This window comes from Neofelis nebulosa, chromosome 3 (assembly GCF_028018385.1).
Source record: "Neofelis nebulosa isolate mNeoNeb1 chromosome 3, mNeoNeb1.pri, whole genome shotgun sequence".
NCBI classification, from domain to species: Eukaryota; Metazoa; Chordata; class Mammalia; order Carnivora; family Felidae; genus Neofelis; species Neofelis nebulosa.
The window spans coordinates 114,225,477-114,369,655 of record NC_080784.1 but is presented as its reverse complement, the minus strand read 5'-3'; the positions used below and the strand labels follow the sequence as shown (position 1 = coordinate 114,369,655).

At 38.3% G+C, this 144,179-nt stretch overlaps 1 protein-coding gene across 1 annotated transcript; it reads left to right on the top strand.

Annotated features, from left to right (window-relative positions):
* The first annotated feature begins 47,953 nt into the window (after window positions 1–47,953).
* ENPEP (glutamyl aminopeptidase) lies at window positions 47,954–131,871 on the top strand. Its single transcript, XM_058721649.1, has 20 exons — window positions 47,954–48,844; window positions 58,814–58,955; window positions 61,004–61,135; window positions 76,121–76,241; window positions 78,654–78,808; window positions 79,720–79,833; window positions 82,735–82,869; window positions 84,641–84,706; window positions 90,710–90,775; window positions 90,902–91,053; window positions 100,631–100,710; window positions 110,202–110,338; window positions 110,469–110,524; window positions 117,900–118,050; window positions 119,051–119,124; window positions 119,230–119,334; window positions 119,423–119,593; window positions 121,250–121,390; window positions 128,474–128,552; window positions 129,943–131,871. The coding sequence occupies exons 1-20, from the start codon at window positions 48,216–48,218 to the stop codon at window positions 130,093–130,095; spliced, it is 2,859 nt and encodes a 952-aa protein (XP_058577632.1). The 5' UTR covers window positions 47,954–48,215; the 3' UTR covers window positions 130,096–131,871.
* Window positions 131,872–144,179: the final 12,308 nt, after the last annotated feature.

The window sequence follows — 144,179 nt, the reverse complement described above, 5'->3', positions numbered from 1 at the left end:
TGGTATCCCTTGATCAGAGAATCAAAGGCCAAAATCAAAGTGTTGTCTGGACTTGGCTCCTAAATCTGGAGGCTCTGAGAAAGAATCCACTTCCAGGCTCATTCAGGTTGTGGCAGAATTTTGTTTCTTGAAGTTGCTGAACTGAACTCCCTTTTTTAATGCCTGTTGTCAGCTCGACCGCTTTCAGCTCCTAAAGATTTCCCTCAGTTGTTTCCATGTGGCTTCTCCATCTCAAGCTTGCTATGGCATATCAAATCCTCCTCATGCTTGGAATCTCTGTGGTTTCCTCTTTTGCTGAAGAAAATCCCCTGCTTTTAAAGAGCCCATGTGATTAGATACTCACCCTGACGATCTCTCTTTTGTAAATTCGAAGTCAATCAATTAGTACATTAATTTGCTAGGGCTACCATGGCAAAGTATGAGAAATTGGGTGGTTTGCACAACAAGAATGTATTGGCTCACAGTTCTGGGGGCGAGAAGTTTAAAATCAAGGTGACTTTTGGCAGGTTTGGATCCTTCTGAAGGCCGAAGGGAGAATCTGCTCCATGCCTCTGCCCCAGGTGTTGATAGTCTCAGGCATTCCTTGGCTTGTGAATGGCTTTCTCTCTATATCTTCACATCATCCTCACTCTCTGCGTATCTTTCTCTGTCCAAATTTCCACCTTTCTATAAGAAAACAAGTTTTACTGGATTAGGGCCCATCCTAATGAGCTCATCTTAACTTGATCAACTTTAAAGACCCTATTTCCAAATAAGGTCATGCTCGCAGGTACTGGGTTAGGATTTCAACACAATTCAACCTATAAAAATTAGTATTCTTAATTACATCTACCAAACTGTTTTTCCCATATAACATGATACAATCACTGGAGGAACACTAAGGGCAATGCTCATGGGACCACATTACAGTGCTTGTCACAATTTTCATTTCTATGAATGCCTACCTATGAAAGGCTTTAGACTATACTCAAAGCAATACCTTCTAGACAATAGAATGTAGAGAGTGTCTAGTTCTAATCATGTAAGGGTCTAAATGATCTGAGGGGATTATCATATATATAAAGAAATTGTACTAAATGTTGAATCTATTGAGCCATTTTCATTTTTTGTCAGTTATTGCTGACCTAAAAATATTACAGATTGCTTTAAAAGTGTTGCATTTTCTGAAGAAATACGTTTTCCAAATATAGAGTAACAGAGAATTAACATATTCAGAGCTATGGTAGTCCTCACTAAAAAAGTCTTTTATCACTGAATTTTAGTTTTTATTGATGCTAATTGCATTTGGTAGCATTTCAGCATTGTGTGATGCCCTCTGACATTAGTAAAAATACATTTTTAGATTCCAGGGCTCATATGCAGACCTGATAACAATATCTATTATCGGATGAAACTACTAGTCCTTTGTTTGGCTCCTGGATGAATCACTTTTTATTTTAAAGACAACTATATGGCAAAATCTATAGATTGCAGTGCCAATTAAAGTTGAAACGGGTAGTTATGATATTTTAGTTTTTAGGGTCTTGATGACTCAGTAATTAGTAAGTGATATCTATCTTCAAGGAAACGGAATAGAGTAGTGGCATTTATTTTGTTAAGGCTGCCATAACAAATGCTACAGGCTGGGTGGCTTAAGCAACAGAAATTAATTTTTGCATAGTTCTAGAAGATAGAAGTCTAAGATCAAGGTGTTGGCGGGATGGGTTTCTCTTGAGGCCTTTCTCTTTGGTTTGCCGTTGACTGCATTCTCACTGTGTCCTCAGATGGTCTTTCCTCTCTGTGCCATTCCTGGGGTCTCTTGTGTGTTCAGATTTCTTCTTCTTTTATGGACACCAGTCAGATCGGATTAGAGTGCACCCTAATGGCCTCATTTTAACTACTTTAAAGGCCCTATATTTAAATACAGTCAAATGCTGAGGCACTGGGAGTTAGGGCTTCCATGTATGAATTTGTGGGGGACACAATTCAGTCCATAATAGTGGTTAAACTTATGGGTTTTAGAATCAGTGATATTTAGTGTTAAAAGTCATGCTTTTAGTATCCTGAATCCATCAGGATGGGTCAGGTTAGGCTGAAGTGATAAACAACCCAAAGACAGACAAAGGTTTATTTCTCACACTCACTACATGCCCAAAGTGGATTGGCTGGAGTCCCTAGTCTGTATTGTCCCCACTCAGAACCCAGGTTGACAAAGCTGACATCGATATCTGAAATACTGATGGCAGGTAGCAAAAGAACTGTGGCGAATTTCACACTGACTCCTCAAAGTGCTGCTCAGAATGACATATGTCATGTAAGTTCACATTTCACTGACCAAAGGAATTTACATGGCCAAGCTCTACTTTAGGGGAGGTGAGGGGCTGGGGAAATAAAATCCAGCTGGGGCTTAGAAGGAGACATAAACTGGAATATTTGTGCATAGCCCCGTTATCAATGGAAGTCACTTATTAGTGTGTGGCATAAGCAAATCATTTAATCTCTCTGAGCCTCATTTTCCTTAACTGAAAAGTGGAATAATACTAATATTAATACCTATCATGTGTGGTTCTTGTGAAGATTAATGAAAAGAATGCACTTAATCTTGTGAGATAATGAAAAGAATGCACTTAGCACAATGTTTGGGAAAGACAAAATGCTCAATAGATGTTAGGTATTACGATTATTATTACCATAAATAATATTAGAACTTTCCTTATATAGGGGGAACATTAGAGAACTAGTCAACCCTTCTTTTTCAGAAATAAGGGAACAGAGGCCTAGAGTGGATAAGTGACTATAACTACCCGGAATAGAACCCCAGACAAAGTTTATTACTTCAGCCCACTGTCCTCTATACATTGTTGACTTTCATAGTCTCTTAAATATATATATATATATATTCATATGTATATGTAAATATATATATATGTGTATATATATGTGAATATATATAAGTATATATAGAATATAATTTATATATAAAATATATATATAGAATATAATTTATATATATAAATATATATATAATTTAATAATGTATATATAAAACAGATATGAATACACTGTAGTGAAGGACAATAATGGTAATTTATAGAGTTGGGGAAAACTCCAGATCCTGTAACACTTTAATGGATGCGGAGACAAGAAATATTCCAGGCAAATCCTCTTTATGGATAGGTTAGTGGTTGTGAGATGGGAACAAGAACCCGTAGGGAAGAAACCCAATGAGAAAGAAATGAGAAGAAACACGAGCGGCCAAAGCTGCCAGCTGGCACCACTGCTCAAGAACAAGGAGTCGCCTGAGTTGACAGGTGGATATAAACTGGGTATAGAAAATACAAGGAAAAAAGAGCTGAGTGTCCACAGCTGCCCTCCTCACATGCATGATCCTCTCACAACATATTTCATGAACTAATATTCTCCACAGGGAAGTGTTCTCTCTACTGGGAATAACAAACAAGACATTCTCAACAGCCCCTTGGGCACCGCATGGTTGGCATTGGGGATCTGCTCAAGAAAGGAGCTGGGAAAGGAGCTGTCCACTCTTCTATGTTTCTTCCAACTACCGGAAAACATTAGCATTGTAATTTAGGAGTGGAATCTATTAAAAAGATGTGCTGGCGTTAAAATATGTAAGGAAATGAAAATGTTTATGAAATTAAAAATTAAAAAATTTAAGGAACAATGCTGCAGAAATTCTAAGAGTGTCAGAAGTAACTAGAATATCTTTGGCCCAGTCCTACTCTCTCATTTGAAAACAGAATTTGGAATCAGGCCAAGTGGCCTGGGTTGTAATGCTGGCTCTCACCCTTTTGTTTAATTTATTTTTTATTTATTTTTTATATTAGAGAGAAAGAGAGATAGAGAGAGCATGAGTCGGAGAGTGAGGCAGAGGGAGAAAGAATAATCTTAAGCAGGCTCCATGTTCAACACGGATCCTGATGCAGGACTCAATCCCAGGACTCTGGGATCATAACCTGAGCTGAAATCAAGAGTCAGATGCTCAACAGACCGAGCCACCCAGGTGCCCCTCTTCACCTTCTTACATATGTGACCCTGAATGAAGTGCTTAATGTCCATAAGTCTGCATTTTCCTATCAACAAAATGGGAATAATAATAATACATACCTCATGGGGTCGCTATGAAGATTAAATGAAATCTATCAAGAAATGTCTAGAATCCCTATACTCATCGTTACACTCTCAGAGTCTCTTCAGGCCCAAACTTAACATTTTCAGAACAAAATTTTTAAAATAAAATCTATCTTTCCTCTGTAAATCTGATCGCGAATGCAAAGCTTTTTAGTTCAATGCACACTGTTTTTTTTTGTCAGTTAAATAAACTCTTTTCAAAATTACGCTGATATTCAGAAAAATATTGCTTACTACATTTTCTTTAGTTAGAAATCTTTGTATGAATGGTAGTAAATTCTCTCAGCCTGATTCAGTGAAACGAGTACTAAATCCGACCATCCAGAAACCTAGATTTTATCCAAGAACATTGTCACTAACCAGCTGGATGGCTTCACCCCAGTCTCTTAATCCCTGGCTTTCTTACACATCGATTTTAGAAAGTAATGAGGCATCGCCGGGTAAGCAATGAGGATTCAAAAAAAAAAAAAAAGGCAGAGTCTCAACTTGAACAATTGCAAGAATAATAATACCTCTAATCAAAACACGAAAGTCAGAAGGTAAAAACAATCTGTCATAAAAGGACATAAACTTTCTTTTAACCATGTTGAGCGTGAGGCTGATGGTGGAGCATCTGGTTGGAAATGTTGAGAAATCAGTTGCAATCTACAACTGGATTTCAGCAGCATAGTTAAGGCAGAAAATATCAATGTTAGGATCATTACTTAGAATACTTGACATTATTATGGTGGACAATAATGATAATGAATACGTAGATACGAAAAGAACCAACTGGCTAACAAATTATATTGGGGAGTGGGAGTTCATGATAATGATATCATTATCATTGTCATTATCATTATCATTATCATTGTTGGCTAGCAAATTATATTGGGGAGTATATATATATTACATGTTATATGTTACATGTTATATGTTACATGTTATATATTACATGTTATATATTACATGTTATACATTATACATTATATATTATATATTATATATTATATATTATATATAAGGAGAGTAGAATTGGAGCCAGAGAGCCAGAGAGGAATCATGACAGTGTGGTGCTATGCTATAGATGTCTATGTCTTTGTGGTCAGGCAGTGATGTGTGAAGCTGCAGGTGATGACTGTGTGAACTTTTGAGTGCCTGAAATAAACACAACTTCTCCTAAAACAGCATGCTGACTCTTCCTCCTCCCCCAATCAAAAAAACCAAAAACCAAAAAAACTTTAGGTCTAATTAGGCACTGAGTAAGCCCCCAGCTTCTAACTTGGCATCAAGGGAAAAGAGCACTGAGAAAAATCTGGAAATAGAATGTCAGTTACAGGAAACAATCCAAAGCATGAGACTTGAGAGTAAAAGTCCATTGAATTTCACCCCTGAGAAATTTTTTTGGCCTTCAACAGTGCTGATTCATCAGTGGAGTGGATTGGTCAGAAGCCATCTTGTTGGGAATCAGCTGGAAATTGACTGCTGAGGAAATAGAAACTCCGTAAGTTTGGGAGTGAAAAGAAGCAAAGACTTTGTATGGTTGTCAAAGGGGATAAGAAGGGTAAGGAAAGAAAAACAGTCCATGTAACGGAGGTAGAGGGAAGGGAGTCTATTTTAAGAAAATGATTGAGATGAGATCAGAGCCTCCATGTAATCAAATGGAACAAAGCTTTAAAATGTTAGTCTAAAGTGGAGATTATTCTTTAAATATTTACCCACTGGGTAGTATGATTAATGTAGAAGAAAACTCTATTAAAAGCAACTTCTCTGTTTCTAGAATTTGTCTTTATTATTTTAAGTAAAGGCAGACTCTACCTAAACTAGTTTTCTAGTGTGTTGATGCTAAAGATGTGAAATTATTTTATTAATTTGAATAAATGGCCTCCCACCCACCCCACACCCAATTTTTCTCTTTTTTCAGCTAGTTGTAACAATCCCCAGAAAGCTTTGTTTTTCTCAACAGCTGCTTCTGTTGGTGGCACTCTGTGACCCCTTCTCAACCTTCTGCATCCAACCTTTATGAGAAGGGGGAGCTAACAAATTAATTAGACTGGTAGGTTATGAAAATACAAATTGTGGTACACACCCACGCCAGAAAGGCCTGCCTACATGCACAAGAGTCAAATGTTTGGGCCTGCCTAAACCATTGAAAACTGCTAACCTCAGACCTTCTCTCACACTTGGAAAATTGGTTTTGTTTTGCTTCGTTTTATACTTTGGCATACATATAGAAGTTTGACATATTCATGGAATAAAAACTACAGTTGGAACAATGACATCTACCTTGGGAAAATTATGTAGAAAATTTGGAGGCACAACCCAACCATTTTGTCTTTAATGGTAACATGCAAATTGCCAAAATATCAAAATCTGCTTTGGCTGTTGAAATTGTGAGGACAAGCTTTATACAGAAGTCACTTTTTGGTTCCATATAATGGAAAAGACCCCACATGTATCGATAGTTGGCTTGTGAAATATGGTATTTCCTGCCCAGCTCCTGGCAGAATTGTCTTTGCTGAATCTGACTATAACGTCAGTAGACTTGTAGCTATCTGTGTCAGCAGAGGGTCAGAGAAGATGCAGTATTTCTAATCCATTGGCTACCTACATCAGAATGAACTAAGCTTATTTTAAAAGAAATGCAGACTCCAAGAATTCCCCCTGCATCTACTAAATCTCTGCGGGTGAGTTTTGAGCTCCCCGGTGATTCTTTCAAAAACTAAAGTCTGAGAACTAGATTTCAAAACTTACAACCACATGTAGATTTAGCACTGCTCCGAGGGAGTGAAAATAGGCATACCCTCTATGACGTGCCAATTTTTTCCTACAAATATTTTTTCACCAGAATTTAAAATGAGCATATCCTTTGACACAGCGATTTTATTTCTAGGGATTTATCTCAAAAAAATTGGACAAACGTGTAAAGACATGTAAAAAACGATCTTCATTACAACATTGTCTATTTTAATAGAATAGTGGTAATAATTTAAATATCTACCAAGAGGGACACGCCTGGGTGGCTCAGCTGGCTAAGCATCCGACTTCAGCTCAGTTCATGATCTCACAGTTTATGAGTTCGAGCCCTGCGTCTGGCTCTGTGCTGACAGGGCAGAGCCTGGAGCCTGCTTTGAATTCTGTGTCTCCCTCTCTCTCTGCTCCTCCCCTAGTCACAATCTGTCTGTCTCTCTCTCTCAAAAATAAATAAACATTAAAAATTTAAAAAAAGTCTACCAAGATTTTGATTAAACTGTATACACTTATTAGGTACCCTGTTCTAAACACTTCAAAAGCAATGCTGTTTAATCCTCATAACATTATGTCATGTAATATAATATAAAATATTACTATAATATAATAATGTTATTACCCCATTTTATAGATGACAAAGCTGAGGCACAGAGCAGTTAACACAGTTAGCTGGATCACACAGCTATTTCCCAGGAGAGCCAGGATGCAACACTGGGTAGCTGTCTCTAGAGTCTGTGGGCTTCACCCCACACTACCTGCCTCTCTTGACATTCTGCTGCCTTCACATAATCATTAATGTGGAAGGAAATATTTGACAAAAAATTATGTTTAATATGGTCATATTTTTGTGAAAGTGAATATTTATATATGCATTTTGAAATTAAAAATTTTTATGAAACAGTAAAGGAAAGAGTGGGCGTGAGAAGTGGGTGCACCAAATTAAAGACAGTGATGGACGTTTTCTAGTTTTTGCTTTTTGCTTGTCTGCGGTTGCTTTTTTTTTCTTTTTACTTTTTTTTAGCAATGAACGTATAACGTTCTTATAAGAGAAGAGCAACTTGTGATTGAGCCTAGCATGGAAATATATTGTAAAGTCTGTGCTTTTGGAAGAGTGGCCTTAAAGGATAAACAGACTAACTTATAAACAGAGGGCAGGGAAAATAAACTTTTATTTTCCAGCATTCTCCTTCCTCCACTCTAGTCTGCTGTGTTTCTAGCTTGTTCGTCTTCACAGTTAGACTTCTTTTTCATGAGCAAACTAGCGTAAGTGGCTTTTTTTTCTTTATTAGTCATTTTCTTTTCTATTTGATGTTTCTTTTTCTCCACCAGAAAGGAATAAGATTTCTCTTTCTAGGTAAATGATGCTCTTTGCCTCATCTATAAGCCTGAATGTGATTATTTAATTAAGTTATACAGGGTCTTCTAAGGAAGGCAGCTTTATTCAGCTCCCTGAAGGTTATGTGTTTGATAAACAGTCGGCAGTGATTCAGTCCGAGGTGACAAAACTTACAAGGCCCTCAAGATGCATGTCACAGCAAACTCCGGGCCAAGTTAATCTTTGGTTAACTGAACATAATAATTGAGGGATTTTTGAACTTATTTCACTCTAGTACAGGCAGGTAAAATTGGTGTTCATTTTATAAATATCACTACTCTAAAAAAATCTGATAAGGCAAGGTGATTTGCCCGTCCTCTGAAGATTTTAATTCTGAAATGTAATGTGTCTTGCTGATAAGTTATTTTAATTGATTATATTGTTTATCAATGTGAGACTGTTTTATCTACCCAACATTTACTGCTATGTCACATCATCCTGAAAAAAATGGAAGTAAATGTACATTCAAAATAGATTTGAAGTCATCATCACAAAATAAGATATGCTTTTGAACAACAACCTGTCATTTCTCTGGAAATTTAAATTGACATTTCTGTGTCTCAGCAAACACCTAATTTTGACAGAATTGGAAATTAAAAAATCACATACCCAATCCAAGTCATAATTGCTCAGCAAATATAAGAACTCTGTCATTTGAAGTACAGCCAGCTTCTTTTTCTTATTTCAAGAAGTACACTTTACCTTATCCAGAGCTAGTACAAAGAGGATAAATAACCAAGGCCAAACCACAACAAAAAATCCCTTGTGGAATCGCCAATTTTCTAAATTGCCAAGTTTCTAAAAAAATTTTGTGTTAACTCATAAACATAGTTCTTCTTTTGAACAAAGTCTTTCTGAAATGTATTGTATTCCTACATATTTTTGGTAATTTTATCTGTTCATGTTTAATTTTTTATTTAAAAACTTATTTATTTATTTTTGAGAGAGAGAGAGAGAGAAAGAGAGCATGAATGGGGCAGGGGCAGAGAGAGAGGGAGGGAGAGAATCCCAAGCAGGCTTCATACTGTCAGCATGAAGCCTGATGGGAGGCTTGATCCCACAACTCTGGGATCATGACAGGAGCTGAAATCAAGAGTCGCACCCCTCTGTTCATGTTTTAAATCAAACACATAAACCAACATCATTGCTCGACATAGAAAACTATTTATGGCATGACTATAATGTTTATAAGCACATATAAAATTGCATTATCTAGAACATTCTGCATAATTTGCAATGAACAGTAAATCTTTCAAAAGCATTTCAGGTCATTGTATTTAGGGTCAAAGTCTTCAGCATTTCCCTAAGGTCAAGAAGAAGTAGTTATTAGATAAGCTCCAAGGGCTCTCAACAGATATTGGTAGGTAATTAAAGGGTAATAGAAAAGGTAATGTTGCTTAGTCTTTTATTTACAATGTCTTTCTAATTTTGAATATGTAAACCCACTTTACCTCAAATTTCAGATATTTAAAAAAATTCTAATTTTGTCATTTCATCACCATAAGAAGGACTCATTCTTAGCAGCCTGTAAGCATGTGGTCTCTCAATAATTGAAGAAAAGTCTACTCAAATATTTTAATCAAATCCATTAGTTATAGGTAGTCTATTCAGCGATATCACTGAGGGGAAACTCAAGACTTAATAGTTTGGGCAGAAAAAACTCTTCTGAAAATTTGGCTGATATTGGGTCCCAATGGTTCCTGAAATTGTGATTATCCACAAAAGCATACACTAAGCTGACATACACTAAATACATTAAAGTAACATACACTAAAGTAACATCAGAGAGTGGAAAATGTACTTCTTTGGGAGTCAGGGTATCTGTTTATCTTCATTCCACATCCTCATGTATAAAATGGGAACAATGACACTGACTTTTCAGAATTATTGGGAGGTAGTAAATATTGCATGGGAAATTGCTGGTCCCATAATCAACTCATCATAGATGTTACTTTCTTTCCCTTTGAACAATAAACATAAGTGGACTATCTGCAGACTTGTCCATGCAATAGAATTGTATTTCCTTCCTTCTGCAAATATTTATTAAATAAACCAATCAGGGTTTGGGCATGAAAACAGATGTCGTTTTGCATTCCAAGCGTGAATGTTTTTAATGCAAGGAATTAGAGGCTTACACGGTGGTTGGAAGGGTAGGGAAACTAAGGTCAGGAAGGCTGGCAGTGACAGTCTCAGCCTGTAGCACCACAAGATTCTCAGCTTCTGGCACAAAAGACTCCCTGAATGTCTAGAACTCCACTGACCCCTCAGCCTGTTGGACTGATGCAGATGATTCTCAGGAATCTTGCATAGAAGCTGCTTAGAACCTCACATCTGCTTGGTCATCTGCCTGCAACTGCCTCCAGAAAATAATGGTCCGCTTCTCTTCTAAACATTGTGCGGGTCCCTTTCATTACCACAGGATTCTGGGAAATGTAGTTCTCAGCTTCTTCCGTAACGGAGAGCTGAGGGGGTGGCAGTGATGCCAAGTTGATTCCAGATCATCCAACGCACCTACTAAGTTGCAAGGTTCAGTGCTCAGTGCTGTGGAGAACACAATAATGATTCATGTGTGGATCTTCTCATCCTTCTTCCAGTCTGGCAGAGGTGACAAGACTTGTGCATAAAGACAGTGGTTCAAGGCGGAAGACTGGGCTAGAGGCAGATGCAGGGACAATGCCAGGAAATTTAGAGAAATAAATGGTGCTGCTGGAGAGATGTCAGGGATGACTTCAAGGAATAGGTGGACTTCAGATTGAGCTTTGAAGAACCAGAACGTTTGGGGTATTAACAAACGTGGAAAAACAAGGAATTCAGGGGCATGAAAATGATACGAAGAGAGTCATAGAAATAGAAAAGATTGCAGTGAGCATTGGGAACACGAAGTGATTTTATGAAGTGGACGAAAAGTGTTCTTGAAAAGGAGCAAAATGGCGGGGAAATCCCAGAAAGTGGTTTTTGTTATATCAGTGGACACCATTGCCAAATAGACTTTGAAATCGTTAATAGGAAATAGGGAGGAATTGAAGATTTTGAGAGTGTCATGATTAGATTGCCCCAGGAGGATAAGGACGAACCCTTGCCACCACTCTGTTCCACAGGTAAGAATCTGTCAGGACCTGGCTAGGCCATGATGGGCACTGCCTCCCCAGACATGTGCCAGATTAGTGTGTACTACCATAGGTACGTGCCCTGGGGATCCCCCACCGCATAGGTCAGTAGAAGAAATTGGGGTTCAGAAAGGTTTTAGGACTGCTCAAGTCTACACAGCTGATGAAATTTCAGGGTTGTGGATCTTGATTACAGAATTAAAATTGTTTCCACATAACTTGCTCTAATACTCTCTCCCCACTGCAGTCCCACCAAAAAAAAATATCCCCCAAAACCTCTAACAACAACAAGAAAACTTTGAGTTTTCTGCTCCCTTTTGCCAACTGTCTAGATCTTATTCTGAAATCCTGAGAAATAACAAGAGGGTATAAAATGCGCTCCAGCTAAAGATCATACTTACAACTCAGGTTTTCTCATAGCCACATATTACAGCATAGATATTGTGCTTTACATCACAAAAGAGGAGATCCTGAAAGTTATTCTTCTTTATTTTTTAAGTGTTTATTTATTTATTTTGAGGTGGGGGAGGGCAGAGAGAGAAGGAGAGAGAGAAACCCAAGCAGGCTCTGCGCTCTCAGTGCAGAGCCTGATGTGGGGCTCGATTCCACGAACTGCGAGATCACGACCTGACCGAAATCAATTGTCAGGTGCCCAACTGACTGAGCCACCCAGGCACCCCTGAAAGTTACTCTTCACTCAATACAGTGACAAAAAACCTATTCCACAATTGCCCTGGTAATGCTGGTACTCTCAGTCCATGTCTTTCAGTCTGTTTAGTGTATTACCTAACTAATTTTAAGAACGAATGAGTCTTTACTTATATAAGCATTACAATACCATCACCATGTTCAAGATGAACCCACACCGTGAAACTGTGACCCAAAACATTTCTGACCCTATGTATCATTATTTCCCTCCTCATACCTTGGCTCTTCTGACTCTAGGCCCCAGGATGTGTCACTGCTCTGCTAAGTTTCTCTACCCAAAATGTTCCATCTCTGTATGATTGCATCCTACTCATCCTTTAAGTCCCAACAGAAGTTCTGTTTTCCCCATGAAATCTTTGTTCATCCAATGCCACTATCACCCCTCTGAACCCTCCTTTCTCTAATACTCCCATAGCATTTAACCTAAATCACTCTGGGAGATGTCTATTTACATTCTGGTTATTTACATAACCAAAATCACTCTGACAGATGCATATAGTGTCTCTGACCCACTGGTCTGCAAGGTTCGGGAGGGCAGGGCCTGAGTTGAATTGATCTTGAATAGCCTTCCCATTATTTAGCAGAGTGCCTTCAAGCAGCAAGTGTTCAATAAAGATTTATTGTGCTTGGTAGTGTGTTTGCCCTCTCCACCTTTCTCCACCTGTTCGGTGTCCCAGGAAGCTGACGCGTTAGGTTTGGCCAAAGGGAAGGAAGCAGGGAGAAAGGTGAAGTTGGGGCATTCATTCTCCAGATTTCTCCCAGTGGCTACGAGAGGTCCTTTCCTGTATCAAAAGTCACAGCTTTTTTTTTATGTTTATTTATTTTTGAGAGACAGAGAGAGAGAGAGAGAGAGTGTGAGCATGAGTGGGGGAGGGGCAGAGAGAGAGGGAGACACAGAATCCAAAGCAGGCTCCAGGCTCTGAGCTGTCAGCACAGATCCTGACATGGGGCTCCAACTCACGAACCGTGAGAGCATGAGCTGAGCCGAAATCAAGCACTCAACCAACTGAGCCACCCAGGCGCCCCAAAGATCACAGCTTTTAAGGCAGTGCTCTTCCTTTTTAGGCTCAGAGATGTAATGACCCCAGTCCTAATACCTGAGACACTGCAGCATCCTCATGGTGTTCCTATACTCGGTCAGAGCTGGGGTGCTAGTTGAAATAGGGGAGTTATTAGTAAGAAATAAAGGACTTCAGTGTGTCAGCAAAACAGTTTGAACCAGAGTTCTGTACAACAGAAATAGAACGTGGCTGCTTGTTTGTCATAGCCAAGGCCAAACGCACTAAGGAATTAGCACATCTGTCTTAAATTTCTTACCTGAGAGCCTGATTAAAATGGCCCCTGCTTCCTTTGTCAGCAGTATATCATGAGTTCTTGTAATGAATAAATGACAAAAATAGTCAATACTTAATATAGCACTGTATTATGTGCCAGACTCTGGTCTGAGCACCTGACTGAACAATGCTTTGGATATTCATAACAATCCAATAAGGGAGGTACTCTTATTGTTCCTATTTTGCAGATGAGAATCTGAGGCCCAGAGAGGTTAACGAACTGGCTTAACATCACAGTTGATACTTGACAGGCCAGGAATCGAAGACAGGCAGTTTGGTTCCAGAGTCAGCAATTCTGATCATATTGTGTGTGAGGGTAGGGTTTCAAAAAATTTGGGGGGAATACAAGCATCCATCCATGACAGCAGGTGAGTCTGATGCACAACGGGAATTAAGAACCACTGTATTCTGTGTAGTGTTTGCACAGATAAAGAAACATTTTTCTTTTTTAAAAATAATTTTTTAATGTTTATTTATCTTTGAGAGAGATGGAGAGACAGAGCCTGAATGGGGTAGGGGCAGAGAGAAGGAGAAGGACACAGAATCTGAAGCAGGCTCCAGACTCTGAGCTGTCAGCACAGAGCCCCATCCGGGGCTCAAACTCACAAACTGTGAGATCATGACCTGAGCCGAAGTTTTACGCTCACCCGACTGAGCCACCCAGCTTCCCCGAAACATTTCTTCACTACACAGATGTTATATAAAATGTTCGCTGAAAGATTCAATAGACGTATACAAAATAAATATGGACATGTTTCCATTGTATCACATACTCTGTCGTCCTATTTCAAGTATTTCCAGAACACATTCTCACAGCCATTGCTTAAAACAGTTCTGTAATAGAAGAATCAGACTGGCTGAGAGGGAAGATGGTAATTCTATCCAGAGGGAGTGCATATATCCATTGATGGAGGGTTTGGTATCTTTGTGTATCCTGTCCTCTCTGGATACCGGTATCATGATCTTCCATATTCAGAACTTGTACTGATTGCGCAGGCACACACACGAGGCTATGGGATCTGCCTTGTGACTCACAGCAGGCTCTTCATGGTTTGTTCCTTGCTTGGTCATTCTTGGCAGGATCTGTCACTGTTTGCAGCTTTGCCTCTTTCTCTCATGGCCTGCCTGGAGGTTTGGCTTAAAATAACATAACTTTGGCAAAATGTATTGATCAGTCTGCCCGGGGGTCTCCCAGCCTTTCCTGTTTAGGAGTTAATTTTGATGTTTCTGAAACTTGCGTTCATCACCCCACCCCAAGACTGGGGACAGAGAGAATGGGGAACATGACAGAGAGAGTCACTCCTTACCAAGAGGAGAGCCTGACCGTACTGTCGCCTGAATCAGGTAGCTGCCTGCCTTATGGTATCCTTTCAAGATTTGCCACACACCCAAGAGGGAGGATGGAGCTGATAAGCACAGCTGAGGAAGTGCCAATGACTTTAAGGTAGGAAAATGGAAATCATCCAAAATTCAACACAGACCAAAAAGAGTGATAAAACAGGATCTGCATTCAAGATCTGTGAAACAACATCGAACACTCTGACATTAGGTGTAAATACATATCCAGAAGGAGAGGAGAGAGGGAGAGAGGGTGGGAGAGAGGGAGAGAGAGAGAGGGAGGGAGGGAGAGACATATCAGGGAAAAAGAATCATTTAAAGAGATAATGGCTCAAGCTTTCTGAAATTATTGAAAGACAACAAACCGCAATGCCTGAAAAGCAGAGACAATTCTGAACTCTGAGCAGGATAAACACACACACACACACACACACACACACACACACACACACAGGAACATCATAGTCAAACTGCTAAAAACCAAAAATAAAGAGAAAGACTTTAAGGCAACCGGAGGGGGAAAATTTGTTACTTACAAAGTAGAGCAGAGAAGAGCGACAGCGACTTTTTCAGAAATCGTGTTACCACAGTAGAGCATCATCTTAATAATCGTGCTGAAAGATAAAAACTGCTCATCCATTGGAGGGGATTTTCGAAAATGAAGGCGAGCACTGTCTACATGGGTAGAGACTGCTTTTGGCATTTACATGAAACCACTAAAACTTGGCAACCCTTGCCCCATTGTACTGCATGATGTATACTTCTCTACTTGTACCCTGTTCTGTAGTGTGGGATCTACTCAGAGATAGGGACCTTTTATTCATTTTTTCTCTGTAGCCACATATAGCACCCAACACCCAGAATATGTTCAACAAATGTTTCTTTTTTTTTTTTAATTTTTTTTTAACGTTTATTCATTTTTTTGAGACAGAGAGAGACAGAGCATGAACGGGGGAGGGGCAGAGAAAGAGGGAGACACAGAATCTGAAGCAGGCTCCAGGCTCCGAGCCGTCGGCACAGAGCCCGACTCGGGGCTGGAACTCACGGACCGTGAGATCGTGACCTGAGCCGAAGTCGGCCGCTCAACCGACTGAACCACCCAGGCGCCCCCAACAAGTGTTTCTTATTGACCAAATCAATTTAAATTTGAGTCATAAGGCAGATAAGTTAAATAATTCTTATTAAACAAGTATTTCCAGTGTCTACCATGTGCAAAGCATCATCTGTTAAATTGGAAGTTAAAACGATTTACTGAACCACTCTCATATTTTTTGACTGTGAATAACGGCTTCCCATATTCACTATCATTCCTCCTCCTCCTCCTAACGCTATGTTATGCCCATTTTGCAGAGCATTGTACAGTGTGATCTAGGGACAAAGAGAGATATAAAAGGCAGGGTCTCCTTCTGTCAGTTTAAGAATACAGGAGATCTTGAAAGGGAAGTTAAGATGACAGAGTTAAGATGGGCTTGTCTTGTCCCTTGAACACAGCTACATGACCAACAAAGCGTTTAGAACTCCTCGGAAGTCGATCGGAGGATTAACAGAACAATCTGCATAATCTGAGGGAGAGAACACAGCAGGTACCTGGTGCCGTGAGTGGGGGAGGGGTAGAGAGAGGGGAGAGAGAGAGAGGGAGAGAGAGAGAGAGAGAGAGAGAGAGAGAGAGAGGATTCCTAGCAGGACTCTTCCTTGAAAGTGTGGAGTCCCACGCATGGCTCAAACTTAGGAACCGTGAGATCATGACCTGAGCCAAAATCAAGAGTGGACACTTAACCAACTGAGCCACCCAGGCAAAACTTACATATCGTGATTGTGTATGCGTCTAGGTATACACACATACATATATGCAAGTGTAAGTGCTCTTGGTATAAATCATACATTTTTAGTTTTACTGCATAAGTGATATAAAATTGAAAATAGCTATACACTCATACTAATGCACGATTACTACTTTAAGTAACCTCCAGAATCATACTTTCATTCAGTTATTTACATTCATATAGTTTTTAACTTTGTTCCGAGTGATGTGCCATGCTAATGTTGGATATTAGTATTAACAAGCCTAGAAGGTAAATTTTCCATTGGATTAAAAACATACAAAGCAAATAATTTGTATTCTTAAGTTATACATGCCTATATGTATACTGATACACATTATAAACATGATATTAAAACGTTAAAACCTTTAAAACTAAATAAGAAGTATGTTTTATCTTATATTGAAAGATGTCACAGAACAATACAATAAATGCTCATATAGCCTCACCTAGATTCATCAAATGATATTTTGCCACACTTGATCTCCTTCTCTCTCTCTCTTTCTGTCTCTCTTTTCCTCTTTCTGTCTAAACACACACACACACACTCCTTTTACTCAGCCATCCAAATATTAGGCTACATACATGAGGACACTTTATCCCTAAAAAGTTCTTAAGAACAGGGGAATGGGGCGCCTGGGTGGCTCAGTCGGTTGAGCCTCCGACTTCGGCTCAGGTCATGATCTCACGGTTCGTGGGTTCCAGCCCCACGTTGGGCTCTGGGCTGACAGCTGGGAGCCTGGAGCCTGCTTTGGATTATGTGTTTCCCTCTCTCTCTGCCCCTCCCCCGCTCATGCTCTGTCTCTGTCTCTCTCTCAAAAATAAATAAACATTAAAAAAAATAAAAAACAAGAACAGGGGATTCTGCTACACAACTATACCACTACTCCACACCTAAGAAAATCACTATTAGTTTGATAACCACATCCAACATGCAGTTCATATCCAAACTTCCTAAATTGTTTCATCATATCCTTTTTTTACTAGTTGTTCTTTTTTTTCAATCCAGGATCCAATCAGCGTTGATATACTGATTTGGCTCTTATGTCTGTTCATTCAGACTCCCCCAGTTTTCATCTGGACCAGTGCTTCCCCTGTGTATAATATTAAATCCTTGGAAGAGTTCTGAAGAACACTCCATATTCCAGATTTGTCTGTTTCCTGGTGTTAAGGTTCAGGTTGAACATTTCTGGCATGAACACACTGCAGGTGATGCAAAATGTCTCCTGCCACATATCAGGAGTCAGGACATCAGGCCACCCCACTAGTGGCATTGCCAAGCTTGAACACTTGGTTAATGTGGTGATCTCTCCATTATAAAAGCAAATTTTGTCCTTTGTAATCAAGAAGTCATCTGTGGGTGGATACTTTAAAACTGAGAGACTCTCCTGTGCCCTAAGAACCTTTAAACTATTGTTTAAAAATATATTCTTGACGATCATTACATTTTGGGTTACAAAATGATAATTTTTCATATTCTACCAGTCCTGTATTTACTAGTAGATGAAGTGTTCTTTATAAATAAATGACAAAATTTTAACAACTGAACAAAATGACGGGGTGCCTGGGTGGCTCAGTCAGTTGAGCGTCCGACTTCGGCTCAGGTCATGATCTCACAGTTCGTGGTTCGAGCCCCGCGTCGGGCTCTGTGCTGACAGCTCAGAGCCTGGAGCCTGCTTCAGATTCTGTGTCTCCCTCTCTCTCTGCCCCTCCCCCGCTCATGTTCTGTTTTCCTCTCTCTCTGTCAAAAAGAAATAAACATTAAAAAATAAAAAAAACCCCACAAAACTAAACAAAATGATAAAAAATGTCACCGCCAGGCCTTAGTACCACTGAAATTCTAATCCCAGCTGCTCAACTAGTCTCTCCAAGTTAAAAGGTAGATGGTGGCATCCAAAAGTACCCAGGATCCTCAGTACTCAGTGCATTGCAGTGATTCACCCTGAGGTAAGTTGATAACATTCACACATCAGGCTGAGTGTTACTGCGTTTAGGGAGCCTTCCTCATTAATCCCAGGTGGACACAGTCTCTCTCCTTGGTGCCCAAGGTGTGCCCTGTACTAACGTCCATCAGAAAGCATCTCTGATACTTCACTGCACATTAATATTGTTATGGTTATTTCCTTCCTCTGGATAAACTCAGGGAGGAGGAGGACCCTGTTTTATTGATCTCCTTACCCATAGCACCTAGGACAATGCTGAGTGTCACACACTTAATTTACATCATCTAACAAAGCTCCTGAGAAGTAAGTAGGGCACACATCACACATTACAGAGAAGGGAAACCTTCTCTGTAAAACAAGTAAGTGAGAGGGAGGAAGTGAGAGGGAGGAATGAATAGGTGAAACACAGAGGATTTTTAGGACAGTGAGGCCATTCTGTATTACACTATAATTTAATGGTGGGTATATTTCATTATACATTTGCCAAAATCCATAGAATTTACAAAGAATAAACCCTCACGTAAACTATAGACGTTAGTGAATAACAATGAATCAGTATTGGCTCCTCAGTTGTAGCAAATGTACCAAACTGATGCAAAATGTTAATAATAGGGAAAAATGGAAGAGAATAAGGGGGCATATGGGGGACTCTATGTACTTTCTCCTCATTTTTCTCTAAACCTAAACTGTTTAAAACAATAGTGTATTAGTTTAATATTATATTACGCTTATTTAACATGTATGAATTACATTAATATATTTAAATTATATATACACTATTCACAACAGTAATGCGGAGGGATGGTAAAGAAAAAACAGTGTTTGCAACATTCTCAGTGCATCATATGGTGAAATATTCTTAAATCTGGTTTTACTGGGCTTCTTAGTTAACTTCTTATGTAAACTTACCCCTAATGAACTGCATTGCTTCAAGAGAATTGACGACAGGAGAGATCATATTCCACAGCAGAACTAAACTAGGGGGAGTTTCCTTCTCAGTAAGGTGTAGGGTGTGTTACCAGAGACATACCCGTGGCTTCTAGTACTTCCTAAGTTAAACATGGGTAGGTTTACGCAACAGGAAAACCCAGATTGTCTTGCCCTGAGAAGTACTGACACAAGAAAATATTTCCATGGCTTTAGATTGGGTGAACTTGCTCTTCAAGCAAAGTTTCTTCTTCTTCTTCTTCTTCTTCTTCTTCTTCTTCTTCTTCTTCTAATTAAAAAAATGTTTATTTCTGAGAGAGAGAGAGAGAGACAAAGTACGAGCAGGGGAGGGGCAGAGACAGAGGGAGACACAGAATCTGAATCAGGCTCCAGGCTCTGAGCTGTCAGCACAGAGCCTGACGCGGGGCTCGAACTCATGAACTGCGAGATCATGACCTGAGCCGAAGTTGGCTGCTCAACCGACTGAGCCCCTCAGGCGCCGCCCCAAGTTTCATCTTCTGACAGCACCATCTAGCAGCAGGGATGGCACAAGGTACCCTGCAGTGGCAGTGGCAGTCACAAAAATCCACAATGGCCTGGAGCTCGGGTCAGGAGTTGTCACGGACAGGGCCTTCAGGGTCTCCCACATTAGCTGGTTATGGGCAGCAAAGGTGACATGCTTGGAAACTAGGGCATTGTTAGGCCATTAGCTTATTTCACTATTTTTTTTCCTTTCAAAGCTTAGTTGAGTCATGAATATTATGACTGGAAATTAGAAAGAGAGGAGGAAATGTCATGGAGGGAGGTTTTGTGTACGCTTTGAAAAAAGTTACACACACACACACACACACACACACACACCTGCCTATAGGATTTCGAACTATAGAACATAGTTAAAGACCTCTGGAGATTAGAAGGGACGAGTGTAAGGAGGTGGAGTGGGTCATTGGCTCTGAAAAAAGGACTAGAAAGACACAGGAGGACCCTATTAACAAAGTTTTATGTTTCATGGTTGTTTTGTTTTGTTTTGTTTTTCGGTGGCAGAAAAGTGGGGGGCGGAGAGATGGGGGTGGGGACACAATGAGATTTTAAGATGGAAATAAACCCATCTCTCTCTCCCCCAGATCCCATATGCAATTTTTATGCCTAAAGCATATAAGAGTTTCTCCTAAGAATGGACCTGCTGGATCACAGGACATGCAAATCCTCAAATTTACTAAACAAGATCAGATTGTTTCAATTTTGTTTCTCGTAGTCTCTAGTGTGCTTTATCATATTCTTTGTGGTGTATTTTAAAGACCAGAGGTTTTGAGTAAAGTCCGATTAATCAATTCTTTAATACTCTTAATTTAATTCTTTTTTGTGTCCTAAGAAATCTTTGCGTGTCCTAAATATTTTCTTCTAGGAGTTTTGTAGTTTTTACTTTTCATTAGGTTTCTGATCAATTCAAGTTAAGTTTTTGGGGTGTGGCAAAGTATTACAAATCAAAATTCATTTTCTTCAATACGGCTGGCATCTTTCATCCAGTTATTTTAGTATTATGTGTTCAAATGCCAAACCAAACCAAAACACTGTTCCTTCCTAATGGATTACTTTGGTATCTTTGTGAAAAATTAATTGTCCATATGTTTGTGGATGCAGCTCTAGTCACCTTATTCTCTTTTATTGTTCTGTGTATCTATTCTGTTTTGTTTTGTGCTTTAGTTTTTTTTTTTTAATTTATTTTGAGAGAGACAGAGACAGTGCGAGAGGGGGAGGGGCAGAGAGAGAAGAGAGAGAGAATCCCACTGTCAGCACAGAGCCCACTGTGGGGCTGGAACCCACGAAACTGCAAGATCATTACCTGAGCCAAAACCAAGAGCTGAATGCTTAACCAACTGAGCCACCCCGGCACCACTCTTTTCTTATATCAATACCTCACCTTTGTCATTACTGTAGCTTGATAACAATCTGGAAATTAGGTAGTGTAAATTCTCCAAAGCTTTATTGTTCTCTGTCATCATGGTCATGGGCAGTGTTCCATGAGTGTGAAAATAAAAGATATAAACTTTGTTCCAAGGGAACTGGATTCTCTCTCCCCTCTTCTGTGCTATTATTGTCTTATAGGTCATAATTATTTCTTTGTACATTTTATGTCTTTTAAAGAAGAGAAGAAAGGACAGACATAGAGTCTTTTATATTAATTCACATATTTACCATTTCTGATGCTCACTTCTGTCTGTGGATTTTAGTTAACTGTCTGATCTCATTTCCTTGCTCCAGTATATCTCTAGTGCCCACTCTCATTTTTTTCTGCTATGATTGTCATAATATTTGGTCTTTATGTCATTTTTATAATTATTGGCTTATCCAATTATCTTTTAATCATTAAAAGAAGAGAAAAAATGAATATTTATACTGCCCTTTATATTCACCTATGTAATTACCAGTGTTCTTTATACATATGGATTTGACTGACTATATGGTGTTACTCCTTTCAGTCTGAAGGACTTAGAATTTCTTGTAATGCGGGTCTGCTAGCAAAAAGTTTGCTCAGTCTTTGTTCATCTGGGAATGCATTATTTCACCTTCATTTTTGAAACACGGTTTTGCTGGTTAGGACTGGGATTAAGGTGAGGCAAGTGCGTCACTCACCTTGGGCACAAAATTTAAGGGAAACCAAAAGTCTCAGGAATCAAGAAAAATATTCTGATGCAATATTTTAAAACCAAAATTGGTGCAGTAAAATCCATGATGAGCAAAACGTCAAAATTTCAAACAAAAGCAAGATGAGTATTACGGATTTTTCATTTCGCCTCAGGCTCCCATATAGTTTGGCACGGCACCTGCTGGCACAGATTTTTTACTCCTAGAAATTTAAATATGTAATGCCACTGCCTTTTGGTCACCACTATTTCTAATGAGAAGTCAACTGTTAATATCAATGTGGTTTCCTTGTACATAATTAGTTGTTTTCCTCTTGCTGTTTTCAAGGTTTTCTACTTGCCTTTGGCTTCAACAACTTGATTATGATATCTCTAGATGTGGATATCTTTCTGTTTATCCCATTTGGAGTTCTTCAGGCTTCTTGGATATGGAATGATTTGCATCAAATCTGAGAAATTTTTGGCTATTATTTCCTCCAAAATTTTGGGTTTTTTCCTCTCTTCTCTCCTTCTGGGACTCCCATTACACATATGGGGGTATGTTTAATATGCTCACAGGTCTCAGAGGCTCTGTCATTTTTCTTTATTCTTTTTTCTAACCTTTCTTCAGATTGGATCATTTCTATTGATCTATCTCCAAATTTCCTGATTCTTTTTCTCTGCCCGCTCATATTTGCTTTTGAACAGCCCTCTCCCTGCCCGCCCCCCTCCCCCGCCCCCGGAAATTGATGTCTCTGACTAGTTGTTTGTTTTACTTTTTTTTTATTTTTAAATCTGGCTTCCTAGAATTTCCTCTGGATCAGCATAACTCTCAGCCAATAACAGGTCAGAGGTTTGCTTTGAGTTTTCTACTCTTTGCCATTGGTCCCATATGTGGCTTGGGGAATGCTTTGAAACTACAGGCAGTTTACAAGTCTGCCCCAGATTTTACTTTCTGCATGCACAAGGCCCCATGTTCAGCCAACGACAGATAGCCTTCTCCAGTCTTTCTAGTGTGTAAGCATGTCCTTGTGTATGAATGCAATCTTCCTGAGCCCTAGAAATACATGGGAGCTTACCAAGACCCACTATTCTATTTCATTTTCCAGATTTCCTTGTTAAATTTCTTGCTGTTCTGCTAATCTGCTACTTGTTCCAACTAGTGTGATCTCAGGCTAACTGCAATGTTGGCTTCCCTGCATATTTGCCAGAGATCATCATTATTATCATCAATACCACTGGGCATGTGTTTTTCTGCATTCTGTTTCAGATCAATCAGTCTGCTCAGGCACTGAGGCTGCCCATCTTCACAACCTGTTCTGCCCTGGTAGAACTCTGTGCCACGAAGCAGATGGGACATGGGATACAGAAAGGATGCAGCCTCAGCCTAAAACTTCACAGATTCCCACTGCTGGTACAGTGGTTCAGTAATTTTTGTTGAATCTATGCTTCTCAAATTGTTATATAACTGTGGTGAATTTCCATAGTTTTGAAATCATTATTTTTGAAAAATTGTATCTAGTTTTTAACATTACTCTTTGAGGCAAGTATGTGCTAAGCTTGTCTCTGAGAGGAGAGAATCTTCTTTATGGCCATTCTGGAAGTCCTCTGCAACGACTTCCTTAAAGCCACACAGCATCACTTCTGCCTCATTCTATTGGTCAAGGTGAATCACAAGGCCAGCCATGTTAAGAAGTTGGAAACATAAGCCCTACCTCTTGATGGGAAATCTGACACAAAGTTGCAACGCTAATAGGCAAGCATAGAGGTACAGGAGAACTGTTGCAATCATCTTGTCAGCAATCGCTCACAGTGTGAAAAGATATAGACTGAAAATAGAGAAGCAGAGATGTGTATATGGATACAGATATGGATTTAAACATAGTATACCTTTATATCATTATAACTTCCTTATCCTTACCTAAATACATTGTGAGAAGCAAAAGGCATGCTAAACAAGAAACAGAAATAAAAGGAGTCATTGAAAGCAAAACCTCTATTTTAGATCTAGTTTATAATGAAAGTCTTTGCAGTGCCCAAATTAAAGTAAATTTAAATAAAACAGCTTGAGAAAAAAATAATGTGTGCTTGTGAAGGGACATTAATCACCAAAAGTTCATATTCTGATTCACCAGCACAGTTGGCTATATCACAGGCCTAATGAGGCAAAATTGTGAAAGTTTCCTGTGCAGACAGAATCTATTTCATTCTCCCTCATAACAGCCTGATGGGGTAGGTAAGTACTACTAATGAGAAAACTGACTATTAATTTGCTGATATAGCTGACAAGCAGCGGAAGCAAGATTTAAACCCAGACAGCCTGTTTCTCCAGTCTGTGCCGCATTCCAAACAGTATTTTCCCACAACCCACTCTTTGGATTCCTTCAGGCCCATTCAAAGTCCTCTAGTTATATCTAGGAATTTGCAAGCATGTGACCCGTGCAGATAGGACTTTCAGCTGCTGAGTCATAGCCACCATTTTCTCTAACATTCCTGCTCTGTTCTGGTCCCCATGGTTACGGCCCCTCAATCAGCCAAGCCTCAGGAAGGCACTGGCTGTTGATGGTGTAGTACTCTACTGCTCACCCTCTCGTGCCATTGGTCCTTATGCGAAGTTGCAGGTACAGCCACTAACACCCAGCGGGGTCGGTGCCACCATCCCTGGCAAAATCTTCTGTTGCTGGCAGACGTCCCACCCTGTCAGCAAGAGTGCTGAACTGGGTCAGGCCTCTCTGTCTCTCTGTCACTGCATGGCCTCAGCCAAAAGTCAAGGTGGGCAACCTGAGTCAAACAACAGACACAGCTGTCTTCAGAAATCACCCTTCTCTTGATGTTGAGTACTGGGCTAGAATATACTTGAGGGCTCTCTCTTCCCTTACGATGACTTTTGCTTCAAGAGGTCATTCAATCCAGGGGCACCTGGGTGGCTCAGTTGGTTAAGTGTCTGACTTTGGCTCAGGTTATGATCTCACACAGAGCCCTGCGTCGGGCTCTGTGCTGACAGCCCAGAGCCTGTAGCCTGCTTCGGATTCTGTTTCGCTTTCTCTCTGCCCCTCCCCTTCTCACACTGTCTCTGTCTCTCTCAAAAATAAATAAGCATTAAAAAAAAAAAAAAAACGTTTTAAAAGAGGTCATTCAATCCAGATGTAAATAGACTCTTGGTGTCTCTGCATCGCCAGTCCTCAGTCTCTTGACTTATTGAGATAAGTTTGAGAAATTCCCTTAAGTTCTATTAAATGTAAGCTGAGATCCCCACAAAAATGTTATTTTAAGAACCGAGTGCTGTTTGGCACTGGTCCCTAGATGTGGTTATGTAGACTGGGCAATACATTGACATCAAACTCATGTAACTAGCACTATTATCCATATTACATGAATAACAACAGATTTGAAAAGTATTTTTCTGGTGGTTCTGATTCTGATAAATGATATTTTCATATACAAGGGAAAGAATAGCTTTCACAAGAAATCGTGGGCTGACTTTCACCTTGATACTCTAAAAAAGTTTATTTTGGTATTGAAGCTTGCAATACTTCATTAGGGAGTGCTGTCTGTTTAGTGCAATTTCCTGCTTCTGTATGATTTTCAGTATGCTATTTTTTCTGGAGCAGTAAGGAATAATCTCTTGAAATAGTTTGTATTAACATTTTAAAGTAAAGCAAATTAACAAGTATAATTATGATTTTTGTTTTGGTTTCTTGGTCATATTCCCATGAGTGAATCAAAGCTGTTTCCCTTAGCTTTTTATTTTTATTTTTCCTAATATTACATCCACTTTTTACTTAGTACATTAGGGTTGAATCTTAGTAAGTGGCCAAAAGAATTGAATATACTTCATGTCATTATTTGTTTTTACCTATTAAGAAATTTATTAATGAGTAGGCTCTCACTCTATTGAGGATGACAAGAAAATCATGGAAAATTGAGTACTTAGTTTTCCTTTAAATCTGAAATGCTCATTTGTCTGATTTTTTTATGTTTAAATTTTTTTTATTTCTACTTTTATTTTTTATTTTATTTTTTTACAATTTACATCCAATTAGTTAGCACATAGTGCGACAATGATTTCAGGAGTAGATTCCTTAATGCCCCTTACCCATTTAGCCCATCTCCCCTCCCACAACCCTTCCAGCAACCCTCAGTTTGTTCTCCATATTTATGAGTCTCTTCTGTTTTGTACCCCTCCCTGTTTTTATATTATTTTTGTTTCCTTTCCCTTATGTTCATCTGTTTTGTCTCTTAAAGTCCTCATATGAGTGAAGTCATATGAGTTTTGTCTTTCTCTGACTCACTAATTTCACTTAGCATAATACTCTCCAGTTCCATCCATGTAGTTGCAAATGGCAAGATGGCATTCTTTTTGATCGCTGAGTAATACTCCATTGTATATATATATACCACATCTTCTTTATCCATTCATCCATCCATGGACATTTGGGCTCTTTCCATACTTTGGCTATTGTTGATAGTGCTGCTATAAACATGGGGGTGCATGTGTCCCTTCGAAACGGCACACTTGTATCCCTTGGATAAATGCCTAGTAGTGCAATTTCTGGGTCATAGGGTAATTCTATTTTTAGTTTTTTGAGGAACCTCCATACTGTTTTCCAGAGTGGCTGCACCAGCTTGCATTCCCACCAACATTGCAAAAGAGATCCTCTTTCTCCGCATCCTTGCCAACATCTGTTGTTGCCTGAGTTGTTAATGTTAGCCATTCTGACAAGTGTAAGGTGGTCATTTGTCTGATTTTTTAAACATAATCTGTATATGTGGAAATACTAGAAATAGGTAAAGTATATAATTACCTGAGAATTTTATTTTTTTGAATTAACATATTTTAAAAAGTTATTTCCAATTCTGCAGTGTTTTATGATTTGGTTTGAAAGTGTAATAATTCAAGAACACTCACTGAAAAGGTATTTCTTTTAAAAATACAACCCACAAAGAACCAAGACCCATGAATTCTCAAACATAGTATATTTGCTAAGTTAATGTCTTTTTAGTTCTCATGGTCTTAAAATTATTCACTTAGAAAGCTATTCTTTGAGTACAAAAGAAATATTAAGAATGGTATTTTTTAAAATAGTAAAAGGAAGGTATAGTTGACATTTTTGCTTTGGACTATAGAACTATATATAATTATATAAATCATAATTAGGGGATATGGTTTTTTAATTTACAAAATGGTTGGATACAATTTCCATTGTAATGAGGCAGAGGAGACTACATATTCGGAAGGAGATTTACCTGAAAATAACAAACTGTTGGAATTCTTGGGATTTGTGTGCATGGGCAGTTCTGTTCAAATTAGTGCAATCTCTTCCTACCACTCCCTCTTAGTCTCATTTATGTTACGTACACTTTAGGGGAAAACATTTTTCTAGATCTAATGTTTTACATGGCTTTAAATAGTTACAACTACCTTTGTGTAATAGGTCCTAAATCATTACATGCAAGTGTAAGCATGTTTATGTGCTTGAACTGTAAGGTTTCGCAAAAGAAAATACAAATAAAATTTCATCACGTGAAATCTGCAAGTAAGTAATTTTAAATAGGGCAGATTTCCCCAAAATCTCTATTTCAGGACTATTTGTTCTTGTCTTATTTTGGTACATATCTCTACTAATGCTTTAGCAGATAAAGACATAACAGACACATCTTCGACTTCTCTGCAATTGGAGGGTCTAAGTTTCAATTGCACACGTAATAACTACCCCCAGGAGCATTCAAAAACATAACACTCATGCTCATGTTAACAAGAAGATCAATTCTCTTCTATGCTAGGTTCTGCCTTCCTTGGTATATTCCAGAATTTCACAGGATGCTTACTTATTATGAAAGACCAGCCATATTTGCCTTTGGCTTGTTGCTAGAATCAGAACTCAGATTGTTCTGTCTCTGAGAATGACAAGCTCCACAAATGCTGAGAAGCGGGTGTCTAAAACGTGCTATGCTGTTTCTACATGTTAATGGAGTTAAAACCTGTATAGTCTAAGGAAATTCTCCATTAATCCTAGCCAGCACTGGATCATGTTACTGGTGCCTTCATGGTGGTTGCTGCGATCACCAGAGTCGTTCTTCAAGGTGCAAGAAAGGATAGCCATCATCAAGCCACAAGTATTAGCATTAACACTGGTCTGAGCTTCAAATGTGACAGTTCTTAATGTCACTCAGACTACCACCCTTTAGATATGAAAGTTCCACACTCCCACCCCATGGAAGTGGATGACTAATCTGGGAGTGGTACTAATGTCTTCCAGCCATAAACCTACCAAACCTACAGCTCCCCCTGACTACACAGTTGGAGCATAGATCAGCTCACCAATTCTCTTTCTACCTTCATAGAAACTTTTTTTCCCTAGGACCTTCCATGCCCTTCCCTGACCTAGTCAGAGCACATGGATCCATTAATTTTGGACGGTTTCTACTGTCATGCCTTCAAATTCACTAATCTTTTCTGCTGCAATGTGTGAGCTACCATTAATCCTGTCCAGTGTATTTCTGAATTCAGACATTGTAGTTTTCATCTCTAGAAGTTCAATTTGGCTGTTTTTACTTCCTCCACATCTACTTAACTTTTTGAACATACAGAATATAGTTATAATAATTGTTTTACTGTTTTTGTCTATTTCTTTTATAATTTTTTTTAATGTTTGTATATTTTTGAGAGAGAAAGACAGCATGAGCAGGGGAGGGACAGAGAGAGGGAGACACAGAATCTGAAGCAGTCTCCAGGCTCTGAGCTCAGCACAGGGCCCGATGTGGGGCTTGAACTCACAAACTGTGAGATCATGACCTGAACCGAAGTTGGATGCTTTACCAATTGAGCCACCCAGATGCCCCTTGTCTGCTATTTCTAACATGTATGTCAGTTCTGGTTTTAATTGATAGATTTTTCATCCTTCTAAGGTTCCTGTTTCCCACTCCTCTGCATGCCTAGCAATCTTTGACTGGATGCCAGGTGTTGTAAATCATGTTGAGTGCTGGATATTTTTGTATTCCTATCAATATTTTTGAGCTTTGTTCTGGGATATAGTTAAGATAGTAGGAAAACACTTCGATCCTCTGGGTCTTGTTTTTAAGATTTATCAGGTGAGACCAAAGCCATGTTTAGTCTTTGGCTAATTATTTCCCATGGCTCTGACTAAACCCTTCAATCTATCCAATGCCTTGTGCACATAGAGATTTCCCATTTGACTGACACTCAGGAACTATACCCAGCCTATGTGTGCTTGTATTATCCTCTCTGGTTCTTTCCCTTGTCTCTAACAGTTTCCTTACATAGATACACTGAGTATTGTGTCACACAGTCAGGGGGACACACTGTAGATCTCTGGGTTTCCCACTCCTCTTTGGTACCCTGCCATGTGACCTCTAGTTGCCTTGGCTTCCTGGATTCTTAGCTCTATCTTTTCAACACCTGGAATCTGTTAGGCTCCTCCTGTGTTCCCCTTCTCTGAACCACGGCCTGGAAACTCACTTTTTCTGGGGAAAAAATGGGCTCATCTAACTTGTTTCCTCTCTTGCAAGGGTAACTATCCTAAGTTGCCTGATGTCTGCTGTCCTGAAAATCATGTATTTCCTTTCTCCCCATTTTTTGTAGTTTCAGATGGAAGCATAAATCCAGTGCCTGTTATCCAGTCTTGGATGAAAGTGTAAATCCACCCAATTTTGAATATCAGGCAGACTTCAAAAATTTTCCATCTTGGAAAGGAAGATCTGAAGAAGTGATGTTTTGAGATTGTCTGAATAAGAGAGATAGCAATCTTATTAGAATAAAGGACCTAAAACTGTGTTTACATACTATTTTACATAGGATTGAAAAAAATTCACATTCTATCAAAGAATGAGGGAGATTGTGGGGGCGGGGCTAACCCTACTCTTGGTGCTGCCATTGGGTTGGGGTCTCAGTGTTTGTTCCACCAATAAGCCCATGGGATTCTTATGAAATCTGTCCTCCATAACAACAGCAGGTTCAGACATCATATTTGAAAAGTTTCACCCACACAAAATTAAAATTGTACCCACCCCTTCTCAACGACTTCATCCATGGAGAGGACAATACTTGGTAGAATGTAATAAATATATCAGGTCCTTCTGCCTTGGAACTTTGCATAGACTGGCTTATTAGTTGTGTATCTGGGATGCAGTGCAAAAAGGAACACAGTGTGAGGTACCTCAGGAGTGGAATGAAGCCAACAAGCATACTCCTGCTGAAAATATTGGTTACATTTGCCAGATTGATTGCACTATCCATATTTTATGTGGCGATAAAGCAGCCCAGCCTGTGCCTTTATGAAGCCTGGGTGATTCTCCAGAGTAGAGTTGTAGGGACCATCAGAGAAAGACAGAGAATTTATTTTTCCTTCCACGCGCGAGGGCACACTGATTTAAGAAACACCTGCCATGGGGCGCCTGGGTGGCTCAGTTAAGCATCCAAGTTCAGCTCAGGTCATGATCTCACGGTTCATGAGTTCGAGCCCTGCATCCAGCTCTGTGCTGACAGCTTGGAGCCTGGAGCCTGCTTCAGATTCTGTGTCTCCCTCTCTCTCTGCCCCTCCCCTGTTCATGCTCTGTCTCTCTCTGTCTCAAAAATAAATAAACGTTAAAAAAAAGAAACACCTGCTTTCCACCCGAGTTCTTACAAAAGCTACAGTTTCTGGCACCTCTAAAGCAGACACCATATTTTGCAAGAACCCACGGACTCACCCACATGGAAATAAATACATTTTGGAGCCAGAAATAGCCAAAGGAAATAGCCAGAAATAGCCAGAAATAGCCAAATGTTGAAAAAGAAAACCAAAGCGGGAGGCATCACAATCCTGGACTTCAAGCTGCATTACAAAACTGTAGTCATTGGGACAGCATGATATTGGCACAAAAACAGATACAGAGATGAATGGAAGAGAATAGAGAACCCAGAAACGGAGCCACAACTATGTGGTCACCTAATCTTAAACAAAGCAGGAAAGAATATCCAATGGAAAAAAAGACAGTAGCTTCAATAAATGGTGTGGAAACCATACAGAAAAATAAATCCAAAATGGCTGAAAGACCTAAATATGAGACAGGAAATGATCAAAATCCTACAGGAGAAAATAGGCAGCAACCTCTTTGACTTCAGTCATAGTAACTTCTTATGAGACAAGTTGCTGGAGGCAAGGGAAACAAAAGCAAACATGAACTATTCGGACCTCATCAAGATAAAAAAGCTTCTGCGCAGTGAAGGAAACAATCAGCAAAACTAAAAGGCAGCCTACAGAATGGGAGAAGATATTTGCAAATGACATATCAGATAGAAGGTTAGTATCCAAAATCTATAAAGAACTTATCAAACTCTACACCCCCAAAAAACAAATAATCCAGTGAAGAAATGGGAAGAAGACATGAACAGACACTTTTCCAAAGAAGACATAACAGATGGTCAACAGACATATGAAAAGATGCTCAGCATCACTCATCATCAGGGAAATACAAATCAAAACCACAATGAGATAACACCTCACACTGGTCAGAATGGGTAAAATTAACAACTCAGGAAACAATAGATGTTAGTGAGGATGTGGAGAAACAGGAACACTTTTGCACTGTTGGTGAGAATACAAACTGGTGCAGCCACTCTGGAGAACAGTATGGAGGCTCCTCAAGAAATTCAAAATAGAGCTACCCCATGACCCAAGAATTGCACTAGTAGGTATTTATCCAAAGGGTACAGATGTGCTGATTTGAAGGGCCACCTGCACCCCAATGTTTATAGCAACACTATTAACAATAGCTAAAGTATGGGAAAAGCCCAAATGTCCATCTACTGAAGAATGGAGAAAGAAGATGTGGCATATGTATAATGTGGAATATCACTCGGTGATCAAAAAGGATGAAATCTTGCCATTTGCAACAATGTGGATGGAACTAGCATATATTATGCTAAGCAAAATAAGTCAGTCGGAGAAAGACAAATACCATATGATTTCACTCATATGTGGAATTAGAGACACTCAACAGATGACCATGGGGGAAGGGAAGAAAAAAAATAAGATAAAAAGAGAGAGGGAAGCAAACTGTAAGAGACTGTTAAATACAGAGAACAAACTGAGGGTTGCTGGAGGGGAGGTAGGTGTGGGATGAGTTAAATGGGTGATAGGCATTAAGGAGGGCACTTGTTGGGATAAGCACTGGTTGTCATATGCAAATGATGAATCACTGGGTTTTACTCTTGAAGCCAATAGTACACTGTATGTTAAATAACTTGAATTTAAATGAATAGGTTTAAAAAAATAAATGCATCTTTAAATTTTTAAGGAAAGTTCACAAGAATGGCAGCTTTACATGCTGTGAGAAATATAGAAGTGTCTGACATGAAAGTGCCTGTGATCTAGGAGGGAAATAAGTCACATATTTATTAAAAGTAGCACGAGAGGGGCGCCTGGGTGGCGCAGTCGGTTAAGCGTCCGACTTCAGCCAGGTCACGATCTCGCGGTCCGTGAGTTCGAGCCCCGCGTCAGGCTCTGGGCTGATGGCTCGGAGCCTGGAGCCTGTTTCCGATTCTGTGTGTCCCTCTCTCTCTGCCCCTCCCCCATTCATGCTCTGTCTCTCTCTGTCCCAAAAATAAATAAAAAGCGTTGAAAAAAAAAATTTTAAAGTAGCACGAGAGAAGGAGAGGTCAATAACAATATCACGTGGCAATAGAAGAAATGTCAAAGGTAATCAAATAAGTGGTAGAGGAAAAAAAAACATTTTTCAGCTCAAAAGGCTGTGCAGTCACTGGCTGGCATGGTTTAAAAAGGCCTCGTGGAAAAAAATGAGGCTTATGCTGAGCTTGAGAGGATTTCAATGAACAGATTTTGAATCCCCCCGCTCCTCCTCCCCAAGAGCCATTCTGACTCATTTCCATAGAACTTGCATTTCACCAGATCACCTTCAGAGGTAAAGGAGAGTTTCAAGAAAGGGAGAGCGGCAACTGTTATGACATTCTGCATTTCTCACAGTCGAAACTGTAAAACATTAAGTCCTAAAGACAGGTGAGTCCCAGATGCTCCTGCTTCTCAAGCTGTGGCAGTCCCCCAAAACTGCTTGCAGACTCTTAACCTCCACCAAGGCGAGGAAGGAGAGCCGTCATTCACAAGGTGGGAACCGTTTCATTGAGTAGGAAATAGTGCGAGGAATCACCCATCATTCTGATCATTACCCGAGTCAGTGAACACGACTGACGGACACGACCCAAAGCTGTTCCAGAACTGCTGTGTATGTTCAGGCCAGACTGGTAGCATCATTTTTCTGCTGTCTGTGGAAGTATCTTCTAGACTGGATGCTTGGAAAACTGCTGAACGCGGGACTGCTTGCCAATGAAGCGGAGAGAGTATGCTGCTTACTCCTCCCCTCCCCGACCCCGGACACGGAAGAGCAAAAATGTTCTGCACGTACCAAGAGGAATTTTAATAGAGCTAGAGAAAATGAAGACTCATGGAATTGAAGAAATAAAGACAATTAAGCCCACGGGGAAGGAAAGGACAATGCTGTGTGCAAAGGCAAATTGGGGCAAGTGGGACAAGGGCGCGCACAGCTGGTGAGGAGTGCGGGGTGGGTATTCCAATTGGAGCCGGACGGAGGCGCTCACCCACTGCAGGGCTTAATAAGTGATCAGATTATGAGACCGTTTCTGGAGTTGGCTCGACTGCGTCATTAAAAATTTAGAGCATAAGCTTCAAAACATCTTAAACAAAGATTGGCATTTTATTCCATAGAGTTATTGTCACCATTATAATTACTCTTCAGATTGAAATTTCAGGGAGTCTTTATTTTATTTTCCACTTCCTACAACATCCAACATTTAATGTCAACTTAAAGTTTTTTCTCACATTTATCATGTAGATTTTCAAATACCGTGAGTACGGGAAGAGAGCATTCAAAGATATAATGCCAAATCTTTGTTTTTATTATTCCAGTGCCTGAATATTTTAAAACCATTTCTATGTGAAAAGTAAGTATTTATAATTAAATCTGGCAATCCCATTGTAATTTATTCCCATTGTAATTTAAGTGTAATTTTAGAACTAAGTACCAGTAAGTAAATGAAGTAACATTACTGTTCACATCAGAAGTGGATTTTTATATGTTCCATTATGAATATTAAGATGGAGACACATCACATAGGGTGTTCATCAGGCAGAAGTGATTGCAAAATGAAGCATGTGAGAGCCAGATAATCATATAAGTTAATATTGTTTAAATTGTTGTGTGTAACAGTCAACTTATGCTTTACTGCTAAAGGAATGCAGTAATGCATATAAGTGAAAAGCACCAAGACATTATAACCACTATTCCAAACTGAAGCCAGTTCCTTTTTTAAAATTAAATATAATTTATTGTCACATTGGTTTCCATACAACTCCCAGTGCTCATCCCAATAGGTGCCCTCCTCAATACCCAACACCCACTTTCCCCTCTCCCCCACTCCCCATCAACCCTCAGTGAATGCCCTCAGTTTGTTCTCAGTATCCAAGAGTCTGTTATGGTTTGCCTCTCTCCGTCTCTGTAACTTTTTTCCCCCTTTCCCTCCCCCATGGTCTTCTGTTAAGTTTCTCAGGATCCAGATATGAGTGAAAACATGTATCTGTCTTTCTCTGCCTGAATTATTTCACTTAGCATAATACCCTCCAGTTCCATCCACGTTGCTGCAAATGGCCAGATTTCATTCTGTCTCATTGCCAAGTAGTATTCCACTGTACAAGTAAACCACATCTTTATACATTTGTCAGTTGATGGACATTTAGGCTCTTTCCATAATTTGGCTATTGTTGTAAGTGCTGCTATAAACATTGGGGTACAAGTGCCCCTATGCATCAGTACTCCTGTATCCCTTGCGTAAATTCCTAGCAGTGCTATTGTTGGGTCATAGGGTAGATCTATATTTAATTTTTTGAGGAACCTCCACACGGTTTTCCAGAGTGGCTGCACCAGTTTGCATTCCCACCAACAGTGCAAGAGGGTTCCCATTTTTCCACATCCTCGCCAGCATCGATAGCCTCCTGATTTGTTCATTTTAGGCACTCTCACTGGTGTGAGGTGGTATCTCAGTGTGGATTTGATTGGTATTTCCCTGATGAGGAATGACATTGAGCATCTTTTCATGTGCCTGTTGGTCATCTGGATGTCTTCTTTAGAAAAGTGTCTATTCATGTTTTCTGCCCATTTTTTCACTGGATTATTTGTTTTTCAGGTGTGGAGTTTGGTGAGTTCTTTATAGATTTTGGATACTAGCCCTTTATCCAATATATCATTTGCAAATATCTTTTCCCATTCTGTTGGTTGCCTTTTAGTTTTGTTGATTGTTTCCTTTGCAGTGCAGAAACTTTTTATCTTGATGAGGTCCCAATAGTTCATTTTTGCTTTTAATTCCCTTGCCTTTGGAGATGTGTCAAGTAAGAAGTTGCTGCGGCTGAGGTCAGAGAGGTTTTTTCCTGTTTTCTCTTCTAGGGTTTTGATGGTTTCCTGTCTCACATTCAGGTCCTTCATCTGTTTTGAGTTTATTTTTGTGAATGGTGTAAGAAAGTGGTCTAGTTTCATTCTTCTGCATGTTGCTGTCCAGTTCTCCCAGCACCATTTGTTAAAGAGACTGTCTTCTTTCCATTGGATATTCTTTCCTGCTTTGTCAAAGATTAGTTGGCCATACATTTGCAGGTCCAATTCTGGAGACTCTATTCTATTCCATTGGTCTGTGTGTCTGTTTTTGTGCCAATACCATGCTTTTTTGATGATTACAGCTTTGTAGTAATCATAGAGACTAAATGTAGATAAATGTAGTAATGTAGAGACTAAAGTCTGGGATTGTGATGCCTCCTGCTTTGGTTTTCTTTTCAATATTACTTTGGCTATTCGGGGTCTTTTGTGGTTCCATACAAATTTTAGGATTGCTTGTTATAGCTTCGAGAAGACTGCTGGTGCAATTTGGGATTGAATTGAATGTGGAGATTGCTTTGGGTAGTATGGACATTTTAACAATATTTATTTGAAGCCAATTGGTAAACACAAAAATGTTTTTAAACCTTCATGTTAACTGTTCATTCATGTATTGCCAAATTTATCAATAACCTTCTATGTGCCAGGTACTGTGACAGAGAAGAAATTATTAAATATTGCAAAATGGTTAATCTTATAATAATAAACATGGAATTTTATTAAATGTAGTGGGAAGAACCTTGGGCTGGATGTCTAAATGTGGCTCTTTCCTCATCCGGCTTAGTGACCTTTGGAAGGTTACTAAATCTCACCTCGATTTTAGTTTCCTTATCGGTAAGTGAGATTATACCTAAAATTGCTTTGCAGCCTAAGTTGCCATATTCTTATGAAAACATATTCGCCTTTATTTTTAAATAAGTTATGGTTGGATAAAGTTTTAGGACAAACTAGAAAAAAAAAATGGGTAGGCTCTGATGCTAATGAAACCAGGCTCATAATTTCCATTTTGACCTAAGGCCTAAAACAGACTCACACCAGCTTTGCAGACAAGGGCTCTGATTCAAGTTTAGGGCGTGGGTGTGACAGATAAGTGGCAATTCAAGCACAAACCCAAGCCCTACGAAGATAGCACCATGATTTCACCTTTGTAGACCAAAGGACAACACTGAGATTCATTGATTCAAGTTGATATTCCATTATAGAAACTAATAAGGAAGTCTCTCAAGGAACTTGGTGAAAGGCAGAAAGGGAAAGTGGAATCAGGATAATTGCCCTTTTGGTGGCTACCTGGCAAGGTGCCGACAGTTTGAGGATGGTGACAGTGAGAAGCTGAGGAAACTGGGAGAAAAGGCTTTCTCTATGTAGGGATGGAAGGTTTGCTCCTATGTTACGTGGAGTCGATCTTGTGACCATTTGAGGGAGGAAACAAGGCACAGGTACTGTGCATTGTTCAAAGCCAATTTTTGTTTAGATCCCCAACCAAGAGATATTTATTTTGTGCCTTCTGTGTACCTGGCACACTTCTAGCAATGGAGATACAAGGAAAAGTCCCTGCTTGGTGGAGGGAGCTTACATTCTCGTTGGGGAGACAGACAATACACACGAATGAATAACTAAGTGGAACAGCTCCAGGTCCAGAGAAGGTTGTGGAAACTAGGAAACAGCATAATGGGATAGAAAGTGTGAGGAAGGAGGGAGAAGGGCAGGAATAATGACACTAAGGTAGTCAGCAAAGTGCCTCTGCGCAAGCGCTGTTTGAGATGACGCATGAGTGGCAAGAAGGAGGCAGACTTGCGAAGGTGTTGGGGAAATGCGTTTTAAAGAAATAGCCCAGAAATGGGACTCTGGAGTGCTCAGGAAACAGAAACAGAAAGAAAGCCCTGGGGCGCCTGGGTGGCTCCTGGGTCAAGCCTCCGACTTCGACTTCCGCTCAGGTCCTGATCTCCCAGTTCCTGGGTTTGAGCCTCGCTTGCTTGGGCTCTGCGTTCTGCGCTGACAGCTCAGAGCTTGGAGCCTGCGTCAGATTCTGTGTCTCCCTCTCTTTCTGCCCTTCCCCAGTTCGCACCCTCTTTTTCTCTGTCTAAAAATAAATATATAAACTTAAAAAAAAAAAAGGAACAGAAAGAAAGCTCTAGAGGATGGAACCCCAGGGGATGAAAAGACAACTTGCGGTACTTGCGGGCTATGGAAAAAGAGTTTCAGCGTTGTTTCAATTGCATTGGGAATTCATTGAGAGTTTTAAGGAAGAAGTAATAGTACTTGCTTTTAAAAACATTACTCCGGCTGCTGTGTATTTTGTATTGTGTGGGATTGAGAAAGGAAAAAAGAAATTTTACACAGAAAAATTTCATAAAGCTTTTCTTTAATAAAAAAGAAAAATCAGATTTAAAATGTGAAACCTTCACTCTATCTGCATGTGTATCTGCCTGTCAGATGTCTTCAATAAAGGCTTAATAAGGTACATTTGTTATGTACTGCCCTGTGACCCACGTTGTAAGAAACAATCTCCTAGGGAAGGAGTAACGTTAAATGATGCCCAGAAGAGAGCCCAGGATGGGCAGGGTGGGGGGATGTGGGAGAGAAGATTGGGAGGGAATGGACAACATTTAAAAAATTTAAAGTTAAATGTAAAAAATTTTTAAAAAGACGGTGCTGTACACATTCCACAGCACTTTAGAATAAAGAAAAGCAATTTCCATGAAAGTAAAATTAGTTTCTTTAGTTGAACACATGTGCCAGACATTGTACCAGATACTATGAACCCAAAACAGCAAGAGATACAGTCCCGAAGTTCTAGAGTTGTGCTGTCCACTGGAGTAGCCACTAGCTACATGTACGTACAGAGCCCCCAAATGTGGCTAGTCCAAATTAAGGTGTGTTGCCAACCTAAAATACACTGGAGTTTGATAGCGTGAAGAAAATGTAAAATAGGTCCTTAATTTTTTTATATTGAGTTCGGTTTTAAATTTTGAGTACATGAAATGATAATGCTTGGGACCTATTGCGTGAATTCGATATATTACTAAAATTAGTGTCGCTGGTTTCTTTTTCATTTAAAAAAAATTTTTTTTTTAATGTTTATTTTATTTTTGAGACAGGGAGAGACAGCATGAACAGGGGAGGGTCAGAGAGAGAGGGAGACACAGAATCTGAAACAGGCTCCAGGCTCTGAGCTGTCAGCACAGAGCCTGACGCGGGGCTCGAACTCGCGGACCACGAATCATGACCTGAGCCGAAGTCGGATGCTTAACCGACTGAGCCACCCAGGAAACCCCTCTTTTTCATTTTTTAAGGTGGCCACTAGAAAATGGAAAGCTACATCTATGGCTCACATCATGCCTTCTATTAATCAGTGCTGCTCTGGACTTTTAAAATCTGAACAAGAAAATGGCAAGTTGAAGCCACACAAGATAAGCTCTGCCAAATGTAGGGAGGCAGGGAAGAGAAGCTGAGGCTGTCGGGCAGCTACAATCCATTCAGCAGTATGTGAGGGGGAGGGAAGAGTCTTGGCTAATACCAATAAAGAATTGTCATTCTCATAAACCAGTCAAACACGGAAAGGAAGGAGGAGGTACAATGTTTTTGTGGCGAGTGATGATACTTAGCTTTAGACAAATTATTACAGGTGATGGTGGGATACCCAAGTGCACACAGACTGGCATAGCTTTGACCTTGAATCTCAGGAGAAAATTGGGACTGGCGATGAAATTTGGGAGTTTTCTGAACAGATGTGGTGACTGAATTATACAAGGGGGAAGAGAAAGAAAGAAAAATGTGTGACTTGTGGAAGAACTACATTTAGGGGAAAAGAGGAGAGAACCTTAAGACAGAATAGGGAGACAAAAACCAAAGCAATGTAGTGTCATTGATGCTGAGGGAGAGAAGGGTTGAGGGCAAGGAATGGTTCATTCTTTTTTCCTCTGGAGATTTTATTTATATGCCTTCAGTCTTCATTCACCAAACATTTAATAAACGCCTACTCTATGCCAGGTATTGTGAGGCTTGCTGGAGACATGGTAATAAACATTGGTGGTGAAAATAGTATAGTGTAGAGGGAGGGAGGACTGGGTGAGGAGGCTATGACAGTGGAGAGACAAATAGATTCTAAAGCTTTGCACAAATGACATTTAGTCAACAAAGCTATCAGTGTATCACAGAACCAACACAAGAACAGAAACGAATCAAAACGGCATGAGAGGAATACTGAATAAGGCATATAATGAAGTTAATAAAATATTTAATTATATTTATGTTTGGCGTGTAGATACAGTATAAAGCAGGTGCCAAACCCCAGCACCATTGACAGTCGGAGTGGCTAATGCACGAGGAGGCTGTCCTGTGCTTTGTAGGCTGTTTAGCAGCATCCAAGGCCTCTACCCCCTAGATGCTAATAGAAATCCCCTCACTTTCCCTCCCTGAGTCTTGGCAATCAAAGATGTTGCCAGATATTGCCAGATGTGCCCTGAGGGGAGGGCAAAATGGTTCATGGTTGACAACTACCAGCCTGAAGTAAAAATTCAGCAATTAAAATGATTATGTATGGTAAAGAATACTAGTTAAAATCATGCTGGAGGATATGTCCTTCAACTTTTGATAGCTTAATAAATAGAATTTAACTTCTTATTCGTAGGAGTGTCCATTGGTAGTATGGAGTTGGGAAGGGGTATGTGATCGTTGGGAAGTTGAGATTCTTTCCATCTTGTGACTCTTCCATTTTCAATATATGACTTCAGATTTCCCTGGGTGTCAACATTTAGCTGGCAGGCCAAGGAAGAGAGAGTGTGGGGTCACACAGGTGGTATTCAAGGACCAGGTCTGAAGAGAATATGATCATTCCTTTCTGCATTCTATTAGCTAACATGGCATTACATTTCCACAGCAAAGAAGGCTTAAAAGTGTTGCGCCACTGTGAACCCAGAAGGAAAGGGAAATGTGCTTAATGAGCAATTAGCCAGTCACTGCCAATAAGCCACAATTACCTTAGATCTCAAATGTAACTTTGTCCTTATTATCAGATTTGAATATCTACAACAGTCAACTTGATAAAATTGTTAGCTAAATCTCCACGTGTCTTGTTGCCATGTACGGACACTGTTGCTTTAGGGTTGGCAGTCTTGAGTTTCAGTTGCTAAAGGAAAGCAACAAAACGAATTGGGGTTTCTATACTGAACAACACACACTCATCATGCAAATAGTTTTATAAGCGCTTAGGACAAATGAGCAATGCTGCCCTTCAGAGAGATGCAGGATGGAATGTTAAATGTTATGACTGAAATCACAGATTGGATGGGAACTTGAACTGATAGCCAGGGTTACCTCGGGAAAGTCACATGGCTGACTTTCTGGATATGGATCCGGGTATAGTTACTTCATGTCTGTCATGTTGGAATTGAGACACAGGATCCATCCATCATCAGGAAAATGAAACAGCTTCATTAAAATCTTCTGAGATGATAACTCACTCAGCTTCTCAAATCCATGACTTATTTGAAACATAGAATAACAAATAGTTTGCATTAAACAGCATTAGTGTGGCACACCTCTCATGTTTATTTTTTGTTCTTTCACTAGGCTAATATTTCTCATCATTTAACTAATAAGCTAGACAGTACCTATACTACGTAGATCACCAAACCAATTTCTCAGCACCCCAGGGCGGGAGGAGCACCCTCAGGGCATTAGAGGGCACAAAGTAATGCAAGAGCCACCCCAGCTCAGCACATGTTCAGGAAGGGGCACTCCCGATGACCTGATAGGTTGGAAGACCAGATAAATAAGCATACCTTATATATTGGACCTTGTAGTACATTGCTTCTTAGAAACAATATTGTGATTTGTTGCCCAGGCTGGTTGCAAGATCTACACAGTCTCAATGTAACCAAAATACAAAATGATTCACGGAGGAGTCTGGACTAACCCACAAATAGTATTAAATTCCTTCTGTTACATTTGGAGGCAGCACGGTGTGGTAAGTAGCAGCTGGGGCTCATAATAACTAACTCACAGAACTGCTGGATTCATTAAAAAGACAGCAAATAAAAGACATCTGGTCCCAAGTATGTACCATGAAGGTTGGTTCCGGGTCATTCCATTTTCTTCTTCTTTCCTTCCACTTGAATGCAATTACATTTACTTACATTTGTTTCTACATTAGTCTGAAGTGCAAATAAAATGACCTTTGGAAAGCAAAATAAAAATATATTCCCCTCCCAGTACAAGTCTGTTCAGAAAGCAATCAAGTTGAAATAGACATACAGAGCAGTGATGATGAAAAATAAGCATAAACTATCAGCACGCAGCTGAATAATCTTTATAAGAACGTGAAGAGAGAAGGCACCTTGCCTTGGCTATGGCCTTCAGGTCTTTATAAAAATGTTGACAGCAATTGGCACAGTATTTTTCATCTATGGATGGCCTTTTTTCTTCTTCTGAGTTACTGCAGTGAAATATACTGCAGCAAAATAAACCCTACAATGAGGGGAGGACAGCATAGGGCAGACATGGCTAGCTGACCCCCAAAGATGCACCCCCCTCTCCTGAAGGGTAGGGTTGTTGGCTGCCTGCCTGTCCCAGTCTCTTGGCTTTTAAAGGGAGTCATGTGACTATTTCTGGCCAGTGAGCCAGAGTAATGCTTAAGTAACTCTTGTGAGCAAGAGTAATGCTTAAGACAAAAGCATACTGAAAAGAGTGGTAAACAAAAACCAGAAGACATGCTAAGAAAAGAGAGCACCAACAGGAGAAACAACATCCCTGTTCCCCCAAGGATGACTTTGATCGTTTTAATGCAGCTCAAGTCTTTACTCCCAAAGGAAACAACAATTAAAGACAACTTTATTTGATAAAATTAATGTGGTAATTAATAAAGAGATCTTCAAACCAGTGTTAATAAATAAAAATTGGAAAATTATAGTCCTTTCCTCTGAAAGAAATAAGTGATATTCCTGAAGATGAAGAATGGATCTACTAGGATTTTTCTGGGAAACGGGCTCCCAAATCATCATTGCTAGTATAATTCACTTGGCCCTCTTATAGACTGAAAGAACATTGGGTGAGATGTTTTCCCTACATTAACATGATTTTTTGCAGACTTCTGCAGATAGGAGAGAAAGGACAGAGAAAATATTGCCAAGAATGTTGACACTACAAAGACTGGAAGGGAATGTTGAGTGAATTAAGAACTCTAGGAGGTTTTAACACTCAGAATATACAGCCATTGCTTAGTGCACTGAGAAAATTTATAAAGATAATTTTGAAATTCTTAGAACAACAGAAATCTAGCCTATATTATCACTATTATTTTTCTTTTGTTGCTTCTCTATCCTACCACAGTCGCCCAGTGTATTACTGCACATTAGGGAACCCAATATAAAAGTAGTTTAAAATTACAGAAATAATAAATCCTTTTGGTTTATTTTCTTTGCTTTTCTGAATATTTTCAAAATCTCTACATTCTAAGAACAAAGCAGGGGTGTAAACACATGCCTTTAGAAGTATATACTAAAAATTTTTTAAAATGTCCATATTTTGGGGTACCTCGGTGGCTCAGCCAGTTAAGCCTCTGACTTCAGCTCAGGTCATGATCTCCTGGTCCGTGAGTTTGAGCCCCGTGTTGGGCTCTAGGCTGACAGCTAAGAGCCTGGGACCTGCTTGGGATTCTGTGTCTCCCTCTATCTCTGCCCCTCCCCCCTGCTCGTGCTCTGTCTGTCTCTCTCTCAAGAATAAACATTAAAAAAAAAAAAGTCCATCTTTTAAAGTTTATTCTAGAATTCCTTGTCCAGTAAATTTTTGTTAAAAATTAAATATTTATTGGGGTGCCCGGGTGGCTCAGTCAGTTGAGTGTCCAACTCCTGATTTCAGCTCAGGTCATGATCCTGGTTTAATGGGATTGAGCCCAGTGTGGACTGAGTGTGGAGACCGCTTAAGATTCTCTCTCTCCCTCTGCCTCTCTTCCCCACCCACATGCTCTCTCTCTCTCTCTCTCTAAAATAATAATAAATACATAAATAAATAAAAATGAAAAAATTTTTAAATATTTATTGAGTCAATATATATTTGTTGAATGACTGAATAGTGGCCTGCAGACACTTTTTGAGAGGTGGGTAAAGTGACCTGATTTTTTTCGGGGCGATCCAAATAAGTAAAAGAAACAAAAAGATTGTTGCTTGTGACTCACGAAACCCTGGTGCCCATGGGTCACGTGGGTGGGGACTTCATGAACACGATCTGTGTATCCCAGAAATCCCTGCAGAAGGCCATTCAGAATCAGTCCGGAAACAATAAAGAATAGAGAGGACACAAGCCTGTTGTTTCATTGATTTTTATTTTATATTGAATTACATTTGGATACGTGTTGGAGGTTTCTTCTCATCATTATCTTTGAAAATCCTTCTTCTTCCTCTCTCCCTCTCTTCTTCCTTGCCTCTTGACCCTCTTTTTTACTCTCCTCTTCCTCATCTTCACTGCAGTGTAGTTCTCCATATTGTGCCAGTCATTGGACAAATTCATTATGACCGGCCAACCCAAGTTCGGTGTGGCATGCTGAACATTTTCTGTCCTGATATGTGCAGCTATTTTCAGCTGTTGGAAAAAGTTAGTTGAGATCACTTAATCTGAAAACCAATTGAACCCCTTATAACTTTTGCTGAGGCCAAATGAAATATGAAGAATAGGAAATAAAATATCACTGACCGAGGTCACAGTGAACATCACCAGCATGGGTTTAGCCTTCCCGATCAGCTAAGTCATATGCAATGTCACTCTCCTTTTTCGACTCTAGTGAAACCTTTACCGTTTGGAAATGCCTGGATTGACCATGGGTTTATAGAATTGACATGCCTGATAACAGTGACCCTGTGGCAAGGTGAAGACCAACGGGTTCCCCTCCTCCCCGTTCCCTATGTTATACAGCCCGACTTGCAGATTCTGCTTCCTCCGTCATGATTCTAGCTTGTCATTATTGCCTGTTATTCTGCTAAACCATGGAGTTCAGCTCTGGTCAACTAATAGGAGTAAAGAGCTACACAAATAGTCACACTGTTGTATTAATTACTGACATTTTTGGAGCTGTTCCTAGTTCTCTGGTGAGTTGGCAGCACCCTATGTCCATACAAGTCCCAGTAGTCTCTGGAGTATATGTAGTTCCTGGGACCTAACAAAAATCTTTAAATTAAAGCTCCAAGTGTAAAAGGGAGGTACACATCGTTTATTCAGTATTATAGTGGGTCTCTTGCGTCAATCTACCTGCTCTGGAAAGGAATTAGCCAGGAAGTCCCTTACCTACTCAAGATCAGGTATGATTTCCATGTCCTCACCTCTAGGGAATTTCTTTCTGAGCGTTCTTGAAATTTGAACTGAGTTTATTTTATCTCAACATTTCTGGCATATTATGCCCATGAACGCTTCCCATTCTGGATCCTTGGTGTTCTCTACCCTCCATTCTATTTATCTATTTCTTTATTCGATAAGCAAACAATGAACACTTATGCTCTTTATGGGACAGATATTGGACTTACTTCCCTGGGTACAAAATGATAACACACATTGTCAAAAGGTATGTGCAGGGGGAATGTGGTCTACGATCCATAATGAATGGCTTTGCATTCACTCCACTGGCTTGAATCTGCTAAGTGGAAATTGACCAGAGGTAGCCTTTTCAAGTTACCTATGTCCAATGTAGATTTTTCAACACAAGATTCATCAGTATAAACTGTTTAATCTAGGTGAGTGCCTATGATGGTTGATTGGTCTCCTTGTAGGAATAGATTCTCTTTGTCTCTCTCTCTCCTCCATCAGTGGCTGCCCTTGACCTTTGCTGTGGATCTTTCAAGATCAAGCCTCCTGCCACAGACTCGATACTTCAGTGTCAAGGAGAGGAAGGATAGCAAGTGCTACTGCAATGAAATGCAGTGTCATCAAATTATGAGAGCTAGGGGCTTTGTATTTAGTAACCCCTAATAATTTGTTCCTAGATGTGTTCAGTGCACATGCTGGCTCTGCTATCCCCACGTAGCTGGCTGGATGTTTTACATCTACAACATCAGGCAACCCTCTAACATGTGATACTGATAAGATGCAGTGCCCTTCATGGGGTCTAGGCAGCCCTTACGGGTTGATACCAAGATGCTGTGGTAAGAACTGGGGCTGAGGCTCAAAATTTACACAAATGGGTGTGTGTGTGTATGCACACACACTATATACATGGGTTTAAGGTATTTTATTTCCTCTATCAAAAATATTACATTTAAATAATGGGTCCCATATGGTGGGATTTTGGGCAGAATGGGGGAGAGTTTTATAGCAGTTGACCATTTTTTTTTAATATTTTTAATGTTTATTTATTTTTGACAGAGAGAGAGAGAGAGAGGGCATGAGTGGCAGAGGGGCAGAGAGAGAGGAAGACACAGAATCTGAAACAGGCTCCAGGCTCTGAGCTGTCGGCTCAGAGCCCGACGCGGGGCTCGAACTCACAGACTGCAAGATCATGACCTGAGCTGAAGTCGGACGCTCAACCCACTGAGCCACCCAGGCGCCCCAGCAGTTGACCATTCTTAATCCCCCTTAAATTCACTTTATCCCAAAAGTCTATTATCTACTTTGTTCAATCTAGCCACAAGCATAGGGCCTGATGGTAACATTGCTGTCTTTCTAGATGAGGTTGAATTTAAGAGCTTCAGGTGTGTTTGCCTCAGCTGAGACTTTATAGAAATGCTTCCAGTTTAACACAATTTTATGTACATTCTTCCAAATACTTTTAATTTTAGTCATTATGTTGAGATAAATATGATCCACATTTTCCCTTTCATCTAATGAAATGTCAGGTGATCTTTCCAATAAAAAGGGGGTCTCTTAAGGGCTAAAACACAGGGATTTGATTTTTCAAAATTAAACACACTATGATTTAAAAAGTCCAGGATTGTTTCAGAATGTGAAGTTAACAAACACAAGATGAACTTGTAATCTAGAAAAATATATCCCTCTTCCCTTTAATTCTATTTTTATTACTACTATTTTATAAGAAAACAATAGAAATGTACAGAGCAAAATGGACTCTCTTGCTTTTAAAGTCTCTCCCCCCCCACCCCGCCCTTTTGTTTAGTTGGTACTTTGGAACAGTATAAAGTACCATTTCTCAGGGAGTTCCACGGAACACAAGTCCCACAAAAGTTACCTCACTAAAAATGTTCATCATCAGTTAAATGTAGAAATTACTCAGTAGTATATCCTGTCTGGAGATTTACAATGTATGTTACCATCTGGAGGCTCTGAGAGAATAGAAGGTAGTAAAAGAACGATGTAGTTAGACATATGGACTTTGGACTCAGACAACTTGGGTACAAGCTCCAAGTCTGCTACTTACTGATTGTGTGACCTTGAGCAAGTGCCTTAACCTCTTTATATGTCAGTTTTCCCATCTCTAAGATGGCCACCAAAATAGTACCAACCTTACAGAGTTGTTGGAAGACTTCACTAATAGCTTCGATAATGTACTTAGCAGAGTGCTTGGCACATAGAAAGCTCTCAAATTTTTGATAATTATTTATTGTATTGTCATTATTAGAGATGGCTTGGGGTCTACACCTTAGCTACTCATAAACATTCAGGTCTCTGCTGTGATTTCCATCTTGACCTTATCATTCAGAGGTGATAGATTTGCACAGATAATGGATCTCCCAACAAGCCAGCTTTCACATCTGGAATCTGCTCCAAACGTGATCTACAATTTGAAGTCTAATGAAGCCAATCTCACTCACAGGCAAACTGCAGAGAGGAGTTTATCTACACCAGTTTAGCTATCTAACTTAACAAGTTTATCTTCCTTGTCATTCTGTCCTTTCAATCCTTTCCTTTTTATTTTCTTTACTATTATTATTATTATTATTTTTTTTTTTTTTTTACTTACTTCTTGTTATGCTTTTCAGCTGTAGTACTGCTTTGGCTGATTTCGTGTTCCCCTCCCTCCTTCTATCCAGCATTATACTGAACTGATTTCAGGCAACTTGGCTATGCTTTGTTAACCCAGCAATTTAACAAATAGTTACTGACCACCTAAGTGGTCCTTGAATTTAGGTATCGCTTTGAACATGCAAGCCCAGGATATGACTCCGGTAAAGGCAGAGTCTGAATGTTTTCCTAACATGGGGGCGGGGGGGGGGGGGGGGGGACCGAAAAGAAAACAGCTTCTTTGGCAAACTACCTGATTAAAGAGCTGAAATTCAAGAAGCCCTCTGGTGAGGAGAGAGAGACTGTGAGCACAACAGGAAGAAGCCATAGACCCAGTAGCAAAGGTTGAGTTTTCCTATCGTAAGCACACTTCTTTTTCCATACGCCCTCTCTCTGAAAGCTGCTGACAGAGCTTTGGCAAAGACTCATCCTCCCGCTCCCTGATAAGCTAAGCCCTACTTTATATTTAACTCACTCCTGAGCAGGAGGGGTGGGGTGGGGATGCCTCGTTTATAAGGGGAGCTGTGACAGTCTTCTGCCTCCAGCTCAGCCTGTCTTCTGGAGCCCTTATCCCACCCCCTGGTTTCCGCCTTCATCCTTCAGTGGCCGGTGGGGAACGTGAGGGGAGAGGAAAGACGCAAGGCTGTCAGAGAGGGGTGTGGGAAAAAGGAACACAGGCTGCCAAGCCAAGGAATTCCTAACAATTTAAAAAGGAAGTCAGCTGACGTTAGTTAGTTAAATTTAACATCCTTTTATGTGCAATATTTGACTTTGGAAACAAAAATGAACTTTGCAGAGGAAGAGGCCTCCAAGAGATACTGCATTAAAACGAAACATGTGGCTATTATCTGTGCGGTGGTGGTGGGGGTAGGATTAATAGTAGGACTTTCCGTGGGCTTGACCAGGTCGAATCACTCCACCGGGGACGCTGGGCAGGGCACAGCTCCGGCTCCTTCCCACTCTCCTTCCACCGAGAGCCCGCCACAGGACCAGGGGGTCTGCCCTGCCAGCGAAGATGAAAGTGGAGACTGGAAAAACTTCAGGCTGCCGGACTTCATCAACCCAGTGCACTACGACCTTCAGGTGAAGCCCCTGCTGGAGGAGGACACGTACACAGGCAGCGTGACCATCTCCATCAACGTGAGCGCGCCCACCCGGCACCTGTGGCTGCACCTGCGGGAGACCAGGCTCACCCAGCTCCCGCAGCTGAGGAGGCCCTCGGGGGAGCAGGTGCAAGTCAGGCGGTGCTTCGAGTACAAAAAGCAGGAGTACGTGGTGGTGGAGGCGGGAGAGGAGCTTGCACCCAGCAGTGGCCAGGATGTCTACCTCCTGACCATGGAGTTCGCCGGCTGGCTGAACGGCTCGCTCGTGGGGTTTTACAGAACGACTTACGTGGAGAACGGACAGATCAAGTAAATATTAACTTTTGCTTCCTTTACCCTCGGCTCGCCTATTTGTTTTTCATTTCTTTTCCTTTCCTTTTCACTTTCCACTTTTTAATTGTTTCGTTGGTCTGATTGTTTTCTAAACTTGGGTTCAATTCTGCCTGTTCGCCTGGGAGACAAAAACCCATGCCCTGCTGTATTTTCAAAGGCTGTCCTAAAACTTGAAATATTGAGTGAGCTGCATGGAGTTCAAAAAAAATCAGTGTAACTCTTTTATTTCATCGGGAGAAATCATAATGTACTGCATCCTGTCAGAATGCAGAAACTATCTACAGAAACTACCTCAGATTTTTAAAACACACGTGTTTGGCAAATTTCACTGCCATTAGTCTTGGGCTGTAGGACAGTGATTTTAAACTGAACTTAAAAAAATATATTACACTAAATTCAAGTGAAAGTCAGTAAATGTCAATTATAATCTTGAGTATTTTTTTTGGAGAAAAGATGTTGAAAGAGTATGTAGAATCCGTGGAATTGTCTCTGTGTCTGTATCTAGGAAGGAAGGCAGGATTATGTCTTTGTTTTATAATGGCCAGAACCATGTTTGACTGATAAATTTTTAGTAAACACTCACTGAGTCCACCCATTAGTGGCAGCACACGGATAAATCTTTGGGCTTATTGTCCATCATGCAGTATGCAATGGTAATGCTCCATAAATGATATATTGCAATATAAAAGATATATTAAGTAATTAAAGACATAAAAATATATTAAGTAATTAATATACGTATTTGTACATTTCTGTGTTTAGCAAAGATGGTTACTTGCCTTGACAATCAATCAGATGCTATTACCAGAACTATGTTAAAGGCATAAACTCTCTCAATGAATTAAAAAAACCCTTCACTCTGTGGGTGTGGCCCTTGCATCAGGAAGGAAAGCTGTACTGAGGTATCACTGAACTTGAAACTGCTTTGACCTTGCTTACATGGATTCTTGACAAGATTGGCGAGATAGGGGGGCTCAGGTTCTCAGGGAGGATTGGGAGCCCAAGGTTGTCTGCTTTTATCAGTAGTAGTTGACGCTATCACATTACACAGGATGCCTCCAGTTCTTCACTGCATACATGGTTTGGGAACAGTTCTGGCATGTACTCAGGAGCCTTAGTTAGGCTAAATGGACCCCTTTTTTGTTTATCTTGCTTTGAAATATTTCAAGCGTATGAGGAAAGTCCATACATTTTTTTATTCCAGCCTCTACATAACATTTTGACAATGCAGGCCTATAGGGGTTCTCATCCACAGTGTCCATATAAGGACGCAGGAGTGAGTTCATTGGGAGCAGCACCTTTCTTTCATATTATAGAGCGAGCTGCCTGGTATTTGATGCACATGCAATTTAAAATACCATCATAGCAGTACGCTTTTTAAGTATACAGTCCAGTGGTATTTTCTGCCTCTTCTGTCTTATTGTAAAATTAAACTCCAGGACTGAGTACTGGCTGTTGCATATTATCATTGGGATATTATCGTTGCCACCACAATGCAAACTCAACACAAGTGTGCTCAGTAGCAACCAAAATTTCCTGATTTCTGCATATACAACCAGGACTTGAACTTAAATGTCACAGAGAGGAACCAACTGTCTGGGCTGCTTTCCCTCAGATTCAGAGGCAAGAGGAGAGTTGGAGAAGAAGGTAGAGTCAGTTTAGAGCTCCCTGGCATTAATACCCACCTGTCATCTTGCTGGGGACAGAGCTATAGTGAGGCTTAGGAGAAGAAAGTTTGAGAAACTTAAAAGTCACTTTTTCCTACTTTCTGGTCTGTTCCTTGTGATCGGAAGAAACTACTTTTAAAAGGGTCAGAACCTTTGGAATGTTTTTCTGTGCATACCGCTAATACCCGCCACCCTCTCACTGTGTTGTGTAGCATTTCCAGTTGTTCTGTTCCAAACAGAGTTGCCTTCTACTCTCGTCTCCAAAGTGTATACTGTTTTCTTCTCTCTAAGGGTCAGCATTTCCTTCTTGGTGTTTGAGCTACTCTTACACAGCATTTCCCAGCTTGCTGTTCCACAGAGTTCTAGTTGAACAGGATATTAACAGATATTTCCAGAACAAAATCAGGGGAGGGATTCTGTGGCCAAATTAGTTTGGGCAATACTACTAAATACAAAAAAAAAAAAATGTGTTTCCTTTTTTTTTTTTTTTTAATGATGGAACTTCTGAGAGACTTTTATATAATAACATACATTATGAATCTCTAGAGACTGCCATGAATCTCTGGAGTATGCAGTTTCCCAACTGTGTGAGGCTGTGAAATCTTCTGTGGGTCCCTGAGAGCTGTCCCTCTCTTGTTCACTGTCTAGCACACAGTGAGTACTTCGATATTACTGAATGAATATAAAGAAGCATTTTTATGTAGGCTCTCACATGACTATTGTCCTCTGGCACATGCTGGGACATGCTGCGTAGCCAGAGCCCTTTTCCCGTTATGTAGTCCAATGTCTACCAGTAACCTCTCTGTTTTCCCACTCAGTCAGGACGGACATTTTTTCTGGGTTCCTTTTCTCCCCATCTCCTCAAAAGGAAGAGGAATTGGTAAAAGAAATTTTTTTAACTTAGGACTGCAGTCTTCATATTTCAAGGACTGAGAATCATTGGAATTAGCAGGAATTAGAATTTACAAGAGGGACAGATGGAGGCTAGTTTGGGTTTTCTGGGTATTTACAGCATTGCTAGGATTGAAGCTGAATTCTGATATAATGGTGGGATGTCAAAAGGCAGAGGCAAGCAAGAACATAAAAGCAGATAAAGGAAAGGCACAAGTGAGAAAAGCAGAGTGAGGAAAAGAAATTAGCTTGTAGGAGAGGTTTAGATGAAGAGGTGAGCTGGAGATAACTCTGGAAATTTCATTGCGGGGTGTGGGAAAGAAAGGCTAGCTAATGGCAGGCATGTAGGAAAAATTAACTAGCAGCTATTTAGGTGGATGGTGAGGGAAAGAGTTAAGTCCCTGTGGGGGCACATGGGAGATCTTGCAGTGATCCAGGAGAGAGAAGATGGGGATTAGGTAGAACAGTGACTTCAGGACAGACAGAAGAGGACACAGTAGAGAAAATCGTTTGGAGGTGACATGGTCAGGCTTTGAAGACTGCTTGACTGTGAGAAAGAGGTGAGTTAGTTATGTGTACAATATGCCACAGATGTCTGATCTGATAGCTCACACCTTTAACTGATACTGGAAATAGAATGGTAGAACCTGGTTTGGGGGGGAAGGTCATGACTGTTGTCAGATGCCTATCAGACATCTAGGAAGACATGTCCAATAGGCATTTGGATACATAAGTCTGAAGCACAAGGTTAGGGCTTATGAGAAAGATTAGGAATTAATGTGAAAACATGGCAAAACAGAAACCAGTGAGGGGTGCCTGTGTGGCTCAGTCAGTTGAGTGTCTGACTTCGGCTCAGGTCATGATCTTATGGTTCATGAGTTCGAGCCCCGCGTCAGGCTCTGTGCTGACAGCTCAGAGCCTGGAGACTGCTTCAAATTCTGTGTCTCCCTCTCTCTCTACCTCTCCCCTGCTCGTGCTCTGTCTCTATCTTTCAAAAGTGAGTAAACATTAAAAAAAAAAAAAAGAAAGAAAGAAACCAGTGAGATGGTTCTAGTTAAGTGTGTGTGTGTGTGTGTGTATGATATATTTGCACATGCATGGAGATGTGTACTCATTTGTAGGTTTAATCTTGAAGTTTTAGTTGTAGGTCAGTTTGTTCATTATATTCTTAGACTGATATGTTGAGCTATCGGTATACCTATTATCAATAAACAATATATCTATTTTTGGTCTTGTTGCCTGTTGCAGGAGACATGGTAATTTCCTTTATTTTGGAAGCAAGGAAACAAATTTTACTTGACCTTGAATGTCTTCTACATAGAAAAAAAGGCAACTGGAAAATACATTTAAATAATTAACTGGTGCAGTGTCTGGGGTGGCTCAGTTGGTTAAGTATCTGACTTAGGCTCAGGTCATGATCTCACGGTTCACGAGTTAGAGCCCTGCACCGGTGTTTGCTCTGACAGCTCAGAGCCTGGAGCCTGCTTCAAATTCTGTGTCTCTGTCTCTCTCTCTCTCTCTCTGCCTCTCCCTCACTTGTGTGCTCTCTCTCTCTCTCCCTGTCTCTCTCTCAAAACTAAATAAATAAGAAAGCAAAGCTAAACCATGAAACATTTAAAAAATACTGGTTCGTTCAAACCACCATGAAAATATGTTGGAGTCTGAATAATCTAGATGGATTGTCTTGCACTAATCAGCTCCCCTATTTAATTCTGCAGTCCCTTCCTTAGTCTGCACAGCCTCTTAGCAATTGTGGCTGCCTCGTCTCCATCAGAAGGCCTTTGTTGAAGGTTTTCACACAGATCTTGCCATTTATTTTGCTGGTTTAAGTTACTAAATTGCTGAACATAGCCTGAGAGTCTTCATTGGAGATGCCAGATGATATATGAGGTAATCAAGTAAATTTTTTTTTTAAGTAGATTCAGAGTGAACTGGTCTGTGACTTGCATCTCACCTCCTCTTCCTCCAGCTTTCTCTAAAGTCACCTTGATCTGATGTACTCTGAGAAGTCAGAGGGATTTCTTCCCTTTTGTGAATTAATAAGCTACACAGAATTGTATTTTTAATGTGCTGGTCTAGTAAGTGACTTATTAACATGACATAGAGAGAGGCCCCTACGGAAAAATGGTTTAGCTCAGCACATTTGCCTGGCATTATAATTATTCAGGACATGCTCACGAGTCACTCCTGAACACATTGTGCTCTTAGCCAGGCTTTCCCCATTAATTTGCAGCACAACACAACTGATTCTAAAAAGAAGAGGTTTTAATCACCGAGTAAAACCTCCCCCAAGAAGGTATGACCTAAAATTGTTTTGCATCTTCTATACCTTGTTTAAAATTTGCATATATTTAGAAAACTTCAGTAACGTTAGATGACATTTAGCAGATATAAATAGGGGCTTTTGAGTTCTATAGGAGTTCATGAGAAAAAATAACAAGTTACCATTGAAAAATATTGTTATGTTGCCTACAGTATTTATATACCAAGTACTTTTGTTCCAGGACAGATACTCTTGTTTAATGAATGAATTTTGAAGTCTGTTCATTGTGGAAAGTGCATTAACATACAGCATAGTTAGTCTTCTAGAGTTAAAGGAAATAGGGTGAGGTGTATCCTAATCCCATTATGTAAATATGAAGGGAATTTCAAATATATTACTACACGTGATCTATCCCTTATTACCCCCACATAACCCTGTGATGGGGACAGATGTGCTTTGGTTACCAGGCTTTATAGATCAGGACACTAAGAATCAGTATGTTTTGTGATTGGCACAAGATCGCACTTCAAAGGGCTGAAGTAGGATTGGAATCTAGGAATTTTTGCTCTTAGAAGAGGGGTTTCCCCATGAAATCATGGGGAATAAGCCAGAAAACAATACGCATTTTGTAGCCCTTCTGCTTGTTGAGTGTCACTTTACCTTACATCAGTGTAAGTACAGGTCACTATAATTGAGCTACACTCGGTGTGATTAACGTTCACTGATAGGGCCACCAAGATAGACCAAACACAGCACCCAGTGACACCATCAACACCGTTCTGTTCCATTTCCAAAGGCAAGTCTGAGATATCCTAATTTAGGGAAGGATTTTTTGCATACAATCAAGCACAGCCTCTTTTAAAGAGAGAAGGTGAGGAACAACTGAAAGTTCTCTCTGTGGGTGCTTGGGGTGGGGGTGGGGGGGTGTATGTGCTCTTGCCCAGAGCAGAAACTGAAACAGAGCATTTAAAAATCTACCAATGGCTATTGCTTAGGACAGTGGAATCCCACTCCCTCCTCCCTCCTCCCTCCTCACCCTGCCCCTGTACCCTCTCCCCTTTCTCTCTCTCTCTCTCTCTCTCTCTCTCTCTCTCTCCCCCTCCACCCCATCCCCCCCCCCAACCCAATCCTATTCCCAAATTAGTTAATTGGCTTATTTCTGAGGTGTGACTAAACTGAAACATTCTTGCAGAGAGTGATTTTTCTTTTTCTTCTGCCTCTGGAAGAAATCGGAAGCCCGAAGAATTCAGAAGAAAAGGCAGCTGACTAAACGTGGGGCTGGGGCTTGGTGGAGCTGATTATAAAACCTTAGTACCCTGGGAAAGTGTGCAGGTTTCTTTATATCCTGATGTGTTTGTAATTCTCTACTGTCTGAACTGTATTAGAAACTTCAATTGACTGAGCTATTATCATCACAAAACTAATCAGGAATTACCTCTGTTGAAGAAGAATACATTCTTGAAGCTTTTTAGGATAGCTATTATTTTGAACGAATTTCAAACTTACAGAAAAATTACAAGAATAGTACAAAGATCTCCTAGAAACATTTTACTGAGATTCACCAATGTTAACATTTTGTCCTATCCCCCCTCCCACTCATGCCCCCCCTTCCCGTTAGAGTATTTTGATACATTATTTCCCTTTACATTTTAACATTCAGTATATATTTCTTAAGGGACATTCTCTAACATAACTACAGTGCAGTTATCAAAATCAGAAAATTTAACATTGATATAATATGATTATCCAATCCACAGTCATAATCAAACTTCATCAATTAACCCAAAATGTCCTTCTGAGCTATTTTTCTCAGTCCTGTATCCAGTCTGGATGCATGCATTACATTTAATGTTATGCCTTGTTAGATTCCTTCAAACTGGAACAGTCCCTTAGCCTCTCTTTGTCTTTCATAACCTTGATATTTTTGGAGAGTACAGTTATTTTGAGAATGTCCCCCAGTTTTAGTTTATCTGACTTTCCTCATGATTTAAAAATGCAGGTTTAGCATTTTTTTTTTGGGGGGGTGGGTCAGGCATTTCACAAAAGTGGTGCTGTGTCCCTCTCAGGAAATCCTATCAGGAGACCGATTCCATTGTTTTGACCATTATTAGTGATGCTGTCATTGATCACTTGCTTAAGGTGGTACCTAATACTTCCTCCACTGTAAAGTTACAATTTATCTCTTTGTAAGTAATTTCCAGAGATTCTTTGAAACCATTCAGATACACCTTTCCTCATCAAACTGTCACCCATATGTTTTGGCATCCACTGACGATTTTCTAAGGCCATCATTCCTCCTAAAATCACTAATAGGCAATCTATGTGTGGAAAAAAAACCACAACTTTCCCTTCTCCTCACCACCCATAAATATCTATATCTGTATCTATATCAGAGTAAGGATTCATGGATTCTTATTTTAGTCAATGGGTTATAATTTCATTATTAATTTTGACATTCTAATTCTCCCAGATTCGACCATGGTAGTCCACTCAAGTGGGCCCCTGTGTCCTTTTGACTCGTTCCCATGGTTCTTTGAGAACTTCCTTACTTTTGGGCAAAGCAAAGATGTTCCAGGATCATCTTGGACTCTTGCTGACTCATCACTGGAATTGGCCATTTCTCTAAGGAGTCCTGGTTCCTTTTAGTGGGGAGTGGTATTTAGAACTCATCATCTGGCAACTAGCTATGCTCATTTGCTCCAAGCTTGTCAGTGCTGCTACTCCCGCTCAGGAGAGAGAACTCAGTTTGTATTTTTATATCCACCTACCTATATCTACACACAAAAATCATTGAATTTACACCAAACCTGCAATTATAATTTAATATGGAGAGACATTCTAGTCTTTCCCCTTTCCAAATTTATAACTCTCTTCCCCAACAGTGAGAAACCTGCTTTCCATTTTCCTCTTTTATTTATTTATTTATTTATTTATTTATTTATTTACTTATTTATGTATTTATTTTCATTTGCTCGAGCCATTAGAACACAGAGAATGTTGTTTCTGAATTGCTAACACATACCACTAGAAAACACAAACTTACTTACGGGAACTTAGTATTCATTTAGAATTATTTTTAGGGAAAATGTTCATATGTTAAACACACAAATCTAATGGACACAGTTCAATGAATTTTGACCAATGCACACATCTTTGTTACCCATATCTCTAATAAGATAGAAATTTTTTTCAGTCATCCAAGAAAGTTCCCTCCCTCAGGCAACAGTCTCCCAAAAGACAGCCACTTTTCTGGTTTTACTTTTTACAGATTAGTTTTCTTGGCTGAGTTTTTTTTTTTTAATGTTTTTATTTATTTTTGAGACAGAGAGAGACAGCATGAACGGGGGAGGGTCAGAGAGAGGGAGACACAGAATCTGAAACAGGCTTCAGGCTCTGAGCTGTCAGCACAGAGCCCGACGCGGGGCTTGAACTCACGGACCGCGAGATCATGACCTGAGCCGAAGTCAGCCGCCTAACTGACTGAGCCACCCAGGCGCCCCTTGGCTGAGTTTTTAACAAGAAATTATTATATCTAGAGAGGTTGTTTTTTTTTTTTAAGAAATTAAAAAAATATTTTCATTTCTTATACGTGGATGTTGACCTATGGCATATTATCTTTTGGATAAATTAATGTATATAATACATCCTTAAACCAAAATGAAATGCAGACTCTTACCATGGCCTCTGCTGACTAGTCAAACTTCTTTGGCCCCAGTCCTTCTAGTTTAGCAGACACCTTTCAGCCACACTGGACACCATTCAGGTCGTCAACCACATGAAGTTCTTTTCCACTCTAGAGCCTGTGCACTTTTCTGTTCTCTCTGCTAGGATACAATTTTCTTATGCTTCCCCTGTCTGGCTTTTTCTCATCATTCAGACCTCAGGAAACCATTACCTACTCCAAGAGATTGTCCCTGACTATTTTACCTAACAGTGCCCACAACTTTTCCTAGGTTTTTCTCTGTCACTTCCCCTGTTTTATTTTCCGTATACCTCTTATCACTCTCCTATGTGCTTATTTAGTCTTTGTTGTTCCCTCAGCACCTAGAATAATGCCTGGCAAATGTGTTTGTATGTGTATGGCAGGGAGAGGGATGGGGTGGGTGGGTAAGGAGTGTGGACGGAAAGGGTTCGATAAATATTGGATGAATGAATGATCTAATACTTTAGCTTTGTATTCTTTATGATATGCCTGAAGGACAAAATATTTTCCTTAGCCAAATTATTAACAAATATGTCAACATTTCTGTACACCACCTTTCTTTTATGCTTTTTACTTTGCTTACTCTTCTAATGAGCAAGTGTGCAATGTTTTACTGTGATATAACTACCTTTAAAAAGTATATATTCATTGATTTTTTGAGCAGTTACTCAGAAAAAATGTTATTTCCACTTTGAAATGATGGAAATATTAAACATTAACATTTTAATTTACAAAGGCATTTGCCTAGTTAGAGCCATAAAAAATGCTCTTTTCAAAAGTGGGTTTTCCTGCTTTTCAAAATGCTCTTTTTTCAAAAGCAGGTTTTCCACCTGGTCAAAGGTTATTTCACCTGGGAGATTACTCAGAGCACTGCCTTTGCATAGAAATGAAATTGGAGTCTGTCCCCAGTGCAACATAAATAAGAAAGAATGTGCCATTAGGGACAGGAGCTGGGGACTCTGGAAGATACTCCTCTGCTCTGTGACAGGACACAGCTGTTCACTCTCAGAAGGACAATTAGAAACGACTCCTTGAGTTTGGCTTTGTTGTTTATCTACTTGTTGCTTGATGGCTTTTGAGTGGAAAAAGTGACAGTTCATAATTGGATTTATTTTTGCTTATCTACAGTTCACAGATTTTTTAGTTATGGCACCAAAATATCAAACTATTCATATAAAATATCTAAATCTGGAAACTTCCAGATTTTCATTTATTTGTTGACCTAAAAATTCCAAGAAAGGCTTTGACAACTATTTGATAGTTTTCTGGATAGAAGGTCATTTTAAGACCTGCAATAAAATTACATAGTAGTTATAAATACACGCAGCTGTAATTACATAGTTGACTTTTTCTATAGGAATAGAAACACAGGGACTGTGAGAAGAGGTGACATGTATTTTGTTTGTGTGTTTGTTTCTAAGGAGCATAGCAGCCACTGATCATGAACCAACAGATGCCAGGAAATCCTTCCCTTGTTTTGATGAGCCCAACAAAAAGGCAACCTATACGATATCCATCATCCACCCCAAAGAATATAAGGCAATTTCAAATATGCCAGTGGAGGTAAGTCCTTTAAAAAATTTTTTGTTTCTGCAGATCGTCTGTTTAAAATAGCAGGTAAATTATCTTATTTACTATGAGAGAACCCAATGAATTCTAAAATTAAATGTGCCCTCATAGTTCATTAGAGGCTTGAAAATTCATTTTGACAACCTCTTTTCTTGGAGTCCTAGAAGTCTTTAACCTGACATATCCTAGTCTAGTCAAAAAGCCATGGTTGGGTTCCAAGCAAGAGTGAATACAGTTGACCCTCATCGGCTGGGCTCTGCTTAACTGAAATAACCCCCTAGTCATGACAGACTAATGGCAAACTCATGGAATTAGAGACTTAAAAATATTCTTGGGCCCAGTGCCTATTCTTGATTTTCAGATAAATAGAAGCCCAGTGTTTAAGATTGACCTAGTGCAGAAAACCATCACTTAAATATTGGAGTAAAGAAGCCAACTCCAAGGAAACTCATGCCTAAAGATTTTCTAGTGAACAAATAGTGATCATGAAATGTTAAAAAAAAAAAAAAAAAGTAGGCTCCAGTAAGTTCTGTCTGTGTAATTACTGGCATAAGACTTTTTCCTCCATTACTGCCCCTCAACCACAGAAAGAGTAATGTAGCTAACTAAAGTTGGGGATTATTGTACCTTATACATAGAATAAATGCACATATATTGACATGTAAAAGGGTAAGTCTCATCCTTATATATAATTGTCCTCTAACTGATACCAGAAAAAAACCCTGCTTAAATTATATCTGCCATTGTTCTGATCCACTGTCTGAAATGTCATCATTGAAATTCATCCCTCTTAATGACCAGTATTCCTCAGAAAAGCAAGAACAAAGTAAAACCAACAAAAGCTCTAAGAGGGTTCAAAAGTAAATTGTCAGCTATCCATGCCTTGCAATGTGAATTAGTTGATCAATTTGTTTTATTCTGGTGTCAGGCACCTGAGCAGTTGAGCTTTGGCTGGAGAAAAAAGAGAAAAGGATAAACTAAAAGAGTCTGGCACACTGACCCAAAAGGCTGGGCCAGGGTAAAAGATCCTTTCAATGTTTGGTCGGGATGGGAAGGGCAGGTGGGAGAAGAAAGGATGCAAACCTTACCAACTTCTGCTTAAGACCTCTCAGAGGACCTTTTCATTTTGCAGAATATATTCTTCACCTCTTAGTAGTTCCAGACAATAGTCCTGGAAGAAGAAAGATATTGGGTCATTAGGAGTTCTCACTAGTAGTGGTTACTAGAGTAGCTTTGCTGGCATTCAGATTACTTCTCTACAAGCCCTTGCACACACATGCTTGCTTGCCAATGAGGCATCGATTCTAGTCCAACCTTCCTCACTTAATCCCCTTTGAAAGCTTCCCACTGTGGTGACTTACTGTGTGACTACAAGGCACATGGAAATATTTAAACAGTGGGTAGCATGAATTGGGCAAGTATATGTGGATGGAATATTAGGCCTGGTGCTTGGGGAAGAGGAAGGCAAAGCCGGCATGGGCAGAAAACCAGACAGATGGAGTCAGTAGTGGCATCAGTAATGAAATTCTTCTGTCCGTGATAATCAAGACAGTGACTTTAGTGAAGATACCTTGGGTCTTTGATGTAGGCATCCGAGATGGAAAAGAGAACCCAACATCCTGCTATGCCTGGTACAGCAATTGCCCTCCCTGAACAAACATTTGCTTAGTTCTTCCTTTGTGTGAGGCATTGGGCACTAGCCTTTTCTTCATTGACAGATCTGCTATCCCCTCAAGTATCATGATTGGGATTGTATATTTAATGTAGAAAGACAAACGAATTCCTATATCCTAATCAAAGTTGTGTTTTCCCTGAGAAACCTCGTACAGTGTATAGTTCAATCACTCTTTCACAGGTCTAAAAATTAAGTGCCATTTCCGTTAGTCTTTTTTAATATCACCATTCATGGGTAAGAGGAAGTTTTACCCCTAAGCTTTGACAAAGGACTTCTGACTAAAACTCCAGGTTTGGAGGAATCATTTGTTTGTCTTGTCTGTGACTGATCTTTTGATAAATAAAAGATTATCTTTTGTTTTCAATAGAAAGAAGAGTCAGTGGACGATAAATGGAATAGAACAACTTTCAAGAAGTCCGTCCCTATGAGCACCTACCTGGTGTGCTTTGCTGTACATCAATTTGACCGCGTTGACAGAATATCTAAAAGGGGAGTACCTGTGAGTCCCATTATATATTTTTTATTTTTTTAAGTTTATTTATTTATTTCAAGAGAGAGAGAGCGAGCAGAGAGAGAGGGAGAGAGAGAGAATCCCAAGCAGGCTCCACAGCATCAGCACAGAGCCCGATGCGGGGCTTGAACCCATGAACCATGAGATCATGACCTGAGCCTTACCTGACTGAGCCACCCAGGTGCCCCGAGTCCCATTATATTTTAAAAAATATCCTACCTAGGGATTTGTGATTAATTTTCTATTTTTTTAATGTTTCCCCCCCCACTTAACAGACTAGGAAAGCCCCTTCGTCATCAGGGTCTATGAGCTTGATGATAGATGCACTGAAAATATCGAAAATCATAAGCTGAAAGGACACATGTGAAAAATAAACACGACAGACATAGGAATGAATAGTTCTGAATTCGTTCAAAGGGAGAATTCACTATAAATCTAAAGCTAGCTCCCAAGTATATCAGCACAAGTATATTAAAATATTTGAGCATGCCCAGTTTAGTGAAGTGGTTAGTATATGTGTTTGGGTGGGGTCCTGAATGGAGGCCAGAGAGAAAGGAAGAAACCATAGGAAGATGAATATCCTTCAAAGTTTGTGATGCCATTCCTATATGCAATTCAAAATAAGATAACAACAAAGTGTCAAAAAGCATATTTTTACAGTGTAAGAGATAAATAAGCTTTTAGAAATCAAGATGATTAATTCAATAATTTTCTTTTGAAAACACAAATACTTTTACCTAATTATTCTTCTCATTCTGAAGGCTCCCATTTTGCTCATGCCCTAAACACTTGCTTAATCTGATTTTCTTTCCATTAGTCCACCTCTGTGCTATCTATTTTATATGTATATATATATATATATATACACACACACATATATATTTATAAATATATAAATATATTTATATATATATACACACATATATATGTAAATATACACACACACACACACACACACACACATATATATATATTTGCAATATAACTTTATAAGGAAAAAAACCATCACTCCTATTTTACAGATGAGAGAGTCGAAACTTAATATGTTTAAGTAATTTGCTCAAGATCACCCAACTGGCAAGTGGTGGATACTGTATGCTGCTAAACCTTCTGAAATATGATATTCTGAAAATATCTTTACCTCTTCACCAATCACTGGAGGGAAGGGATGAATTCCTCCATTTCCTGTGACACTATCTCCTAAGGAAATTTACCTTAATGTTGGTATAGTAGGAGTCGAGCGTGGTTTCCAGCATGCTGCCTTTACTGTAACCAAATAATAGCAAATGAGGGAATGTCCTAACACCTTTTCAAAGGGGTTGTATATCAGAATGAATTTTGTCATCCCTTACCACATGTGTTGCTTTGATGTGACCTTCAGTCATGGTAAAGAGCACTGCCGGGGGCTAATAGATAATAGTAGGGGTAAGAAAGAAATGCTGCTAGAAAGAGGAAATTGTTTTTTCTATATTGTGCTGAATGTCCTTGCTGGCACTCCTCCTGCTTAACATAGAGGTGAAAGCAGTAGTTTAGCTTGGTTTTTCTTACAGACTCCTCACAGTCATAGAATTTTTATCTGCAGGTGCTTTCTTCATCACCTGCAATTCAGTTGCATGAATGTTTTTCATCATGTGCAGGTGTGTTCTACACCAATTTTTTAAAAACCTAATGATTGCTTTTTGGGCAAGTTTTTTATTTTGGGTGGAAATGACAAGGCAAAGCAGAAGGCTTAAACAATTCACTAGTGATGATGTAATTGCATAAAAAGAAAATGTAGGGGCACCTGGGTGGCTCAGTTGGGTAAGCGTCTGATTTCGGCTCAGGTCATGAACTCATGGTTCATGAACTCCAGCTGTATGCTGTCAGCACAGAGCCTGCTTCAGATCCTCTGTCCCCCTCTCTCTGCCCCTCCCCCACTCATGCTCTCCCTCAAAAATAAATAAGCATTTAAAAAAATAATAATAATAAAAGAAAAAAAGAAAATGCAGTCAACTCATCAGCAACCGACAGCGTACTTGGAGTTATTTCCTATAGTGACGGTGAGTTTGCATTTCCAATGCACCTGGTCCTCTGACGAAGGATATTTATTTGTAAGGTGTGATAGTGGCTGGATGAGTCATCAGAGCCCATACCAGTTAGTTAGCTGAGCTCTAATGGTGGATTTTGTATGAAGGTTTTAGATGACATAATGGAAAATACAATTTGGCAGAAGATCCCAATGGTATCTTTGAGTGGTAAATATTTCTTAAATATCAAAGCTGACTGCATACTATTCCGTTGTAAATTTGGTTAAGTTTTCACCATTTGGGTGGGGAATGAATATTGTCATAATATATTGCTTTCTGATGATCTATTTGGTAAAAGGGAAACAGAATGCTATAATCTCTTTGGACACTTCCCAGAGACTCTGGGTTGGGAGAATTCAGTGAAAGTGAAACATGGAGCTAAACAAAGTAGGGGCCCTTCCCTTCCACCCCATCTACAGAAGACAGGCAACCAGATTTTTCCCTCCTGCAAAACCTGGTAGGGCTGTTTTCTACAAAAGGTAGACAGAACCCTTACTAGAGAACTTGCAAGGCATCTAGTATGAATGCCAATTTATGGCAAATTCTGCCTCATTGGCATTTGAGAGGTTCCCTGCCTGGCTTTTCCTACCCATTCACTCTAAATTGAAATCTAACAGTTAACACTCAAGCACAGGTACCCCAGTACAATCTCCTATTCTAGAAAAAATTAAGGGGAAACCGACCTACTTAAATATACTTAAATGTGACATCAATGGAAATGCAAACCAGCCTCAGTACTACATTCTTAGAGCTGAACAGACAACTTAAGATAAACAGGCATCTGAGGAAAACAAACAACATAAAAGAAAATCCAAGGCAAATAAACAAAAAAAAAACACTCTGGGGGCCAATAGTAATGATTGGGGAAACTGAAGAGAATTCCCAAAAAAGCCATAAAAAATTGAACTTTCTCACCTGTACAACCTTTAATTATTACTCTCAGATTCAAGAAGATGTGATCATCATAAAATAGAAAGCTATGAGAAAACAATCAGGAATCAGTAGTTCAAGTTTAAAATAAAACATGATTTCCAAAGCATAATCTGGCTCTGATCCCCAGTAACCCGTTACTAATTACCAATAAGCTTATGGCTTCAGTCCTGCCATCTGCTTTGTATTTTTATCAAGTTCATGGAGATATTTATGTTGTTTAAAGTCCTGATATGTCTTGTGGGTTTTCCATTTTTCCATTGCATCTATCATTTCAGTATGTGGGGGTACATCAAATTTTTAATTTACTGTGCCATCTCGACCCAAAGTCCCTATACTTCTATGTCAGTTTTTAAAAAGTGGAACTAGGTAGCTTTTGTGTAATGCAATACTTTTAGCAGAAACTTCATGAATTAAAAGATACTTTGCTTCTGACAGTATTATTTTGGTACATTAATCACTTGCTATTCATAATCAGATTATATTGTGCAATCAACAATCAGTACTACCCTGATTAAACCCTTGGGTATGTTCACCATTCTGGCAAAAGTTCCTTTATATCAATAAACGTAGAATCCAGACCTATGTTCTTCTGAATTGTTTACAAGCAGATATTATTTACACAGCAGGTATTAGTAGTTGAACCGTTCGTTATCCTTAAAATGTCCTTGCTGCTCATGAGAAAAAATTGGAATAGAGGACTCATCCCCCAAAAAAAACTGTTAAGAAGAAAGGTAACTGAGTTTGGAAGGTAGCTCAAAAGACTTTTAACTTTGTATATTTCCTTTATTGAATATTATTTGCAATGCATTTTGATTCAGTCCTGAAAAATAAAATTTAGCAATAACTGAGGCTAGCCTTTGATGGAAAGACTCTTTACAACTCTGTTGGTAAGAAATCTCCTGAGGACTTTTTCAGGTTTAGTTGATTGTTTCAGGGTTTTAAAGTCAGTAAAATCTTTAAGTAATATCTTCAGGTATTTATCCAAAGAAAATGAAAATACTAACTTGAACAGATATATGCACCCCTGTGTTCATTGCTGCATTATTTTTAAAATTTAATTTAATTATTATATTTTATTTATTTTTATTTTAAATTTTATTTAAATCCAAGTTAATTAAGATATAGTGTAATAATGGTTTCAGTTATGTATAACACCTAGTGCTCATCCCAACAAATGTCTTCCTTAGTACCCATTCAGCCCATTCCCCCCACCCACCTCCCCTCCAGCAACCCTCAGTTTGTTCTCTGTATTTAAGGGTTTCTTATGGTTTGTCTCCTTCCCTATGTTCATATGTTTTATTTCTTAAATTCCACATATGAGTGAAATCAAATAGTATTTGTCCTTCTCTGACTTTTTTTGCTTAGCATAATACATTCTAGTTCCATCTGCATTGTTGTAAATGGCAAGATTTCATTCTTTTTGATGGCTGAGTAATATTCCACATCTTTATCCATTTATCAGTTGATGGACATTTGGGCTCCTTCCATAATTTAGCTATTATTGATAGTGCTTCTGTAAGCATTGGGGTGCATGTGACCCTTCAAATCAGCACATCTGTATCCTTTGGAAAAATACCTAGTAGTATGATTGCTGGGTTGTGGGGTAGTTCTATTTTGAATTTTTTGAGGAACCTCCATACCGTTTTCCAGAGTGATTGTACCAGTTTGCATTCTCACCAACAGTGCAAAGTGTTCCCCTTTCTTTGCATCCTTGCCAACATCTGTTGTTTCCTGAGTTGTTAATTTTAGCTATTCTGACAGGTGTGAGGTGGTATCTCATTGTGGTTTTGATTTGTATTTCCCTGATGATGAGGGATGTTGAACATCTTTTCATGTGTCTGTTAGCCACCTGGAGGCCTTCTTTGGAAAAATGTTTATTCATGTCTTCTTCCCATTTCTTCACTGGATTATTTGTTTTCTGGAGGGTGTAGAGTTCGATAAGTCCTTTACAGATTTTTGGATACTAACCCTTTATCTGATATGTCATTTGCAAATATCTTCTCCCATTCTGTAGGCTGCCTTTTAGTCTTGTTGATTCTTCCCTTCGCTGTGCAGAAGCTTTTTATCTTGATGAAGTTCAATAGTTCACTTTTGCTTTTGTTTCCCTTGCCTCCAGAGACATGTGTAGTAAGAAGTTGCTATGGCCGGGGTCAAAGAGGTTGTTACCTGTTTTCTCCTCCAGGATTTTGATGGTTTCCTGTCTTACATTTAGGTCTTTCATCCATTTTGAGTTTATTTTTGTGTATTGTGTAAGAAAGTGGTCCAGGTTCATTGTTCTGCATGTTGCTGTCCAGTTTTCCCAACACCACTTGCTGAAGAGACTGTCTTTTTTCCATTGCATTGTAGCATTATTTACAATAGCCAAGATATGTGAACAACTTAAGTGTCTGTTGATGGACAAGTGTATAAATACACACACACGCACACACACACTCAGAAATATTATTCAGCCATTAAAGAAGTCTTGCCACGTGTTATAACATAGGTGGATCTCAAGGGCATTATGCTAAGTGAAGTAAGTCAGAGAAAGACAAATACTGTATGATTTCACTTACATGTGGAAGCTAAAAAACAAAAATAAAAACAAACCAAGAAAACAGGCTTGTAGTTACAGAGAATATATTGGTTGTTGCCAGAGGAGGGGGTGGGAGGTACATATAATGGGTGAAGGGGGTCACAAGGTACAAACTTCCAGTTACAAAATAAATAATTTATGGGGGATGAAAAAATAAATGAAATCACTGGATTCTACTCTAGAAAAACAATTAGTACAAAATGTAGAGATTATATGACTTTTGAATTAACTCCCAAACTATCAATAAAATGTACTTCTATTGTTTATATAGGAGTCAAATTTTGGGAAGCAATATCCTTGATAAACATGTCATTAACCTCTTAGGTTAGTTCAAAGTCTTCTGTTGGGCTGTATTGCATTCCATTTTCAAATCCACAACAACGTGGATTATGAATATATTTTTAAGTTATAGGTTTAATACCCATACATTATAGAAAATGTGGCTGGAAGAAAGCAAGTAGAAAAAAAGAAAATTAGGGGCGCCTGGGTGGCTCAGTCAGTTGAGTGTCCGTGTTCAGTTCAGGTCATGATCTCACAGTTTGTGAGTTCGAGCCCCGCATCAAGCTCTGTGCTGACAGCTCAGAGCCTGGAGCCTGCTTCGGATTCTGTGTTTCCCACTCTCTCTGCCCCTCCCATGCTCATGCTTTGTCTCTGTCTCTCAATAACAAATAAATGTTAAAGAAAAAGGAAAATTACCTATATTACCATATATAAAAATCATTCTAAGTTATTAGTTTTGTGATGCCATCTGAAGTACATTTGACCTATGACCTCAATAACTTTGCTAGACTTTTTAGCTTGGCACTAGTCTTCCAGGAACCAAATTCAGGACAAATTAAATGGTAAGAGTGATCCTGTTCCTGAGAAACAGTAAGTTCTAATTAGGACTTGGGTTTCTTTGGGCTTTTGACCTCCATCTTTTGTAAAGAGGGATGTGCAAAAAAGGAGCAGTTACTTTGCTAGAGATTAATTCAACTATAGTCAAATTCCTTGGCTTTCATGATCAGACGGAGGAAGTTGTGGGGGACTACTCACTAAGAGAGGCTGGTATTGTCGATTTAATTAGTTTTATACTATAACCATATTAATTTGATTGACTCAGTGGAAGAGGTTGTATTGTGCCTGCTTCCAAAATGTTATAGGATGATTCCTGAATAGAATTATACCTTTGAATGAATCCTTCCTACTGCCTGTGTCTTCTTACTTGCTTCTGGCTTGGTCCATTTGTCTGGACTGGAAAGATTGAGGGCAGGGAATATGTATATCATGGGGCTTTTTAAAATAAACTTTATATTTTAGAGCAGTTTTTGGTTTTATGCCATGGATTTTAATTTATGCATTCTCCTACATGGAAATAGTCTTCTTAGAAATAAGCTTTATTGTTTTCATACTCCTATGTTTTTAAACTTCTTATTTTGAAATAATTTTAGATGTACAGGTGTTGCAAAGATACAAAAGAATTCCCATGTAACATTTACCCAGCTTCCTCCAAAGTTAACATCTTACAAAACCATTTATCATACATTCATCAAAACTAAGATATTAGCATTTGTACAAAACTACTAACTAGACTGCAGACTTTATTTTAATTTTACCAGTTTTTCCACTAATGTGTTTTTTCTGTTCCAGGATCCAATAGATTATACTACATCGTATTTAGTCATGATGTCTCCTTAATTTTGTCTAGTCTATGACATTTTCTCCATCTTTCCTTGTTTTTAATAATCTGGATATTATTGAAGAGGACTGGTCAGATATTTTGTACAATATCCCTCAATATCCCTGAAGTTTTCTCATGATTAGAGTGGGGTTTTGGATTTGGAGGGAAAATACCTCAGAGAAAAGGTACACTTCTCATTAGATCATATCAAGGGACACATGCTATCAACACAACTTATTGTTGGTGATGCTAACTTTGGTCATTTGGTTCAGGTGGTATCTGCCAGGTTTCCCTAGTATAAATTACTATTTTTCTTTTCCATATTCTATCTATTACAAGTGATCACTAAGTATAGCCTATTCCCAAGAGGAAAGGGATTAAACTCCACTTCCTGGAGGGAGGACTATCAAAGAATTTATGGATATATATTATAGCCACCTCAGCAATTAATAAGTATACACAGGGAGAGATAATTAAAGGTTATGTACATATCCTATTTCTCCTTAAAACTTTGACCACTCATTGTCGTATTTGCCAGTGGATCTTACCTGTAGCAGTTCTCCTTCTAATGACAACTTTCTGCCTCAGAGCTGTTTTTGACATAGGTTTATTTTATTATTTTATTTTATTTTATTTTTTTAATTTTTTTTTCAACGTTTTTTATTTATTTTTGGGACAGAGAGAGACAGAGCATGAACGGGGGAGGGGCAGAGAGAGAGAGGGAGACACAGAATCGGAAACAGGCTCCAGGCTCCGAGCCATCAGCCCAGAGCCTGACGCGGGGCTCGAACTCAACGGACCGCGAGATCGTGACCTGGCTGAAGTCGGACGCTTAACCGACTGCACCACCCAGGCGCCCCTTTTTTTTTTTTTTTTTTAATTTTTTTTTCAACGTTTTTTATTTATTTTTGGGACAGAGAGAGACAGAGCATGAACGGGGGAGGGGCAGAGAGATATTTTATTATTTTAAAAAGACATGTTTGCTGTGGCTTTGTAAAGTTTTCAGAATGAGTTTAATTTCAATAACATTTTTATGAGTTTTTTAAAACGATGCCTTCCTTTATTGGAAGGGCTATTCGAAATTAATGGCTCTTAATCTTCCCCCAAAGCATGTATTCAATCCAGGAAGCCATAGAAGATTGCTAATGATTCATATTCTTTATTTAAATTTACAAAAAGATAAACATAATTTAAAATATAAAATTCTATGAGGTAAGTTAGACTTCTTTAATGTTTGGTTTTTGTTTTAAGAAAATTCTGCAGCAGTTGTAATCATCAGGCACCAAACAACTTAAATTTTGACTCAAATGAACTGGCACAAGTAACTCTCTTGTAGTTTTTTGAGGGAAAGCTGTCTGGATCTTCCTCTGTTCTCGTTCCAGTCCATTGTTACAGCATAAGTTCTATGGTTTGCTTTTTTTCTTGGCCTTCTGCTTTTTTTCTAAAAAGCTTTTTTCTTGCTTGCTTGCTTGCTTTCTATGTCTGTCTGTCTGTCTGTCTGTCTGACTGTCTATTTAGAGAGTATGAGCAGGGGAAGGGCAGAGAGAGAGGGAGGGAGAGAAAGAATCCCAAGTAGGTTCTGTGCTGTCAGTACAGAGCCTGATGCCAGGCTCGATCTCCCAGGGAGATGGTGACCTGAGCTAAAATCAAGAGTCAGATGCTTAACCTTAACCACCTGAGCCACCCAGCAGTCCCTAAAAGCCTTTCTAATGAGACTTTTGCAAGTCAAAAGCTTTTGGCTTTCAAGTTTATTGTGTGGGCATGAAACGCCTATTTTGGAAGTGAAAAACTCCACTTTTTCCCCCCTTGTATTCTCTTAATGTTCTACTGGTAATGTGGATATCGCTCACCTATAAGGAAGTGCAGACAAAGAAAATCACAGAGGTTAATAATTCAGTACATTACCTGCAATGATACTAGTCTTCTCGATGGGACGCATAAAACTCTCACGTGTCAAACACTGCTTCAAATACTAGCTTATTTTATGTTCACAACCACACAAGATAGGTGCTGTTATTCCTATTTTGCACCTAGGGAAAGTCAGGTTTCATTCTTAGGGTAGAGAAAAGAGGCAGTATGATACAGTAAAGACCAAACTTTGGGCTGAATCCTAATCAGTTTCGCCCTAGTCTTCATTGGTCTCAAGTACACAAGAGGAAGTTTCTTTTTAAAACCCTTCAAACTGTAAAGTCTGATGTAGAGGTCTACAATTCTTCTCTAAAACCATGTGGCTAGTTGCATGTTAAAATTCAGCAATTTTCTGATTTGTGAAGGTCAAATGGTACAAATACTGCATAGTTTTGAATAACTACAGCAGGATCTGGGGCAGCACCTTACAGTCAAAGAGAAATACTAATTTCTGCAGCATTGTTTTTGTAGTGAGAAAAATAAAGATTAGAAAAAACTATCATTTGTTCAGGTCAGATGAGTCTGCAAAATTAGTTTGCTCTGAACACATAAAAAGCTTTATATTTTCAGAACTCTTTGGATTTTATCATTGTGAAAACTGGAGTAGTGAAACTTGTCAGTGATGCAAAATATTATATTACTGTTAATAGTCTCAGATTCACAGAATTGATGCATAGAGTGACACACTGCATGGAAAGTGCTTCTTCCATTACCTGGAAATTTTAAAGTACTCCGTGGAACTAATGATTAATCATAATGATGACACATAAAGGAAATGGCAGCAACCAATCAGGTTCCTAATTCTCATGGACGTAAATTCCTCCTCTCAAATTCCTGGAGATCCTTGAATGAAAGGGACAATATTAAGAACTCTGCAAGCCTTCTTTACAGGCAGTTCCCGTATGATCAGAGAAAAGTAACAACAACAACGATAACTCAGATGTATCACTCTTCCCAAAAGAATAATCAGCTGAATATATGCATTAGAAGGCATGGACTTTAAATCGGACACTAGCTCCATAGATTCAGTACTTTGAGATACGACCCATGGTATCCAACAGTGGTATACCTTGGTCATTTAATTTACTTGGGGAACTTGCTGCCTCTGCAAACTAAATCTATGCATACAAATTAGGTTCTTAGAGCCTTACAAACTTTGTATTTATATATGAGGTTGTAAAGCTTATATATAAACTTGATATTTTTTTTTAAATTTTTTTTAACATATTTATTTTTGAGACAGAGAGAGACAGAGCATGAACGAGGGGAGGGGGGTCAGAGAGAGGGAGACACAGAATCTGAAACAGGCTCCAGGCTCTGAGCTGTCAGCACAGAGCCTGACACGGGGCTCGAACTCACGGACCGCGAGATCATGACCTGAGCCGAAGTCGGCCGCTTAACTGACTGAGCCACCCAGGCGCCCCTATAAACTTGATATTTGACCTTTAATAGAGTCCTTGAATAATAAAAGATATATGACTCAGAAGGCAAGAAGAAAGAATATGCACGCATCTCTTCTTTCTCATTCCAAGCTGTTTCAATATTGCCCGTCATATACTTAAAAAAAATCATCACAGTAAAGCAAACACATAAACAAGGAAGATGGCAATTATTTCAAAGTGATGACAATTCGGGGTAATTTCCTAACTCTGTCATGGACAGATGGTGGCTGATGGTGGAGGAAGGCTAGCCACCTTTACTAAAGCCCACAGAAAGGAGCGGGAGATACAGATGGAGCATGAGTTGAAGACGAGGTCAGAGAGCAGGAAGGGCTGAGCAGAGGACGAGTGAAGGCAGCAGCAGAGGGAAGAACGCTTGAATCAGCAAATCTGAACATCACAGATGACCTGCTATGAAATGGATGCCACATGAAAGGATTTTGAAGCTTCAAATGGCACACCATGTTGGCAGTTGGCCGTCTTTAAGAATATGGTTTTTTATATATAGCAGATAGGACACGCTTGTAGATAAACTTTGGCTGGTTATGTTACCAGATTAATGTCTGAATCTGTATATTCTGTGATTGCTTAGCTCAGCTGATCAGAGCAATGGTCATTAAATATGATTGACGACCCTTCAAAATAAGAGTCATGGATCCCATGTGATCTTCAGACTGGTTAGACTATGAAGACAGAACATAGCTCTGGGGGCTTGAGTTTCTCAGAAACAAAAGAAGAAAGGACTACTTTCATTGATTGAATCCACATTAATATCAATCTACCAACAGAAGTCTAGAGAGTGAGAAAAAACAGAATATGTTGTCTCAGAAGCATTGTGCTTAAAGGGAGTTGATCCACTAGCATGGGAAAGAAGATCTGGTACAAAGAGCACAGTCTTTCTCTTCCCCATTTTCCACCTGGGGTTCCCACTGTTATCTCTTCTTCCTCTTAACTCTCAACGGTGAGTCTAGGGACTCGCTGTTATCGCTTCTTCCTCTTTCTCCCTCTTTCTCAATGTTTCATTGTTCAAACATTATGTGTGGCACAGAAGTAGGGTGTCAATAACAGTGGAGGAAGTCATGATGGAACTACCTTCCTGAAATTTTTTAATGAGAATAGATGTAGTAGAAATTCTGAGGGAGTTTTGACACCCTAATTAATTCACAGATGAAAAATTCTCAGAATTTCTGCATCTAATGGAGCCATCCTGTCTAGTCATGATAGTTTTGATTTCACAAGGGGCAACTACCTCTGCTCTGTACGGTGGCCACCGACTGGATCCTTAGTTTCACTGAACTTCTTGGAAAATGCATGTCATCGTTTCCATAGAAAGAGAAAAACAGTGAGAAAATGTATCATCTATCCTGACAGCTGAAAAAAAACAAAAACAAACCTCAAAGGATGTTGTGATGATAGTTGTGTGAATAGTGTTGCCTTTAGAGATGAAGTTGAACACATCTTTACTTTTGCAAATAAAGCAAGAATGTCAATGACCCAGTGGATGTGGGAACAGTGAGCCAGCGCTGGTAATTTCAGGGATGCTCTTTCAGTACTTGTTCTTTATTTGCTTTTTACAAAATGTTTATTTATTTATTTTGAAAATGAGAGTGTGTGTGTGTGTGTGTGTGTGTGTGTGTGTGTGTGTGCACGAGTGGGGGAGGGGCGGAACGAGAGGGGGGGAGAGAATCCCAAGCAGGCTCTGAGTTGTCAGCACAGAGCCTGACTCGAGACTCGATCCCACTAACCATGAGATCATGACCTGAGCCGAAATTAAGAGTCAGATGCTTTACTGACTGACCCACCCAGGCACTCTGGTATTTGTCCATTAAATTATTGGATCTTTCCACTGTTGTTCACAGCTGAGAAAAAATGGCTCAAGATCCATGCCTATAAGAATACCAAAATTAGCAATGCTTTTGGCATAATAAAGGAAGAAAGTAGGCATAGTTTCTCTTTCTTTTTTCCTTTTTTAAAGTTATGAGTCACCTGTGCCATTAGGTAGATGGGATTGGATTTACCAAATGACTGCATATTTTGCTTTACTTGAGGGTTTTGAATCTGGCCATAAGTTTAGCAAGTACGCTTCACTTGAATTCCTCAAAGTTATTTTTAAAAGACTTTTTTTAGGGAAGTTTTAAGTGTACAATTAAATTGAAGGGAAGGTATGAAGATTTTACATATACCTCCTGCCCCCACATATGCATCCCTTCCCCCAATATCACTATCACTCCTCCAAATAGTACATTTTTTTTTTAACCAAAGATGAACCTACATTGATACATCATAATATCCAAAATCCATAGTTTACCATAGGTTTCGCTCTTGGCATTGTACATTCTATGGATTTGGACAAATGTATAATGTTATTTTTGTATCATTGTTATATCCTACAGATTACTTTCACTGCCCTAAAAATCCTCTGTGGTCCATTTATTCATATTTCCTTCTTCCTCCACCTCCTAACCCCTAGCGACTACTGATCTCCTTATTGTCTCCATAGTTTTGCCTCTTCCAAAATTAATATAGTTGGAGTGATACAGTACGAGGCCTTTTCAGATTGGCCTCTTTCAGTTAGTAATATGTATTTCAGGTTTCTCCCTGTCTTTTCATGGCTTGATAGCTCATTTCTTTTTAGCACAGAGTAATATTCCATTGTCTGGATGGGCCACAGTTTATTTATCTATTGAAGGACATCTTGGTTGCTTCCAAGTGTTGGGAGTTGTGAGTGAAGCCGCTATAAACATTTATGTGCAAGTATTTGTTGGACATGTTTTAAAATCTTTAGGTAAATACAAAGGAGCACAATTACTGCATCATATAGTAAGGGTATGTTTAGTTTTGTCAGAAACTTCCAAAATATCTTCCAAAGCGGCCGTAGCATTTTGCATTCCCAGCAGCAATGTATGGGAACTCCATGTCCTTGCTAGCATTTGTTGTTGTCAGTGTTCCAGGTTTTGGCATTCTAGTGGGTGTGCAGTCGTACCTTACTGTTGCATCTCCTTGATGACATATGATGGGGAGCATCTTTTTGTGTACACATTTGCAAACTCTGTATCTTCACTGATGAGGTGTTTGTTAAGGACTTTGGCCCACGTTTTAATCAGCTTGTTTGTTTTCTTCTTGTTGAATTTTAAGAGCTCTTTGTATATTTTGGGTAGCAGTCCTTTATCAGATATGTCTCTTGCAAATATTTTCTCCCAGTCTGTGGCTTGTCTTCTCATTCTCTTGACATTGTCTTTCACAGACCAGAAGTTTTTAATGAAGTCCAAATCATCAATTATTTCTTTCATGGTGTTGCAAGGAGTTATCTTCATACCCAAGGTCATCTAAGTTTTCTCCCATGTTATCTTCTAGGAATTTTACAGTTTTGCATTTTACATTTAGGTCTGCAATCCATTTTAAGTTAATTTTTGTGAAGGGTGTAAGGTCAGTATCTAAATTCATTTTTTTGCATGTGCAAGTTCAGTTGTTCCAGCACCATTGGTTAAAAACATTATCTGTATTCCATTGTATTGCCTTTGCTTCCTTGTCAAGGATCATTTGACTATTTTTATTGGGTCTATTTCTGGGCCCTCTACTGTGTTGTACTGATCTATTTGTCTATTCTTTTGCTAATACCACATTGTCTTGATTAGTATAGCTTTATAGTAAGTCTTTAAGTCAGGTAGTATCAATCTTCCAACTTAGTTTTTTTCCCTCAATATTGTGTTGGCTATTCTGGGTCATACATGCTTGAAATTGGGGGGTAAAAAGTTTATACTTGGATTTGATTTATAAATCATGGCATAGGCACACAAATAGAGAATTGATGTAGTTTGTCAAGATGCCTCCCTGTCAGAAAATTTTGAATCACTATATTTTAGACTCTGGGAGTAAAATAGTTAAAATATCAAAAGGGTAATTTGGACAGTAATGAATAGTACAAGCAAAAAAAAAAATGTATCTAAGGGCTCTTTAGATGAGAAAATCACATGACTCATTTCCTCAAAGGCAGATTACACACACACACACACACAGAGAGAGAGAGAGAGAGAGAGAGAGAGAAAGAGAAAGAAATTGATAGAAAAATAGGTACACATAGATATTAAGAATATATGTTCTAAATAGAAAAAAATAACATTTAAAAAATATATTGGACACTATGCCAACTGTTACGACTTACATAATTTCTAGTTATTGAAATTACTCAGAGTGTTATACAGCATAATTTCCTTTACACATCAGTCTCAGAGATGTGAAGTGATTTGTCCAAAACCATAAAGACCTGGGATTCAAACAAGTCTCTACCTGGCCCCAAAGCTCACCTTCTCTCCACTATGTTATATGTCATAGTTTTTGTGTTTTATCAAACAAAGAATAATTTTCACTGAATTTTTGTGTTTTGTTTAATAGCTCACTATATATGTCCAGCCAGAGCAAAAGCACACAGCTGAATATGCTGCAACCATAACTAAAATTGTGTTTGATTATTTTGAAGAATACTTTGCTATGGATTATGCTCTTCCTAAATTAGGTGAGACTCATTTTTTATTTTCTTATTTTTAATATTGCCTTTGCTTTCACCAAAGTTAAATCATTTCCTCCAGGTTTAGCATTTTCAGTTAATAGTCACCCCTTAGTCTTTTTATTATATGCCTAAAATATGTGTCTAATATTTACTAGACCCTAAAACGCATTTTGGATTCCTCCAAGAATAATGTCCATACTTACTCTGTTCTTACCTGTTAAATGCAAAGACTTTTACTTCCAAATAAAGATTAAAGTAATGTGTGGAACTGCAGACGCTGATAATAATGGAGCCAGAAATAGCAAACTAGATTAGTTGATTTCAGAGTCATTACTGTTCCAATAGCTTACATTGCTGCTCTCCCATCAATGAGTTCATAACTAAAAGAGATAAATGATGCTATCGGAGTCCTATGTTCTTCCTGTCCTTCCATTGGACAAGACTAATTCTAGATTCTCTAGCAGTTAGAATGAAAAAATATATATATATATATATATTTTTTTTTTTTCTAATGGTGGGGGGACGTTTTCTTTTTAAAATAAAAATAAGGCTATAATCGAAATGGTGTGGATATGACACTTCTACCAACAGCAAAAATCTTTTATTAGTAAGCTTGCGTGGTATTTGCAAAGACTTTAAATGAAACATCCATATAGATGTCTGTAGGGATAAAATGGAGGCAACAAGAATGCCAACCAACCCAAAATTGATTTCTCCATTTCAATTTATGCCTGTACTTTAACAAATTAGCAGTGCAAAGTGACTGGGAAACCAGGTTCTCTGAGTGGGAATAGCTGTGGCTCTGAGCACCTTTGTAGATGCTCCGTTTTCTCTTCAATGGCATCAGCTCCCAACTATTACAGAGAAACAACTTTTCATCAAAATCAGAATAATATTTAATAAAATGTTAAGCACATCAATTTAAAAGTCTCTTCTCTCTTTATCTCACTTGTACCACCCAGGATAAAGTGGGAAGTGGAGCTTTTAGATATTTATTCTCTCTGCTCCTTTTCTCTTCCTCATTCTCCCTTACTCCTTCTTTATACTTTAAAATGCATTTCAACCCTTTCAGAATTAACTGTTTCCTAGACTTTTTTTACAGATGACTTCTGCATTTGTCACACTCCCTGTTTATTAAACACTACACTAGAGTTCATTAATTATAATGTTACTACTCACTAGAAAAACCAGGTCACAAAAAAAGTCCTTTTGTTCAAAGATTAGGTACAAATTATACTCCATAATGTCTTTTTTTTTTAATTTTTTTTAACGTTTTTATTTATTTTTGAGACAGAGAGAGACAGAGCATGAACGGGGGAGGGGCAGAGAGAGAGGGAGACACAGAATCGGAAGCAGGCTCCAGGCTCCGAGCCATCGGCCCAGAGCCCGACGCGGGGCTCGAACTCACATACCGCGAGATTGTGACCTGAGCCGAAGTCGGACGCTTTTCCGACTGCGCCACCCAGGCGCCCCTACATTCCATAATGTTATAGAAAATATTGGTCCTTGGAGGGAATAGTTCTTCACCCTTTAAGTGGGTGTTCTTGTGACAAAATAGCCAAACCTAAGAATGAAGATGACACAAAAAGAAAACTACTGCTGTAATCTTGATTTTTATTGAAGATAATATACCCATTTTTCATTCTTTATAAAAAGGTTTAGGAATCCTTATTTTAACTAGAATCATTGAAATTCTGGGTGCTAGTAGAGAAATTACATTTTTTTATTATAGTTCATTAACTGAAGAAATTGCATCCTGTCCACTAATCGAGCTCAACATTTTCCGTTTTGCGATTTAACATGGAACTGATCAGCACCGCTTCTTCCTGTCATTATATCTAAGATTATGGGCCCAAACAAAAATAAAGAATAGAAAGTCCTGGTAGAACCCGACATGGTAGGTCTGGAAGAGAATTGAGAAAGAATACAGTTTATTTCGTGTTGACCCAACTTCTTTAGTGCACACAAATTGATGGGACCCTATTCAATTAGTAGGGAATCGAGCTGATAAATTGTACAGAAATAGGGAAAAAGTGGAATTTTATATTCTCTAATATTCTGCATCCCTGGATAGAAATATATCTCTGTGTACTTCGAAGCCCTGCACTTCTAATAAAAATGAAGTACAGACAGAGACAAAGACATAAAATTATAGAGGACTGAAAAGAGCATTGCCATTAGTATCCTTCTTTGAAAGATAGAAGACACATTGATATCTGGAGTCAACAGGAAACATTCCATGGAAAGTTTGAGTGCATGAAGATTGAATAGTTCACACAAATAGATTATTGTTTTTTATTCTAAGAAATTATTTTTAGCCTTTTTAAAACACATTCATCCAAAGAACTTAATTTGGTAAGAAATGTTATAAACAAATGCAAAGAAGTATTTCTCATGGGAGTGTTTCTTTTTCCATAGATGAAATCGCTATTCCAGACTTCGGCACCGGGGCTATGGAGAACTGGGGACTAATCACTTACAGAGAAACAAATTTGCTTTATGACCCTCAGGAATCAGCTTCATCAAACCGGCAGAGGGTGGCCAGTGTGGTTGCCCATGAACTTGTGCATCAGGTATAGAATCTTAGCATCAAATCAGCTTTTTTTTTTTTTTTTAATTTTGAGAGAGAGAGAGAGAGAGAGAGAGAGAGGGAAAGCATGAGTGCGCACACAAGCAGGGGAGGGGGAGACAGGCTCTGTCAGTGCAGAGCCTGATGCGGGTCTCAAACCCATGAACCACAAAATCATGACCTGAGCCAAAATCAAGAGTCAGACCCTTAACCGACTGAGCCACCCAGATGCCCCTCAAATTTTCGCTTGTTTTTAATTTTTTTTTTTTTCAACGTTTTAAATTTATTTTTGGGACAGAGAGAGACAGAGCATGAACGGGGGAGGGGCAGAGAGAGAGGGAGACACAGAATCGGAAACAGGCTCCAGGCTCCAAGCCATCAGCCCAGAGCCTGACGCGGGGCTCGAACTCACAGACCGCGAGATCGTGACCTGGCTGAAGTCGGACGCTCAACCGACTGCGCCACCCAGGCGCCCCTTCGCTTGTTTTTTAAAGTAGCTTAAGACCATAGGAATAACTGAAATTAATTATAACTTGACAAATAAAAAAACGGCCAATCAGAAAATCCTGCTTGAAAGTCTTTCTTAGTGCTACTAAATATTTTACCATAAAACCTTTTAAGACACATTGTTTTGCCTGTAGTAAGTATACAGGAATCTTTGTTATGACTTTAAATAGTCCTGGTGATACTTAAATAAAGGCAATAAACGAAAGAGAATTTACGATCATTTAAAAATCAGGAGAAGTAGAAAAAATCAGGAGAAATAATGCAGGAAATAAATGCTAATTAAGTACAATGCCTGCCACTTCTGTGTCAAGTGACATTTTCATGGACAAATAAACGTACTGAAATTGTCTAGGCCTCTCTACCACAAGCATAAAAATTTAACCATCTCTTTATTGCTTATAATTCCAGTGGTTTGGAAATATTGTGACCATGGAATGGTGGGAAGACTTGTGGCTGAATGAAGGCTTTGCTTCCTTCTTTGAGTTCCTGGGAGTAAACCAAGCAGAAAAAGAGTGGCAAATGGTGAGCCCTAAACACATAAGCTCCAAATGTCTATTTTCCTCATGAAAGTGACTGAGACCTGTACACAATGACAATGTCCCCGAGTCATGGCCTGGTGCAATGGTGAACTGGGGAGCCAAGCCCATTGTGTGTATGGAGTAGAATCGGTCAGCTCCACTGAACTGTATCTGGCTTAGGGTGAGTGCCGAGGTCTCGGAGAGCAATTGACCAGCCCAGTCTGAGGATATCCTTGATAGAGTCCCTTAATAACATGTGTCAAAGTAAGAAAAAAAACATAGTGAGCTTAGGCAACGCAGCTCTATATTTAAGTGTCTGTAGTGCTAGTCCTTTGAAAAATCTCTCATTTTGCAAACCACTTACCTTATGGTGAAATAGTGTGGTAAAGAAATAAGAGCATAAACTTAGTGTTACAGAGAATGTGACTTTGAGCAAGTGACGTATCCTGAGTTGGTTCTCTCCTCTATAAAAGAAGAACATTGTTCTCTCTCTTGTAAGCTTAAAAGCTCCTAAAAATACATGTAACTACCATTATCGTACCTTATGTCCCTGAGGGGCCTGGAACAAAGGCGTCTGTGAACCCTAAAGATTTTTTTCTGAAAAGCTAAATCTGTCTTTATCTCTATTTAGATGGTGTAGGTATGCCTGTCTGTTAGTATATATGAAAGTGTAAATGTGTAGATGTGTAAAAGTAGAGAATTACAGAAAGTTGTGTACTATAAGACTACCGCCCTCTACTGGAAAAAATAAAAAGACAAACTTGAAGCCTTTGGCCGATTCTGCAAGCTATCTTAAAAAATGAAGAAGTTAACTTGCAACAATTCCTGCTTTAGAACTTTAATCTACATCATGGTTTTCCAACCATGGAACTACTGAGATTTGGCCCAGATAATTCAGGAGTGCTTGATAATGGTGGAGGCTGTCCTGTGTATTATAGGATATTTAAGAGCATCCCTGGCCCATATAGAGATACAAGTAACCCTCCCTCCTCAGTTGTAAAACCAAAAATGTGTCCACATGTTTCCAGATGTTCCCTGGGGGACAAACTTTCCACTAGTTGGGAATCACTCACATATGTTGAAAATTGTTGATTTTGTAATTTATTGAAACTAAACTATATAAATGAAAAATATGTTGTCCTTTATTTTCTATAAAATAACCTGATGCCATACTTATATCAAGGTATTGCAAGAAAGTATAACATTTTAAATTGTTGTCATATATATATATATAACATTTTAATATTCCAATTCAGTATTTCAAAACACCAATGAAATTTCAAAAGAATTTAGTATGCAGTTCTTAAGTGAAATTTAATCACATGGTCCAACTCATTTATTCACCCATTCATCATCATTCATTCATTCATTTTTTTTAAGTTTATTTATTTATTTTGAGAGAGAGAGAGAGTGAGAGAGCATGAGCAGGGGAAGGGCAGAGAGAGAGGGAAAGAGAGCAAATCCCAAGCAAGCTCCGCATTGTCAGCATGGAGCCTGATGTGGGGCTCAAAATCACAATCTGTGAGATCCTGACCCGGGCCAAAACCAAGAAGAGGACACTTAACCAACTGAGCCACCCAAGTGCCCCCCATTCATTCATTCTTTATCCACTCATTCAGTCTTCTGTCTTTAGTGAACACTACAGAGTATCCAAAACTGAACAAAACATAGTTCTTGCCCTCAAGGAGCTCCCAGTTAAGGGTATGGCGGGTAGAGGGGACAGATAAATAAAAAGACAGACTGTAAGAGAGCCTGATAAGTACCACAATAGTGGAGCTTCACTTTACAGGTGAAAACTCTGATGCCCAGGAAGGTAATATAACTTTCCAATCTCACATAGAAAATCGGTAGCACAACTAAGACTAGAGTCAAATTTCCTGACCCTGAGACCTGAATACATTCTGCATCTAAAAGGTGTACAAAGTTTTAAGTCCAGGTCAAAATTACCTTGATTGGCAGTCATCACTTGACAATAGTACCTTGTCTATTATAAATGGAAATCACAAAATTGGAAAACGTAAATATAGTATGCTCCTCTTTGGGGAATATTTTTAATAAAAGAAGACCCAATAAGGCTTTTGATTTTTTTTTTTTTTAAGTAATGATTTAACAGAATGAGATTTCAGAATCTAATTGATTATGAATCAAAATAATAATAGCAGCTAATGTGTTGGCTTTCACTCCACCAGAGACTATGCCAAATGCTTACCATGCATTATCTCACTGAATTCTCTAACAATTCCAAAAAGTAGATGCCATTATTATCGCTATTTGATGGGTGCGGGAGCTTGCTTAAACCTACGTATCTAGAAAATGGCAAAAATTGAGTTATGAGCTGTGGAAGTCTGACTAGATGGCTAGACCTCTCAACCACTGTATTTTGACAAGAAAACATAGTATTGGAGTGAGAAGATGATGAACTATGGAAAAAGCTAATATTTTCTTTGATTAATTATGAATCATCCAAATTCTAATGATTAGTTGACTGAAAAAAAGAAATCCCGAACATTAGTTTTTGGCAGATCAACATGTATCCTCACTTAATTCTGAGAACAAAGGTGTGAGGCGATAACATGCCCATTGCACAGGTGCGGAAATAGGGCTTGAAAAGCTTGGCACATGTCCGAAAGTCACACAGAAGTGGCAGAGACAGAATTCACAGATGCTTGTGTCTTCTTGGCCTGTCACATAGGGGCGAAGTCAAAGGAATTATACTAGAAGAAAGGAACGGAATCCATGCAGATGAATCAGTGCAACATGTGATTCATTTGGACACCTAACGCTTGTCTTAAGTGATTTGAGCAATTTATATTTATTCTCCCCCAATTTTATATCCCTGATATTTTGAAATATGGACCAGTATAGAGGAAGTGCTGTATTTCTTTGGTTCGTTGTGTCGTTTCAGAGAGATCAGATGTTACTTGAAGACGTGTTACCTGTACAAGAGGACGATTCTTTGACGTCTTCGCACCCAATTGTTGTCACTGTGACAACTCCTGCTGAAATAACATCTGTCTTTGATGGAATATCCTATAGCAAGGTGGGGAAGATAGGACATTGTTGTGAGCATCTTCCTGTTTAGTGACTTTTCGTAAATGCCTAAAAACGGTAAGAAGTTTAGACTATGCTCATGGGCTTTAGGAAACAGTGTGGAACTTATTCTGGATGCTGAATATTCAGTAGTTGGTACTTTTCAGTCAAAACGATCAATGCTGGTCATTGTCATAAGACTTTGAACCAGACTTTGAAAGATTTCTCCCTTCACTTTTGTTTATAGCCTCTCTCATTCTAACTGAACATGTACACTTTAAGCTTCAAATTCTTTTATCTGATTTTTTAAAAGACAGTAAATCTTCTTTTTCTGCTATGTGGTCTTTGGAAAACACCATATATGGGGACATCTTTTCTATAGAATCCTTTAGTGCTTCCAGGAAGAACTGAAACCCAACTCAGTTGGAAGGAATTCCTTTTATCCATTTTTATATAAGACATAAAGATGACGTTATTAGCATGTTGCAGATGGGGCATTTTTATCCATGAAATTTTTTTTGCAGAACTACTGAAGGTCTGCAGCGACCCATTTTTCCCACAGTGTTTCCTTCCTACAGCTCCTCCTCCAAATGTATTCATGCCTGCATGCAGCATGATATAGTTATTTCCCTTTTGCTGTTCAAGGTTTACCCACTATGCTAAGTTGCTCAAAAGCCACTGGAAATGAATACCGTTTGTTATTCTGGATAATACCTAGTTTTGTTTAAGACAAAATATTTTAATTATTAAAATGAATACTAGATAAAATGGCTTACGTGAGAAAAGCCTTCTATAGATGGCTACTTCAAATTTATAGCATCATAATTTTGGCTTTCCCTGTCATTCCCACAGCATCTTTTTAGGCTTCTTTTCTCATTTTTCTTTCGTATTGCTAATGATTCTTTTATATTTCTGTTAAAGTGAACATTTCTAGGCCACTTACAGGATATTCTAATTACTCACATGGAGATGTTTATATTTTATTAAATCGGTTTCTTTCCGAGTCCTAGATATTCCATGGGTTTAAGATACTAGGTCAGAAATAAATGTTCTAGGCCTTTAGTCTTCTCTGTGCAAAAATAATTTATACTTAATAAATTGCAGTAAAAATTGCTATCAGATGGGGAGAAGCACATGTTCTTCCGGCAAGTTACTTGAAAATGGATATAAAAATTTATCAATAGTGCATTTTAGTATTAATCTTATAACATGTGCAGAGAAAGTAGAGAGCAGAAGTATTCATTAGATTCTTCAGACAAAATAAAACCAAATGAGATGAACTGCTTTTGAAAAGGATTTTATACCTAAATGATATATCTATATTAAACTATTTGACCAGATAATTCCTCAACTATTTCCACAAAATGTAGTATTTTGAAAAGTATTGAAATAAATTTAAGAAGTAGCCAGAATTTTATCATGGAATTACTTTCCTTATTCACTGAAAAATAAGAATTTTCTAAGTCTTTCTAACGGTTCTTTCATTAGAAAAGCTCCATCTGCTGGTTCATTTGATGAAGTGCAATAATTATTTAACCCCCAAGTCTCTGAAATGATGGCCCCTTTATCAACTACTCTTGACCTTTTTGTTATTTTAGAAGCATAGATACAGGAGGTATGCCAAATGCTGTTTTTATTTGAAAACCATGGAGCTATAGCCAAGTAATTTAGTGGAGTCATATTGAAGAGATAATCTCACACATATGATCATGAAATACTAGTCACGACAGTGGTCATTGGTATCCTTTACTAGTTCAATTTGCTATTCTTTTCCACCATAGGGCGTTTCCATTCTGAGGATGCTTGAAGACTGGATAACCCCAGAGAAGTTTCAAAAAGGATGTCGGGTATGATTTATGACTTTTAATAGTTTTACGCGTGAGCCACATCGGTCCGTGGCTGATGAATGTCGGTATGTGATTAATCAAGGAACTACTCCTCTGTTACTTTTTCCTCTCCTTACGCAGGGACAGATTAAGCAGCAAAACATAGAAAGGTGACTTCACATCCAGTTAAGTGCCCACACTGTTATTTCTAATTACCATGTAGCAGAAATTTCATGGAGAAGTTACATGGAGTCCTTAGTTATTTTTGATATCCTTTACATGTGTATTGGCTTAGGCTGCCATAATAAATACATCGACTGAGTCGTTTAAACAACAGAAATTTATTTTCTCACCGTTCTGGGGGCTGAGAAGTCTCCGACCAAGGCACCGCAGATTCCTGTTTTAGAGAGGGCTGTTTGCCTGGCTGGCAGATGGCTGCCGTTCCCCTGTGTCCTCACATAGCCGAGGGAGAGAGCTTTTGGGTGCCTCTTATCATCAAGGCATTGATCCCATCATGAGGGTCCCACCCTCATGACTTCATCTAAACCTAAATACCTCCCAAAGACCCCATCTGCCAACACAATCGCATTAGAGATGAAGCTTCAATGTATGAATTTTGGGGAACACAACTCAGTCCATAGTGACATGACATAAAGATTTAAGTGTATCTATAAAAGTCTTCCTTTATAGTTCGTGCAAGGACTTTTTCCTTATTATTGGACTTAAAAGTGGCAAATACACACATTCAAGGAATGTGTAGAGTCAAGGAATAAAGAGGGCCTGCTTCCTTTTGGAAGCAGAAATGGTAATACATTTTCAAAAGCATTGCACACATCCCCCTTAGGCATACTGCCCCAGTGGGTATTTCAGCTTCTTTTTTGTTTTTCTAGAAAACCTAAGCCAAATCTCTCAGGGTTTTAATGGCATCAGTGTGGCTACACTCTGTCCCTGTAACTGTCCTGTCTGTAGGTTGGCCCACTCAGCCTGGAGTCGGAATTGTCTTCCTGCTTCTTCCCATTCTCCTCCATCCTCCCCACTGTGAGGCCTCGGGTGGTTAGGCAGAGCAGTGGTGCTGGGGTGCCAGTCCAGAACGTAGAAAACAGGTCAGAGCAGTGTCCTGCCAGCCTTCCGAAAGAGTGCCAGTACTCCTTTTGGATGTGATTCCCCAGGACAATGTCCGCTCACTATTCCTTCAGCTCTTACCACCACTGAGCCTTCTTATGTGGCATCTAGCAGTCTCTATGCCACCCCAAAAAGAAACAGCCTCTTTACCCAATGGCAAAATTCCTAGGTGACTATTTACGTAAGACACAAGACCAAGACTTAGGAGATATTCAGGGAGCACATCAATACATTTTACTCCTCTTGTCTACTAATAAAATACTCTCTGTGGACACTGGAAGAAAGGGAGAAGCCATGTGCCTGTTCTTATGTGTACGTTAGAACACCTTGTAACGTTTCCATCAGCTTCAAAGTCACATTTCATCATATCTTCTCTCGCTGTGAGCACCTTTAGTGGGGAACTCTGTCTTCTGTATCTTTGTATATATTCCAGTCCCTAGTAGACTGCATTACACATGATAGACAATCCAAACAGTGCTTCTTAAATGAATGAATGGTCTGTAATAAACAACACGGAGAAAAAAACAAAGACAATTCATTTTTAAAAATTAAGTTAAAATTCCATTTGCATAGTTTCATTCTAAATGAAACTGATGGATAACACATTCTTGGAATTTTCAAAGCTGACTTCAAATTAAATGATTTTTAAAGCAACTCCTAGAGATGTACCAGGAGTCTTTAAAAGTGAATAGCTATTCTAATAATTCAGTAATACTCTCATATTTCCTTTATCCTGGTATCTATGGTATAATTAATTAAAAATCTAGTCCTATCTAAAACTAATATTTCTCAAGTGAAATATGTCTTCCTCTACCCTGTGACTACAGATGGAGCTAGAAACCAAACTAGAATGAATAGATATTAATTTTTTCATGCCATCATAGTGCTGTGGAATAAATTAACACACACACACACACACACACACACACACAACCCACTAGCCACTAAAACACTCACTTTTCCCATACAATCTTCAAACACTAGCTAATATCTGAAAACAGCATATGATCAGTATAGACCACACTCAATAAGCTCTCAAGCCAATTGGAACATTCTTTTACTTCATTCAAGTATCTGAATAGTGTCTTTACTTGAATTAGCATCACTCTATGTTTGCTGCCCCTAAATTCCACAATCTGTGATATTGTTCAAGATCTTTCCCTAGCAAATACTTTCTGACCAAAGTGACTCTTCATTAGCTGACCTGGTGTGGTACTAAATCTGGGGATGGCCAGCTGTCTATTCTCTTTCAAGCTCATCACCTTCCCCGAAACCCTATCTCAGACCTCAAGTAGGTAGTCGTGAAGGGGAATAAGATCAAAGCCATCACCTGGAAAATCTTTAAGGCTGTGCTTGTGCATAAGAAATGATAACAGGTAATGGGGAATTTGTAACAGTATATGGTCATGAAATCAAGCTGAGAAATATATCCATCCTTTCTTTTTCTCCTAGTATAAGAAATAGCCCTGATGGGACAGCAATGGCTCAGCTGCAACTTGTCCTTTCCCTTCCTGGGATACTAGTAACAGAAACAGTCTTCTTTTCCTTTTGTGCTTACCACACCAAACCCAACTAATGAGGGGCTATTATTGGGGGATGTAGGTCATCATGAAATTTTGAGTGGAATGACTGCATTGTGACTATTCAAGGTGAAGAAAGAAATTTCTCAATATAGAGTATTCAGAAATGCACTAATCTAGACAAAATAAAATTGATGTCTTCTTTTTTGAAAGAGAGAGAGAGAGCGCGCACACAAGCAGGGGAGGGGAGAACAAGAGGGAGAGAGAAAATCTTAAGCAAGCTTCATACTCAGCACAGAGCTTTACATGGAGCTCGGGGCTCCATCTCATGAGGGTGAGATCCTGAGCTGCCAAAATCAAGAGTTGGACACTTAACTGACTGAGCCACCCAGGCACCTCAAAATTGATGTCTTTTAATATACTGTTTATATAAATGTCTATGTAGCCTATAGTTCGGAAGAAGCAAGAGACTGCAGTTTAAAAAGCAGTAACAATAACAACACCACTGACAGAAACCACACAGACTGGTTAAGGATTCAGAATTCCTTCAAAGTTACCTTAGAAAAATCTCATCGCCTCTCTAGGCACCAGTTTTCTTCACCCCCCAAAATGTGAGTTGTATTAAATAATACTTAAAGTCCCTTCTAATTCCAAGATGGCATGTTTCTAAGCTCAAGGCATTGTGAGTATACAAATAAACTCCTCTAAATTAATTTTAAAAAGCTACTACTTACTAGAAATTTTCATTAACAGGTAGCTATGGTTACAATTCATTACTAATACTCAAGTATCCATTTATTTTATTTAGAATGAATGATTTGTGCAAAGCTCTGGAACAAATGCTTAAAACTGATATCCAGTGAGCGCCTTTCGTTTCTTCTCCCTTCCTTTGCCTGCCCTCCAGTGGTAGTGCTGAGCAGTGAACTAATCGAAAGAACAAAAACAAAGGCAGCATTCCTAACTGGTCGCAACCCTAGTCCAGGCTTCTTGGAGCTGGCTGCTAATATTGTTTTATCTCTCCATGCCTGAAAAGAAAGGAATTTAGAAGATAATGTGACTTAGGCACAGTACCTCCTGAAAATTATAGTCACTTAGAGTGAAACTGTCATGTGCGAAGTCAACCACTTGTTATTCTTTGAAGGCTCAAGAAACACTTAAGAAAGTGATGTTATTTTATTTTATTTTATTTTTTGAAAGAGAGTGACGTGAGCAGGGGCGGGGCAGAGGGAGAGGGAGAGAGAGAATCCCAAGCAGGCTCTGCACAGCCAGCATAGAGTCCAATGCAGGTCTCTATCCCACAGCCATGAGATCATGACCTGAGCTGAAATCAAGAGTCAGATGCTCAGCCGACTGAGCCACCCAGGTGCCCCAAAGATGTCCCTATTACATGAGACAATTCCTGACAGCAACAGAGGAGAAGTGGCATAAGTGGCACCCAATTATGAGAGTAGGAGAAAAGTGGGGATTTTCTTTAGGGACCTACCACATTGGATCTGAAAACTCACGTATAGAGAGATTCTGTGAACAAAATCGTTAAAGGGGAGAGCTTTCTAGTTAAAAATAATTCATATTTTATTTATTTTTTTTAATTTTTTTTATTATTATTATTTTTTTAACGTTTTATTTATTTTTGAGACAGAGAGAGACAGAGCATGAACGGGGGAGGGGCGGAGAGAGAGGGAGACACAGAATCGGAAGCAGGCTCCAGGCTCCGAGCCATCAGCCCAGAGCCCGACGCGGGGCTCGAACTCACGGACCGCGAGATCGTGACCTGAGCTGAAGTCGGCTGCTCAACCGACTGAGCCACCCAGGCGCCCCAAATAATTCATATTTTAAAGCCATTTGAAGAGTAAAGACATTCTTTAAAGGGAATAATTTCCCAAATTTATTCATGATCAGGATCATCATTATCATTCTTACTGTTCAAAAGGTTGTATATCCATTTCCTTAAAGCAGGAGTCTACCAACAGCGACTTGCAGGCCAAATCTGGCCCACCACTCATTTTTCTAAGGTCTGCAAACAAAATCATTTCTACAACTTTGAACTGTTGAAAAATCACAAGAATAACAATATTTTATGACACATGAAAGTTACATGAAATTCAAATATCAGAATGCATAAATAATGTTTTATTGGTTATTCATTTATACATTATCTATGGATACTTTTGTGCTACAGAAGCAGAGTTGAGTAGTTGTGACAGGCATTATAGAGCCCACAAACCTTAAAATCTTTACTATATAGCTTTTTAAAAAAATTTTTTCTTTTGCTGAGCCCTGGCTTAGAGACAAGCTCACCTGTTTTATCTTTGCATATTTTGCATATTGCCTCAGTCATTCATGTGTGGTGGGGTCATCTAGTGTCTGAGATGAGAAAACATCACTAATAAATGAAGGTAAGGGATGTAGCCAGTGGTGACAGGTTGACAGCTCTAACTTAAGATCATAGAATTATGGGTCTTTTTTCATACTGGATCACAAATGTTATGGACTGTTGACTATTTACTGAACACTTGACTGCCCTTAAGTATCTCATATTTCTTGTCCTGAAAAAAAATTAAGCTTTTCCTTTCCTGTGCACAAGCCCATTAGACTATTAAAAAAGAACAAGCTAGGGGCGCCTGGGTGGCGCAGTCGGTTAAGCGTCCGACTTCAGCCAGGTCACGATCTCGCGGTCCGTGAGTTCGAGCCCCGCGTCGGGCTCTGGGCTGACGGCTCGGAGCCTGGAGCCTGTTTCCGATTCTGTGTCTCCCTCTCTCTCTGACCCTCCCCCATTCATGCTCTGTCTCTCTCTGTCCCCAAAAGAAAAAATAAATAAAAAACGTTGAAAAAAAAAATTTAAAAAAAATAAAAAATAAAAAAATAAAAATAAAATAAAAAAGAACAAGCTAGGGGTTCCTGGGTGGCTCAGTCAGGTGAGCATCTGACTTTTGATTTCGGCTCAGGTCATGATCCCAGGGTCATGGGATTAAGCCCTGCGTCTGGCTCCACACTCAGCATTGAGCCTACTTAAGACTCACTCTCTCTCTCTCTCTCTCTCTCTCTCTCTCTCTCTCTCTCCTCCCTCCCTCCCTCTCCTTTTGTCCCTCTCCTCTGCTTGCACACTCTATGTTTCTCTAAAATAAAAAATGAAAAAAAAATTTTAAAAACCAAGCTACATCATTAAGAAGGAAAAATATTCCTTGTGCTTTACAAATAAATTATTTGATGTTCTTATAGGTTACAAAATGTTTTGCATGCCATGTGTCATTTGATTTTTATTGCAGGTACACTTGCCATATTATACATTAGAGTGAAATATGTTGATGGATTCAGCTCATGTGTGGAAGTATGAGAAAAGCATACATTGATTTCTAAAATACTTGTTATCTTTCACATACAGATTTACTTGAAAAAACACAAATTTGGGAATGCAAAAACTGAGCATTTTTGGAGAGCACTTGAAGAGGTATGGAGAATATCCCCAAGTATTTCTTTGATTAACATATGATTTATCAATCATTTCTTGATCTGATTATTCTATCCTTTTATTTTCCCTAATTTGTTAATTATTCCTCATTTTTTTTAATATCAGGCAAGTAATTTACCAGTGAAAGAAGTAATGGATACGTGGACCAAACAGATGGGTTATCCTGTACTTAATGTGAAAGATATGAGGAACATCACACAGAAACGTTTTCTGTTGGACCCAAAAGCAAATTCTTCTGAGCCACATTCAGCTCTTGGGTAAGGATCTAAAATGCATTTGAAGAAAAAAGCTAAAATTTGATGGAAATACTGGCCATTTGCTTAGATCTTAGTCTCCAGTACGTGATTGATAGATGATAATATTAAAGCACAATGTCTTTAGGGAACCAAAAGCATTCAAACATAGGTCCATGGTCTCCAGGTTCAAGATGGTGGACTGAACACATGCCTCCAAGTCCTGTTCTTCCCAGAAATCACTGAATAAAGAAGTGCTAAAAGAAAGAAACTCGTAAGAGAAAGAAAGAGGCGGGGCTATATAGATTCTAGAAGGAAAGCCAGAAGGAGAAATATTGATAGAAAACAAACAAACTGAAGAAGATGAAGCCAGATAAAAAGGGACTTGCTGTAGAAGTGGAAACATCTTCCCTATCCCTAGACAGGCTCTGGGCTGACTGTCAGCATGAAGAGTGGAGCACAGGAGTGAGAAGTGAGGCTGAAAATAGGACAGTTAATCTGAAGTCAAGACTCAGGACAATTGTGCCAGTCAGACACACCCCCACTCCACTTTCCCGTCATCTACTAACAACCTTTCCTCTGTTCGGAGCTCTTAGAAGTCTGCCAAAAGTCTGGCAATGACCCAAGGCAAAAATCCGAAGACTCTACCCCCTGCCCCACCCCCACCCCCACCCCCCGCAAATAAGTGGACTAAAACAGTGGAGGAGAACTAAAGATTTCCACTTGGTTAGGATGCCCAGAATACAGCTTTCCTTCTCATGGCATTTGTAGGATGGGTGGGCTGGAACTGCCAGCTCCCTGCATACATGCTCAGAGCTCCCAGTCAGACTTCTGTCCAGAGGAAAAGGCTGTTTCAAAAATATACCTTCCCCCTCAAAAGCAGAGGGGTTACATACAGGACACCAAGAATAATTAATTTAGTCCTTCTTTCTGAAATATGAATGGGCAATTAAGATCACAAGACACATAAAAACATCTAAAAGCATAAAAGGTTGAACAAACAAAAACCTGTCACTGTAAGAACAAAATTGAGGAAATAGAAAATAAATTTATGAAATACATTCAGAGATCAAAGAAGCTATTAACACTCATTAGCTCAGAGCAGAGTATCTTTGAAAAAACAAACTTGGAATATAGAATTGCTCTGACAGATTAAATTTGTGGTTGTCAAAGAATTAATAGACCAAGTGGCAATAAATTTGGGGAATTCTCTAAAGTTATAGAGCAAACACAGAGAACTGACAAATATGAAAGAGAAGACAAATATGGAATGTCCAGCATCCAACTAACAGACGTCTCTCAAAAAAGGAAACAGAGAAACTTGAGGGGCAAATAATAAAGGGCACAAGGATTCTGATTACAAAACCCCATTGAGGTCACAGTACAAAAAGGGAAAACAAACCTAGCTACATTCTCATGAAATTCCAGAAAACAAGGATACATGAGTTAGAGTGACATTAGACCTGTCCACAGCAACCTTGAATGCAAGAAAAAAATGGAACAATCATCTAAAATGGTTGCAGCAAAAAATATCTTCAACTTCTAATTCTCTTCCCAAACTAAACCAAATGCAAATGAACAGCAAAGACATTTTCAGACATGCAACTCCAGAAAATGCTTTCCACACAGCACTTTTTAGAAAGTTACTAAGGCTACATCCCAGGGGAGGAAGAAGAGGAAAAAATACGAAACATCAGAAAGAGAAGAAACACATCCAGGAAACAATGTATCCAACAGAGGAAAGTCATGAAAGGAAATGCTGGCCAATAGCGACCCAGGGGGCTCGCAGTGCCATGCATAAGAGCAAGATGCTGGGTTCAGGTCGGTGATTGCCATGAGAAAGCAAGTATGGTTGAGAAAATGGTGAGATTATGAGTTTGTGAATGCCCATCAGTTGGGCAACTGTAAAGAAGAAAACTAGAGAAACCAAATCAAGGCTGTAAGTAAAAATTGTGATCCAAGAATGTAAACCAGTAAAATAATTTTATGGCACTGACAATCCATACAATAAAAAGGAGTCCTTTTGACTCTTATGTCAGGCTGTTAGGGTAAATTTTTATTTAAGTGACTCAGGGGGCCACGATATCAGCCCATAGAGAAAGAAATGTAACTCCACCCCACCTCTTGGACAACCATACATATACAACAGTATAATTTCATAAATGTTACTTGTTGGCTTTTAACTTTTATTTATTTTTTTTAACTTTTTTTTTTTAACATTTATTTATTTTTTGAGACAGAGAGAGAGAGAGCATGAACAGGGAGGGTCAGAGAAAGAGGGAGACACAGAATCTGAAACAGGCTCCAGGCTCTGAGCTGTCAGCACAGAGCCCGACACGGGGCTCGAACCCATGGACTGTGAGATTATGACCTGAGCCGAAGTCGGACGCTTAACCGACTGAGCCACCCAGGCACCCTGGCTTTTAACTATTATAATCAACAATGAACAACATGTAAAACTTTTGTTACAGTGGCAGAGTAGATTGTAAATATGAACAGTCTTAACATTGTAACAAGAAAAAAAAAAAAGGCTGGCGGAGAAAATGAGGTGGAAGAGGAAGGAAAGGTGGCAGAAAGTGACAGGATAGTAATTCAGTGGTGGGCTGGTGCTGACTCGAATCCCAACTCAGCACCATTATGCTGGTAGCTTGAAATCCATCACTGAATTAATGGAAACTAGCAAATACTGCATTCTGCTCCCCCGGTCCCCCAAGAGCCAGTTGTTTGTTTACCAGAACTCCATAGGATATCCTACAGTTTCTCCTCATTGTCAAGTAGGAGATTTTGCTCCTATTTTACAGTTGGGAGAGAGTAGCAACACTGAAATTTATGAAACAGGAAATGGCAACATGATTCCACTACTGTAAAGGAACAATTATAACCTAGAGAAAGTCTAATAATTTTACTTCCCTAAATTTTGACTGTTAAAGGGCAAATGGAAGAGAAAGCAGTATAAGTAAACTAAATCACCCTCTCGCGTGGATGAGTTAATAAATACTATCTGAAAAAAAATTTAAAAAGCTATTTAGAGTTATAGAATTAGACGTCAGAAGAATTAAATCCAGAAGCATTTTAAATTTTTTTTAAGCTTTATTTATTTGTTTGAGCGAGAGAAAAAGAGAGGGAGAACGTGAGCAGAGGAGGGGCAGAGAGAGAGGGAGAGAGAATCCCGAGCAGGCCCTGCATTGTCAGTGCAGAGCCTGATGCGGAGCTCAAACCCATGAACCGTGAGATTATGACCTGAGCCACATCAAGAGCTGGACGTTTAACTGACTGAGCCACCCAGGCACCCCAGAAGCGTTTTTTAGAAGGGGATGTTTCCAAGAGGGGCTGGGCTGTGGGAAGGGTGGAAAAGGAGACTGGCTTCCAATAGCAGTTCGTCTAGTTTTTGCTAAGAATGTTTTTTATTTACAAACTGCACAAATGAAGTTCTCCTGAATATTTAAACAGCAATTATAAACTCAATCAAATTCTCTTGCATGTATCATTTATAAGTAACTTATGAACATCACTACTTAAAATTTTATTAAATCTCATTTATAATTTCAAAATACAAACAGCTAAAGACACAGATTTATAAATCAAATTTAAAAAACATACCTATATTTTTTTTATGAATGTAATGAAAATTCATACTGTATACCAAATTTATTGGGCATTTTCAACATATTAAGAATCAAACCTTTAACTTTACAAACTCAGAGTTTTCAAGACGTTTAAACATGACTACTGAGTTAAGGTATCCTAAGAATTTCAGTTAAAATTATAAATACAATATGTTATTTCTCTTCAGTTTGCCAGACTTTTAGAAATTGGCAAGGGTGAAATTGGAATGATTCTACAAATATTGTACAAGCTGACAAAATGTGCAAACAGCCAAAGATTTCACACTTACCACACTTATATGAATATGGCTTGTATAAAAAGTCTTAATATTATGTCCATTTCTGTATACTTGGTTGTTTTTGTATACATTTCTGGGATGCCAGTCTCTCCCCACAGAAGAGAATGGAATCAGGATCTCAGGAGCTCTGGTATGGGGCTGGCCACAAAAACCTGGGTTTACCACTTTGGGGATGTCATCTCAGCCCCCCATTACCCAGAAGAGCCTGCTCTTAGCATCCTGATAAATGGGAACAGCACTGTGTAGCACTAGTTCCCTGGAAATCATTCCAATGTCACCCTTGCCAGTTTTTCCCCCAATATCATTGACAAACAATTGACAGATGTCCTATATCAGTTTAAGATGTACAACACGATGGCTTGATTTATGTGCATTGTGAAACGATTACCACAACAGGTTCATCGCCCATGCCAATTTTTACTGTCCCATCTTTCAACTTCTGAATACTTGGTTTGGGTAGAGAGACTTTTGCACCCACGGTCACTTTCAGCTGGTCTCTAATCTTCAGTGCCCAATTTCCACCGAAAAGGCCCTTTGCCCTCTTTATCTCCTCTTTAATAGTCTCATTGGTCTTATACACAAAAAGTTACTTATATATAAATCATCACAAGAGCAATTATTCAGTAGCAATTAAGATAACACGAGGAAGGAGAATTATAGGGTGTGACAAAGGTGTCCCAGAATAACTATAAGCTGGTTCTTTTACAGTTACTGTTTTATGTTCTAATAAATTATACTGGCCACATTTAATACTGCTAGAGACTATTTAGATATGAAAACTTAAAAAAATATTTCTCTCTTGTGAAACAAGCTTCCATTGGGGAGTAATTACTGTCTCCTGTCATGTGTATCCATGGATAGACTGAGCCTGAATTAATGGGTCAGGAGGTGTGCTTGAATAGGCAAGGGCACAGAAGACTTTCTTGATGAAGTGATACTTAAGCTAAGTAAATTGATATGAGGGGATGACCATGGGGGATGTTCAGAAGAGAAACTACAACATGTAGGAAGGCCCTGGGCCGGGGAGGGGGCGGGGGCGGGGAGTAGCATTACACATATAATATGCAATGCTTACTAAGTATTTACTAAGTAGCTGGCACTACTTTAAGCACTTTAGAGTATTTTATTATTATAACAGGTGGGGAAATTGACAAATGACTGAAACTTATTAGATAACTTATTCAAGGGCACAAAGAGTATAAGTGATGGAACTCTGGTTTGAACATGGGCAGTCTGGCTCCAAGAAACTGAATAGCAGACAGGCACTGGGCACAGTGGTGAGAGAGGCAGGGGCCAGGCACGCAGACCACACTGAAGATTTTGAACAACAGTGTGCAACTTTAAGGACTTCAGAGAGAGAGAATTGGTAGGATCACCTCTACGTTTTTCAAAGTTCCCCTTTGGCTGCGTTACAGAGAATAGATCAGAGCAGGGCAAGAGTGGAAGCAGGAAGGCCAGTTACTATGATAATTGTAGCAAGTGACTCACGTGGGAGATGATTCAGAAGATGGGGTCTGCATTAGCAGAGTGGGCATGGGCTGGAGGGGTGTGGCAAATGTTCCAAAGATTGGGTTGAGCTACAATTTCTCATTAAAGAGTAAACACTATGCAGGGAACTGAATTGGATGAATTTACAGGTAACAATCCCATTTTAGAATACTGTTCTCATCTTGTTCTACAGTGGTCTAACCAAATTTCTAGAGAACTGAAAGATCTGTAGAGACACACTTATGACACGTACTGCATATGGTGGGTAACAGAACCTATTTTCTGGCTTCCGAATCAGGGCTTTGAAAATTAAGTCACACTAATAAATAACACACTCGGGTGTTTCCAGAAATTCAAAGTGCCAAAATTCAAATTGGACTTTCTGTACAAGGCATCAGAAAATGAAGAGCACCCAGTATTATTAAACTAACTACTTTGAAAAAAAAATTAAAAAATAAAGTAACTACTTTGAAGATCTTGGCTGGCACCTGAACTGGAAGAATATCAAGAAAGCCAGTGGTGCTCACCGTGTTGAGGCCCATTATCAGACTCTGCTTCTGGAAATGTCAGATAGTCAGATAGTCACAATAAATGAAATTCAGAGTGACTGGGTATCTTGCTGTATGCAAATGTGGAAAATTAATAGTTCATGACAAAACAAAGGAAATTTGAGTTCCTAGACCAAGTGAGATCAGTCAGAGAGTGTCAGTATAAACTTCTTTATCTTTTCTTTATTTTGGAAAGGAAAGATTAGGCTAGAAAAGCTTTGTTTTCACTCTTTCCTCTTCATAATATATGAATGAATTGAAACCTAGATCTGACTTAGGTGATAATTCAGTTACAAAAATCAACATAATGACTTGTGATCATTCTGTTAACTATAAACTGTTTATTTTATAGTTACTGTTTTATGTTCTAGCAAATTAGATGGGCCATATTTAATATGCTATTTAATAGCCTTTGTATATTAAAATTAAAAAAAAATTTTTCTTTCTGGAGAAACAAACTTCCACTAGGAAAGCTTCATAGGAATTGTTCTCTTCTGACATATGTATCTACTGATTTGTTAAGCCAAAGACATACCCAACACTGTTTTTAAAACGGTGGGATCGCATTTTTTAAACTACTCCTTGGTTATGGATTTCTCTCCACACAAACACAAAAATTTATTACCAAGTAAATGAAATGAATATTTTATCAAGTCTTCACTTTTTGAGTTATAATAAATCTTTGTATTCATCAAGATTTAGAACATGGAACTATATTAACATTCACACTTTTCTCTAGTATCTTCTTTAATTTCTATCTTCAGATACTGTTTTTTTATTTAGATTCACAGATGCATGATTTTTAGTGATCACTTATTATAAAGTCAATCTACTTGATCCATTTTTGTAAACAAAAAAGTTATATATGCATAGGAAAAACCTTATGTGCTATGCTGTTGAGAACATTTGTTAAAAATCTATAATACCTCCTGAACAAATAGGAGAGAAAATGACATTCTATCAAAAGTGATCCTTCATGATTTTTCACTTGGTTAAAAAACTAGATCATAACATATGCCCTCATCCCCCCGGAAGGTAATTAGCTCTTTCTCCAACCCTAGTAGTGTTCACCTTACTCTATGTTCAGATATATTCCTGTCCAGTAAAAAATGTGGTTGAATAAGCTGTACTATAAACTGAATGGCCCTCTCCCTTTTCTCACTGCTTAAATATTTCAAGATGAGGGAATTTTTATGAGAAACTTTATAATCTTTATAAACTTACACACATGTGTGAGTTATTGTTTTAATACTACAGCCTCAAGCATCAGGCAAGCTTACGTGTCTCTGGCAGTCCACTCAGTGTTAACAGGGGGAAGATGGGAGTAGGTGTGTTATTTGGGGGCAAAGTCAGTTTCTTTAGTGAAAATTAGATTGGCCATATTTAATGCTACCAGATCTTGTTAGATACAAAAAAGTAAATTGTACCTTTCAAAATGAAATCTGATCCTCCTAAATTTTAGATGTCCTGTGGGAGACTCCCATCATTCTGTTTATGTAATTTTCATTTCTTGACACTTTGTACCCAAATCTATTATTTTACTCAGCTTGCATTAGATCCTGTAAGTGATTCTAAAACTGTAAAATCATAAAGCCTCAACCCTCAATCCTTTTAGTCTTATGATTCTCTTACAGACTTCAGAGCAACGTTTGTACATAACTTAGTAGTGTATTTTATGCCCACTTTTGGGCACAGTGTCATCTCAGAGACCATGTTTTACAGGAGGTAGTCAAAATGTGAAGTCTTGACTGTGCACACAGGGCATCCAGACACTTGCGCACTCTGTTCTTTCAGTCGGGTTGGCAATGGGGAAAGGGAGGGAAAGAAATGTTCATCTATGTGGCAACACCAAAACAGAAGAGTGGTGGAAGGGCGAAACATGTAGGTAGAGTGTGATTTTTACCAAATGCTTCTTTGTCTATCTGTTGAGAAGCTACAAGGGATCACTTTTAGGTTGACATCCCTGAAAGCAGATGCTGAGGTGATGATTAAAGTGAAAGCTACTCCTCAGGAAGTGTTTCTAGGAAAGACTGAGAAAGGAGTGGGCAGTGAGAGGTCAAGCAGCAAAAGTGAAATATCAAGCAGGTGCTGTAGAGGATAGCTACCCTATGGGGAAGTTGTGGAGATGCTGTTATAGAGGGGTCCTGACAGATGGGGCGAAGAAGATTCTCCTGCCATCCATCATTGGCGAAGGGTTGCATCCACGAATGTAAATTTCAAAGAACTTCTGGCAGCTAGAGGGCAGTTCTCTGACAGACAGCCCCAGGTGCTTGGCTGTTGGCTAGGAGAGCACATTGGAATCTAGGGTGTACAAAGATGACAAAGGGATTCAAGGGGACAATCTTTGCTACACGACCCAAGAAACAATTTATGCGTGGGTTCTATGGAACTTCTAACCCAAAACATCCCACAGCCATAAAATCCTCAAGGAAAGCTAGTGACAACTCAATCCCATAAAACATTTCAACAGTTATAAAACAAAGGATTACTTCTTTCATGGAGATGGCAAAATGTGTTCTCCCTGAATTACATAAATTTTATTATAAATTGAAATGAAGTATCATTCCCCATTCTCTGTTAGAGACTTGAATGATCACAGATGTAGAAAAACAAGGTGAACTTTGAGTTGGTAACCAAATCCAAACACACATTCATCTTCTTTCTAGATCTGTTGTATTTTCTGATTGATGGTACATGATATGAGAACAATCAAAAAACCTTAAGACCTCTTTTATGAGATTTCAATAATAAAATGTTATGTATAGGGGCGCCTGGGTGGCTCAGTTGGTTAAAGTGACCGACTTCGGTTCAGGTCATGGTCTCACGGTTTGTGGGTTTGAGCCCCACATCAGGCTCTGTGCTGACCACTTCCTCAGAGCCTGGAGCCTGCTTCAGATTCTGTGTCTCCTTCTCTCTCTGGCCTTCCCCTGCTTGTGCTCTGCCTCACTTTGTCTCTCAAAAATAAATTAAAAAAAAATTTTTTTAAATAAAATAAAACGTTGAGTATATATGGAACCAAAGGACAAAAATAACCTCTTCACCCTGCTCCCCAAGAAAATATTAAGTAACTAAAGAGAACACCAAGAAACCCTGAAAGATGTTTGTCTGATAATTTTTGCTTTGCAGCACACCTGATTCATATGTAAAATAGGAGATATTTGAAGAGCATGAGAATCTTTAAGGGATCATGGTGGTGCTGCAATTTGAATTTCAACATAATTTCTAAAATGTGTTATTTCCTTTGTGCCATTTTAAGTTGTCTTCTGAATTTGAAAAATGCTTTGTGTTCCTTGACAGAAACAAACCATATTAGAGTATGTGTAAGTATGTGTGTGAATGGTCAATGTTATTATATAATGAGTTACGTTTATGCAATATCTTTATTCCAAAGCCTCAACACATTTTATTGAAATAATCATCATGCTTAGCTAATTTGTTGATACAAAGTTCCAAATTTTAGAGATTTATAGAAATTGGAAGCAGTTATATAGCCTATCTTCATCTCTAAAGAGTGTTATATTAATTGCTTTAATTGTATCCTATACACTGGATATTCGTTTATGAGGAAAATATGCTTGTCTATTGCTTTTTAATTTTTATTTGGGAAATGTTTTTATTTTTTAGTAATAAAAGTTAAATTTTCCTTTTTAAAAAACTTTAGTTACACATGGAATATTCCAGTTAAATGGACTGAAGATAATGTATCAAGTATTACATTCTACAACAGGTCAGAAACAGGAGGTAAATTTCATCAATTGATTTATTTCTTCTTTGCAGTAATATACCACATTAAACTAATGTAAGTGTAAAGAAGCAACAATAAAGCTGGGGCTTATAATGTAAATTTCAGCTAAAACAGAACTCTTAAGTAATTTATCAATGGATTCAAGCTCTTATCTCTAATAATGAGAAATTTTCTACCTTGTGATATTCTTTTTAATGATTTACCATGACTTAATAACAAATACCCATGCCCAAAGGAGAAGTGTCACACACCCAGTCATTGGATGATTAATGCATAAGTTTTCTTTCTTTCTTTCCCCCTTCCTCATTTCTTCTTTCCTTTCCTTTCTTCCTTCTTTCTTAACTTTATTATTTTTCCTTTAGAAGAGAGAAGTAAGTCATGGAATTTCTTAAAACCAAGCCTGGTTTCTTAAAATGCTGTCATTAAATTAGACCTATCATTTTTCCAGTTCAGTATATTAGAATTTTTAATGACTCCAAATTCTTTTCTAAGTTGTAAATTGTCACCAATAGCTCAAAGCACTATCTGTATCTATTTCCTTCCTTCCTTCCTTCCTTCCTTTCTTCCTTCCTTCCTTCCTTCCTCCCTTCCTTCCTCCCTCCCTCCCTCCCTCCCTCCCTCCCTCCCTTTCAACCATCTGTCCATCCATCCGTCCGTCTATCCATCCATCCATCCATGCATGCATCCATCCATCCCCCTAAATGAATTACTTGGTATGTACCTGTGTTGAAATCCAGCTGTGGCTACTATGCTAACTTAAATCAGCTGGAAATATGTTTCTATAGTCTATCCCCTGTGGTTTGTCTTTTCCTTTCTTGAAAAAATTTAGTAGTATAAAAACAAGGAGACCTTATCTCATGTTCTCTCCTTCAGATGGCTGAAAAAATAATAGGGCATCCTAGAAGATTACTACTTTTTGTACTTTTACCATTGTACTTGTTTTACATTTCAAAATCATTTCTTTTAGAAGACAAATGATATTCTTCTTCACCCCATCCCATGCAGGTTTGGTTTCAGAAAAGCATTTGGCATGGACTCTCCCTTGTGACTTCTTAGGGATAAAAGTAAATAATCTATCCTTTATTTACATATTTTCTCCTACGAAATAGTCTAAACTATCAATTAAGTATGATTTCCCCTAATAAGTAAATTTTCATCCAATTTCCAGGAGGTTGACTTTTTAAAACAACCTCATTGAGATAAAATTCACATATTATGCAATTCACCCATTTAAAGTGTTTTTTTATTCCATTCACAGGTATGTGTAACCATCACCACAGTCCAGTGTAGAATACTTTAATCACCTCAAAAATAAATTCCATGCCCTTTAGCTCTCAATCCCTCTATCCTCCTATACCCCAGCCCTAAGCAACCATGGATCCACTGTCTGTATAGATTTGCCTATTTGGACATTTCCTATAATGAAATGATATACGTAGCATTTCATGGCTAGCTTTTTACATTTAGAATAATGTTTTCAAGGTTCATCCATGTCATAGCATGTATCAATACTTCATTCTTTTTTATTGATGAATTATATTCACATCGTATCGATATACCACCTCTCATTTATCTATTTATCAGTTGATGGGCATTTGGATTATTTCTACTTTTTAGCTGTTAATGCTGCTGTAAACATTTGTGTACAAATTTTTCTGTGAATGCAGTAGGTTTTTTTCACCTTTGGGGTTTTTTACTTTTATTATAAATTTGTGTGTGTGTGTTTAATTTTTACTATAAATTCTACCAGCTTTGTTACTGTCAAGGTAAGCACCCTTTCTGTTGCTTTTGCTATAAAACTTTCTCTTGATCATTTATACTAACAATTACTTTGATTGTTACGGCCACCATTCCTCCTGAATTCCTCTAGAATTCCCAGATCAATGCCATTTTGTCTTACTATTTTCTATATGATTATGTTAACTTGAATACTGAACTCTAGCTTTTGCGATCTGCCTTTTGACCATTTTCTTACTCGTAAGCATGTGTCAATGGAAAATGGAGAAGACAAAAGAGACACTTTAAAATGTGCAATACCACTGATAAAGCACAAAATGAGGCTACCATTCCATTGGAAAGTTCTCAGTGAATTTGGTTTAACGTATTACTACATATATTTGCCATTGGTTACCATTGGTTAACTGAGGGTTAGAGGAATGTTTTGGCAGCTTCTTGATTTGCTGTTAACAGGTTTAAAAGCATGAATAATTTGTCTATGCTAACAGAATTTTCATGGAATGAGGTTTCTGTAAAAGTGAATTTTCCAGATAACTAAGCTTACTCAGGTGTTTTGTAAAATAAACTTGAAGAGTGAACAATAAACATTTTTTACATGAATTATGTACTTAGTAGACAAAATATATGAATAATAAATTTAATCCTTATTAATTAATTAGTTCTTTCAAGCAAGTATTTACTGAGAGCTCACTTATGTGCCAGACACAGTGGTAGGCATGGAGATAATGCTGAGGGGGAAATAATCCTTACCCTCTCCGTGCTTACTGTCTGGGGAGGTGCAGACGAGTCAGCAGGCAAATATGTGTCGTAAGTGTCTGGTGTGGCTATGGGGGATCACTGAAGGAAGCACCAGCCCAGATTTGGGGGTTCGGGAAAGTTTACTAAAGAAAAGGACATCTAGGCTGAGACGGGTGGTAGAAGTAGTGTTTAAATGGATGATAGGATTGACCAAGTGTAGACAAGAACTGTGCTCTGGACAGAGAATGCTAGTGGGAAAGTGAGGGCAGAAGGCTCTCCCAGCAACTGTATTCCTCTGTCTTTACATTGAACACATTTTTTTTTTTTTTGTGGCTATAACTATTGATTTAGCTGTCTTTCCCCTCCCCATAGAATATTTCTTAAGGAAACAGAGCTTATTGGGTTTGGGTGTTGTGGTTGTTCTATATATTCAGCAGGTACCCAATAATTGTTTATTGAATGAGTAAGTGAAAGAATGAATGGAGAGGCTCTAATGTTTACAGGGCTTTGAAGACAAACATGTCTTTAATCTGAAATTTCAGAATCATGACTGCTCACTTAGCCAGAAGCAAACTAGACATCTCTTCCTACTTCAAAGTGCCTGCTCCATTTTTAGGCTATGCAATAAGTTCCTGTTTCCTGTTTAGGGACATCTTCAGTTCTCAACTCAGAGCACAGATGACAAACACGTCCCAAGTGCACTGAATGGACAATCAGCTCAGGTTACCAGCCCTACCACCCTCCTCTTGGTTTCTCTGATGATTCATCAGTTAGAGATTTCCCAGGCAACGTTGGGACTTCCCCCAAGGCCTTCTATTTACATTTGTGTTGCACATGATATTTTAAACATGAAAAAAATTTAACATGTAATTTATAGAGGACCTCTATCACAGACACTTCTCAGGCTATTCTAACCTGCCCTGCATAATCTCTCTTCTCACTGTTTATAGTATGTTTTGTGCAATCAGTTTAATCAATCCTTCCTTATTCCTACTATTATTGCTTTATATTTTAAATATCATTATTTAACATCCATATGCTCTGTCTTTTCTTTTTTAAGTAAATTATAAACCCCTTGAAGATACAATCTATACATCAAACTCCTTGATGACAGGTCAGGAAACCACCCTATTCCCAATGAGGTTCTGTGCACAACTTAAGACTTACTAAGAGTTTAGTAAGCCCTTGCTTCATGAAGGCTTGTTTGCCTTCAGACTGCTGTGCTTTTAGAGGATACGTGTGTATATTTAATTATGTATATTTAATTATGTGTATACTTTAATTATGCCTCTATCTTTAGTACTGCCTACTATTTTGTCAGTGCACCTACATTTAGTAGTATACCCCCCCTTTTTTTTTTTTAATCTGCTGCTTTCTAACATTTAGAAGACTTGAAGGTCATCACATGATGCCAGATAACTAATCCTACTAAAACATAATATTTTGAGATAGGTGTTTGTAATGGCCTAAGTTTTTCCTAGGCCATAAGAGATGGTAATGACTTTGTGTTAGCCGTTTTCATAAATCTTTCAGGTCTGAGAATACATTCTGGATGGTTTAGATAGCCAAATTTTGACTACATATAAATAGAATACTACTAGAATTTTATGGTAGTTATATTTAAGTATATTTCATGTCAAAATAATTATGGGTGTATATTTTTTTAAATTTAATAACAAAGAGAAGGAGAGACTTCATTCTTTCAAGCTGAGCCTCTTGGAATGTTTGAATTTTGACTCAGTCATTATGAATTCAGTTTTGCAGATTCAAAAGCTCAGTTTCATCAGTTCATCCCTGGTCAACCAAATCTTGAAAGATTTATTCACACAAAGCAAACATATAAGAATGCTAATTTGTTAATTTATACAAATAAAAATATACTGGCCAAGGTGAACCAGAATACTCATGCCAGCTAAGTAGGTATCTCTTTCCAGGAAGAAAGTTTACTTAATAAGAGTAAAGAGAGAGTTAAGGTAGATCAATTATTTTAGAGATTTCATCAAGCTGTGATAGCTTTATATATTGCATTAACCAGGGGAGTCTAATTATTGTATTTAGAGGCTATTTTGTTGCAATAAAAGTTTCTTATTCATGCAACAGTCCAATGGAGGTATTGCTGACCTGCCATCTCTTCTAGGTGGCTCACTCCCAAATAATAAGTTAGAAATCCTGTCTTTCTCCTTCTTATGGCTCCACCAACCCCCTGAACTTTCGACTCCTCTGCTAGGTCTTTGCATCTGACCAGAAGACAGAGGAAGATAATGGAAGGACCAAGTCTAGAAGTGCATCTATTACTTCTGCGCACAATTTGTGTCCAGATGTCAGTCCCATGTTTCTACCTAACTGCAAGGGAGGCTAATAAATGTAGTCTAGCTGTATACCCAGGAGGAAGAGAGGAGTGTGGTAAATCACCAATAGACCTCTGCCACATACACTGTTCTCTATAGGAGGCAATCTGTTAAAGATATGAAACACATGTACCAGCTCAACGGTGCACCTGCTTCCCTAGGCAGAATGAGACACACTGACAGATCTTTACTACCCAATTCTTCTTTGCAATTATTTTTTTCCCAAGCAACAAAACCATCACCAGTGATAATCCTTCATCATGGTAGCCAGGTTGCGTTTTCTAGATTCCCGTTTGTTATATATTACATGTTAAAACTACACCTTTCTTTTTAGGGAGATTCTTTAAGCCACTTGCTGAGATTAGGAGGGACTCTATAATTGTTACTAGCGCAATCATTAATATTTTCTTAAATAAGTGATTTGTTGAAAATTTTACCACAAATGTATAACCAACCAATTTTATAATAGATCATGTTAGTCTTAGTTTAAGAGAGTAAAGCTTTCTTCCTTGACTCTAAATTCTGATACTGCATCCTACTAGAAATTTTTAGCTCCCCAAGTGTAAATTGTGTGTCATTAGTCAAAAGTTACTACTTTTGTATTTTTCAGCTGTTTTACTATTAAGTGATGCACAAACTGTCATTTTACGCTGAAAAAGAATTTGCTTAAAAGTTCATTGCAACAAAGCATTTACATCACTAAAGAAAAATGTTTCTTTCTCTACAATTATCAAACTCTCACAAGCTTGATAGTCTAGTTGTCTAAAGTTTGTTATAATTATTTATATAAAATGGTATACCTGCACATCTCAGAGATACTGTGGGTTTGGCTCTAGACTACCACAACAGAGTGAATATAGCAGTAAGGGAAGTCGAACAGATCTTTTGGTTTCCTACTACGTAACATAAAAGTTACATTTACGCTATACTGTAGTCTGTTAAGTGTGCAATAGCATTGTATCTAAAAAACAATGGATATACCTTAATCAAAACAATACTTTATTGCTACATTTACTAACCATTATCTGAGCTTTCAGTGAGTCATAATCACTGAGCACAGATCACCATAACAAATATAGTAATAATGAAAAAGTTTAAAATGTTGCAAGGATTACCCAAACGTGACACAGAGACACAGGTGAGCAAGTGCTCTTGGAAAAATGATGCCAATGGACTTGCTCCATGGAGGGTTGCCACAAACCTTCAATCTGTGTGAAAAAAAAAAAAAAAGGTAGTATCTGCAAAGCACAATGAAGCAAATTTCAATAAAGTGAGGTATGCCTGTATTAAAGAACTGTTACATGAGTTCTGTTACTGAAGTTATCTGGATTGAAATTAATTAGCCCCTGGATGAAATTGTGAAAAAGGAATTATCCGTCTTCTCCACCATCCAGACAAATAAAAGAAAAAGGGAATTTTCTAGAGAGAACTCCTACCCAGAAAGAATTCATGCAACACTTTTATACATAAAACTAGCAAGAAACAGAACAAGACAATTTATAAATTGAATGACAGGTTGTTATGTGGCCATTAAATTTCCATTTCACATACAGGTATTCCGTGCTTTCTGAAAGTTCATATTCTGCCATTTCATGTTAAAACAAGACCTATATTGGTATGGTAATGACTTTTTTTTTTATAAAAATGAACGTGCTCTTTGGATTTCTTTCGGTTAGCAAAAACAGGTACTAATGTAGATCCTTTGTAGAAACAAAGTGGTATTATACGGACTTTTAGAAAGCAGGAGATACCCTTCTATGTCATTTCAGCTTATGAAAGGTTTCACAGGAATGCGTTACTTTCCCCCTGATAGTGGGGGATCTCTGCATGGAAAACAAAATTTCAAGGTGTTTACAATATACATTTTTTTAAGTTTATTTATTTATTTTGAAAGAGTGAGAAAGCAAGAGTGAGGGAGGGGCAGAGAAAGAGGGAGAGAGAGAGAGAGAGGGAGGGATGGAGGGAGAGAGAGAATCTCCCAAGCAGGTTCCATGCTGTCAGCGCAGAGCCCGATGCGGGGCTCGAACTCATGAACTGAACCAAGAGATCATGACCTGAGCCAAAATCAAGAGTCGGTTGCTTAACAGACTGAGCCACCCAAACGCCCCCTAAATATACTTTTAAATGAAAAGGGTTATGAATCCTAAAAACAGTAAAGTTCCATTATGTGTACTGTGTGCGTGTTTATGCACATATATAGACGACACACATGCAGTAGAAATAACTACTAGTTATTACATTAACTTGTGGTGGGTAATTTTTATATTCTTCATTATGCTTTTTTTTGTTATCTTCCAAACACATATTTGGAACTGTAAGGAACACATACAACCGTTAAAATCAGAAAAAAAAAAAAATAATGGTAAGTGGAGAAAGGAAAGGAAACATATGCCCTGACTTCCATGTGCCACGGGGAATGGCCACCAGTATTTTTAGTCCTACTTACTTCACTATGCAACTAAACAACCCAACAGTCTTTTGCTGTTGACAACTGTTCTGAAGGTAGCATGAACTTGGAAAGTCCATAACTACTGACTTCCTGGATCTCAGCTTCCTCATCTATAAAGTGAGAAAAATCACAGTAACCCGAGACAGGCTTAACTAGGTATATATAAACACACTAAAATACTGCAGTATTTAGATGGATTGCCAGGAACTTCTCAATGTTATTTATATTTGCCTTGCTATTTATAGAACTATGCCATATCCCCTTTCATAATAATGAGGATAGCTACCATCTGTTGGACAAATCACTGTGTGACCAACGCTTTACTGATGTTATCTTATTTAATCTTCACAACAGTCCTGTGAGGGATTTTTATCCCTATTTCCCTTATGGTGAACTGGGACACAGAGAGGTCAAGTGATTTGGCCAAGATCACACAGCTAGTCAGTCACAGAGCAAGGGTTTTATCCTAGATCTGTCAGACTCGAAAGTTCATGCTCTTTCTCCTATAACATATGTCTCTGTGCTTAGCAAGAGGCTCTCCTCCAGATCCAAACATCCAAAGTGTACGGTTGCCAAAAGATTAGCTTCCTTTCAACAACCTGTCCATGGGAGAATGACAAAGAAAGATAAATACTACGTGAGTGAGGTAAAGGTTTATAATTTGTCAAGTACCTCCTCTGAACGCTCCTAAAAAAAAGTATTGTCTTGCTGAAGAGCTTACTCATGTATTATGAAAAACTACTGCGTCCTGGAGATCTTCCAACCCTCGTGAACACTTCCAAAATTTAAATCATCTTTCCTCCCAGACTAACTCATCTTCCTCTACTCCGTAATGGCAACATCATTATTTATCCAATCATGCAAGCCACTTTCCTCTCCTCTGACTTTCCACATCAAGTAAGAAAACCAACTGTTGCTTTTAACCTGTGATGTGTCTCTTGAATGCATCACTTCCTTTCTTTTTTCATTGCCTCCACATTAGAGTAAGCCCTTATTCCCCCTTGCCCTACGTTATTACAGGAGACTCTAAATCTCCTCCCAATATCTCTCTCACACCACTAGCAAAGGTATCTTTCTATGAAGCAGACGTGAGCATGTTATTTCCCTGCTTAAAAATCTTCTCTGTCTCTCAGAAGACGGAGTTCTTCACGTGGCATGTGGCTCTTGTACTTTGAAGAGCCAGACTTTATTTCCAGCTTCATCTTCTTTTTTCCGATATCACATCCTACACCCTCACTACATTAAAATTGAAAATTTTCAAATATACTAACTATTCTCACACCATTACTTACACTGCATGTTGTCCGTGCAAACGAGAGAGTGTATGAATTAAAGAGTATAGGAGTAACACTAACAAATAAATACTGGTCGTGTCAGAGCACAGCTATTATTTTAAGTGAATATTTTTTTATCTTTATGTCAGAGACATAAGTCTCTGTTCCTTCAATGCTGAGCTTCTAAAATCTATATACTAGAGCCCTCTGTAAATACGGGATGCTACTTTAGAAAGAGAGTTCATTTGGCAAATCCATTGCTGAAAAGCATTGATGTGATCAACTGAAATAAGGAAACAGAAGACTTTACAAAGATAAATAAAATTGGAAGAGCAAGTATGAAATGGATTACAAAATCAAGAATGTCGTATTTGGATTTCAGTTCTATTGCGAGCCTTCTTGACATTTTAAAAGCATTACTGATGCTCAAATCATTGTTCTGCTAGGCAATAGCCATTTCCATCAATTTGAATGTTGATTTTAATAAATAAAGTATTCTTTGAAATGTTTACATTTTTATCGCCTCCCCAGGCTGCCCAGTGCATATTCTTTGTGTAATTCATCCATCACGATTAGAAATATGCAGACTACCCCCAGAAGCACGAACCACTCTGTCTTTGGGCATTGTTTACTTTTATTGAAGGATTGACAAGCACAGAATTATTTCACTCCTTTGGCAAGCTACTACCAGTAAGAAGTATAAGTCACAAATCACAGGACGCTTATTTACATAAGTTATTCTTTTTCAGCTCACGTACTACAGTGACATTCTAAAATTAGGCAACTAAATAAGAATTAGGCTTTGGGGCTTTGGATCCAAATCAAACTTGACTCCTTGAGCTGATATTTCTTTTCTTTTCTTCTGACCCCCTGGGCCTAATTTCTCTGTGTTTACAGTATATGCAAACATGTTTCTCATTAGTGTTTATTTACTACCACAGGAATCACTTTGAACTCTTCTAATCCTGCTGGAAATGTTTTTCTCAAAATAAACCCAGATCATATTGGGTTTTATCGTGTAAATTATGAAGTACCAACTTGGGAATGGATAGCTACCAATCTTTCCTTCAACCACAAGGTAAGAGTAGCAGTGGTTGTGAATTGTCTTATTTTTGTTCTAAGAACAACAGCTTGAATGATATTAATTTTTTTCAACATTCTTTGTTTTAGAAATTGTGCTTCTTACCTCATTTTCTTCTTCTTCCCAGGGGTTTTCTTCTGCTGACCGCGCAAGTCTTATCGATGATGCTTTTGCCTTGGCAAGGTGAATTTTGGAATGAGTTTAGACTATTTAAAATACTATGGATTGTATCCCAAATCTCTTTTCTTAATGAGTTGCAACAATGTTAAAGTATTAGTTATAGCTTAAAATATCCAAAGCCACTATTTATAACATTATTGTTTTCCTTAACTCTCTTTTTAAAAACCCGTATAAGCCTCATAGCCCAAATACTGATATTAGCTCTTATCAGACCCACAAAAACTCACCTTTGAGTAGGGTTTGACTATACCAGAGCCCTTGAGCTAATTAGGAGTGACATTTGCAAATGCTCAAAAGTGCACTTGCATAATTTGATTTAATAAAATGACAATGTATTTCATTAACTTAGTTCTATGAGCCTAACTAAGCCCATTGTATCATTTTATGGCCAGAGTTGTCAAATCTTGTTAAGTAATCAAGGTAAAAAGAATGAAACATGGTGCTCTAGGATTGATCAGAACTAAAATACCGTTTAAGAAATTTGACTTTTTTTTTTTTTTCCCATGGCTTGAACGTAACCTACGCTTAGAAAAAAAATCATCAACATATATTAGGGAAATGGAGGAGTAGTAACCACAGTACCTTTGAGGGTTTGTTTTGTTTTGTTTTGTTTTGTTTTGTTTTCAAGTAGTCTAACACCACTAATTCAACTGGTATTTGTTGAATTTCTGATACTTGTAGGAGCTAGGGACACAGCCCACTGGTTTCGTGGCTTTGTAGTGGCCTCATCCTAGACATAAAAAAGCCTTCACTGGCCCCTCTGTCTGGGTTGGGTGTCCCTTTTGCGGACTCTGTATTTCACCACGATATGGTACGGTCATTTCTTGTTAATTGTCCATCTCACCTACCAAGCTACCAAACTGTAAGTTAGTGAGGGTAGGAGCCCAGAACATGTTCCCGGTGTATTTTATTCCCAGCTCCTGTGACTGGCCCATGGCAGAAGCTCATTAAATATGAGCTGAATACATACCTGAGGGATAGTATGCCAGCACTAAAGGAATGAGAGAACTATTTTACACAGACTTCCTCGATAATACACTGGAAGTCAGAAAACCTTCTCGACAGTTTTATTTTTAAAAAATTTTTTTTTCAACGTTTTTTTTAATTTATTTTTGGGACAGAGAGAGACAGAGCATGAGCGGGGGAGGGTCAGAGAGAGAGGGAGACACAGAATCAGAAACAGGCTCCGAGCCATCAGCCCAGAGCCCGACACGGGGCTCGAACTCACAGACCGCAAGATCGTGACCTGGCTGAAGTCGGACGCTTAACCGACTGCGCCACCCAGGCGCCCCCTTTCTCGACAGTTTTAAAGGAGGAAATGAGTAGGGCTAAAAAAGGAGCTGGGGAACCAGATTAAAATCTTGATTCTGTATAACCTTAAGTAAATTTCTTAACCTCTCTCTGACTCTTGAGTAGAATGGAGGTGACCTGGTGAGACTTGTAAGAAATAAATGAAGTAATGTGCATAAAGCACCCCAACCAATGTCTGGCCTGTAGCAAGTACTTAATTAAAGTGTACCCCTTGACTGTCCCAGACACTGCACAGGCCTGGGAAATTAAGTGGTAAAGGAAGATAATATTTCAAAACATAATAGAACCATTAAGAATTCTTTTTGGGGGAAACTCTCCTCTGAATGCATCATGACCTTTTCCAAAGCTTGGCATCTTCTTGGCTGTTAGAAATTACACAGAATGGCACTATCTTTCTTTATGGTTTAATTCCCATCACAACACAATGCAGACAGTTCTTTTTGCTTTAAGAAGTGAAAGCCTCTTGAACAGCTCTCTCTGGGGAACTGTGTATAAAGCAAATAACTCACGGAATTGAAAGACTTTCTCGCATTTGCTCAGCTCCTCGGCCACAGCCCCGTAAAATTTTGAAGAGATAAGGAAAGGGAGAAAGTGAAACAAATCTGAAAACCAAAAAGCATGTAGAGTCACACAGCAACCCATCTGGAAAATACCTGAGCTACCACCTGGGCTATTGAGCTATCACCCATTTTCTTTCTGTAACACATGAGGAAAACAAGACTCAGGGCAACAGAGTTCACTGGTGTTGACTGCATCCAGGTACAGATCACTCTGAAGCTTTAGGGAGAAAAAAGGAGAAACACATCACAATCACACACAACACATTCAGATCACTCTGAAGCTTTAGGGAGAAAAAAGCAGAAACACATCACATTCACACACAACACATTCAGATCACTCTGAAGCTTTAGGGAGAAAAAAGGAGTTACACAGGTAAGTGCCTGGGGTAGGATAAGAATTCATACGGTTCCGCTCGGTTGTTCAAAGAGAAATGTAACTATCATGTTTCATAAGCAGGACTAAAAGAGCACATCTAAAAATAAATGCATTCTTGATTCCCCTGTCCCCAAATTTGAGGAGCCAGTACTCTTACTGCCCTGGATGAATATCCAGATGGGTACGTTTGTCTAAGACAAGGAATAAAAATTCTTGCAACACTTCAAGTCCCCCAGACAGGCTCAGTTTGAGTAGATGGCCAGTCCAGTAAAACCATCAAAGTTACCAACTTCCTTTAAAGTTCCTCTCTGCCCCCAACTCAGGCAGGTTGTAGGCCGGCTACCTGCAGCAGGAACAAGGTGCTTGATGTCCTCCCCATTGTTTGGCATGGAACTTCTACTTCTTCCCCCCCTTACTGGGCTGCCTCTCCTTCCTCCAGACCTAAGGCAAGGAGAGCCAGAAGGGAGAGCAGGTGAAGGGAAGAAAGAGCCTGACATACTGTCCACATTTGGTGCCGTCTGAACTTCGTAGATGTTGAATACTGACTCTTTTCCTTGTGTGCTGTTTTCTTCGGGTGTTTGCCATCCACACCCATTCTTATTGCTAAGAGTTCTCCTGCAGTTCCTTGAGGTGAGCAAGTGAAAACCTCAGAACCACCTCTGCTCCACAGGAAGTATTCATATATCTTTTCCCCCAACATAGTCTGGAAGGATGGGCCACCCCATGCAGTCTTATCTCTTCACTGTGAGGCCAGAGCAGTAGTCACCTGTAGTCTCTTACCCTTTAGATTTCTTGGGGTATCAGACACCAGGCCACTGTGCCTCCAAACTCCAGGTTACACAGGTAAAACTCATCAAGTGGTCTCATTAAAGCCTCTTTTCCTAAGCTTGACATAAGGGGAAAAGCCTCTTGTATCTCTCTTTCCCCTGTGGAAGGAGAGCATTCACAGGACACTGACAGCGCTCCCAAAAGTCCTCTTTTATTTTTATTAAAATTTTTTTAAAATGTTTATTTATTTTTGAGAGAGAGAGAGAAACAGAGACAGAGTGTGGGTGGGGGTGGGACAGAGAGAGAGGGAGACACAGAATCCGAAGCAGGCTCCAGGCTCTGAGCTGTCAGCACAGAGCCTGACACGGGGCTCAAACCCACACACCGTGAGATCATGACCTGAGCTGAAGTTGGATGCTTAATCGACTGAGCCACCCAGGTGGCCCCCGAAAGGCTTCTTTTAAAATGTCTCTCTCCCCCTAGCCTCTCCAATGCCTGCAATAGGCTAGTGGTGGGTTATCAGCTAAGAATCACAAAAATCTATACTGACCATGTTAGTTCCAATTTGGTGGGCCTGAATCTTACTTTGGGATTTAGGCCAAGGGGGGTTAGGCAAGGGGCCTTGCCAAAACTGAGAAAGAATCCTTTTTTTTTTTTTTTTGTCCACCTGTTACCGTAGGTTTTTCCTTTTCAGTAGCTTATATTGTGCTCTGTGGCCCACTCTGTGCTACAGCCAGGAGAGGGGTGAAGAGTAACATAAGGGAAAGCAGAGAGTACTGGCTAGCAAGCCAGTGGGTGGGAGCAGGGGTCTCTAGGTGAAGAAAGAAGGGCAGAAAGGATGGCTTAAAGGGCCACCTAAGCTAATGATGTGGACAGAATTTCAGCCAGGCTTCACAGAGCAGTGGCTCCTATGACATCCAAAGTGAGGAGCAGGTTAGCAAATAGAGACAGCCAGTGAACATCAGCTATGCCAGGTTACAGATCTCTAGGTCACTAGTTTTACCATTTTATAGGTGTTTGAGAGGTGACCAGAGCACAACACAGACCTGGATAAGCAACCTCACCCTCCCAATCTCCCCCCCACCCCAACGCCGCCCATGGACTCCCTTTTAAAGGAGAAGTAATCAACTAAGACTCCAAAAAGGATCTATTTGTTTGCAAAGCGACTGTTTTAAGCCAGAAATTAGAATTTAATTGGCAAGTGAACCCTGAGAGATCAGACACATGGGAACTTTTGAAATTCTCCATACCACCCAAGGCTTCGCGGGGGAACATGAGCACATGAGGTCAGTTCCTTCCACCCAGGCACCTCTCTGAACTGTTTCTAATGTCCCAGTAAAGAGTAATGTTTGGCAAGACACTATGCTTACCTCAGCTTCTCTGAGGACTATGCTGTCTTTCCAGGTCACATCCAGGGAAGCAAAAACAAACCCTTTGTTACAGGATTCCCCAAACTTCCTGGCTGCCCTAGCCAAAGATAGGAGAGCAAGAATTCTCTCGTTAGACCTGCTTGTCCTCTTGGCCATTGAGTTTGGTGGAAACTTTAAGTTTTAGCTTCCCTCTTCTCTGGATTATAGGACAGTTTAAGTCCATCAAGCTAGGCTTCTGCTAGATTGATGGAAGATTTTTTTTTAATGTTTATTGATTTTGAGAGAGAGAGAGAGAGAGAATGTGAGCAGAGGAGGGGCAGAGGGAGAGGGAGAGAGAGAGAATCCCAAGCAGGCTCCACACTTTCAGTGCAAATCCCAACGCATGGCTCCATCTCACGAACCTGAGATCATGACCTGAGCCAAAATCAAGAATCGAACATTCAACTGACTGAGTCACCCAGGTGCCCCTGGATGATTTTTGAATAAAGAAAATTCTTAACCACATCTGGCTTTCAGAAATGCTGTATGTCTATGGATTTAACTAATGGAATTTGAGACTCAAAGTTGCATAAGAATGATATCCTAGGTTGAGTTCCCTTTCTAGAAATAGAGTATGAAATGTGGGTTAATGTATGTGTAGTTTATTGAGAGAGAACTCTCATGAGATAGGGAGTATGAGAAACAGAATGGTACAGGGATAAAAAGCTAAGCCATAATATGGTCTCAGATGGAGTCGAGCTTTGCTAGATTCCACTAGAAAGCTATGAATTGTGCTGAAGAGTGGGTCCAACTTGAGGGAAACAGGTTGGCTTATTTTATTCCTGAATCCTAAAATTAATGGCCAGGGGCGGGGATTGCATAACCTTTTAGGTAGGATGGCTGTATTTGGCCAAGGGTTATTCTCTGAAGAAGGTGGCAGCTGTGAGCCAACACAGGACTGTAAGGGGATTTGAGAAGGGCACTAGGGATGACTTTGTTCTCAAAAGCAGGTCTTCACATGTGGTCCCAGCAGTATCAATACTACCTAGGAACTTGTGAGAAATTCAGATTCTTAGGCTCTACTCCAAACCTGCCAAATCAGAACCCCTGCTAAATCAGGAGTATGTGATTGAATGAACTTTCCAGGTGTTGCAGATGTATGCTCAAATTTGAGAATCATAGTTCTAAATGATACTGCTCTTCAGGGCACCTAGGTTAAGAGTCCGACTTCAGCTGAGGTCATGATCTCGGGGCTCATGAGTTCAAGTCCTGTGTCGGACTCTGTGCTGACAGCGCAGGCCTGGAGCCTGCTTTGGATTCTGTGTCTCCCTCTGCCCTACCCCCACTCACACTCTGTCTCTGTCTCTCAAAAATAAACGTTAAATGATGCTGCTCTTCCTCTGGAGTTATCAAATACCAGTAGGAGCTGTGGAGTAACACAATTTGTGGAAAAAGAAAGGTGCATCAGCTAATTTCTCAAAATGTCATCCCTATAATAATCAGCAAAAATTCACTCCCAGTCCAGCGTTCTGACCATATGACTCAGACTTAAAGAAAACAAGTGATACCAAAATGGAACTGTTGCGTAGCTATCAAGCATGTTGGAAAATATAAGGCAATGGGATAGGATATTGATTTTCAACATTTGAATACATAGTATTCCCTTCTTACTTCTACTTATGCTACCTAATTAGCCAATTCTTCTGGCCTTAGTAACCAAGACTCATTCCTTCCAATCTTCACCTATCTGAAATGTACAGACCAAACAATCTGTCATCCTTCCTAAACTTTCATTGTTCTCTTCGCTAAATTGATCCTCAGAGCAACAACTATTCTTCATAACCACCTTAAAAAATCACCAACTGGACATGGCTGTTGCTCTATCCACCAGGGAAAATAGAGAATCATTAAAATTAGAAAATTCTCAAGTTTCAAGTATCAACACAAAATTCTACATTTTTTTTTTTTACTTAACCAACATTCTGAATAAAACACACCATTTCTCCATATTATTTATACTATTATTAAGGGAGGTTGAATGCTTCAAAATATAATTCCTTCTAAATAAGATCAGGAACTGAGAAAATAGGGGAAATCAACTCTCTGAACTGAAAACAAGCTGTGTATCATATCTCATTATGTAAATCAAATGATATCAAAGATTTGTATTCTTCTCTATCTGTCCAATATTAGTACATCCTGTAATCAAACTCTTGGGAAGAAATCAAGATATATTTACTGTCTTATTCATTCACAAAATAATTTCAAACATAATAGCCAACACATCAATATTACTAATTCAATAATTTAACATTTATTATTTAACTTAAACTTTCAAAATGTAATTTGAAAAGGCAGGATTCCCATCTAAGGTTCTTTTTTAAAACCTAGTCTAAAATGTGAGGCATAACAGATTTCTGAGAACAGTATTTCAAAAGGCTCTAGAATCCCTTTTAAGGAGGAAGAAATTGGATTCTTTAAACTTTGAAATGTCAATAGAAACTTCAGATTTTGTGAAAGAAGAAAATCTATATTTATTAGTATTACTTGGAAGTATATGAAAAAGATGTTTTAATGGGCAATATAAGTTAAATTGGAATGTTTTAAGTATTCATAATTCATGAGTGTTGTCATTCATGCTTCTTCACATCAAATGTAATTTCCATAAGATATATTTATCACGGTACATATGTATATTACAATCAGCTTATGTCTATCCATCAATATTAGCCATAGCTAAATGGCTTTTATCCAAAATTTTACCTCAGCAATTTTTCAAATGTACTTTTCAATATTCTGTCTTCCACTTTACTACTGAAAGTATGAAATCACTAATGCATCATGTGAACAAACCTCTTTGACTTGCCCCCCCCCAAATAAATCCATTTTCTTAATTGTTTAATAGAAGGATTCTCATTAATGTTGAATTCTGTGATTTCCGTATGAGTATTTTCAGTCAAATGAGTACTAGTCTATGGTTTTAAATTAACTGGTTTTTTTTTCCTCTTCCTTAGAGCTCAACTTCTAGATTATAAGATGGCTCTAAACTTGACCAAGTATCTCAGAAAGGAAGAAGATTTTTTACCATGGCAGAGAGCAATTTCAGCCGTAACCTATATCATTAGCATGTTTGAAGATGATAAAGAGCTTTACCCTGTGATTGAGGTGATGTTAATGCTAGATCTTATGAAAGTAAATGAGTAGCAATTAGAAGAGTAGGGAGATTTCTGAGAGAAGGAGCTTCCAAAGCACATCGACCTGCCAAGTGAAATGAAAGGAAAGTACAATGACATGACTAGTCAAACCAAAGAGATGCTATCTCTGTTTTTTTCCAACTTGAAGTATGTCCGTATTTCTGGTTCAGTATACCACATAATGATATATTTTAGTGTTGGAAAGAATACAAGAATTAATATTTTAGTTAAAACAGACAAGATACTAACTAGATCTTATTTTTAATGGACTTGTCAATGTTAAAATGAATTTATTCTTACCAAAATATAACATTATATTTCCTTATTCTTACTGCTGTTATTTCCACATTGAGAGTTTATGATGGGGTAGTCATTCTGATTACTTTGTTTTGTGATTTCTGACACACTTTGCTAGGTCACTTGCGATTTTAAGGAAATTCTGGATTGAAATCTGTAGCTCTTCTACTTACTAAATGCAATAACTTGGACAAATGTTTTAATATTTGTGAGTCTTCATTTCCTTCATACAATAGGAATGTCAGCACTTCACTGTCCACGGCAATGGGGTAGTGCAGACCATATAAAATAAAAACCCTTTGTAAATCCAAAAGCAATATACATACATTAGTTATCACTATTTTAATGTCATCAATACTTGATTAATCTTCTTAGTGCAGTAGGTAGGTCAGGTGTTACTCTACTTATCACAAATGTTATTAACTAAAAAGTAGAGCTTAAAAGGGGCTTACCCAACGTTTTACAAAACATTAGAGAATCACCCAGGATGTTCTTATCTTCAAGACTGAAGCAAATTTGCAATGTGATAGAACTGAATATGTCCCTTCCCTAAGGAGAGACCCAAAGTTCTCTGGACTAGTATGAAAGAAGATTACAACAGGGGCTTTATATTATAATTATTAAGAAACTTGATAAACAGTAAATTCTTACTGTACATGGTGCTTTTATTTCAGGAATACTTCCGGAGTCAAGTGAAGCCCATTGCAGATTTTCTGGGATGGAATGATGTCGGAGACCACCTTACAAAGTTATTTCTTACATTTTTAAATTTTCACTTAATATTTGTCAGTGTATGTTAAAACATGTTAAAAAGTGCTCAAGGCCCCAGCTTTGTGTGTGTTTGTTTTTTAAGGTTACTACGTGCTTCCGTATTAGGGCTTGCGTGCAAGATGGGAGATCGAGAAGCTTTGGACAATGCTACCCAATTATTTCAGCAGTGGCTGAGTGGGACTGTAAGGTGACTGTCCAGCATGTGTTCATTTCTAGAGGCCTTCAAACTTAGAAATGAAGACTTTAAACCTCTGAAACACTGTTTCTTCTTCTAGGCTTCCTGTAAACCTCAGGCTTCTGGTATATCGGTATGGAATGCAGAACTCTGGTAATGAGACTTCATGGAACTATACTCTTGATCATTACCAGAAAACTTCATTAGCTCAGGAAAAAGAAAAACTACTGTATGGATTAGCATCAGTGAAGAATGTTACTCTTCTGTCCAGGTAACTTTTTTCTTCACTTATATGAATGGCATTTGATGGCTTATGTGTCACTGTAAGATGCTAATTAAAGTAAGATGCATTTCCAAGAACATCTATTATAACATATTTTCCCAGCAAGAAACAAAATATTCATGTAAGAGTGGAATAAAGAAGGGTAACCTCACATGAAAACATGCTGGAGGTAGGCAGTTTCTAGTTGTGAGCAGTGGTTCAATGTTTTCATCCAGGACCTGGGGTGTTTCTCTTTCTATTCTGCCATCCTCAACATATTGGATGTCTCATAACTGCTAGAGCTCCAAGTATTTTGTCTTCACACAAATATGTTAAGTGAAAGCAGAACAAGAGCAAAGAGTTTCTCCTCACAAGTTTCTTTTATGCTAAAGTCGAATTATCTCCACTTCCCCTCATAACTAGAACTGGATCACACTTGATCATTCTGGGTTATACTCTAGGTCTACCACTCGATCATTTGCTGACTAGGAAGAACTTGAATTCCTTTGACTGATTGGGGCCATCGTCATACTCTGAGGCTGGGGTAGGAGCCTACCTACTTCCCTAGGATCAGGGATACCTTGATCCAAGCCCAGAACAAAATTGTTTCTGTCAGCAGAGAAGGAGTATCTGCCACAATATGCACGCGCGCACACACACACACACACACACACACACACACACACACACACACATATACACACATTTATATTCCACTCAGAAAGACTGCTTGAAGACCATCTATGAATCTTCTCCCACTACACCTATGCCTCCAAATCAACTAACATCTGTCTTCATTCATATGTTGTATGGTTATGGTTTCTGAGTTATTTACTTCATTCATTTAACCAACACTTAGGATGTCCTTTCTATATATAGGTCTATAAATTGTGGGAGTAAAAATGAATAAGATGTGGTATCTATCCTTGAGAAGCTTATAGCTCATGAGAGAGGCACAATATAAATAGTAAATTACAATGCAATACCCAATTTGTAAGGACTATTGGCAACACCTTGTATCCACCTGGCAGAGCCAATAATACTTTTTCACCATCTTATCTCAAAGTAGATGTCAATTCTCCTTCTCGCTGCCCTAAAATAGTCTATCAAGAACTTGATCATTTTGCCACTCCATAAAACATGATATTGATCCATTATTTTGATGGCATTGTTCTATCTGATGAGAAAATTAGCAAGTGCTTACATGCCTTACTAAGACTCTTATGAATTAGAGAATAAAAGATAAGTTACACAAAAATTCAGGACCACCACTAAAGTGCAGTTTCTGGAAGTTCACTGGTCTAGAGTATGTCAAGGTATGCCCTCTAGGTACAGCCATGGCATAAAGTTAATAAAAAATCTATTGATTTGGTCACTTAATTTATCTTGGACTTATTTGCATTATACTATAATTATAGGTAATTAATCTAACCATATAGGTTACATTAAAAGGTTGTTTCCTACAATCTAAGGAAGAACAAATAAGATGTGACTATTATCCTCTAGAAAATAAAAGTATAAATACTTTCCCTTAATTTACTGGCTCCCTTTTTTTTTCCCCAGTGGGATAATAAGTGGGTGAAGTGCTTTTATTCAATAAGTGCAGTTAATTTTTAAAAGTTAATAGCTAAAATTTGAATTGTTTTTCTCTTTGGATTTTCTTAGATATTTGGATTTTCTCAAGGACCCAAATCTTATTAAAACTCAGGATGTGTTTACAGTCATCCGATATATCTCATATAACAGCTATGGGAAGACCATGGCCTGGAATTGGATTCAACTCAACTGGGACTATCTAGTCAACAGGTGGGATAATCAGCTAATGGTCTGTTGTTCTCTTTGTTTGATATCATCTACATATTCTGTTTCTTTTTGCTGTGCTTTCTCTGACATCTATACAATATCTGGAATGGCATATTATTAGAAGTAAAGGATCATGGTAGTTTCCTCCTAAGGAAGCAATATACTAGTTAATTTTAGGCCTAATTCCTTTTCTGGAAGTTATTGTTTTAACTGATCTACAGAGTTCTGAAATCTGGAGAGATGCCTAAATTGTATTATTTTTAGTTTGGTTAAAATAAGTTAATATAAATCTCCCTGTTGTGTTAGCACTTAGTATAATTGCAGACACATATTTATTCTCGATTAATATTTAATGAAAACGAAGTGAGAACTTCTGGACCTAGGTTCACATTGTAGCTCTATATCTTACTGAGCTTATATGGATGATAATTTTTATCTCCCTTGACCAGATAATTAAACTTTAGGTATTTTGAAAACTTCTTAAAAAGGGACCTATATTTCCCAGGCAATAGCAATCTTAAGATGGGAAATAGAAAGGACAAGAGAACAAGTCAAACTAAAGGGATGCTTTCCCAAATTTATTTCTTCAGCCCCATGTAGAAGAAATGTTGCCATTCTTGGTGCTAATCTTCTAAATTTAATGCTTGCTCCCATTTAAAAATAGATCCCAAATAAATGTGCAAACGTTGACCAAAAGACCTTTACTGTGTGCAATCCCCACGGTGGGAAGTAGGCCGTTATCCTCTCCTAATCTCTCCTGTTTTCCCATCAGCACTACCTAGTTGACAATGACTTATCAGAGATACTAACTATGAAGAAAATTTTCTGTTCTCTTTTTTACCCCATCATTCATCAGACTGCCATTAGGTTCATTCACATTTCTCATCCTTCTGAGATCCAGATTGCATCTGTATGTTTCAGCCCCAATACCCTACATTGCTTTTGCCTATTTGTGATGAAAATTTTTCCCCTTTTTGTTCTTGTAATTATTGAGTGAAACTGCTCCATCTCTATGAAGTTTGACTGGTGCGTGTGCGTGTGTGTGTGTGTGTGTGATGCCTGTCCATCTGTGTATAACCATTTCAATGAAAGGCATGATGGAATTAATAAATCTACCTATTGGGAACATGTTGTTATCTGGAGATAACACTTCATATTATGCAAGCTAGTACCTTCCATTTGATTACTATATGCCTAGTGACATGTACTGAGTTTTTTGTTTTAATCAAAAAGACCGTAAGTCATTTTTTTTGGCCTTTGCTGCAAGAAACCTATGCAGATAAAGAGTGCTTACTTCTGAATTATTATAAAAAATGAGTAAATAATGTTTCATTTTGCATAATAAAGTGGCCATTCCCTTATTGTTTATTAAATAAAATACTTCTCAAGGCCTATTTGAATAGTTCTAGTGTGATTGATTTCAAATAATGCATATTTCATTTAAAAAATTAGTTCACTGTCATTCCTCTTAATAATTAAGAACTAGAAAAAAACAGGTGTTACTTTGTCATAAAAGTCATAACCATCTGGTCCTCAAGTAAATTAGACCTAATCCTGAAATTAAAAAAAAATGATAAACTATTTCCAGTGCTACTTCCAAAACCCTTGCCCAGGGCTTTTAATATTTCTTCATAGTCTAATGATCTAATTCTCATGAGGCATTATTTCACATAGACTCAAACATAAAATTATATTACAACCACATGGTGAACACAAAAATAACGCCCAATATTAATTATGGTTAGTTTGACTAAATAGAATTTTCCCACTAAAATTGGATAGGATAAATTAAACAAAAATGAGCAAGCTCTATACAAATATGTTCAAACTTGAATATTTTCCAGAATTCGAATGAGTGGTTTTCCTGCCTAGGATCCTGAACAACTTATTGTCATCCTAAAATAAATAAGCTGCTTTTTTATAAAGGGTTTGTCATATGACTTTTATGACAACTGATGGCCACATCACTAATGCCCTTTCTAGTTTGAGACTTAACCAAAAAGTTCCAAGGATACTTCAGCAATTATTCTTTGATTTTGTTTATCCCAGTAAGGTCTTAGATGAAACTGTGAAGGGGAATGAACTTAATAAGTCAGTAGTGTGGTGTGTTAGAGTTTGATTTTAATTTATGACTATGGATGAAAATTAAGTCAGTAGAGACATAATTGTAACTATTTAAAGACTGCCTCAAACAAAAAAATTAATTAGAATGTAATCAAAAGTTTTATGAGCATGAAATAATTTCTTTTGGATTATATGATAAAACTTATGTAAATATTAAATCCAAGAAGAGGATCGTTACATAATATTATTTTTAAAATATTTAAGATAAATCTTTATTTTAGTTTTAAAAGTAATTAATAGGATAAATATACAGCATATTTCCCTTTAAATGCTACAGGCTATGTGATGTTGGTTTATTGGTATAAACATATTTTGTTCTGGCATTTTTAGTATTTATACAAGTAGTTTCAGTCTTTACTCAATCTCTCCATTGCTAGTTCCCCAAAATATTCTTTAATTTATAGTCACTAAGAACAAAGCAGAAGAGGAATATTATAGAAGTTATAGAAAGTCACTGAGAAAAATTGTGTTCTTACCTCTAATTAACAGACTTTCTTTGAATCTATAGAATATCATTACAGCAACTTAGTGTGATTCTCCTTTTTTATTTTTATCATTTTTATTTTTTTGTGTGATTCTCCTTTTTTAAATCCCCATTTTCTTATTATAAAATGAGTATGTATTTTATTGCACAAAATACAGATAAGCAAAAATAAGGATGCAAAAATCACTCATAATTCTACCATTTAGAAATAACTCTTATTGTCACACCACTGTTTCCTTGAGATATTTTCCTATGGCTGTTTATTTATATAAAAGGAATCATATTATACATATGATTTTATAACCTGCTGTTTCCCCTGCATCATCCTATATCATGGATGTCTTTTCATGTCTTTAAGTATGCTTCTTCAATGTTATTTCTGATGCTCAATCATATTTCAATGTGTAGATACATCTTAGTTTATTTGGCCAATCTCCATATGTTGGATCATAAAATTGTTCCAAACTTTGTGATGAATGTGGCAGAACTGTCACCCAGAAAAAGAAAATTACTCCTATCCTTGCTAATTGAGTATATAAAAACTGATATCTCATTTTAAATATAATTCTTTCACCCAGTAAATATTGTGTAACATCCATTATGTGCTAGGCACTGTGCCTGGCATTGAAGATATGATAGTAGAAACATACTGGCTCTCTGTCCTCATGGAGCTGAGAATCTGGTGATGGAGTCCAATATTAATTAAAGAATCACACTAATACATGTATACTTAAACCTGTAATAAGTACACATAGAAGAGGTTCTATGTACACTGAAAGAATGTAAAAGGGAAACTGACCAAGTCAGGAGAAGTTGGACTTTAAGGGCTTCCCCAAGGAAGTGACAATTGAGCTGAATTCTAAAGGAAAAGTGGGAGTGACTTATGGGAACAGGAGGTGAAGCACTCTTGGCTGAATGTCTACTATCAGAAAAGTAAAAAGGTAATGGCCAACCTTTGCAGGGTCAGGTTAATATTTGGGCTGTTGTTATAAGAGCAATGATAAGCCACTAAAGGGTTTTAAGTAAGAAAGTGAAATGATTGGTTTTACTTTAAAAAGAAAGCTCTGGTAGTAAGTCACAGACCTAGATAGGGGCCAGAGTGGATTTGAGAGAAGCAGTCAGAGAGCTACTAGAACAGTCCCAGCAAAAGATAGTGGCAGATTGGACTATGGATGTAATGATGAAGATGAAGAGATAGGAACAACATTTAGAACTTGGTGAATTAGAAACAGGACCGTCGTGAGGGGACAAGGATAGTGCCTAGATTTCTAGAAAACATAAGGCTTGTAGAAGGAGAACAATGGCTTCAGTTTGCTATTTATGATGCCTTTGAGTCTCTTTTGAGATGTTGAAGTAGAGATGGTTTCAAGGAAGTTATAGTTCCTTGTCAAATGCTTAAATATTTAAGTTTAAAGTAAATCCAAGATCAAAAAATGCCCGTTATATTTACTGGCATAAGAGCTATTAGTAACTCTAGAGATCTACTTTCTCAGTGGAGTGATGGGGGCAGAAACTAAATTGAAGCAAGTTAATAAAACAGTCAATGGTGAAAAAATGAAGACAAGAAATGTAGAGGACTCTTTGAAAAGTTTGACTCTGGGGGGCGCCTGCGTGGCCTAGTCAGTTAAGCGTCCGACTTTGGCTCAAGTCATGATCTCACAGTTCACAGGTTCAAACCTTGCATCCGGCTCTGTGCTGACAGCTCGGAGCCTGGAGCCTGCTTCAGATTCTGTGTCTCCCTCTCTCTCTGCCCCTGCCCCACTCACACTCTGTCTCTCTCTGTCTCTCAAAAATAAATAGACATTAAAAAATTTATCAAAAATAACAAGAAATTCTTGGGGCGCCTGGGTGGCTCAGTCAGTTAAGTGTTTGACTTCGGCTCAGGTCATGATCTCACAGTCCGTGAGTTTGAGCCCCGCGTCGGGCTCTGTGCTGACAGCTCAGAGCCTGGAGCCTGTTTCGGATTCTGTGTCTCCCTCTCTCTCTGACCCTCCCCCATTCATGCTCTGTCTCTCTCTGTCTCAAAAATAAATAAAACGTTAAAAAAAATTTAACAAAAAGAAAAATAACAATAAATTCTTTAAAAAAATAAGTTAACTCTGGATGTGGCGGTGAGAAAAAAGGATATTAAGAGATGCCAGATCAAGGAAGAGGAGTTTTTTCTTTCTTTATGTGGAAGATCATTTTAATATGTTTAATATATTTTAAAGCTGATGAGAAAGACCCAGTGAAGAATGAGAGCTTTAACATGTAGTACAGAAAAGATCCTTTAAAAATTTTTTTTTAACGTTTATTTATTTTTGAGACACAGAGAGACAGAGAATGAACGGGGGAGGGGCAGAGAGAGAGGGAGACACAGAATCTGAAACAGGCTCCAGGCTCTGAGCTGTCAGCACAGAGCCCGACGCGGGGCTCGAACTCAGGGACTATGAGATCATGACCTGAGCCGAAGTGGGACGCTTAACCGACTGAGCCACCCAGGCGCCCCCAGAAAAGATTCTTTCAAAAATAAAGTGTTTAAGTGGAGAGAAGTCGGAGTCAATGCACAGATGATAGAAGAAAACTAGGTATCTTTGTATATTTGCAAACTAAAAGATGTAGGAGTTACCGTATATTTTCTCTGTGGATTAGAAGACAAGGTCATCTTTGTTGGAGAGGGAGGAAAGCAGGAGAATGTCTGGAGGTTGGAAGAGAGTGACAACACTTGAAAAAAGTAATTCAAGGATAAAGAGAATGAATTGACCAGGGTAATGTAGGAGGACTGTCAATGTGGAGGGTCCATTTAAGATTGATATTATGAATTTTTAGTGAAACATTATGAAGAAAGTTGGGTGACCGTCCTTGACAGATTAGCCACCTGGTGCAAACACAGAGGAAATGGGCAGTTGATTTTGTCCAAAGCTGGATTTCTGCTGGAAACAAATTATTAAACTATAAGGGAGTTTAGGGCTTAGGAAAAAAAAGTGTTGAAAATGGTAGACCAAGGAATCAAAACTATATAAGAAAATAAGTGCAAGGAAAAGGAAGATCTGATGGTCTGGTGGCACTGGACCTGGTACACTGACAATGGTTAGTTATTAGAACATTTCATGTTTTTTCCCATTGGCATATTTTGTCTTTATGTTTCTTCTGCAAACTGTGGATTCATTTCCTTGATAATTTCACGTTGGCATATTTCTCCCTTTTAAATTTATATAGTGAAATGTATTTGTATAGTGAAGAACTGTATAGTGAAATATTTACATAGTGAAAATATTTGCTCTTTTCACATCAAAACAACAAATTTTGACTTAATTTTATGAGGTTGAATTTTAGTATAAACAATTTTTAAGATGTGTGTAATAATCTTAGTTTTTATCTCCATGGTTTCTGCTTCTGTTATGTGATAATTTTTAAGTGTAGAATTTCTCCTACCATTTGTTTACCTCTCTATATAGTGATATATTTTCTTTTATTCTTCTCTGGCATTCCAGTGGTTCAAAGTTAATACATAATTCTTGTGGTTGTTTTTCTTACACTGTGACTAGTTGTGATGAGATTTTTACCTGTATCATAATTATTCATATTACGGTCTGTAAGGAAATTTCTGATCCTTGCTCTTTAAGAGAAAAAGTGCAAAAGGGAAAGGAATCGAGTATCATCTCTAAAATCCTATCTTTGCACTTAGCTGTAAGTGTCTTTGCTTAGTCTAATATAGATCATATAGGCTAATATAGACCAATATGGTATGCAAGTAGCTAATAGAGCTTTTTGAAAGAAGAATGAATAGCTTATATTCAAATTTCTGCACCTGCGGGAAGATGCACAGAGTATTTGTCACAATAAAGGTGACTAGAGCTACCCTGCTGTATCGAAAATACAGACATGCAGCAGCTTAAAGGATATGCGTAATTATTTCTCACTCACGTTAGTCTGCTGAAGTGAGCATTCTAAGTTGTTGAAGTAGTTCTACTCTATGAGACATAGGACCTTATCCGATTAGTGTGGTTGAAGGTTGGAGGGAGGGGAGAAAAAGAAGTCCAAGGCAAGCGATTTTCCTTTACCGAAGCAAGGAGGCAGTGGTTGAACATACCGCTTCTGCTCGTGTTCCACTGATACGAACTGAGCCACCCATCTGCACCTCGCTATGAGGGAGGCTGACAAATGTAATCTCTATCCGGGTTCTCACAGTGCAGGAAAGAAGAACAGATTTAGGGAATACAGCAAGCAGTCTACCACATCCGGGATAGTGTTGTGGATCTGTCTACAAAAAAAGTGAAGGATTTACTAAGAATGCTTCCTGAATAGAAATATTAAATTAAATGTGTTTCTATGTTTTACTTACTCTGCAAATTACTTTAACACACACAGACACACACACACACACACACACACACACACACACACACACAAATCAAAAGCAGATGTCTACATCTAGAGAAATGATTTAAAGTTCTAGGCACTTATATTCCCTTTTACTTCCTTAAACTTCTCTTTAGATATACACTCAATGACAGAAACCTTGGCAGAATTGTCACCATAGCAGAACCATTCAACACCGAACTGCAGCTCTGGCAGGTATGAACCTAAATCCCTCTGGACTTGTCCAGGAAGAAAGAATTTAACTGTTTTCTTTGTTTCAAACAGAAATGGCATTTTCTCTATTCGGGTCTCAGAAGACAGGGAGAAAGAAATAATTCTTATACCTAATTAAATGTGTACCTATTTTTTTCTAAACTGAAAAACATTCAAATAATCAAGAAACAAAGTTTAAAAGTGGAGAAAGCGGAGGCCTTGGGAGGCTTAGAAGGCTACCTTTTGGCTTACCAAAGCTTGGATAGTATGTGTCCCCTGGTAAATGTAGCCTGGAATAAGATGGTCAAGATTTGACTCCTCTTAAAATTCACAGTTTTGGAATTAAATTTTTTTAAATGTTTATTTTTTAGAGAGGGAGAGAATGTGTGTGAGTGGGGGAGGGCCAGAGAGAGAGGGAGACACAGAACCTGAAGCAGGCTCCAGGCTGTCAGCACAGAGCCCAACGTGGGGCTTGAACCCACAAACCATGAGATCATGACCTGAACTGAAGTCCAACACTTAACTGACTGAGCCACCCAGGCACCCCTTTATAGTTTTGGAATTTAAAGACTTTTTAGGTTTCAAATTATCTCAGTTCCCAGAAGGAAAAACATTTATTAATGTTGGACAGAGATCATATGAATTTTCAGTATCTGCATATTATATGTTGGAATGATAATATTCTGTGTATTAAGAAACAAAATTCAGGCACCTGGGTGGCTTAGTCAGTTGGGTGTCCAGCTCTTGATTTCGGCTTAGGTCATGATCTCATGGTTCATGGACCAGTGCAGAGCCTGCTCCCTCTCTCTCTGCACCTTTCCCACCTCAAAAACTAATTAGTTAATTAATTAATTAATTTAGAAAGAAACAAAATAATTCTCATTTTTGTAAGTAGCAAACAACACTATAATTGAATTTGGGGAAAGACTTTGGAAGGAAGAGGAAAAATAGAACGAAGGTTAAAAGAGATGTTATTGGAAGTCCTTAATAAGTGAATTGAGAGTATATTAACATATTCCAGACTCCTGAAGTGAAAGGCTAATAAGGAAAGCCATCATTCCGCAGACCAGGTTTTCCAGGGAATGCCTGGGGAATGCATAGGAAACAGAGAAAGCCCCAGAAGCACAGCAGGCCATGCCAGCAATTTAGTGTGCTTCTCCTTCTCCAATATGGCAGAGCCTCCTTTGACTTGACATGGTGCCAGAAGTCCAGTAATGACTGCTAATGTAAGAGATGGGCTTAATCTAAACGATGCACCAAGACTGTACCTCGGTGTTGTACAATAATAATGAATTTCCAGGGAAGAAAGAAACCAATCCAGTTTGTAAGTAAAAGTCTTGAAGACTAGTTGGGCTTAAAATGACTTTCTTCATTATTTCCCTTTCTTTTCTAGATGGAAAGCTTTTTCAAAAAATATCCAGAAGCTGGAGCAGGAGAAAAACCTAGGCAGCAAGTGCTGGAAACAGTGAAGAACAATATTGAGTGGTTAAAACAAAATAGAAACACCATAAGACAATGGTTTTTGGATTTACCTAAGAATGGTTAATTGTGTTCAAATATCATGTTTTAATTTTGTGAATCTATTGTTTCTCCTGTTAAACATTTGGTGGCCTAATTTAGAAGCACCATGGAGGGAGTCTTATACGCAGATACTGCTTTTGCTAAGTAGTGTGTTTATATGTCTTGCAAAACTTTTAAATTGTTCTTCTTTGTTTATGAAGGAAGATACTAATAGAGTAGTTAATGTACTCAGGGATTTCTTCTAAGTGTACTTCATAGGAGATTCTTTGCAAACTGAAGAGAATTTAATAGCCATTTTAATGTCTTTAAATATCATTCTTTATATCTTAAATCTGTGAAAATAGAACAATTTGGTCTTAGCTTTACATTTTTAGTACCAAAGAAACACCACTTAATCTTCTCTCTTGATTGATTTTTAAAGTTTAAATACCAGTACTTGAGGGACCAAAATTACCATCTTAATCTTTATTTTATTATTCAGAATTACACAGATCTAATATCATTATATTCACATGTGTCCTACTCCTTTAAATCCTAAAAAGTAACCCAGGTTTAAATTTTACTCAAGGATTGCATGGATTAGCCAAATAAATGGCTTTTGCCTTCACTACAAAATCAACAAGTGAACTCTCTTTGCCTTTATAAAATAAATCTGAATGATTAACTTGAAAAAATATATTGTTTTCCAGTGTCACTTTACTCTCGAATAATAATGACTGCAGCGTTCCCCAAATAATTTATCATGAGGCAAATATGATTCAAGAACCTAGCCTTTTTCATGCTTGGTACTCTGTCATCCTGTTCCATTCCCTACAAAGCTCCTTCAAATATGCTATGAAATTAGAGGGAAGATAGTGCTTAACTTTGCTCCATGGATTTTACAGGAAAAAGGCTAAATAATTGGAAACTGGTCAGGAAAGAGAGCAGGCTGATTATTCCATAAAACTAAATGGAATTAGAATTTAGCTTTGATCTAACCTAGCAATCTAAGTGTGAAAATGAGGAAACCCATGTATGTCTCCAGCATGACTCTGCATATCTGAGGATATTTCTTCTTATAGACAACTTTTATGTATAAGCCCTTAGATCCTAATCCATACAGAATAGCACCGATCAAATTTATGTTCGTGACTTGATTAAAGACATCAATTTTGTAGAAGCCGGTGGCAAGAATATGTTTAATATGGCACTTGGTGCCTAGTGGACCCACAATGTAAGTCCAATAGGCAGAAAAGAAGGTAAATGACTATGTTCCAGTCTGCTATATCTAGAAAATCTAAATTTATTTGGAACCTTCAGAAGTATAAAATAATTTAAGATTGGTCTGATGATAATTCAAGCATATAAGAACAATGAAAATCTTAGCTTTGACTTTACTTACATAATAATGTGCCTCCATTAATACTCCCAAATTTTGTAAACTTTCCTACTGCTCTTTCATAATTATTGCTTCTCAATCTACGCAGCTAAACTGGCAAATTCAAATGTGGACTGGGGGAAAAAAGATTTAAAAAAAAAAGAAATTTCCAGACCAGAACTTTAAAAATATTTAAAGAAGAAGAAAAGAAGAAAAGACACATTAACACCATAAATCATCAGGAAAGTCCCACTATCCTCATGAGGCTTAACACCCTAACTTCAGATTAATCACAATCAAAACCAGCAGTTCAAGTCTATGTATTGTTTCAAGTGGACAAATAAGAGTGGAATGGTTTATCCTCCTGCTTTATGTAATAAATAATTTTTTAAAGAAAAATGTAAGTTTGAGGGCGATGGTAAAGAAATTCCAACTTGCCTACAAGTTATTCTGTGTCCTTCCACTTTAAGCACCACAATGGAGAATCAATTGCTTAGCTTTCTTTACCCCACGTGAAAAAGAAATGTGTACACCTCTGTCATAATAACTCCACTAGCCCTTTGGGCCCTTCCAATAAGCATCTGGTTTTTAAAAGGCTGACGACCGATAGACCTATGCCAAGAACAATTTACTACTCTGCTTGCTTGGTTTGTCATGATTTTCACAAGGGAGGAAAATTAGTATGTTGTTTCCAAAATTAAAACACAGCAAACCATCAACTTTAAAAAATTAACTGGAAGAAAGGATCGGCAAGGTCATGTAGCAAGGGGCAGGGCCAGTATTAGTACCTTTGACCTAGGCAGTCTACTGTATCCCAGATCATTGCTATGTACCCACATGAATATAAACTAGGAATTCAAATAACAAACATAAAAGTGACAGATGGAGAAGGTCTGGGAAGCAGAGATATACAGCTAGGTTGATGGCAATGGTATTCCTATAGTTTACCCTCCATGTTGGTAAAGTGTAAGTCGAAAAATAAACATAAGGTGGCAACAAAAATTTAGTGCCACAATTCTCAAAGGAAATTGAGAATAAGGAGGGAACAGAAGTAGGGGAATAGGAAGACGAGTGGAGCTTTTCAAAACATTACCAATAACAGCAAAGTTTTTCTTTTAACCAAGCACTGTTTTAAATACTAGCACTCCACATACATTAATTTCTATATTTAAATTTATAAAAACCCCATGAGGTAGATACTGTTAATGTCCTATGTTATAGACGGAAACACTAAGAGAAGTTGGAGAACTTGCTCAAGTCATTAGTGTCCGGCACCAGCCAGAATTTGAATCTTGGCAATTTATCATCAGAACCTTTGTCCTCAACCCCAGTGTTAGAACAGCAACATGTGCTTCATAACTGGAGTGCTCCGGATTTGAATTTCAGCAACTTGATAGTCAAGTACCTTCAATCTCTCTATTGCTCAGTTTTCTCATCTATAAAGTGGGGATAAAAATGACTATCTCAACGGGTTATTGTGAGGATTAAATGCAAAAATGCATGTAAAGGATGAATGTATGGGAAATAATCACTGGATAAACAAACACTAGACACTTTTATTTTCATTATTATGGTATCTCCTAGTCCCCACTTAAGACACTAGTTTGCATAACACAGTAAACCTGGGTTCAAGAATAACCAAACCTAAGCAACTGAAGGCACTAAGGGGAGGCAGTGTGTCAAACTATGCTGTCGTTCACAGTCACTGCCCCTCCCTAAAGAGGATCTCATTATCTCTAGCATGGCCCAGCATGGGTGTGTGACCTACCTTGGCTGAAATATGAGTAAGAACGATGTTTGTTGATTTTAGTCAAAAATGTCCAAAGCTGGCACACGGTTTCCCACCTCCTCCATTTTTCTTCTGCCACTAGATCCAGTGATGTCCCAGATAAAGGCACCTCTATTAGTCTGAATTCCAGAATGAAAACACGGAGCAGGATGTAGCTGGCACACAGTGCACCTGCACTGAGAAATGCCCTTTGTTATTGTAAACCATTAAGATTTTGAGGTTGTTTGTACCTCAGCATAAGCTAGCCTAATCTGTCTAGTATGAACACTAAACTAACGTGATACTCTCCCATAGTTATTTTTGTTCCAGTTCTCCCACCTTGTCCTTCCTCTATCAGGGGTTAGAAAACTGCCTGCTTATCTTTGTAAGACTTACAGTTAAAAATAGTTTTTACATTTTTAAATGGTTGGGAAAAATACAAATAATAGCTTGTGGAATGTGAACATTGTATGAAGTTTAAATGTCAGTGCCCTTAAAGTTTTATTGAAACACAAGTTCAGGCATTCATTTACATATTGAGTATGGCTGCTTTCCTGTTGCAACCGCAGTGCTGAGTGGTTGCCACCAGAGATCTTATGGCCCACAAAAAGCCTAAAATAGTTACCTCTGTGTCCCTTACCAAAAAAGTTTGCTGGCCCCTAATCTTATATTTAGTTCTTCCCTCCTTTTGCATTCAATTATTTTCCCCCTTTCTCCCCTCTATTCTGTACTCCAACCCAGTGTTTCTCAACACTAGCACTATTGCCTTTTTGAGCCTGTTAATACTTTGTTGCAAAGGGCGATCTGTACTCGTGAAATGTTTAGCAGCATCCCTGGCCTTTATCCTCTAGTTGCCAGTAGTGTATCCCCCAAGCCCACATGTCTCTAGACATGACCAAATGTCCTGTAGGAGGCCAAATCTCCCCAGTTGAGAATTACTGCCTAACATTAAACTTGCGAATAAATGCTATGGGCATTATTTAGCCACCTTAAATGACAGGTAAGGAGACTACAGACATTCAAAGACCATTAAGAGGAAAGGCTTGATGATGAAGAGAAGGCTGAATAAAGTATTCATTCATTCATATATTCATTCAAATAAGTAATATTTAGGGGCGCCTGGGTGGCTCAGTTGGTGAAGCATCAAACTTCGATTCCGGTCATGATCTCGCAGTTCATGGGTTCAAGCCCCACATCAGGCTCTGTGCTGACAGCTGGGAGCCTGGAGCTTGCTTCCAATTCTGTGTCTCCCTCTCTCTCTCTGCCCCTCCCCCACTCATACTGTTTCTCTCTCTCAAAAATAAATAAAAACATTAAAAAAACCTAATATTTATAAAATATCTATTGTATGAGAAGCCTTGTTTTAGGTACTGGTTGTCCTAGTTTCAGGAGTGGATTTAGGAGACAACTGGAAGAAACAGACATTGTCTATTGTCACCGCGCCTTCATTTCTATCATCTTTTCTGTCCTCATCCCCCTCTATTACCAAGCTGGGAAGCCAAAAATTATACTTCCCTGGCTTCTGCATGATTTACGTTCTGCCAGTGATATACACTTCTATGAGACTTGGAAGGAAAAGAGAGAAGAGGCTGTTTCCAAGAGAGTGCAGGGGAAAGAAGTTTCTGGGGTAGATGTGAGTTGGCAGCTTCTGAACTCCATGCCCCTGCGTATTTACCATCGCTGTGATGCAGGGAAGCTCTGATGAGACATTCATAGTTTTCTCACTTCTGGGTGATACTAGCAGTTTCTGATCTCTGGGTCAGAGAGGTGGTGATATGCAACCGTGAAACCAGAAGCCTAGCACTGACCCTCTAACTTCTATTCCTCCTGCCCTTTTAGTGATGTATGAGTGTCTAATTCTTTGTATTCAATCTTTTTCTGCTTTCTGAACTGAGCCCTGAGTGATACAAGTGGACTACAGTTTTTGTTTTGGTTTGTATTTCCATCTTACCCAGTGTTCTTTTTTCTGCCCACTGTCCTTCATATATAAAAAGCTCCAAGCTGGGTCCTTTGTTTGACACAGATTAGTGGACCGGATTGACCCTGTAAGAGACCACTCTAGCCTTGATGAGTTTTAGAACATGGAAAAAATCATGATAGGCAGTATTTGAAACAGATTCATATCTGTAATAAAGGGGAAAAAAATTGGAGCAGTGTATTTTCCTTTTGTGTTGGGATACATAGGCATATTAGAATGCATCACTGAGAAAGCATCAAACTTGACCTCCCCAGTTCCTCAAATGTTAAACATAGAGTTACCAAATGTTCCAACAATTCCACTACTAACATCCCCAAGAGCATTGACGATGTATGTCCACACAAAAACTGATACGTGAATATTCACAGAATCATTCATAACGAATGGATAAACAAAAGGTGGTGTGACTATACCACAAGGAGGGATGAAGTATTATGATATATACCTTAACAAGGATGAAACTTGAAAACTTTATGCTAAATGAGAGAAGCTAGTCACAAAACGCCACATGTTGTATAATTCTATTTTAATGAAATGTCCTAAATAGGTAAATCTGTAGAGACAGAAAGTAGATAAGTAGTTGCCAGGGGCTCAGGAGGAGGACATGGGAAGTGATTGGTAATGGTTTTTTTCGTTGTTGTTGTTTGTTTGTTTGTTTTGAGATGATGAGGATGTTCCAAAATTAGATAATGGTGGGGCACCTGGCTAGCTCATCGACAGAGCATGGGCCTCTTAGTCTCAGGGTCAAGTCCCACGTAGGGTGTGGAACCTACTTAAAAATTTAAAATAAATAGAATTAAAGTGATGGATGCCCAAGTCTGTGAATATACTGAAAACCACTGAATTGTAATACTATTTACAAGGTTGAATTTTATGATATATGAATTATATCTCAATAATGCTTTACCAAAAAAGTTGTCTTCTCTTTTTGGAGCTTCAGTAAACTCACTAAACAGTAGTACTGGCTCATGAGAAAGTCCTATATTCTCTGCAATGGATACTGACAATGCTCATTCCACCAAGTGCTTTTGTCTCCTTAAAATTGCTTCTATTTCCAGATTCAAGAATTTGCATCATTAATTCCAAAAGATCCTTATATTTTCATTCAAAGATGAAGCTGGTTCTTAAATTGCATTTTTCATCATCAGGATTCCATGTGATCTTGACAGAACTAAAAATCACAGTGCCTCATTTCCCCCACCTCCCACCCTTCCCACCTTGGTGCCCCATCCCAATGATCAATGGTAAGCTCAGGAGTGACCACTTGGCCAAAGCAGAGCAGATTAACATATTCTGGGGTTATGATACATGAATATCAGAGAGGTCCTCTTTCTGCTGGGGTTTCCAAGCCAGAAGATTCCTGGCCATTCTTGGCCATCTTGCTACCACATGGAGAGAAGCCAAGCAGAAATAGCAGAGCAGGAGAGGAAAGAGACAGAATCCTGCCTACATTATTTGAGCCTCTGAATCTGTCTGTATTTAGGCATCCCCTAGTTCTTTGAAGAAAAAAATTAACCTATAAATTTTCTCTACATTTGAACTAGTTTAAATTTTCTCTCACTTTCAATGAAAAGAGTTCCCTCACATTCTCTCAAGAAAAGTTATATAGCTACAAGAGAATGTTAAGGAAATAAACATTGTTAAGCCTAATAGAAAGGGTCAACAATTGTTACCGGATGGAAGAAAGCAAGGAAAGAAGGAAGGGAAGGAGGGAGGCAAAATTAAGGGAAGAAGGGAGGTATAGAGAGAGGAAGGAAGCACTTTAATTGAAAAGGAAGGGAAAGTAAGAAAACTGTCATAAATTATCATCACATATCAGCATGTAAATGGAAGAAAATCTCTAATTTGTTTTCTGATATTCCCATAACAATTTTTTTCTCCACTTGAAAACTCAGAGTTAGAAAAATTAAATAACAGCCCTAGTAACTAAGACCAATATTATACTTATTATCATGAAAACAAAAGCAATCAATCATTGAACTTCCAAGGTCATGAGAAAAACAAGTAAAATAACCATTTCCCCTTCCTGCAAGCAAACTGAGAGGAGAAACTGAGGGAAAAGGCTAAAAAAAACACATGAAGAAGAAAAAAAAACTGTTTAATGAAGCAGGATAAAGCCTACAGCTTATAAGATACTTGTTTGTTAATTCAAGCATGTGTCATGTTACATGTTTTATTTTTTTAAGATTTTTTTTTAATGTTTATTTTTTGAGAAAGAGAGAGAGAGAGAGAGAGAGCGAGCACGCAAGCTGGGGAGCATCAGAGAGACACGGAGACAGAATCTGAAACAGGTCCCAGGCTCTGAGCTGTCAGCACAAAGCTGGAAGTGGGGCTTGACCTCAGGAACTGTGAGATCATGACCTGAGCTGAAGTCGGGCATTTAACTGACTGAGCTACCCAGGTGCCCCTCATATTATATGTTTTCAAATGCCTAGGGAGAATTTTAATTTTTATGACAGATATCAATTTAATTTTTTTAAAATTTTATAGTGTGTTATTTTTCTATAAGAAGGAAAAGAGTTGTCAACTGCAAAGCCTCGTTCTGTATCTTTGAATCTTTGCCTACTTGTCTAATTAAAAGAATGTGATCCTATACCCTAAGAAGGGATAAATCCCAGAAATGGAAATGAAGGCAACATATTTTTTTAGAGAGTAACTCATAATGCTTTTCTTATTTTCTATACATGTAACTTATATAGTCAGTGTTTCTCTCAACCAAAGAGCTGCTGTCTTTATTTTTCTCAGTCTAAAGCTTCCTGTCCTACAACAAAAATGGTAATTATTAAAAACGAATGAGCCTAACAGACATGGATAGAACATTGCACCCAACTACTGTTTAATATACATTCTTCATAAGTGCATAGGTAACATTCTCGAGGACTGACCACATGTGAGGACATAAAACAAGCTTCAATAAATCTAGAAGAACTGAAATCACAGAAAGTGTGTTCTCCAACCACAATGAAATTATCTTGGAAATCAAAAACAAAAGGAAATTTGGGGAATTCAGAAGTATGCGGAAATTAAATAGCACACCTCCTAAATAACATAGATCAAAAGAGAAATCACAAAAGAAATTAAAAGATACCTTGAGGTGAACGAAAGCAAAAACACAACACACTAAAACTTACGTATAGGAGGTTCTCAGAGAGAAATTCATAACTATGAACATGTATATTAAAAACAAGAAAGCTCTCAAATCAATAACTCAAGCTTCCACTTTGAAAAACTAGAAAAAAAAGAGTAAACTAAAGCCACTAGAGGAAAGGAAATAGTAAAAATTACAGCAGTAATAAACGAAACTATTAAAATTTAAAAAAAATTAAAACAAAACAAAACAAAGACCAGCCTTGAAAATTCTGTGAACAGACAAAACCAATTTAGTCAAAGCTTATTTTGCCAGACTAACTTGACCTGGGTCATTTCTTGCCTATGTCTCTGAAAATCATGAAAAGTAAAATTTAAATTGCTTCCCAAAGTTGATATGAGGTAACCATTGACCAATTGCCTATCACTTAAGAAAATTCTAATATTATAGTCAATCACTGTGCAGAATAAACAGTTACTGCTTTCTACGTAAGCTGCTTTATAATACTGTACCCAAGTCTCATTCTATGTTTTGATTTGAGTGTTCCTGGTTTACAAATTGTCTTATTGATGTGTGCACAATAAACTTTTACTAATTGCTACTTCAGTAATTCATTGGTTTTATTTCTGCTACTTATGAATTTTGGACATTTCATGGCATCAGAAGTGAGATACAAAGAAGATCCCAAATGACTCCAAGCCCAGTGAGCAAAGAGTGCTGGTACCCACAGAGCCACTCAACTCTCACTACTTTCTCGCTGACTCTGGAATCTGAGGATCTCTCTTGGATCTGAGCTCTGTTCTCTCTGCATTTTGAGCACTCCAACTTTATTATGCATGCCTATGTTTTGTTTGTTGAAGCTTCTTGGTAAGTCCCCCTATTTTGTTCAAAAGAGGGGAAAACATGTGATTCTATGTGTTTTAGAACAGTTGTTGGTAAACAGAGCCACTCACAGTTAAAAGGTCTTAGGGAATCTGAAGGCAAAGTTGGATTCTACCTGGTCTATGGACCAGAATCTTGGGCCTTTTTGGAAAATGGGTGAACTTTTGGAATTGTAGTGGCCGCTATGGGGAATCTTTAACTTAGGTAAGTCCACCTTAAAGGGCACCCTTAAAAGAGAGGATACCAAACATCTCAGAGACAATGGAATGCATTCTTTGGTACGCAGAAGCTTCTAAAAAACAAAATGATTTCAAAAAACATCTCTAAAAGGATCCTTACAGCATGCAAATAAAAAATCTTCAGTAAAAACTCTTTGGCCATCTGAACATAACCTTAATTTAGTCCATCCACCAGAAACACAATTTGGATCCAACTATTCTTTTGAGTTTTGTACTTGAGACATGGCTAGAAATTTTAAAACAAAAGCTATAAGATCTCTGTTTGTCTATATGTTTATGTATGTCTATGTATATATGTTACAGATACGTGATATTTTTCTACTTCTGAATAGTATTGCCAAAATTAATTTGTAAAGAGCTCTACTTAATTGGCTTAAAGAAAAGTTAAGCGTTTACATAAATCAAGTATAGTCTCAGAAACATAGAAACTAACCCAAATGTTTTTCAAGTTTACATGATCTGGGATAATCTTTGATAAATAAAAGCTAGTATAAGTTTGTTGGTTTAATAAAAACAGGAATGTGTTTAAAGTTGTCAATATTAAAATGTAATGCACACATACAACTTTTTGTACCTAGGTTTACTAATCAAATAAGCTCATCCTGTCTCTATGCCTTCAAAATTTGTCAACAAGAAAAATAATTTAAGATAATGATTAGCTGTTTAATGTCTAATCCAAGAATAATTGCTAAAAGCAAGTAATTTAAGTTTTTTAATGTTTATTTATTTTTGAGAGAGAGACTGAGTATGAGTGGGAGAGGGGCAGAGAGGGAGACACAGAATCCGAAGCAGGCTCCAGGCTCCCAGCTGTCAGCACAGAGCACTACATGGGGCTTGAACCCACCAACTGTGAGATTATGACCCCTGAACAGAAGTGGGATGCTCAACCCACTGAGCCACCCATGTGCCCTACAAGTAATTTAAATAAATGTAAATAAAATAAAGATTTTGAATAATGGATATTCATTGCATAACTAAATCATTTCCAAATGAGAAAAACATTAAATGCTAAACATAAGTTTATCTACTTCTGACTTTTTAATTTTTTCAGAGAAACAAAAGATACTTGGGTCTATAACTAAACATGTTTTGTACTACACTGGAAAATGTACTATGAGGAAGAGTATACTTTTAGAAATTATAAAATATGTTTATAAATTTGTCAGTTTGCAGTTTCTTATTTTTTAGTTTTCATTAGGAATTAAGGATTCTAAGGGTTAAAAATTCTAATTAATAAATGTAATTAAAGCTACTAGAAATAATAAGGGTGAAAGAAAATAACTGAATAAAAGACATGGGTCAGGAAAATAGAATGTGTTTTCAGATAAGTAAAGGTATGAAGGACATAGTTTTTTGTTCCAGGTGTTTTTGTGTTTGTTTTTGTTTTGGTAAAGGTAAAATGGTTGTTCCAGAAGAAGAAAGAAAAAGGACAAAACCTGAATGGACATAGTAATTTGCAGATGGTTTGTGAAAAAGGAACTTTATGTGTAGTCAAGCTAAATAAAATTGCAATAGATTTATTTTTTTTTAAAAAAGGAGAGTTTTAATATTAAAAGTACACTAGGGCAAAATTAGAATTTGGTGTTCTCTCTGTTAAAATCACAGGTTTTTTTAGATTATTGGTCTGCTGTTAATAAGAAATTCTTTACCTTTAATATAATCTGCCTAGGAAACAAAGATTCTGTGTCTTATGAAAATATTTCCTGTGCTTCACATTGTTTTTATCAAGTCTGTGATCACTTAAAAAAAATAACCCATTCTTCTCTATTAAAAGAACTATGCTTTTTTACAACTATGTAGCTTTCTACACTTGCCTTTGAAATCTTTTATTGTCACTTTGGTTGAATGGATTACTTAGTATTGTTTCATGATGACCTGTTTATATCCTATTTGACTAAGTGTTTTTAATCTTTTGATGTTTTTAACTTCCCCAAATCAAATTCTGAATGAAGTAGAAACAGAAATGTTTATTTAGGTGTATTTGATGTGTTAAATTGAATGGGAAACACTGTCAAATAAAAAGTAATGTTTAACTTTCGTGGGTTATGGTTACATTAAGTATATATCATTAATATAAATGTTTTAGAAATTACATGAAATTCTTAAAAATTTGATATGTCTTGGTAAATGTTATCAGTCATAATTCTAATCATCTTAAAATATTGTATATCACAAAAATAACCAAATTTACTTATCAACTGCATCATTTTTTGTGTGTATGTGTATGTGAACCCTCACCATATCTTTAACCACGGCTATTTAAGTCTTTTGTCATTTACATACAGTTATTGTTTTACTCTGATGTTTTTGCAAAAGGGTTCCAGCAAAAATGCTTTATCTTCAAAGAGATTCATGGAAAAGACCCAGACAGGCACTCTAAAATGCAGGTTTCTGATAACTTGAAGATTGTAACACTGAAGCTGGGTAAGAATTTCTAAAACTTTAATGGAAAACTGATTGACTCATAAAGCTGCTAACCCAAGACTGACAAAACAAGAATTAATAAGACTGAATGAACTGAGAAAGATAATTATAATTTTTATGACTTTATTTAAAATATTGCTAATTTTTTAATGTTCTGTTTTCCAGATTTAAAGGACTCTCTTCTCTCCTCTCTTTTAAGCTATGTGTAGCTCATAGAAATTTGGGAAAGTGGATCTTTGCAACGAAGGTTGAAATATTTATCCTTTTCTCCCTGCCTGATTCTTTCTAATAGAGTATTTAGAAACTCTATTAAACATTCTTATTTTTCAAAAGAGAGAGAGGGAGAGACTCTTAACAATAGAGACCAAACTGAGGCTTGATGGAGGCCGGTGGGTGGGGGATGGGCTAGATGGGTGATTGATACTAAGGAGGGCACCTGTGATGAGCACTGGATGTTGTATGTAAGTGACAAATCACTAAATTCTACTCCTGAAACCAATATTGCACTGTATATTAACTAGAGTTTAAATTTAAAAAATTTTAAATAAATATTATTTTTCATGACAATATATGTATTTGCGTAAGTTCAGTAAGAATTTGTTCTCTTTGCAACAGGACACAACTAGACAAGTCCTTGGCTTGGATTCCTAGCCTCAGGAGGCTTTAAAAAGTCCAATCTGAAATTCCTTATGAAAAATTCCAGCAACACAGATTTAAAAGAGCTTATAGTTTATCACTTTATTTGTTGTACTAATATAAGTAATAAGGCCAAGTTTATTGAAACCAGACTCAATTTGTAAACAAATTAGTCTTACTATGGTTGACTTTGAAAGAAATGGGAATGATTATAGAAAAATTAGGTTTCAGTCATACACCTTTGTTGATATCAGATTCTAGTGCTGTTAATTGAGGTTTTGTTTTGTAACTGGAAAACTGGACTGGATAATAGGCTAGAACTCTGCAAACTAACATTTCCCATTTTCTCCCACTCTTTCCATTTGGAATCTCCAGGAAACTAAAACTGCTCTTTTCTCAAAGCCATGCAATTAATGCTGGACACTTGATATAACCTTCAGAGAAATCATCACAATAGCTCATGTGTGGACAAACTTCATGTCTGTTGCTAGTAGCACTCAGAAAGATCACCAGGGAATGGGCACCCAGGTGGCTCAGTTGGTTAAGCATCTGACTCTTGACTTTGGCTCAGGTCATGATCTCACAGTTAGGTTTGTGAGTTTGAACCCTGTTCTGTGCTGATGGCCAGGAGCCTGCTTGGGATTCTCTCTCTCTCCCTCTCTCTCCCCCTCCCCACCGGTTTGTTCTTTCTCTCTCTCAAAATAAATAAATAAACTTAAAAAGAAAGAAATAAAGAAAGAAAAAGAAAGATCACCAGGGCAATTCAAACTGCAAACCAGGAAAATCTATCAGATTGTCACTGCCTGACGTCACTCCATCTGAAGATGCTTAGAGAACCTGACACCTAGAAGTTTTCTCAACTGACCACTCTCTAAATTCAGAAACTGAATTTACAATTTGCTCAAACTGTTAGCTTTGTTTTTCTTTTGTTTCCATAAAAATGCCAACTATAAAAAATTAGAACCAATTTGAGTTATTTAATTGGTTAAATCTTGGCTCCTGGAAATCTGTGCTTCAGGAAATTTTTCAATCCTTGGCTATTGTTTTTTGTGTACTTACCATATTAACTTCTCTAATGTGTATACTCTTGAAGTTTTTAAAAGTCTGTTGGCAGTCCTTTACATGCCAAATGGTGTCCATTAGGATCAGACAACTGGATGAAATCAATAACAGCCACATAAATGATCACTACATGGTCCTCCAGCCTGACAACTCAACTAACAGAAATAGTAGATATGTGATTCTCCGGCCTGACTGGTGGTAAATGGGAATAACACTATACTGCTTGGTCACACTCTCAGCCTGTGGATAGAATGACCAAAAGCAGGTGGTTGTTAAAATGAAAAACAAACAGAGCAGCCTTGAAAATTCCCTGAGCAGACAAAACCAGTTAAGTTGTACAAATAAAGCTTAATTTAGCTTATTTTAAAAGACTAACTTGACCTGGGCCATTTCTTGCCTATGCCTCTGAAAATCATAAGCAAAATTTAAACTGTTTCCCAAGGTTCATATGAGATAACTACTGACCAACCCCCTATCATTTAAAAAAATTCTAATATTACAACCAATCACTGTGAAGAATAAACAGCCACTGTTTTCTTATTATATAAGCTGCTTTGTAACAATACACCCGTGAACCTCATTCCATGCTTTGGTTTCAGTGGCCCAGTTTGCAAACTGTCTTTTGGTAGACACACAATACATTGTAATTAATACCTTGGTGATTCACTGGTTTTA

Excerpts from the sequence above, each read along its gene's own strand:
- ENPEP (XM_058721649.1), top strand. The coding sequence starts at position 48,216 with ATGAACTTTGCAGAGGAAGAGGCCTCCAAGAGATACTGCATTAAAACG. Across the intron at positions 119,125-119,229 it reads GTCGGAGACCACCTTACAAA|GTTACTACGTGCTTCCGTAT; the intron begins GTTATTTCTTAC and ends TTGTTTTTTAAG. Across the intron at positions 119,335-119,422 it reads TGGCTGAGTGGGACTGTAAG|GCTTCCTGTAAACCTCAGGC; the intron begins GTGACTGTCCAG and ends TTCTTCTTCTAG.